This window comes from Balaenoptera borealis (assembly GCF_965194805.1).
Source record: "Balaenoptera borealis genome assembly, chromosome: 10".
NCBI lineage: Eukaryota > Metazoa > Chordata > Mammalia > Artiodactyla > Balaenopteridae > Balaenoptera > Balaenoptera borealis.
In genome coordinates this window covers 70,142,573-70,284,115 of record NC_138874.1, presented here as the reverse complement: position 1 = coordinate 70,284,115, position 141,543 = coordinate 70,142,573, and the positions used below count along the sequence as shown (strand labels likewise).

At 48.8% G+C, this 141,543-nt stretch overlaps 6 protein-coding genes across 32 annotated transcripts in view; 5 read left to right on the top strand and 1 right to left on the bottom strand.

Moving 5' to 3' along the window:
• The window catches only part of GDF10 (growth differentiation factor 10), an 18,363-nt gene extending 7,838 nt beyond the window's left edge, over window positions 1-10,525 (top strand). The window contains exons 2-3 of the mRNA XM_082339724.1: window positions 2,114-3,039; window positions 4,973-10,525. Coding sequence (XP_082195850.1) covers window positions 2,114-3,039; window positions 4,973-5,164 — 1,118 coding nt within the window. The 3' untranslated portion in view covers window positions 5,165-10,525. The remainder of the gene's footprint in view (window positions 1-2,113; window positions 3,040-4,972) is intronic.
• A 179-nt stretch (window positions 10,526-10,704) lies between these two features.
• GDF2 (growth differentiation factor 2) lies at window positions 10,705-19,784 on the top strand. The gene is made up of 2 exons (XM_082339725.1): window positions 10,705-14,275; window positions 16,935-19,784. The coding sequence occupies exons 1-2, from the start codon at window positions 13,930-13,932 to the stop codon at window positions 17,885-17,887; spliced, it is 1,299 nt and encodes a 432-aa protein (XP_082195851.1). The 5' UTR covers window positions 10,705-13,929; the 3' UTR covers window positions 17,888-19,784.
• Window positions 19,785-31,464: 11,680 nt separating this feature from the next.
• On the top strand, window positions 31,465-42,848 carry RBP3 (retinol binding protein 3). Its single transcript, XM_082339723.1, has 4 exons — window positions 31,465-34,558; window positions 36,787-36,977; window positions 38,855-38,997; window positions 40,494-42,848. Exons 1-4 carry the CDS (start codon window positions 31,511-31,513, stop codon window positions 40,970-40,972), a joined length of 3,861 nt encoding a protein of 1,286 aa, XP_082195849.1. The 5' UTR covers window positions 31,465-31,510; the 3' UTR covers window positions 40,973-42,848.
• A 6,282-nt stretch (window positions 42,849-49,130) lies between these two features.
• ZNF488 (zinc finger protein 488) lies at window positions 49,131-58,778 on the bottom strand. Of its 7 annotated transcripts, none has more exons than XM_082408694.1 (3): window positions 56,049-58,778; window positions 51,570-52,382; window positions 49,131-51,468 (listed from the first exon to the last, which is right to left on the bottom strand). In XM_082408694.1, exon 3 carries the CDS (start codon window positions 51,325-51,327, stop codon window positions 50,353-50,355), a length of 975 nt encoding a protein of 324 aa, XP_082264820.1. In that variant the 5' UTR covers window positions 51,328-51,468; window positions 51,570-52,382; window positions 56,049-58,778; the 3' UTR covers window positions 49,131-50,352. The 7 variants fall into 7 exon arrangements, with proteins under 7 accessions (XP_082264820.1, XP_082264818.1, XP_082264821.1 ...); XM_082408692.1 differs by having other exon boundaries at window positions 51,570-56,164; window positions 58,605-58,778; XM_082408695.1 differs by having other exon boundaries at window positions 58,605-58,778.
• Window positions 58,779-58,802: 24 nt separating this feature from the next.
• Window positions 58,803-102,315, top strand: LOC309636299 (anthrax toxin receptor-like). 15 transcript variants are annotated; one of them, XM_082408683.1, is made up of 17 exons: window positions 63,589-64,346; window positions 70,418-70,489; window positions 71,769-71,840; window positions 74,590-74,671; window positions 74,777-74,810; window positions 75,718-75,797; window positions 75,875-75,943; window positions 76,282-76,359; window positions 76,458-76,518; window positions 85,362-85,457; window positions 88,561-88,630; window positions 89,193-89,271; window positions 91,251-91,955; window positions 93,231-93,269; window positions 94,418-94,492; window positions 95,931-96,008; window positions 98,667-102,315. In XM_082408683.1, exons 1-17 carry the CDS (start codon window positions 64,081-64,083, stop codon window positions 98,892-98,894), a joined length of 2,184 nt encoding a protein of 727 aa, XP_082264809.1. In that variant the 5' UTR covers window positions 63,589-64,080; the 3' UTR covers window positions 98,895-102,315. The 15 variants fall into 15 exon arrangements, with proteins under 15 accessions (XP_082264803.1, XP_082264816.1, XP_082264804.1 ...); XM_082408677.1 differs by lacking the exon at window positions 63,589-64,346 and adding an exon at window positions 58,803-59,381 and having other exon boundaries at window positions 95,931-98,748; XM_082408690.1 differs by lacking the exon at window positions 63,589-64,346 and adding an exon at window positions 58,803-59,381 and having other exon boundaries at window positions 66,683-70,489; window positions 95,931-98,748.
• Window positions 102,316-104,897: 2,582 nt separating this feature from the next.
• Window positions 104,898-120,996, top strand: LOC309636302 (anthrax toxin receptor 1-like). Of its 7 annotated transcripts, XM_082408702.1 has the most exons (11): window positions 104,898-106,822; window positions 107,168-107,239; window positions 109,568-109,649; window positions 109,754-109,787; window positions 110,695-110,774; window positions 110,853-110,921; window positions 111,277-111,354; window positions 111,453-111,513; window positions 114,019-114,062; window positions 117,137-117,214; window positions 120,862-120,996. In XM_082408702.1, exons 1-11 carry the CDS (start codon window positions 106,794-106,796, stop codon window positions 120,934-120,936), a joined length of 702 nt encoding a protein of 233 aa, XP_082264828.1. In that variant the 5' UTR covers window positions 104,898-106,793; the 3' UTR covers window positions 120,937-120,996. The 7 variants fall into 7 exon arrangements, 6 of the variants coding, with proteins under 6 accessions (XP_082264828.1, XP_082264825.1, XP_082264826.1 ...); XR_014249388.1 differs by lacking the exon at window positions 114,019-114,062 and having other exon boundaries at window positions 120,862-120,948; XM_082408699.1 differs by lacking the exon at window positions 120,862-120,996 and having other exon boundaries at window positions 117,137-119,607.
• The last annotated feature ends 20,547 nt before the right edge of the window (window positions 120,997-141,543 follow it).

Here is a 141,543-nt window from a genome sequence, read left to right as displayed (position 1 = left end):
CATTCAGGTGAGATAGAGATTCTGTTGTCTCTCTGAGGCAGATGAGCAAGGCATGGTCCCGTTGAGGCCTGGGAGCCCGGTTCCTAGAGCCTTTCCCAGTTTGGGGGGTAGGAGCTGCCTTGTTGGTGAACTTGCACCCCATCCACAAGTCAACCCCGGATGTTGCAGATACACAGCCACTGCCCATCGTTGCTTCCCAAACTTACAATCCCTTAGAATGCTGGTTAGAATAAGAATTCCTGGGCCCCTTTGTCCCAGACCCTCTGAATCAGCATCTCCAGGGGAGGAAGGCAGTGATCTGTGAGCTTTGGGAAATTCAGGACTCAAGGACCATGACACTCAAGGCCGCAGTGTTTGGGGAAGCCAGGTTTAAATGTGCATCAAGACTCGTGCTTCTCCTTATGTGTGGACATATTGAGGGGCTGCTGTGGACATGCTGAGGGATTTTTTCTGAGAATTAGGTAAGGTAGTGTCTTTAGAATGTCACCCAAGCTTTGACTGGCATTTATTGGGCCCTCTGACTTTTCCTTCCTTCCTCTTTCTTGTAGTCCCTTAAAAGTACATGAAAGTTCCCAATTGAATTATGCCTTCTTCCCAGTAGAATTATGCCTTCATCCCAATAGAAACAAATAACCTTAAACTGAAGATTTTTTTTTTTTAATTTCTATTTATTTATTTATTTTATTTTTGGCTGTGTTGGGTCTTCGTTTCTGTGCGAGGGCTTCCTCTAGTTGCGGTGAGTGGGGGCCATTCTTCATCGTGGTGCGCGGGCCTCTCACTATCGCGGCCTCTCTTGTTGCGGAGCACAGGCTCCAGACGCGCAGGCTCAGTAGTTGTGGCGCACGGGCTTAGTTGCTCCACGGCATGTGGGATCTTCCCAGGCCAGGGCTCGAACCCGTGTCCCCTGCATTAGCAGGCAGATTCTCAACCACTGCACCACCAGGGAAGCCCCTTAAACTGAAGATTTTGGTTTAAAAAAATGCCAGCTGAATCTGTGGATGCAGGTGTCAGAGAAACTGTGACCCATTTTCTACACACACACACACACATTCCCGCTCTTGGAAGCCCTGTACCTCTCCCAGCTTCACCCAGCAGACAGACCCCTGGCAACAGGAAATAGGGCAGCGGGAGGGAGACAGCCCACCTGACAGCTCTGGTCTCTGGCTCTTCTGCAGCATCACAGGGAGATGATGCCTCCCTCCCATCCAAACCCTAGAGAGGGCTTGCTATTCACAGACCTCATGCTGCCAGGGCTTGGGGCAGCTTTCTGCCCTGGGGTCCTGGTGTACACCTGGTAGAACCAAGAGAGAAAGGAAAGAGTGGTTGACAGCCCCAGGGATGCAGGGGCCAAGAGTATTCTCGAGCTGCAGATGTGATGTTTGAGGGATCCCGGTCCGTATCACAGTTCCGGCCTCTGGAGAGCAACCTGGATGTTGGAGATTTTATTGAGTGACCTGGTACAACCCTGATAGTGCTTTTTCTTTGTAAAACAAGTTTAAAAGGGCTTGGGCAGAATAAATAGCAGACACCCAAATGGCTGTGTTCTTAAGTCCAGTTTCCCTCAGAAGCCACTCAGAATGCTGGGAGAGCGTGAGGCACTCTAACTTACCTCATTTGGAAGAAGGACTGTATTTAATGTCTATAAAATAGAAAGCTGTGCAGATACAGGGGGGCTACTGTCAGCAGGGCTCAGACCCAACCCAAGCTATCCCAAATACCTGATTCCACCTTATCTCATGAATGAAGGTGGGGGAGATCATTTGTTCATTGAGAGGCACTGGAGTGCAGAGGCAGGAACTGGAGCTTCACGGTCCAGCAGCCCTGAGCATCTACCCTGTCTGCCACCTTTTTCTCTTCCTTTCTTTGCAATGGGTTATGACAATCCCCAACCTCTCTGACCTCAATCCCTCATCCTCATCTGGTCCGTGAAAATAGCAAAGGGTGCCCTCATCAGTTCAATGTGAGGATTACAGGAGATGAGGAAAGTCTGGCTGGCCTGGAAATGCTCCCTCAATGGGCGTTCCTCCTCCACGTCCTGGACGGGACACCCTATGAGCACGGGGGCCTGTCCAGGACACAACCTAACAGGCTGTGATCTGTCCTTCCCTCGCAGAAGTGGTCAACCAGAAGACCGTGTATTTCTTCAACCTGACTTCCATGCAGGACTCGGAAATGATCCTCATGGCCACATTCCACTTCTACTCGGAGCCGTGGTGGCCCCGGGCACGCGAGGCACCATGCAAGCAGTGGGCCAAGAATGCATCCTGCCACTTTCTGCCCCCGGGCCCGCCAGCACGCCAGCATCTGCTCTTCCGAAGCCTCTCGCAGAACATGGCCACGCAGGGGCTGCTCCGCGGGGCCATGGCCCTGCTGCCCCCGCCACGGAGCCTGTGGCGGGCCAAGGACATCTCCCCCATCGTCAAGGCGGCCCGCCGGGATGGCGAGCTGCTCCTGTCTGCCCAGCTGGATTCTGGGGAGGAAGACCCGGGGGTACCCAGGCCCGGCCCCCACGCACCCTACATCCTCATCTACGCCGACGACCTGGCCATCTCAGAGCCTAACAGCGTGGCAGTGACACTGCAGAGATATGACCCCTTCCAGGCTGGGGACCCAGAGCCTGGAGCAGCCCCCAACAGCTCAGCGGACCCCCGAGTGCGCCGGGCCACGCAGGCCACTGGGCCGCTCCAGAACAACGAGCTGCCGGGGCTGGACGAGAGGCCGGCACATGCCCCCCACGCCCAGCACTACCACAAGCACGAGCTGTGGCCCAGCCCCTTCCGTGCACTGAAGCCTCGGCCGGGCCGCAGGGACCGCAGGAAGAAGGGCCAGGATGTGTTCATGGCCTCCTCGCAGGTGCTGGACTTTGACGAGAAGACAATGCAGAAAGCCCGGAGGAAGCAGTGGGACGAGCCGCGGGTTTGCTCCCGGAGGTATCTGAAGGTGGACTTTGCAGACATCGGGTGGAATGAATGGGTCATCTCACCCAAGTCGTTCGACGCTTACTACTGCTCAGGAGCCTGCGAGTTCCCCATGCCCAAGGTAGAGTGCATGGGGTCGCCCCGCTGTGTTCTGCCCCTTGGCTAATTGTGACTCTCAGCTCTGCCCCTGCAGGCAAGTCCCTCTGCCTCCTCACTCTGTTTCCTGTCTGTAAATAGGGATCATAACACCTCCCATCTACTCAAGGCAGAGAATAGGTAGACAGAGGTGCCAAAATGGCAGCCTGTTGGGTGGATACAGCCCACAGATGGATGGGGTCTGGCTGTGCCTTCATTGAATTTGAGTTTTAAATCAGAACCTTTCTTCTTTTGCAAAACAGGAGATCCATCTCCTTAGGTGTGTGTTCCCACACAGCAATATCCACAGAGGTTGAGGAGACCCTGGCCCCCTGCACATAGGTCAGGTCTCTTAAGCCCCCTCCTCACCAAGGCTCTTCTAGAAACCTGGCCTGGACCTCAGGGCGTTGGTGTCTGTGACCAGCACAGAGTTGGCCTCAGTGGCTTCCCAGTGTGACTGTCCATCCCCCATCCCCGACTCAGGGCAGGAACTCACAGGGCAGCTAGCTCTCATTGCACACAAGTCGGCAGGACACACAGCATGGGGCTGTTTTCCCCATTGCGCTGGCCCAGGTTTTCAGATGCTCACCTTCCCTCCAGGCTGGGCCGTGGTTCTGTCCATCCATCTTCCCACATCCTGAACCACGGTGGGCTGGCTGCCTGCTGATGTCGACCTCGGCACAGAGCACACACTTTCCTCCTACTTAGCTCCTCTGCTGAGTTCCAGGTCATGCCTTCCTCTCCAAGAAAGGAAGTCAGCGCGTAAATCCACTGTGAACGTAAATAAATCAGCCAGCTGGGAAATCCCAGACACAGACGTGGGGCCGCATTAACCTGTTTGGGAATTAAGAGGCTTCTCCTCAAAGCCGTGCATGTGCAGGAGAGAGGAAGGGAGGTGCCTGACAGAGAGACAGGCGTCTGCTGGAAGGGCCCAGCCCGGCGGGTGCAGGGTGAGTGCAGCAGGCTCCTGCTGGCTGACCCTGCACTTACCTTATCAGGCTGCCTGGCTGTCTTTCCACCTTCCCTGACACCAGCCTGAACTCCCCAAATGCCGGTGTCCCTCTCCTCCCACCTCCCCACCAGAGGCACTGTGCATATAAAACTCTGGCCCACAATGAGCTGAAGCACCTGTGACGTGGTCCTCTTCATCTTGTGGGAGGTGCCGTGTTTGCTGCTGGGACCCAGACTCTTCTGGATGTGAGAGGCTGCCTGGGGAGGGAGGGGAAGAGAGCTGGTGTGGGCCCAGCGAGCATAGTTTCCAAGCCAGACTACTTTCTAACTGAGGGCTCCTGGTCCAGTTATTTAGTCATTTTAAGCCTCAGTTTCACCAGGAAAATTAAAGTCATACCCACCCCATAAGGTTGATTCAATGACAAAACGGGGTGATGCAGATGAAGCAGCGCCTGACACCCCAAAGTCAGACCCACCTGGGAGCTGTGAGTTTCCAGCCCCATCACACTGATGCACTTGTGCCTGCAGGGCTTCCCCTCCTGTGCTGAGAACGCGATCACATGGCAAGCGTGGCGGTGCTCCCTGGACTGTAAAGTCTGGGCAGCTATGGCCCCAGGCAGAACCTCCAATCTTCTCCCCTGCCTTCCCTCTGGGGCTCCTGCCCAGTTCCTGGTGCTCCTCGGGGATGTGTGACGCGCAGGTGCCCCCAAGTGGCCAGTGCCATGTAGGGGATGTGCCTTCCCTCTGGGAGCCCTCAGGGCAGGAAGGCCTTTTGCAAAAGACCCTAGGACTCAGTCTGCCACTGATTTCAGAAGAAATGTGTACCCAACCCTGTGATCTCACCTTTTCTTCTAGGTCAATGCCTTTTCTGTGGCCTCAGTCAAGGACATGCAGGCAGCGTGGTGGGTGGGTGAGGACTGCAGGGTGGTCAGAGTTCGGAGGTGACCATGCTCCTTTCCGCCTTGCAGATCGTCCGCCCCTCCAACCACGCCACCATCCAGAGCATCGTCAGGGCCGTGGGCATTGTCCCGGGCATCCCAGAGCCTTGCTGCGTTCCCGACAAGATGAACTCTCTTGGGGTCCTCTTCTTGGATGAGAACCGGAATGTGGTTCTGAAGGTGTACCCCAACATGTCTGTGGAGACCTGTGCCTGCCGGTAAGACCAGCCTCTCTGGAGTGGAAAGAACCTGCCCCGCCTGCACACAGCAGGGCAGCATTCTCTGAACCTTCTGGAGTGAGCACTTGACTCAGGGTGCAGCTGCAAAGGCAGGGCACAGCTTGCAGGCCACCATCTGTCACCCCAGGGCATCATTCTGGGGTCTTTCACTGCTGGTGACTCAGCCCCCTCAATGCCAGTTCGAATCCTTTGAAGGGATCTGGGAATTAGCCCTGGCCTGATGGTTGCCCACGGCCTGTCCGCTGTGCTCTGAAGGCCTGAAAACCGGACATGTCCACAGGCTGGGTTTTGTGACTATCACCTCATAACCTGGAAAGAAGACTACAAACCTGAAGGCACTCACTCCCTTCACATGGAAAGAACCTCTGTTTAAATAATCAGTTTAAAACACTTCGGGCCACAGTGTGACGCTGGAAAACAGGGCCTAAATAATGGTATAAATGGATGTTTTCTCTCAAAATCCACTGCAAACGCTTTTATACATACAGTATGCACATATAACCAATTTTGGTTTCTTTTTCTTAATATATGTTTTATTTTAAAACAAAAAGGAGGGCGTTGACACCATTCCCCACAGAGGTAGTCAAGCTGGTTGAGCGTGCATTGTTTAAACGTGCTTATTGAAATAACCCATACAGTGATACATTGGAATACTAAAACATAACCAAGATTTTATATTTTTGTAAATTATACTTTCTATACTGTAGATTGTGTACGGTATGTGTTTTTATGGAAAGCTAATAAATTAAAGGGACAGTGGTATCTTGAAAAACTGAATGTCACCCATTCCAAAATATGGATGGATCTCCATGTGTAAGTATGACATCTGGGTGGCTGCTGGGGTCACAGCCTTCTTTAGGAACCAAGGCCTCTGTAGGCCATCTCCATACTCTCTCGTCTTTATCCTAAGCTCCAGACACCGGCCACTCCTATGCCTTCCAGGGTCCTGCCCACTCATATCGCACCACAGGTCCCCACCCTGGGCTCGTCCAGGCAGGACACGGTCCAGGCAGGCACAGTGGCCTTGACTCCTTAGCCTCAGAGGGGATATCAAGTGATGGGGAGGTGCCTGAGATATTTAAAGGAACATCTATGGTAGCCTGGTCAGAGGGCTTCTACTTGGGGTAGTTCAAACAAGAGATTCAGTAGAAGAAGTCAGGGGTCTCTCCAGAGATTCGGGGGCTCCTGAGGAACTGGAACGTCTGCTTCTCCCTGCTTCTTAGTCAGCATCCCTGTCCCCAGATAGTCTCCCCCAAGTGGCTCCCTTATCCCTGAGTTGACATCGCCTTACAGTTGTAGTACCTGAAGCTGATTGACCAGCATTTCTGAAAGAGAAACTAGGTCCAACCGGGGGCAGGTGTATAACAGTCCCTCGGCTGGGAATTAAAAGGATGGCATGGCCCCCAGTCTTCTCTTACTCTGAGAAGGTTGAAAAGCCATGAGCAGTTCTCCAGGATGGGACTTAGAAGGAGAAAAGGAGCCCAAGGCATCTGTCTTAGGTCAGGCTCCTGAAACCAGGGTTCCTGTGCAAGGGATGGATGAGGAAGTGCTCCCAGGAGAAACAGGCAAGGAGTGGGTAGAGCAGGACAGAAGGGCAAGAAGCCAAGCATCCCAACTTAGCTCCTATGGGGAGCTCTGGCACTTAAGCTATACCTCTGGGTTAGTCCAGCTTCAAGGCAAGGATGCTGGATGTTCAGACCCCCTCCCCAGGCTGCCCCCAGTGGAGAGATGGAAACTCTCAGTTCTCTGGCCCTCTACACAACCAGCTGCTGTGGCTTAGGAAGCCCAGGCAGCCTCTGAAGAAGGATGCAACTGCAGCCACTGGAGGCAAAGCGGCTGACACTGAAGAGAGTACCCAGAACAGGTAGGTAAGGGGGGCTGAGGGTACCTGGGTTGGAGTCTAGGTATTTTCCCCATAAACATCTCTACTGTAAGCAGTTTCTTCACAAGCATTCTTGCTGCACAACTAATTGGCCATAAGGCCATTTTGCCATAAAAGATAAAATAACTGGTTGACAGTTCCATTACACTAGAAAATATAACATCAGTTTTTACACATTCTTCCGTGAGCACAGTCATACCTCCCACCCATCAAAACCAAAAGTTTACCGATTTATCAAAGATATAAAAGAGGCAGCTACTAACAACAGTCTTCGAGAGCATTAATGATGGGTTCTTTAGCTCATTTAGATATGACACCTTGTTCTCTTAAGCTGTCTTTACCAAATTTATTATGCCGTATTAGAAGTTGGAGACAAAAGAAGAATCAAGCTCCTCCTATCCCTGGCAAAACAAATGTTTATGTGATTCCTGATGCGTAGAAGTCTCTTGAAAATGGTGAGCATTTTAACAAAACCTGGCTTAGATTAGCTCAACCAAGGGTTTGCAAAAATTGATGTGTTATCATTTTCTAGTGTAGTAGAACTGTCAAGCAGTTATTTTTTTACACAAAATGGCCTTAAGGCCAATTAGTTGTGCTGCAAAACCACTCGCGGTGAAGATGTTTACAGCAAAAATACTGGACACACCTGGCTGGGGCCCAGCAGCATATGCTCAGCATCCCCTCTGAGGTGCTCCAAATGGTTGTGGGACGGGACGTGTGTGTGAACAGCTGCCCTGGGCACATGGCCCTGCCTCTTGGCAGAGATCAGGTGAGGCGATGGGGGTGGTGCTTAAGGCACACATTGCCTTATTCCTGCAGGACTTGTACTGGGACTAAATGATTCATTCATTGGATTTCTGGGATGTCTCAAATTGGTCTGCAAATTGGTCATGGCTTGGTTTGCCATGTCTAATCCTTTTTGAAATATGACAGGATATAAATTACTAGCAAAATAAGTAAAAACATTAGGGCTTGATAAGGTTCCAAATGCCTTTCTTCTCAATATTAGATTCTTCATTTTCCCTTCTCCCCCTTAAATTTTTTCTCATCCAACTGCTCCCTTTCCATTTTTTGGTGAAGATGGGGTGTCCTATAATACTTCTATCTTATTCTTTCTGGCATTTGCAATTTCTGGGAGATCTCCTAGGTCACTATGAAAGGCTACAACTTCTCCGAGCCCTCATTTCTGGATTACAAGGGTAGAGGGAGCGGGCTGGGCGGATCACCCCTGTGTCCAGCCATGGGCAGGAGCTTCGTGCTTGTGCCAGGATGGGTGGTACCCAGTGGTGATGACTTTGCCATATGATGAAAGGAACTAGTGTCAGCAGGGACCCCTCACGTTTACAGAGCATCGTGCATTTAGATATGACACTTCATTTAGCCTCACAGCAAACTTGCAGCTTACTCCCCCGCTGGTGCTTCAGAAAAACAAGCTCAAGACAAATAAGTAATATGGCCACCAATGTCTTACCAAGACCACAGGTAACATCAGCTTTGACATGCAAGGCTGCCTGGTTCAAGGCCTGTGTAGCTGGTGCTGCCTCCCAGCTTCCTGACCAGTGACCCCCACCACCAGCCAGTTAGGGCTGTCCCAATGGCCTTAAGTGGCCTTACAATAAAGCAAGGCTTAAAAAGATATGTAGGTATGAAATAACGTTTTTTTCCTCTTAAAACCAAAATATCAACATCACATGATCACAAGAGCAAGAGGTCCCAGGACCCAGCCCAGATGTGCGCGGGTTCCTGAGCTCACTAACTGCATCTGGATCAGTTTGGAGGGGGCAGTGTGGTGGCCTGCCACTGAGCCCTAATCCTGAAGTTATACATCCTCTGGATGGGCAGAACCTTAGTTCATGTGACAAATATAAACAGTACAGCTGCGAGCTGGAAACGTTAAGGCTGGGAGAAATCTTTGAAAAACTCTGGATGCAACCCTTTTACTCAACAAGCAGGGACATTGGATCTGGATAATACCAGGTGTCTTGCCTGAGGCGTCCCGATAGGTGCCTCTGTATGTCTAAGTCACTCGAAAAATGTCATCAGAGCTGTAGCCTGTAACTCAGGCTCCTTCTGTGGCCAGGATGGAGTCAGGGCCATGATGGAGAAGCCTACAGAAGTCTGGGGCTGGGGTGAGAGAGTTTGAGGAGAGGGCTCCAAGGGAAGAGGAGTGAAGATGACTCCACCAGGATGGAAGAGCTGGACTTAGCTGGTGGCATAAAGCCATTGCAGGCACCAGCTTGTGCAAGATGTGTTTGATGGTAGCACGGGCCAAGGTAGGCTGGAGTGGGCTTCGGCGGGAAAACCAGGAGGGCAGAACCAGCCTGGCAACACTGGCTCCTAGTTGTGCACCAAAACATTGAAGTTACAGCCAAAGGCTATTTCTTTTTACCCAAAGCTGCAAACATAAAATCTCCTTCACTGATAAACTGATGCTTCTGAGATTTCCAAGTCTCCTCCTCTCTTCTACTCCCTAAGATGATGGTGCTCTTTCAAGCTTTGGTCCACTTTTCCTTCTCACTCAAGCCTAATCCAATCCTAGATTCCTCCAATCTCTCATAGCAGTCCTGTCTGTATGTATAGGGGGTGGGTGAGCAGAGGAACGAATGAACTGTTTATTCATTCAGTGATTTAGCATCTACTATGTGCCAAATACCATAACAGGCGGTATACACACACTTGATCTCTTGGAAGGCTCATACGAATTTCCTCTTTTATTAAAACCAATGTGCAAACTTGAATGTGCATCAGAATCACCTGGAAGTCTTGACCAGATTGCTGGGCTGAATCAGACTTTCTGATTCAGGGCAAGACTTAGCACTTTTAGCCAGTTTCCAGGTGCTGCTACTGCTGTGGTTCAGGGACCACGCTTTAAGAACAACTGTTCTAATAAATGTGCTGACCACCTGGACACAGTCCAGAGACAGAGTGCACATTGGCTGAGTACTTACCATGTGCCAAGAGGAAGCAGGATCTCAGGGAGGCGAGGCCCAGAGCTGGGAAATGACATGCCTGCTGCTTTGCCTGTTTCATGCTCTCCCCTTACAGCCTCAAGGTCAGTCCAGTTTTCATTCCTCTGAGCAATGTGTGGGTGAGAGTGGAGCTTGAGAGGTTAACGGAAGGACAGGTGTCTTGTAGTCAAGTCTCTTGTGATGGAAGGGGCTCCTGACCCCTCAGAGGCAGCTGTATCACAGTTAATCAGTAACTCACCATTCCCCCCTCCCCCCAGCCCCTGACCACCACCATTCTACTCTCTATCTCTATGCATTTAACTACTATAAGTACCTCATATAAGTGGAGTCATACAATATTTGTCATTTTGTGACTGGCTTATTTTATTTAGCATACCTTCAAGGTTCATGCATATTGCGGCATGTGTCAGAATTCCCTTCCTTTTTAAGGTTGAGTAATGTTCCACTGCATGGATGTACTACATTTTGTTTATCCATTCATCGATCAATAGACACTAGGGTAGCTTCCACCCTTTGTCTATTGTGAGTAATGCTGTTATGAACATGGGTATACAAATATCTTTTTGAGACCCTGCTTTCAATTCTTTTGGATATATACAGAGAAGTGGAATTGCTACATCACATGCTACACTACTTGGGGAAAGAGAAGAGGGGGAGAGGAGTGGTAAATAAGATCGTTTGTGGCTCAATTAAGGCAGCCCTTCTCTGAGGCCCCAGGAAGGGAAAGCTGGTGGAAGGAGAGGGAGGGGGTCCTTTTGTATGAGGACCCCACATCATCTGGGAAAGACAAAACAAGACCCAAACCTTGTTCCCTAAGACCTAGAGTTAAGGGGATCTGTTCAGAGGACCAAGGCCCGTATGCTCAGAAAGGTAGCAAGGTCTCTAGATCACCTTGAGGAAAGTGGGAGTTTAGGCTGGTAACTCAGGGTCCCCATAAGGACCTAGAAATTTGTGGGAGAGGGCAGGATGGGATCAGAGTGTGATCACAGCTGGCCTCTTCTCTCAACCCAGCCACCTGCCACAGGGGAGTGCCTTCTAGAGAAAGGGTAAGCCTGGGAGGATGTCTAAGAAAGCTGTTACCTTGGTGCCCAACGGGAGACACCATGGGGGACCCGGGCAGAAACCTGGACCAGCCAGGGCATCCCAGCAGCTGTGCACCAGCAGCTATAAGATGTGTGACACCCACCCCAGCAGCAAAGTTGAGTGTCACTGAGAAGCAACCTGCCAGGACCTCTATCCCACTTCCCACGTCCAGCATTAAGATGTTGGACTGATACCATCCCACCTCCATCTCCTTTGGACTAAATAAACCTACAGGGCTCTTGGACAATTCAGGAAAGGGATGACCTGAGAGAGAAAACCAGACTTTCCAATAATATGGATCAGGAGGTCTCATACAATTACTTAAAAACAATAAAGGAGATGTGGACATATTGATACTCTGAGTTTGTGGGGCAGATCATTCCAGAAATACAGAGGCATGTTGTACTGCACAGTTCTCGGGGCGCCATCCTCATCACAGTCTATGTGACCAGGACCTCCAGGCAGTGTTCACATGCAGCCTCCACGGCCAGATGTGGTGACGCCATATGTAAACAGGTCTGCAGTCTTATATATGAGATCCCCAAATCCAAAATAGAAAACCTGAAGTCTCTTTCAATTCCTTTCATGATAAAACCTGACCTGAATGGATATTTGTGTTTTTATTTGTTTCACTGCAGAAATGTCAATGTGTTTGATTATAGGGGATCACCCCCAAGCCCACCAGGGATATTACAGTATACACTCCATACCAAATTATCCAAATCTGAAGCTTTCTGAACTTCAAAACACTCCTGGCCACAAGGATTTTCAATAGGGGATTGTGGAGCTGCATATAATCACAAAATGGTAACAGTGGCCATCACTGGATGGTGAGATTGCAAGTTATTTTTATCTCCTTTCTAATGCTTTGCACTTCCCAAATTATCTGCACTACATATTACTGTTATAATCAGAAAAAAATATTTGTCATGTTTTTAAGAAAACGTCAGATAGCAACTCCTCCGGCTTCAAGAGCACATTCAGGCCACCCCCAGTTACATCCCTTGGCTCCACCTCTTGAATGTGACAGGCTTCTGGGCTGCCTCCAGGGACTAGAGCCCTGTGGGGGATGCCTGCCTAGCTCCCCAGCTCCTCCCAGCCCTCTCCCTGCTGCGAAGCTGCAGTCCTGCTTCCCGGGCTGTGCACCCGTTCATCTTTTCCCTGCCTCAGGGAGTTCTTGCACTAAGCTGGCTCAAAGCCCAGCATGCTTCCTGCCCCCTCTGCAAGCAGCACTTCTGAAGCTGCACCCTTCCTATCCATCCTCCCTGGCAGTGTCCCCAAAGTACGGGGACAGCAAGTTCTGTCCAGGCCCGGCCACTGGGGATTCCTGTTTTCACTCCACCCCCCACTAGGGGTGGGGAAAAGCTGGGTGCACACCCGGGATCTCTGACTCTGACCGCCCTGGCCCCTTGTCCATCTTCCTGAACCTGCACCCTCTCCCCAGGAGCCCTGCCAGCTTGAAAAACTTTCACATTCAAATCCTCCTCAGAGTAGACTCTCAGAATATGTTTATGCTCATCCTTTGCTGTGGTCAAACCCACACGTGATGGAAATGGACAGATCTAAGTGTGGGCCCACTGCCCTTAAAACAACACAGACTCTGGGGCCTTGCAGGGCCCGACTGGGCCACGGCTTGTCAGCTTCCTCAGGGGGGAACATCTCCTGGGCATGTTACTGGCCTCAGAGCTTCCCTCCTCCTTTGTCTCCCAGATTACTTGGTTCTCCTGACTGACAAGTGTGGCCCAAGCAGCCACCCAGCTGACGTGAGCCAAGAACGCACCCTCCAGACCAGTGACAGGGCTCTTCTGGGGTCCCAGGGCCAGCAGGATTCTGTGCGTAAGTGGTGTTTTCATAGGGCAGCCCGGCACAGGGCTTCCTCCCCAGCTCCCAGGTCAGTCAGACCCTGGGGTGGAGAAGTTGCGGCCAGAATGCAGCCACTCAACAGACTGGGGTTTAGGGCAACCGCCATGATGGTCAGCACATAATCACCTTGAATCCTTGCAAGTCTCTTCTGAACCCGAGACTCAGAGAGGTGAAGTGACTTGCTCCAGGTCATGCTTGTGAGGAATAAGTGAGGGAGATGGGATTTGAACCCACATCTGGTCTGACTCCAAAGTCCCCACCATCTCACTAAATTATATGTGCCACCTTTACCCATGATCTCTAAGGCTCGGGAGCTCGCTTGACAGATGAGAAATAAAGGCACAGAGCGCTTGAGCCACAAATGCACATCCCAGTTCCACAGGAACCAGGCTTCTTACTAACTCTGATACAGCCTCCACTCCACCACCCAGCCCGGCTCCAGTGGTTAGCCAGGGGGCTTCTGGGAGTTTTGTGCTGTTGTTTCTATATTTGGAGGACTTTTTGGTCTTGTTTGTTTCCTGGATTCTTTGTTTCCGTGGCCCAGGAGATGGAGCATATGTCACCCTGTCTCGAGATTCTTCTGAACAGAGCTGGCAAGGAAATGAGAAAGGATCCTAATTAGGGGGCGATAACCCCACGGAGAAATTCAGATTTTTGCAGCAGGCCGTGTCCTTCCCACAAGCCCTGTGTGTTTGTCAGATGTTTATAGAGCCTTCATTAACAGAGAGCTCCCTCAGATAAGAGGCCTGAGCACAGCATCAAGGGCCAGATAAGAACAAGCAGAGGGCACTTCGGGGACGGCAGGCGGGTGAGAGCCTGTGAACTGGCCCGGGTGCGCGGTGCAGAGCGGTGGGCAGGACAATGCGGGCCGGCTCCTTCCCGGCTCCTCCCCGCACCCGCTAACACACCGCGGCTGCCGCAGTCTCCGGAGCAGGGCTAGAGCATCCCAAGATGTGCCGCGGGGCGCTCTGGGTGGCCCTGCCTGTGCTCTCCCTGCTGGCCTGCTCCGCGCAGGGGAAGCCACTGGAGATCCGGGGGCGGGGGTCGGCTGGGGCAGATGCCCACCGCCTGCTAGGCGGGCCCGGAGGTGAGCGGGAGGGGGGCACCTTCGACCTGAGGATGTTCCTGGAGAACATGAAGGTGGATTTCCTGCGCAGCCTCAACCTGAGCGGGGTCCCTTCCCAGGACAAAACCCGAGCCGAGCCGCCGCAGTACATGATCGACCTGTACAACAGATACACCACCGACAAGACATCCACCCCTGCATCCAATATCGTGCGCAGCTTCAGCGTGGAAGGTAGAGTCGGCTCCACCGGGGCGCCCCGGGTTGGGGTGGGGGACTCAGTGGTCCAAGGCTGCGCTGCCCAGTATGGCGGCCACTGGACACATGGGACTTTACGTTTCAATTTAAGTTAATTTAAATGAAATAAAATTAATAATTTAGTTATTTAGCTTCACTAGCTTGGATACAAGTGCTCAGCAATCATGCATGACTATGGCTACCCTATAGGACAGTGGAGATTGCAGAACAGTTCCAACATTGCAGAAAGTTCTACTGGGCAGCTCTGCTCTAGAAGATTCTCCCTCCCTGAGCCCAGAGCCACATTTAACACAGTAGGGGCTGAAGGAACGCCAGTTCCCTTCCTTCCAGCCCTTCCCTACCTCCCCCTTCCTGTACTGTCCCTTTCCTACTTAGACACAGACAACTTACTTAGCCTCCAACTAACTGGTATATTTTTAAACACCGAAGGAATGTCTATTTCTCTCTCATCAAAAGGTGTTTAAAATTCAGATAAATTCCTCCGAGAGAGAAGCATTGGAGGACAACTTAATTATTTTCTAAATATAAAATAATTTCCCTGATTTAGGAGGACTAGAAGATAACGAATGTCAACTTAGGGCTTATGTCCACTAATTCACACAATGTAGGTGACATGATCTTGTGAGCAGGGAAGCCAAGGCTTGCAGACTCTGAGGGAACTTGCCCAGTTCACATATTAGTTAAGCAGCTGGATTCTGACCCAGGCCCACCTGTCTGCACAGCTCACTTTCCCTACGGCTGCAGCCTCTCTCTAACCAGCCAGGCACTCAGGGCTTCTTCCCTCCTGGGCTTGAGACCTGCAGACTCTTAACAGGCATACGCCCTAGCTAAAGGATGCCGTGGTCATGCTGCATGCCCGGCAAGGCTGTATTTTCTGATGGCCCAAAAGAAGAAGAAAATCCTGGATTTTATGTGAACTTGCCTGGTTTCTAAAGCACTGGCTTAATTTTTGAAAAATTAAGTCTGCAGGGCCTAATTTTTTGTTTTTTAATGTGGTCTGCAGGTCATACAGATACCGCCAGCGTCTCACTATGCCCATGGGGCGTGTCTGTAACCTCTGCTTCAGGGAAAGGCCAGGCTTCTTTTGCTGGACCTAATCACCAAATCCTGTAGTCTGGGAGTCCAGCATTCAGAGCCATCTCAGTGACCCCTCCCCACTCCCCCCATCATTGTCCATGTCCTGGAAACAAGTGCTCTGATCTGATCCCAGCTCTGCCTGTGGCCAGTACTGCTGTGAAGACCAATTATGCTTCCCTTCACAGATGGCCTGAGTACGGCTCAGAAGGGGAGGGTACTTGTTCTCTAAGTGTCTGATGCAGTCCCAGGGCCATCTTCTAGGTGTGCCACAGTAAGAGCACAGCGGGTGGTTAATGCACTGCTCATGGACCCCACTCACTACTCACATATGTCACGGTGGCTCACCACATGCTGCAGGAGCTAGACTGACACATCCATGCTGGGTGAGGGGACACAGAGAGCTGTGTGAAAGGCCACGTGCTTGGGGGTGGGGGACCTGTGCACAAGTAGGGAAGACGGTCTTGGGATGACACAGAAATACTGATTGAGCATATGCTGTGAACCAGGGACAGTGTTGGGTAAGTTCCATGTGCCTTCTTGTTGAAGGCTCACACCAACACTGGGAGGTTGGTAGGATGAGTCCCATTCTACAGTCTCTCTCCCAGAGAGACTCAGGACTTCTCCAAGGTCACAAGCCTAGAAGGGAGAGAGTCAGGATTGGCACTTCAGTCTGTCAGACACTGCCGGGTTTCACGACAGCACACAGTATCCCCTCATGTTGGCACATAGTAGGTGCTCAAAAAACACAACTTCTCTTCCCTCTTTGCGACCAGGCCATGGTATAATAGAGATGTGCTAATGGCCGGGTGTCAGCCAGCGGAGTGGGAAAGTGAAACAGTTGTGTGGCTAAAAGGCAAGCCCTATGTATGCCTAACATGACCAAGCCGTTGAGGTTAATATATTTTTCCCTCAAACATTAAAAAAAATCATCCACTTTCATTTTGCTCAGAAGTTACAATTCTGAATGATTGTTTACACCATTTAGATACTGAGATTTTTAACATTGCCATAATGTTGGAATTTTACCATCCCCTCCCATGATCTCTCCTTTAAAATCATACACTCAGGATCTGCACTCTGAGGCTGACAGTGTGCTTTTCTGTTTTGTTTATTTGATTCTTTTTTTTTTTTTTTTAAAGTGAGGATCGTTACAGGATGTATGCACTTTGGCAGTTAAACACCCTAAGTCCCAGTCTCCACATCTGTAAAAGTGGAATAATAATTAGATCTTCTGGGGGTCAGTGTGAAGAGAAAAGTGAAATATAATATGCAAAGCTCCTGGTGCAAAGCTGGGCACGTAGTAAATGCTCAATAAACAGCTGGAGCTGTCAATTTCAATGCGATGCATCTCCTGCCTCTATTTTTCTTTGGAAGATGCCAAATGTACATTTTAAAATACCCTTCTACATTAAGGGCTTAAGTGAAACCAAACAGAGACTTGATAGAGATAGACAATGTCATGCCAGATGCCCTTTCATCTAAACCATGAGTCTCAGCTTTGGTGTTATGAAAACAGACTCTCCCAGCAGATGACTGTCACCGTGTATTTGCATTTCAGATGCCATCTCTATAGCTGCCACAGAAGACTTCCCTTTCCAGAAACACATCTTGCTCTTCAACATCTCCATTCCCAGGCATGAGCAGATCACCAGGGCCGAGCTCCGACTCTACCTCTCCTGTCAAAGTCACGTGGACTCCTCTCACGAGCTGAAAGGAAACATGGTCATTTATGATGTTCTGGATGGAGCCAGTGCCTGGGATGCTTCTGGGGGAACCAAGACCTTCCTGGTGTCCCAGGATATCCGGGACGAGGGCTGGGAGAACTTTGAGGTGTCCGGTGCTGTGAAGAGGTGGGTCCGAGCAGACCCCACTAAGAGCAAAAACAAACTGGAAGTGACAGTGGAGAGTCACAGGAAGGGCTGTGACAAGCTGGATATCAGTGTCCCCCCCAGCTCCAAAAACCTGCCCTTCTTTGTCGTCTTCTCCAATGACCGCAGCAATGGCACCAAGGAGACCAGGCTGGAGCTCAGGGAGATGATCGGCCACGAGCAGGAGAGTGTGCTCAAGAAGCTGTTCAAGAGCGGCCTGATGGAGGCAGGTGAGAAGAAGGACGAGGAAGAGGAGGAGGATGTGCAAAGCCACGTGGCCATGAGCTCGTCTTCGGCCAGACGGAAGAGGAGTGCCGGGGCCAACAACCACTGTCAGAAGACCTCCCTGCGGGTGAACTTTGAGGACATCGGCTGGGACAGCTGGATCATCGCGCCCAAGGAGTACGATGCCTTTGAATGTAAAGGCGGCTGCTTCTTCCCCCTCGCTGACGACGTGACCCCGACGAAACACGCCATCGTGCAGACCCTGGTGCATCTCAAGTTCCCCATGAAGGTGGGCAAGGCCTGCTGTGTGCCCACCAAACTGAGCCCCATCTCCATCCTCTACAAGGATGACATGGGGGTCCCCACCCTCAAGTACCACTACGAAGGGATGAGCGTGGCCGAGTGTGGGTGCAGGTAGTCCTGGCCCGTGGGTGGGGGAGGCAGGGTGGAGGGGGCTCCTAGTGAGAGGTCCTGTGTCCTGCTGGGCATGACAGAGACTAAGTCCACCTGGGTGGCAGCCTGGAGAAGGAAGGGGAGCCACCAGGTCCTTGCGGTAAAGACCTGCTCTCCCTCTCACGGCCCACCCCAAGCACACACCACTGGGTTGAACTGCAGGCGAGGGGATGCCAACAGGCAATGGGGGTTTGGGGAGAAGAGGAAAGCCTGGAAGTGTTGCTGGGGTGGAAGGGGAGATGAAGAAAAGGGGACAAGAGAAAAATTATCCAGAGTCAGCAGAAAACTGAGGGAAAACGAGGCCGAGGAGTATAGATGGGAGATGCGCAGAGATTAATGGAAATTAAAGGACGTGAGAGGCATGGGGTTTATTCCAATAACCTCAGGGAGTGAAGGGGAAAGGAATGGGCTGTGTGCGCCACACCCACTCCATGTTATTCCCACAACCTGTGAGATGAGCGTCATGACTCCCAATTCACACACGCGGAAGCCAAAACTCGGGCAGTTCAAGTAGCAACAGTCAATGGCATGATTCCAACCCATGGGTCTCCATAGGTCTGTCGATCACCGAAGCCCAGGACCTCCCCAAGTACCCCACTGAGGTTTAGCAGGTCACCTGGTAGCTGAAGACAATTCGACTTTGGGGGCTGGGGAGTGCGGGGCAAACGGGACTGAGGCCGGCCAGTACCCAGCAGGATGACGGCTGCCTGTCACGTCCAGGGCACGTTCTGACCGCTCCGCGCCTCTGCTGATTCAGTGTCCAGGTGCTCTATAGGATGACCCCTGAGTCACTGAAAACTATCCCCTAAAGCAACTGCGGGATGGAGAGAGGGCAGGACGGAAGCCCTCAGGCTGCAGTGAACACTGGCTGGAGGTACTTTGACCTGCTGGTTCATACAGGGTCACTCGCCGCTGTGGACTCAAACTGCAAGATGGTTTGGAAGGGGGTGCACAGCTAACCCTGAGGGGTGGGGCAGCCCGTGGCCTGTGTCTCTGCAGCTACTTAGCACCACCAGCCCACCAGCCTCACACACCATGGGCTCCCCTCCCACAAGGACTCCATGGATGACAAGACCTGGATTTGAATTTGTTGGAATAAATGCACTCTTGCTTCGGTATTTGCAACGTCCCTATTCTTGCTCCATGTACTCAGGTGATGACATCCAGTCCTCCTGGGGGAGGGCTCCTGGCCACTGGCGAACTCAGGTCCTTACTGGCCGCATTTGGCTCTGGCTGCACTCGCTGGCTTTCTTGAGCAATGTGTGTCCAGCCCTGGGCTTGGGCTTGGGCCTTGGGACCAGGCTCCTTCCCCACTGACCGCAAAAGAGGACCTCTGACTCTTGAGGTCACACATGGAATGGGGTGGAGTAGGAAGTTCTGACCGCTGACCAGAGCAGAGCCTATAGGAGGCCTGGAGAGACCTGGGCCATTCCCACTGGTTGAAGTTCCCAGAATATTTTTTTTTTAATGGTTTGTGTTAAATGTTTACATGGAACCAATGAACAGCTTTAACACAAAAATGCAATAAAAACATTATTGTTTAATTACTGGAGTTACAGAAAATACTAATTCCTGGTACGACAATGTTGCTCAATTGTAAGGATGGATGACAGCCATCTTTTAGTCCCGGTGGTGTATTTCTGTGCCTGCATCAAAGTCTCACTTGGAAATAAACTCAGAAGTCTAATCTGTGGCCTTTCTTGGGTGTGAGACCTGGGCCTGATGGTCCCCTAGCCCCACACCCTGCCCACCCCTCCCTTCAGGCCCTTCTTTCCCTGGGTGGAAGTGGAAGGGAGAGTCACGGAGAGGGGTGGACACATGTGGGCGGTGTCTCTGCAGGTCAGGGAGAATGGACGCGTCTGTGTAAGAGCCCGTGTGTGGGTATGCGGGCCTGGGTGTGAGCAGGTGTGAAGTGGATACTTGCAAGTCGAAAACGACAGTCAGCCCCATGCCTTCCTTGACCTCCCCACATGTCAGGGGCAGGAGGCTGAGCTCTGGTAGAGAGACACATCCGGCCGTAAATCCTGTCTGCCCGGTGTCCTGGGGCCTGCACAACTCTTCCAGCCTCCGCTCCCTCTACATCCCTGCTCAGACGCCCAGCTCCAGCCAGATACACTCAAGGCCACCCCCTGTTCTCAGCCCTCAGGTGACTGCCCCGGCCCCAGCTCTGCAGCCCAAGTCCACCTTCCATGAAGGCCCAGCTCTAGTGTCCCCTACACACACCCCCTGGCCCCTCTCTTGATGCTCCAATTCTGATCTTCTTGGCTCTAAAGGACATTACAGTGCTTTTGTCTCCTGGTTGCCATTGGCCTGGTGTGGGGTCCTACTGACCTCTTATCTTGAGCCTCCTGGGGCACCGAGTCCTCTGGGGACAAGGCCCAAGGGCCTCTGACCTCAGTCACTCCCTGGAGGGCTGATGAGGGTTGTGGCTCAGGACAAAGTGATTTGGACGGATGTGCTGGGACAGAACTTGCAAGGAGATCCTGAGAAACACCCTCTGCCTTCCATTTCACTGTGTTCTTTGCACCAGACCCTCCAAAGCTTGTTCAGCCCCAGGCAGAGAATGAAATCCAACAGTGCCATCCTCTGGACACTCTGTTACGCAGCCAATCAGCCCTCTGCCTAATGACTGCCACAGTCAATGCTGCATTTGTAGTGTGTCCTGAAGCGTTTTCATTTTTATCCTCTCAGGGTGATGATCACGGATATGAAGTGGCAGTCCCACAGGGCCGCTTGGTGTCACATTCTGGTCTTGCCATCTCGAAATTCATAATAAATTTTAAACAAGAGTTCCACATTTTCGTTCTGTGCCTGGCCCCGCAAACAATGCAGCTGGTTCTAGATGCTTGTGTGAGGTTGGCATCTTGGTTTCCCGAGTCCCAGGGACACTCTGGAGGCTGCTTCGGGCCCAGACACGGACATGATCCTGTAGAACAGCGTGTCGGAGCTTGGCTGCTGAGAGCTTCCCCGGGGTCTGAGTGAAAGGACCAGCTCTGCCTCTCCTCCCTGGCCCACGCCGAGGGGGCCCAGGGGCTTCTCTGGTCTGTGACCAAAGGCAGCAACGCTGTTTGGCTCTCAAAGGCTGGTCCATTCCATCTATATGGCAGCTCCCATGGGAGCAGCCTGACACAAAGGGGGTCCCACTTTTCCCAGATGCGCCTTAAAGGGGAGGCCAGAGACTGTACACTAGACAGGCCGCACTGGTGGCACACAGATGGCTTCCGTGAGACCAGACTGAATAAACCTTTTGGAACTTCTTTCCTGTTCAAATCAGATCATCTAACTCAGGTAGAAATCTCACACCGTTGTCTCAGCTTCCCTGAACACCTCTCACTAAGACGAGCACCCCTCCCCGAGGGAACCCTTTTCATCAGCAGCCGACTCCGCTCCGCAGAAAGATGTCCCTGGGCCCGCAGCAAACGGCTGCTCCTCTGCGGCTCTCTCCCGTGAGCTTCTGTTCTGGATGAGGGTTCCCTTCCGCCCAGAGAGCCTGACACCAGAGCTGTCTTGATGGGGGCTGAGGAGCCGGAGAGCATTGCTGGGTCTGAGGAGCTAGACAGCGAATATGTGAGCTTCGTGGCCCTCTCAGGACCCCAGTATCACACTTGCATTCTGGAGGCCATTTGGGGCCGCACCTCCAGTGCCTTCCAGGTCATCCACATCAGTGCCCGACTGTCCTTTCTTCGCCTGGACCATGTTCCTGCTGGGCAGTGCTTGGCCGACGTCTTCCTCTGGCTCAGTGACCATCACCCTGATTTGTCTGGGATGGGCCTGGTTAATGCGTGTTGTCCATGTATAAATGAAATTAGGGCCTCTGTTTGGATGACAGGTTATATGGTGTCCATAGTCAGGGACAGCTCAGGGGCCAATAGCAGAGGGCAGTTGGGAGCAGCAGGGTGGCTGAAGAGCACCGGGTGTGGGGTTGCCTGGCCTGGGCTCAGGTCCTGACCAGGTCACTCACTGGTTCATGGTCACATCAACGGTCACTGAGTCTTGAGGTCCTTGCTTGTCACCCCCAAAATGACATGCAAATGCTTCCCGGGTACTTTGGAAAAGTTCATGTAGGTTCTTGCTTCTCTTTCTGAGTAATATTTGGAAAAATGTTAGAGCTTCACTATTACCTTTTATTACACTCTTTCACTCCGAATCTTCATTTCTTTCCTCATTATCTTTTTTTATTTCCCTCCTCTTCATTTTTCCCCATGCTCTCCCAGTATCTTCGGCCTTCCTACCTGTACCTGGGTTGGAAGCAAGAGTCACCTCTGCCTACATGTGCCCTCCCCATGCACATGCACCAGAGGTCCTCCATGTGCTGGGCACCCAAACCTGAAATGTAGCCAGACATCTGGGAACTGCAAAGACAGCTCTCTACTTCCTTGATTTGCCTGGACCCAGGGGCCTCATGGAGAAAATCCTGATGCCTCTTAATTATTGGGGTTCATACATATACAGACATGTCTGATAAACCTGGGAGAAAGAAATGCAAGAAGAACGGCTAAGTCATGGGGGAAAAGTGAGGTCAGCATCTGGAGGGCAGGCCCTGCTCACCAGCAATGTACCGATGACCCCAGACACAGGGTGAGGCCACCCCAGGCAACACATGTGGACAGAGAGGGCTACAGGTAAACCAGTCCAAAGAGCACCACTGAGAGGGAAAGCTGGAAGAATTATAGCATGAGGCGTGCTAGCTCCCTGATCTTCCAGAAAAGAGCTGGCACAAGAAAAGGGAGACTTTTCTTAGTGCCTGGAGAGAGAGAAAAAGAAAGAGGGGGGAGAGAAAGAGAGAGAGAGAGAGGAATGAACAGGAGAGAGCAGGAGACAGACCTCCTGGAGAGTAGATGCTCAAAGGACATCAGAGGTTGAGGACAGCTGAGCCCAGTGGCCTGAGCAGAGCTCCAGGCCCTCCAGGGTCTGCCCCCCGACCTGTTCCAAGGCCTCCAGGTGGACCTGCTCTTAGATTTCCAAGGTTGTGTTCCATTCACCATTCCCACCACTCCCATCTCATCCGTCTTATCCTGTGGATTCCCATGGGATGGGGGGGAGATGTTCTGGGTTCAGGCTTCACATCAGCATCCAGCAGACTATCTGCCCTGGAGTTACAGAGACATGGCATTGCTGGGGTTACTAAAGCCATAGGGGATCTAGGCCCTACTCATGTCCCCAACCCCCCCTCTCCCCACAAGTCCATGCCTGGGGTTTCGACACAAAGAGAGGAACCAAAACCCAGGTAAGGGAGGATGGCAATGTCCTCCCTTCCTTCGGCCAATCCACTGCTCCTCAGCTCTGTGATCTTGGGCATGTTCTGTAACCTCCCCAAGCCCCAGCTTCCTCACCCATAAAATAGGAGGAAGGATGGTTTAGGAGAAATCACCTTAGAAGCAGGATGTGAACAAGACCTATGAATGAAGGCATCACCCGTGAACAAATACTTACTGCACAAGACCTTGCAGACTTGGGGCAGCAGGAAACCTACTTGACCCTTGTTTACTATTCTTATGGTTTTACCTCTCTGGTAAAAATGACTGCTTATGCATAAATTCTCTCCAGATTTAATTTAAAATAAATCTCATTTATTTGTAAAAAGCATGCGTTCCCAGAACCTCTTTAAGCCCTGCACTCCTGTGCTTTGTCTTTAGGCTGGTTCTGGCCACAACTTTCATTGTCTGTAAACTTGAATTTCTGTCCTTACTGCACAGAAAATGTTTGATACAGGGAAGAGTCAAGGCAGCCACACGCTTCATAGAGGTTTACCCCCTGCAGAGAAAGCATGTGGGTGATGTTCCCACTGCCGTCAGGACCGTGGTCACTACTCAGAGCGCCAGATACACCTCAGAACTGATCCCAGTTCAGAGCACCACCCCCGCCCCGCCCCGCCCCCCCAGCTCATTGTCTGACACACAGCGCCCCCTGGAGGTGCCAGTGGGCGCTGCACCCACAGTTACCCTAGGTCTCTTCTGCGTCAGGCAAATAATGTTATTTGGGGGCTCTGAACACTTCTTATGTGAACACTTCTTATGTGAGTGATTAACAGCTGGAATGATCTTTATTCTGGGACTTATTGTTTTCCTTGCATGGCACAAAACTGTAAACATGCTTTGTTGGGAAGTGGGAATAAGGAATAAAGAGAACCAGCCCTTCCTTGCCTAGAGCAGTACTACTTAGCTCTTCAAATAATTAAAATAATATCGATTCTACATGAACTGTCCCATAAAATAGAAAAAATTAAGGAATATGAAGAGAAAAAATCCTTTCCAACTCATTTTATGAGGTCAGAACTACCTTGAAGCCAAAGCCAAAAGAAAAGACTACATATGGATAACCCTCATGAGCATGCAAAAATCCTCAAAAAAAACCCCAGTAAATTGAATCCAACAACATATAATAGGATAATACATAATGACCAAGAGAAATTTATCCCACAAATGAAAGACTGGTTAAATATTAGAAAACCAATCAATGTAATCAACCATGTTAACAAACTAAAGAGGAAAAAACATGATCATCTCAATAGATGCATTCCACAATACTTAACAGTTGTTCATGATTTTCTTTTTAATTCTTAAATACTAAGAATATAAGAGAATTTTCTTAAACTGATAAAGAGCATCTATCAAAAAACAAAACAAAACAAAAACAGATATACAGTTAACATTACACTGATGATGAAAGACTGAATTGTTTCTCCCTAAGATCAGGATCAAGGCCCCAGAGGTCCTAAGGAGTGCAATAGGGCAAGGATAAGAAATGAAATCTGTAGATGGGAAAGAAAGAAATACAATATGAATATCCCTCTAGAAAACTCTAAGGAATCTATTAAAAACACAGTGGATGAATAAATGAGTTTAACAAGGTTGCAGGATATAAGATTAATACACAATGAATAACTAGAAATTAAAATTTTAAGAAAAACATATCATTTACAATAACACCTGAAAATAATGAGAAATACTTAAGTATAAAACTAACAAAATATTGAATGGGAGAAAATATTTGCAAATGAAGCAACTGACAAAGGATTAATCTCCAAAATTTACAAGCAGCTCATGCAGCTCAATATCAAAGAAACAACAACCCAATCCAAAAATGGGCAGAAGACCTAAGTAGACATTTCTCCAAAGAAGATATACAGATTGCCAACAAACACATGAAAGAATGCTCGACATCATTAATCATCAGAGAAATGCAAATCAAAACTACAATGAGATATCATCTCACACCAGTCAGAATGGCCATCATCAAAAAATCTAGAAACAATAAATGCTGGAGAGGGTGTGGAGAAAAGGGAACACTCTTGCACTGTTGGTGGGAATGTAAATTGATACAGCCACTATGGAGAACAGTATGGAGGTTCCTTAAAAAACTAAAAATAGAACTACCATACAACCCAGCAATCCCACTACTGGACATATACCCCGAGAAAACCATAATTCAAAAAGAGTCATGTACCACAATGTTCATTGCAGCTCTATTTACAATAGCCAGGACATGGAAGCAACCTAAGTGTCCATCGACAGATGAATGGATAAAGAAGATGTGGCACATATATACAGTGGAATATTACTCAGCCATAAAAAGGAACGAAACTGAGTTATTTTTAGTGAGGTGGATGGACCTAGAGTCTGTCATACAGAGTGAAGTAAGTCAGAAAGAGAAAAACAAATACCATATGCTAACACATATATATGGAATCTAAAAAAACACAAAAAACAAAATGGTCATGAAGAACCTAGGGGCAGGATGGGAATAAAGACGCAGACCTACTAGAGAATGGACTTGAGGACACGGGGAGGGCAAAGGGTAAGCTGGGACGAAGTGAGAGAGTGGCATGGACATATATACACTACCAAATGTAAAATAGATAGCTAGTGGGAAGCAGGCGCATAGCACAGGGAGATCAGCTCGGTGCTTTGTGACCACCTAGAGGGGTGGGATAGGGAGGGTGGGAGGGAGGGAGACACAAGAGGGAAGAGATATGGGGACATATGTATATGTATAACTGATTCACTTTGTTATAAAGCAGAAACTAACACACCATTGTAAAGCAATTATACTCCAATAAAGATGTTTTAAAAAATTAAAAACAAATAAATAAATAAAAGTTAGGTTATTTATCTTTTTATTGTTGAGTTGTAAGTGTTCTTTATATGTTCTAGATACTAGACCCTTATCAGATAAATGATTTTCAAATATTTTCTCCCATTCTGTAGGTAAATACCAGTGTCTTTTAATAAATAAAAATACTTTTGAGAACAAAAACAATAAAAATAAAACTAACAAAATATTTACATAATTTATATACTGAAACCATACAACACTGATAAATCAATGAAGACATAAATAAATGGAGTTATACCATTTTCAAAGATTGGAAGTCTCAGTATTGTTAAGATGTCAATTGTCCTCTAACTGATCTATAGCTTCAGTTCAATCCAAATCAATTGTCTGATTGTAAAATCAATTATTGGTATCTAAAATGTACATGGCTTTGGATAAATCCATATAAATCCAAAGGAACTAGAATAACCAAAATAATTTTGATGAAGAATAACAAAGTTTGAGGGATTACATTACATGATTTCAAGACATACTATAAACTATAGTAACCAAAACAGTGTGGTATTGGTGAAAAAACAGACAGAATACAGCAGAACAGAGAGTACAGAAATAGACCCACTCATATGTGGTTAATCACTTTTTGACCTAATGCCAAGGCAATTCAATAGGACAGGAAAGTTTTTTCAACAACTAGTGTTGGCAACTGGACATTGACATGGAAAAAGAAAATCTTGACCCCTTCCTCATACAATAAAATAAATATACACATACACAAAAATTAACTCAAAATGGATTATAAATGTAAAACCTAAAACTATGGAACTTCTAGAACAAAATATTAAAGAAAAGCTTGGTGACCTTGGAATAGGCAAAGATTTCTTAGGTATGGCACCAAGAATATGAATCATAAAAGAAAAAATTGATAAATTGGAATTCATCAAAAACAAGAACTTTTAATCTTCAAAAGACACTGTTAAGGACATGAAAAGACAAGCCACAGATTGAGAAAAAATATTTGCAATACATACATCAGGCAAACGACTCATATCTAAAATGTACAAATAATTCTTACTTGATCAATAGTAAGACAAAAAACAGCCTCCTCCCCCTACCCCCTACAAATAGGAAAAGGGTTTACACAGACATTTTACTACAGAGTATATACAAATGGTCAATAAATATACAAACAGATGCTCAACACAATTAGTCATCAAGGAAGTCCCAATTAAAATCACAATGAGAATGTACTATATACCCATTATAATAGTCAAAATTTAAAAGTCTAACCATGCATACAAATTGTTGACATTAATGTGGGGGAATTGAAAGTCTCATATGTTGCTGATAGAAATTTCAAGTTTGGAAAACATTTAGATTGTTTCTTAAAATGTTAAACATGCATTCTTGTCCTAGTAAAAATAAAAACATACATCCACGCAGAAACTTATACTCAAATATTCACAGCAGCTGTATTTGTAATAGTTACACTCTGGAAGCAAACTGTAGTTCTATCAACATGTGAGTGGATAATAAATTGTAGTATATCTATACAATGGAATACTACTCAGCAATAAAATAAGTGACCTAATGGTACACTCAACAGCATAGCTGTTTGTCAGTGTTTGTCTGGAGATGGAGACGCAAGGGGATGGATAACAAAGGGGCATGAGGAAAATCTGAGGATGAGGGCAAGATACATTACCTTGCTTGTGGTGATAGTTTCATGGGTGTATACACATGTCAAAACTCACCAAATTGTACATTTCAAAGATGGGCAGTTTATTGTATGTCAATCGTACATAAATAAAGTTGTAAAAAAAAAAACAGAAAAAATACACATTTATTATATAATTTTAAAGTTACTGAAAATATAATAAAGAAAAAGAATAAATAAACAAGTGTCCAACCATTTGATTCAGCAAGCCCAGGTTTGGAAATTTTTCTACAGAAGCAAGAAGCACTAGTCCTAAGAACATGTGTTTGAGAACACTTATCACAGTATTGTTTATAGAAGCAAAAACAGAAACAACTTAAAATATCTTTTGCTAGGGAAACAGATCAGTAAATTGTCAAGGACAATTATGCAGCCATTAAAAGAACAAACTTTATGCTTCAACTTGGAAGGTTGTTTCTGCTGTATGCTTAAGTGAGTAAAACAAAATGCAAATTATCCTGTGTGCTATTATGAGGTGACACTAGGTAGATGGACGGATGGATGAGCATCATAGATGGGCAGATCCATGGATGGACAGATAGATCTCCTACATATGTGCTTCCACATATGAGCACAGAGAAAAGTGAGGACAGCTACACGTTAAACTGTTATTATTGGCTGAATTAGAAAGGCTTTGGGAGAAGATTGTTCATACATTTATGAATTATTTAACTTGCAAATATGAGTATGTTTTTCTTTTATTTTTAGAAAAGTAAAAAGAAAAAGGATTAAAACAAAGTAAAGGCAAGATTCAACTTGCTTTGAAATACATCCCAAAAATATGTTGGCTTAAGGGTTAGAGAGGGGACCAGAGAGACAGAGGTGAGAGAAAGGAAGGGTAATAAAATGTCAATGGTAGAATCTAGGTGAATAGGTCATGGATATTTGCTGTGCCAATTGAAAATGACCATAATGAACACTGAGGGGAAAACTAACATAAAACAATAGATAGGTAGGTATGTAGATAGATAGATAGGAAGTTGAATGGATAAATAACCAGACAGACAAGGCCTCTGACCACTGCAAAAAGGGAATCCGTAATGTAGCAGGAGATTAACTTTTTCTGGGATTGCCCAGGCTCCAGGTGTGCTCCATTTGACTCCCAGTAGCACACCATCTGTGCCATTGTCCCCCTTTTAATCTCCCTGGAGTGTGCTCTGGAGTGAACACTGTGTCAGGGCCTTTCTCAGGTGTACAGACTCTCCAGATACACAGAAGCCCATGGAAGGTTTGGGTCTTCAGAAGCACTTGGTACCCCCAGGGTCCCTAAGACAACCCCTGCCTCTTGGGTTATCTCTCCCCAACCCCACTGGGGAGTTCTGATCACAGGCTCTCTGCCACTCATCAGCTGCTACTGTGACCTCAGCTTCTTCATTATACCTGCTGACACTGTCACAACAATACTGTGAAGCTCTTCTCCTTACCCTGTTTCCCTTTTGAGGAAGCAGTCATGTCACTTGATCTGGGTCTGTACTTTAGAAAGCGGTAGGGTTTGGGGGTGGCTCCTGAGCCCGTGCTCTTAACACCTCTGCCCACATGGCTGCTTGTACAAGTGAGGGGGAGGCAGGGGCTTTGACTGCATCCCAACTCCAAACTCAGCCCCCAAGATCACAATGGGACTCTCTGTAGCCCCTGGGCCGACAGCTGGCAGAGGCTGCTTGGAAGCTCCTCCTGGCTCCCACAATGGGACTTGCCCAGAACGTGCTCACCTTAGACAGCTGCCACCTGCTTATGCTCCCCTCATCTGGGGGCCAGGACATCCCTTCCTCCTGGAGAATTTGGGGAACTCTGGGGACAGAATTTCCTCCCACTGGCCTCAGGCCACACCCACAGGAGGACACATCATCTCCCCTTGCAGGCACTAACTTGGGCACCTCAGGGACTTGCAACAGACCCCAGGCCGCTTCTACATCCTCCCTGAGGCTCTGGGCCATCCACACAAATCAAAGCCCCACACCAGCTCCAGGCATCCCATCCTGAGACTGCATTTTAATGAGTCCAGGGGAAACACTTTCCCCAAAGAGATACTTATTCCTGCTTATCTTCATCCACACCTTTCCTGGTCCAAAGGCTTTGCCTGGGTTCAAGCGATGATGGGAAAGTGCCCTCAGAGGATGAGACTGGCATGTTCCGAGTTGTGATTCCCCAGGCGGCGGTGGAGCAGAGGGCTCAGCCTTCCCAGTGGGGACTAAGGAGGCCTTATTATTATAATAAATCAGTCTCACTTGATTGGCTGCAAACGGTGGAGTGATGTGACCATATGTCACTTGGGCATTAAACAAATCCTAATGAGCTAAGAATATGTTTGTTTTAGCTAATTGACCTCTTTGGCCTTCATCAACCACTTGGTAAACATCCTCAGATAATGATTTCCAGAGAGCGGATTGTGGCTCTCGAGTGTGCTGAGAAGGTCCCCCGGCCCCAAGACCACCTCCTCCGGCTGCCGGCTGAGGCACACGTGCGCGCCTGCCTATGGCCACCCGGTCCCAGGAGGGTGCACTGGCGGTAACGGGGCGAAGGGAAAAGAGTGCAGTCAGACGGCTCTCCCAGCACTCCTCCCTGCCTGTGTGAAGACACTCTGAGCCATAGCTGTCTCGTCTGTTAAGTGAGGGCAATGCCCACTCCCAGAGGGATGGGGAGACAAAGCAGGGGTTCTAGGGTCTAGGCTCCGTGGTAGGTATTCTTGGAAATCTGTGCCAAATCAGTCATAAGCTGGACCAACATCACTTCTATGTGAAGGAACAGGAGTCCAGCAGTTCTCTGGGGACTGATGATCTGGATACCTGTGGGGTCTGGACCACAGAGACCTAAGTCCTCCAACTCAGTTCTCCTTACAAGCAGCGGGCCAGGGGCCAAGCCCTCAACCAGCGAGGGTCTTCTTTAGCCAGCATAATGGATGCTTGCTAGATCTCAGAGCTAACTTCATCTGCCCTGGAATCACCAATCCCGTTCATCATGTCCCACAGTGAAGTTTAGACATTTCACTCCAATCATCTGAAAGCTGTCGGGGGAACCACTTTGGTTCCCTGGATGCATTAGCAAGACAAGGGAATAAACTTGAAGCCGTGAAGTAGATGGAGCCTCAGACTCAACCTCGGCACGGTCTAAGTGACTGTGACCCCACAGGCTTCTTCTGGCTGCCCTCACATCCCCCCACCTAGGATGGTGGGCTTCCGTTAGCTACTGAACTCTGTTTCTTCAGCTATAAAACAGAGCAACTATCTGACACAGAGAACTTATCAGTAATTGAGTGCTTCCTTCTTCCCTGATGCTGTCAAGTGCCTTACCCATATTTTGTCACTTAATCTACACAATAAGTAAGACACTTCCCTAAGGCCACAGAGTAGAGGGTGGCAGCATCAGGCCCCCGAGTTCTCCTTAATTCCAGAGGGGTGTGTCACCCAGTGCAGTGGGGGAATGCTATTTACTTGCAGGTTAATAACTCTGCTTTGCAAGGTGGAGACTGTCAGCCTGTAAAGCATGGGGCACAGTGCCTGGCATGTGGCAGGAACTCAAACGGTAGTTATTCACGTTAGTCTACCAGAGGTGGCGCAGCAAGATGAGACCCCACATACCTTCTGAGTCAAACCACTTCCGCCGCTTCTCCCCAGTCCCCAGGGCTGATGCGCTTGAATTAGACAGGATTAAAGGCTTACCGGAGCTGGAAGCTGCAACCCAACTCCCGTGTTTAGCCCCAGACCTTCTGTCCGCTGGCTGAGAAGGACGCGGGAGAAAGGCAGCCACGCAGGGCAGTGCTGTTGCCTGGCGCACAGTGTCAAGAGAGCTTTTGCGCAGGAGCCAGCCCTCCTCTGGATCCCCATGTCAAGAAAATGGGCCCTGCTCTTGCCCATGCTGCTCTGCAGCCTGACTGGCCCTACACACCTATTCCAGCCGAGCCTGGTGCTGGACATGGCCAAGGTCCTCCTGGATAACTACTGCTTCCCAGAGAACCTGATGGGGATGCAGGAAGCCATCGAGCAGGCCATCAAGAGTCGTGAGATCCTGGCCATCTCAGACCCTCCGACTCTGGCCCATGTGCTGACAGCTGGCGTGCAGAGCTCCTTGAACGACCCTCGCCTGGTCATCTCCTATGAGCCCAGCACCCTCGAGGCTCCCCGGCAAGCCCCAGCACTCATGAACCTCACGTTAGAGGAACTCATTGCGGGGCTGCAGAACGGCCTCCGCCATGAGGTTCTGGAAGGCAATGTGGGCTACCTGCGGGTGGACGACATCCCGGGCCAGGAGGTGATGAGCAAGCTGAGGAGCTTCCTGGTGGCCAACGTCTGGAGGAAGCTCATGGGCACCTCTGCCTTGGTGCTGGACCTCCGTCACTGCACTGGGGGCCACATTTCCGGCATCCCCTATGTCATCTCCTACCTGCACCCAGGGAACACAGTCCTGCACGTGGATACCATCTATGATCGCCCCTCTAATACGACCACTGAGATCTGGACCCTGCCCGAAGTCCTAGGAGAGAACTATGGTGCCGATAAGGATGTGGTGGTCCTCACCAGTGGTCGCACCGGGGGTGTGGCTGAGGACATCGCTTATATCCTCAAACAAATGCGCAGGGCCATTGTGGTGGGCGAGCGGACTGTGGGGGGGGCCTTGGACCTCCAGAAGCTGCGGATAGGCCAGTCTGACTTCTTTCTCACCGTGCCCGTGTCCAGGTCCCTGGGGCCCCTGGGCAAGGGCAGCCAGACTTGGGAGGGCAGCGGGGTGCTGCCTTGTGTGGGGACACCGGCCGAGCAGGCCCTGGAGAAGGCCCTGGCCATCCTCACGCTGCGCCGCGCCCTGCCGGCAGTCATCCAGCGCCTGCAGGAGGCCCTGCGGGAATACTACACACTGGTGGACCGCGTGCCTGCCCTGCTGCGCCACCTGGCCAACATGGACCTGTCCTCGGTGGTCTCCGAGGAGGATCTGGTCACTAAGCTCAACACCGGCCTGCAGGCCGTGTCCGAGGACCCCAGGCTCCTGGTGCAGGTGGTCAGGTCCAAAGAAACCTCTTCTGGGCCCGAGGATGAAGCTGAAGAACCCCCGGAGATGGTCTCAGAAGTGCCCGAGGACGAGGCTGCCCGGCGGGCCCTGGTGGACTCCGTGTTCCAGGTGTCCGTGCTGCCGGGCAACGTGGGTTACCTGCGCTTTGACAGGTTTGCCGACGCCTCAGTGCTGGGGGTGCTGGCCCCGTACATCCTGCGCCAGGTGTGGGAGCCCCTGCAGGACACGGAGCACCTCATCATGGACCTGCGGCAGAACCCTGGGGGGCCGTCCTCCTCCGTGCCCCTGCTGCTCTCCTATTTCCAGGGACCCGACTCCGGCCCCGTGCGTCTCTTCACCACCTACGACCGGCGCACCAACGTCACGCAGGAGCACTTCAGCCAGACCGAGCTGCTGGGCCAGCCATACGGCACCCAGCGCGGGGTGTACCTGCTCACCAGCCACCGCACCGCCACCGCAGCCGAGGAGCTGGCCTTCCTCATGCAGTCGCTCGGCTGGGCCACGCTGGTGGGCGAGATCACGGCGGGCAGCCTGCTGCACACGCACACGGTGCCCCTGCTGGAGACGCCCGAGGGCGGCCTGGCGCTCACGGTGCCCGTGCTCACCTTCATCGACAACCATGGCGAGTGCTGGCTGGGGGGCGGCGTGGTCCCCGATGCCATCGTGCTGGCCGAGGAAGCCCTGGACAGAGCCCAGGAGGTGCTGGAGTTCCACCGAAGCCTGGGGGAGTTGGTGGAGGGCACGGGGCACCTGCTGGAGGCCCACTATGCCCGGCCAGAGGTCGTGGGGCAGACAGGCGCCGTGTTGCAAGCCAAGCTGGCCCAGGGTGCCTACCGCACAGCAGTGGACCTGGAGTCGCTGGCCTCCCAGCTCACGGCAGACCTGCAGGAGATGTCTGGAGACCACCGTCTGCTGGTGTTCCACAGCCCCGGCGAGATGGTGGCTGAAGAAGTGCCCCTACCACCTCCCATCGTCCCCTCCCCAGAGGAGCTCTCCTACCTCATCGAGGCCCTGTTCAAGACAGAGGTGCTGCCGGGCCGGCTGGGCTACCTGCGTTTCGATGCCATGGCTGACCTGGAGACGGTGAAAGCCATCGGGCCGCAACTGGTACAGCTGGTATGGCAGAAGCTGGTAGACACGCCCGCTCTGGTCGTCGACCTGCGCTACAACCCCGGCAGCTACTCCACGGCTGTGCCGCTGCTCTGTTCCTACTTCTTCGAGGCAGAGCCCCGCCAGCACCTCTACTCCGTCTTTGACAGGGCCATGTCGAGGGTCACAGAGGTGTGGACCCTGCCCCAGGTGGCAGGCCAGCGCTACGGCTCCCACAAGGACCTCTACATCCTGGTGAGCCACACCAGCGGGTCGGCGGCTGAGGCTTTCGCTCACACCATGCAGGACCTGCAGCGCGCCACCATCATCGGGGAGCCCACGGCTGGAGGGGCGCTCTCCGTGGGCATCTACCAGGTGGGCAGCAGCCCCTTATATGCCTCCATGCCCACGCAGATGGCCCTGAGTGCCAGCACCGGTGAGGCCTGGGACCTGGCTGGGGTGGAGCCAGACATCACCGTGCCCATGAGCGTGGCCCTCTCCACAGCCCAGGATATAGTGGCCCTGCGTGCCAAGGTGCCCACTGTGCTGCAGACAGCTGGGAAGCTCGTAGCAGATAACTACGCCTCCCCCGAGCTGGGAGCCAAGATGGCATCCAAACTGAGCCGTCTGCAGAGCCGCTATGCCAGGGTGACCTCAGAAGCTGCCCTGGCCGAGATGCTGGAGGCTGACCTGCAGGTGCTGTCCGGGGACCCACACCTGAAGACAGCCCATATCCCTGAGGATGCCAAGGACCGCATTCCTGGGATTGTACCCATGCAGGTGAGTTACAAGGGAGACTTGGTCCAGCACAGTCCCAGGAGAGAGTCAACCAACTGTCCGCACATCCAGGGCTCCGTGCAGGGTGCAAGGCAACGGCTTCCAGACGTGTTTTCATGTTAAATTTTTCACCAATCACGTCTTTTCCTCTCTCTCACCCTGCCCTCCAGTCCCTCATGTGCCCGTGAGGTCCCTGAGCACCTCAGTAGATCATTGGTACCCACAGGAGCTCAGTTTGAAAAGTGCTAGTATAGAAGGAGCTTCACTCTTGGCTAGGCAGAATGCAAGGGTTTGTAGGGCTTCTCACTGTCAGTGTTGGAGAAAGAGGTTGATAAGTCACATGAGGTCCCCGTGATTTCCTATTCTGGAAATGTGGGGTTTGTGTATGTCCACATCACCTGCCTGCCTCAGGGGTTTGCAGTTTGTGTGAATGAGTCAGGGGGATGGAGACAGGGAATCAGCACAGGTCCTGGCATCACAGTTGCCTTGGAGCTAGAGCATGGAGCCTGGGGACAGGTCCAGGAGTGTCCACACACAGCCAGGACAACCCCTGCAGTGAGGCTGCCTTGGGTAGGCACCGACTGCCTTCTCCTCCCCTCCCCCAATGCCAAGTACTGTCTCCCAAAAGAGTTGTGCTGGGTGGGCGTGCACCCTGACACAAGGGCCAACTGAATGGGAAATTCTGGGCCAGGCTGTGTGGTCAAGATATTTGAAGCCAGCACTGCAGGTCTGGGGAACACTGAAAAGGTAAATCAAGGCTGCAGGGTAGATGAGGGAAAAATTCTCCTGATCAAGGGCCAAAGCACACCCCAGGACTCACCAAGCACTCCCATCAGCAAAGAGCTGGATCTAAAGCACCTTTACAACACCTCTCCATGGTGTTTATCATCTATGATATAACTGCATAGTCACAACAAGTAGGCAGGGCAGCATTTGTCCTGGTTCCCTTGAAGCCAGGACCTGAGATAGGGGCTTAGGCACGCGGTCAGTTGATGTGGGAGGTGGTCACTGCAGCAGGAGTGAGGGAGCGGGGAAAGTGGGACAGGAAGTGTGGGCGTGTTATTGAGCCTGTTGCTTCTGAAGATTGCAACACACCCTGACAAGTGTGAGGAATGCCTCTGCAGACGTGACCCCGCGGCTCCCGCTCTCTGTTAGCTGAAGGTCTCCCTGGGGACGTGAACTCTCTCAGATTCTGGGGCAGCTTGGAGAAGGTCCTGAAGTAGAGAGTAAAAAACAAGGGTATGCTAGAGGCAAAGCCCTGTCAGCCTGGGTCAAGCTGTGGCTGAAATCAGAGGAGGGCTGAGGGCACCAAAAGCATCTACTGTCGAATTGTTATCCCATTTTACAAAAAGAGGAACTGAGGCCTGGAGGGGTACAGAGGAGAGTGGCCCATGGCCCAAGGGCTTGTGACTGAGGTCAGCACAAGGCCTGGAGGCCGGGTGTCCTAGTCAGCAGGGGTGTTCCTGGTTTGGAGTCACCTGGTGTGGATTCATATTCTGGCTCTTCCACTTACTGGCTGTGTGACCTTGGGCAAGTTACTTAATCACTCTGTGCTTCAGTTTTTTTCAGTAAAAAGATGGCGATAATAGTGTCTTCTCTACAGTAACTACTACAACATGCTCAGCACAGGGCCAGATCCCTGGTAAAGACTCAAGCGCCCAGTAGTTCATGTCTTCAGATGATGATGTCCTTAGATGATGAGCTCAGAGACAAAAAGTGTCCGGGGAGCTCAGGGGAGTCAGAGTGGAGACCATGCCTGGGCCTTCCAGCTCTGACGCCAGGGTGAGAGGTTGGCACCCATGAGCATTCCCTGTAAGGAGGCTGCTGACCACTCATTGGGGTTCATATCCCAGGCCCACTACCCATGTAACCTCCTGGATACCATCAGGAAAGGCCCTGGCACCTACTACCTCCTTAGGAAATGTTAACTCCCTTCCCGTGGGCTCAATATATCTCATGATATAAAGGACCTCCGTGACACCCACTTTCAAATTTGACCTTTCACTGTATCTGGCAGAAGTGACAGGGGGTGGATACTGGGCACGGTTTGGCAGAAGAACAGGGAACCATGGCTATGGGAGAGTTTGACCTGGACTTTAGCGGAGCTAATTGTCCATTTAAGTACTATGATCAATAATGAAATAAAGATACTCAGAACCTTAAAAAAAAAAAAAATTTGAGCTTTCAAATCTCTCCTCTCCTGACATGGAGCCGACCTCCCTCTCTTTCAGATCCCTTCCCCTGAAGTCTTTGAAGACCTGATCAAGTTTTCCTTCCACACTAATGTGCTTGAGGGCAACGTTGGCTACTTGAGGTTTGATATGTTTGGGGACTGTGAGCTGCTCACCCAGGTCTCCGAGCTGCTGGTGGAGCATGTCTGGAAGAAGATTGTACACACGGACGCCCTGATTGTCGACATGAGGTCAGTGGGCGGGGCTCAGCAGTTCCCAGCGAGGCTGGGGCAGCTGCTGGAAGACAGTCAAAGCCATGAGTCTAGTAGGGAAGAAAGGACCCTGGGACGCCGGGCAGACCCCAAGTGGAATAGCCCGCCTGGCTCTCAGGGCTCTGGCCAGCTATTCTGGGGTTCTGATTTAATTAGCCAGGTGGGGTCCCAACACTGTTGGTTTTTTTAAGCTCAGATGACCAAGGCTGAGAACCACTGAGCTAATCCAGTGGTCCCCAAACTTACCTAGTCACAGGATTCAGTGAGGAGAGAGGGAAAGGGTGACCTTAAACACACTGATTCCAGGACCCCTCCCAGCCCTGCTGAATCCAAAGCCCCAGGAGTGAGGTCCAGTGATCTGTATATTTAACAGACATCATCCAGGTGACTCTGATGATCAGCCATGTTTGGGACAGCTAGGCTTCCACCTGTGCTTGTGCCTCACATCTTATGAAATCAGCCCAGGACAACCCTGGTCATGAGAATCATAAAGCCAGTGGCCCAGAGAGAATTTGCGATTTAGCCACTATTGTTGCAAAAAGAACTCTTTACGCTACAAAATGATTGTTGGGGGGATGCTTTCAGCTAGACCTCTCATCTGCTTCTGTGAAGGTATGCCTCATACAGGTTGAGTTTCCTTCTGAGAGCTGGGGGAGGGGACTTGGAAGGGTAATGGGTAGAAGAATGCCCTTCAGTGACCAGGTCTCTTGTCACTCCCGGGGCCATCAGCAGACGTGCCCTGGGCACCTTCCATGGGCACTGGGAAGGGGGAAGCCAGCTCCCCTGGCAATTGGACACTTCCGCCCCCCCCCACCCCCATCCGCAGTGCTGGATATACTGAGAGGGAGCTCTGGCTGCTGGCTTGCAAAACTCTTGAGATTCTTAGTCGTCACTAGGTGGCACTGGATCCCAGAGGCGGACTTTCCTCCCTGGAAGATGAACCATCTCCCAGGGCTTGGGTTTGTGTATACACAGAACTTGAGCTTGGGGACTCCTGTGGCACCTCTGATGACTTTATTCTTCAAACGCTCTATTGAACATCCAAATGACCCTCATGCTAAGTCCCTTTCTGCTTAACGGTGTCATCCAAATTTTTCTAAAGAGGAGACCCAGCCCACAGGTGTGCTTTGCTTAAAGATCCTTCCAAGCCAAGGTTTGGAGGTTCAGATGCTGAAGTCATGGGCCCTGAACACATCCGGGCCATCCTAGACCATCAACTGGAAGAGACTCCTAATACACTGCCAGCCCAGGATTCCTCGTTACACAAATAAGGAGACAGGGGCCCAGCGAGGTCACACAGTAGGACAAATCCAAATAGCCTGGAATGATCACAGGATCCCTCACCCCCAATGCAGTTCCACAGCTCTGAACACTCCACCACACTAAGAGTCATGTTAGGACACCTCAGCTAAGATACCTAGTGGGTTTTGTGAAATTATCAAGCATGAAGCTAGGGAAGACAGTGCTCTCAAAATGCAGGCAGCATGGGTGCATGGGAGCAGGCCACGGTCAGTAAGCTGGGGAAATTTATCAACAAGTTCCCGAGTGCAGGACCTAGGGCCTTTAATATAACATATACAATATGTATCACATAATGTATTAATGTGTGAACAGAAGGGGTGGGTAAGTTATGCAGTATTTTCTAAATGAATTTGACCACAAAGTCTCTGGTTCTCACGAATCTTGTACTCTGGGAAATGCCAACCAAAGAATTCTGTAGGAGGAAGAAAGGACACCAGACTGAGGCTGCCTGGAATTAGAACCCTCCACAGGGCAAGGATTAGGGCACCCAGAGGGACACCGAGGGCTTCCCTGTGGGCTCCGCCCCTCAGTGGGCAACATTTCCCTTCCCTCAGGTTCAACATCGGTGGTCCCACCTCCTCCATCTCCGCCATATGCTCCTACTTTTTCGACGAAGGCCCACCTATTCTGCTGGACAAAATCTACAACCGGCCCAATGACTCTGTCAGCGAGCTCTGGACCCACGCACAGCTCGAAGGTGGGTACAGAAGCCTTTCCTTCCTATTGTCATTCTAGAAGCTTCTGGGAAATCAAGGAAAGACAGTTTGGGTTCAGGTAAAAGTAACTGTAGCTAGAATATAAAGCCCCCGTCCTATGCCATGTACTCTGTACATAAGACCTTTAATCCCTGCAAAACATGTACCATTATACCTATTTTCTAGATGAGAAAAATGAGTCCCAACTAGGTCAAATAGCTTGTCTAAGGTCACTCAGCTAATAAGTGACAGCTCCCAAACTCGAACACTGGTTTGTCTAAAACCAAAATGCCTGCCATTCCTGCCATAGCAACCATCAGCCTGCAAGACAAATGTAAAGCTACAAGGGTCCTCGGGCCATCACCAAATCCCACGGCGTTTCCAGTGGTTTTCCATCTCACCTGAACCCTCAGCAGCTTCCCAGCACACCTACCTAAAGGAAGTTCATGACTCTGATGGGGCTTGTGTTACCTGCCCTGGACCCAGAGCAGTGGCTGGAGGAAGCAGTACAGGCCCCGCGCTTTACAGAGCCACGGCTGTCCAGCCACATCCCAGGTGGATAGCCTTGCTCCATCTCCCTTGCCTAGCTTGCAAAACCAAGGAATCTGCGCGTCCACCTGAAAAGAGGGGGCTGGGAAACCAATGTGGGGTGTGCCTCCTCCGATCAGAATAGCACCCTGCAATTTTCATTTGCATACTTCCTTATCACACAAGCATTTGGAGGGAATCTTCCAAGATATACATTCAATAATATTGCAAAATGTAAATAAAAATCAGGACCAGATGAATTCTCAATTCAAATAGACATTCAAGACCAGTAGTTAAAAACAGATCTGCAGATCATGGGGTCTTGGAATTGCGATGTCCAGTACGGAAGCCACATGCCACACATGGATTGAGATGCATAAAGTGTTCAGTGCACACCAGATTTTGAAGACTTTCATGAAAAAAAGGATGTAAAATATCTCAATAATTTTATTGATGACATTTTGAGAGGAACAAATTTTAGATTTATTGAGTTAGATAAAACAGTATTAAAATTCATTCTATCAATTTTGTTTTACTTGTTTAATGTGGCTTCTAGAAAACTTGAAATGACATATGTGGCTTGCATTCGGGCTCATGTTGCTTTTCTATTGGACATCACTGTCCTAGAGGGCTGTCGTCATTAAGTCACAAACTTGGCTCTTCTGAGGGTCCAAAGTGAAGAGAGTCTGGTCAGGTTAGCCCTTTTCTCGGATAAGTCAGTCCAGCCTCTTCCCATCACTGGTGGTAAAATCTCTCAAGCGCTGGCATGCTCAGGATCCAGCACACATCCTTATCCCCATTTTACAGATGCAGAAACTGGGGCTCAGAAAGGTGGGGTGACTTGCCTGTGGACACAAGGACACAGAACTAAATCCCTGGCCCTCCTCTCTGGAGTCTAAGCAGTATGGAGAAGGCAGGTGCCCAGGGTGGGGACTTGACTCCCTATTTTGAAGGGCCTTATATCCTGCAGGTGAACGCTACGGCTCCAAGAAGAGTATGGTCATTCTGACCAGCAGTTTGACAGCTGGCGCCGCAGAGGAATTTACCTACATCTTGAAGAGGCTGGGCCGGGCACTGGTCATCGGGGAGGTGACCAGTGGGGGCTGCCAGCTGCCGCAAACCTACCACGTGGATGACACCGACCTGTACATCACCATCCCCACTGCCCGCTCAGTGGGGGCTGCAGACGGCAGCTCCTGGGAAGGGGTGGGCGTGGTGCCTGACGTGGCCGCCCCTGCAGAAGCAGCCCTCGCCAGAGCCAAGGAGGTGCTCCAGCACACTCTGCTAAGGGCGAGGCGGAGCCCACGCCTGCACGGCCGCCGCAAGGGCCACCGTAGTCGGAGCCATAAAAGGGCGGGACCTCTGGGACACATCCAAGGGACACCCAGGCATGAGGTCCTGACTGAGGCCCCCAAAGGGCAGAAAACGGGCCTGCTGCCCTCTGGTTAGGCTTGAGAATCAGAGGTACCCTTGGAGCTCATTTATCCGGTCTCTTCCCAATTGCCAGCATCCTCTCTGTTGGAACACCTCGGGACAGGAAGCTCACCCCCTTCAAAGTCCACCCCCTTCAGGGAAGTGAAGTCCAGATCTATCCCCACCCACGCTTCTTAACCACCAACCCCTGGTCCTCATGCTGTCAACTAGAGCATCTCTGTCCAATAACGTCATAACGTGAGCCACGGATGCCAGGCACATGTGTCACTTTACATTTTTAAGGAAAGTATAAAGAAGCAGGTGAAATTAATTTTAATAGTATACTTTATTTAACCCACTATATTCACAGTAGTATCATTTCAATGAGTATTCAATATAAAAATTGTTATGAATGAGATGCTTTTGCACCAAGTCTTTGAGATCCGGTGTGTGTCCCGCGCTTATAGTACATCTCCATTGGCACATGTCACGTGTCTAGCACACAGCAACCACCTGCAGCTGGTGGCTCCCATGTGGGACAGTGTGCAGGTCCAGAGGTCAGGAGACCCACTCCCCCAGTACACTGTCCCATTCTGTCCTCCCTGCACCTGCATCTTCCCCAGTAGTGTACCTCTCCCACTCTGCCCTGGGATCATTTCTGTCCCCGCCATGCTGTGTAGTCCTCAGGGGTGGAGACCGTCCTACGCATCCTCGTCTCCTACTGCCCAGCACTGGGCATGGCACCTGACACAGGCAGTGGATACACAGTAAACACACATGCCTATCGAGCTGCAAAACTATGTTTTCCTCCAAGTGGCAGCCCTCAGACACATGAAGACAAGTTCAGTTTCACTTAGAACCCTCTCCTCCCTGCCCTAAACCCTCCCAATCCAATTCTACACAGCAAGTCTATCTTTCCTTCACGATCCTTCCATGACCTTGTTCTCCTGATTCTGCCAGGGACCCAAAAGTGAGCTCTGGTGCCACGCAGAATCCCACCATGCAGCGTTGCTACCAGAAGGGAGAGTGGCCCTGGGTGGTGGTCTGGGGACCTTCCCTGCTCGTCCAAGTGCAGCCGGTCACTGTGCCAGCTCTGGTGACCAAGCTGACTCCTAACAGGGTGAGAAGTTTGAGGCAGGCAGAGCCCAAGACCTCCCCCAGAGTTGGGCCAGCCCTGGGAGGAGACCTGGAGCCCAGGGGTAACCTGGGGGAATGAGAGGCCCCCGGCTTGTGCCCTGGGTACATGCAACTCTGCTCTGCTAGAGTCACAGGGACCCAAAAATGAGAGACCTCTGAGGCTCTGCCCAAAGTCATGGTGGGGCGAGGCCAGGAGGGCGGGGAGATCCCAGTGCACAGTCCTTGCTCCCAGAGCTCCAGGCTCCAGGACTGCCGGGGTGAGGATGAAGTTCTGGTCCTATCTGGCCTGGCCCTCTGGTGAGTCCAGGCTGCAGCTGCCAAAGGTGACTCCTCAGGGCACCAGGCACGGCCTGGACTTCATCAGCCCCTTCCCTAGACCTCAGAGATCTGGGGAATCTGGGCCACCACCATCCCTAGGGGTTTCTCCACCAGAACACCTCAAAACAACCCTGTCTAACCTGGAAAGCCCTGATGGAAGGCAAGATTTCTCTCCAGCTCCTTTTCCTCCTGCTAAATTCAAGTAAGATTCATGGCATGATCGAATTTTAGTAGTTATCATATATACTGTGATCTCACATTTTTCTTCATTAAACCTACTGCTATCCAGGCAAATGTGTGACCACATTATATGCTTACACTCTAGGACTCTCTCTCCTCCCTCTTTCTCTCTCTCTCACATACACCCACAAAGAGATATATACATGCATATATATGTATGTGTGTGTATATATATATAATATGCATATATATAATATATATATAATATACATATATATATATATACACACAGCTATGTGATGATTACCTAAATCAAACAATGGTTTCTTCTAGATGGTAGCATTTGGGGTGATGTTTTAAGTTTCTTATTTATAATTTCTCTTTTTCTTAAATCCTTATAATTAGCATATATCATTATTTTCAAATGCAGCCGTCATTATTCCAAAAATATAGTAAATAAGATAAAATAAATTATATAACTGACTCACTACCTATACCTTAGTGATCATTAGTGGTTGTTCATTTTTTTACGGGTTTTCCTTTCACATCTTTTGGATTTCCTTGATTTGCACCACTGGTGTTTCCTGCAGCTTAATTTGTTTAAGGTGTCCCATAGGCACTGTGGGGTCACAGATGGCAAATACCCTGGTGGGTCTTAAACAGGGGAAGGGGCGGAGCAGTTTAGGGTGGGTGACATACACAGATCTCTCTTCTGAGCTTCACACCACATGGACATCCATTATTACCATCTCCACCAGAGTCAGCTCCGCCCAGAGCCTTAGACAGGATCAGTTATTCACTGGCAGTCACACATCTAGCACAGTGGATGTTTGCCCTCCTTTAGGCCACCAGCATTTGCACCCCCTTTGGGTGTTCAGAGAATTGCTCCCCATATGAACCTGTGGGAAACAGACTTACTCAGAAGCAGAGAGGTGGTTAGGAGCTCAGGTTCCAGCTTGAGCCTGCCCAGATAGGAAGGTCAGCCCTGCCACTTCCAGACTGTGTGACTCTGGGCAACTTACTTACTTCACATCTCTGTGCCTCAGTTTCCTCATCCATGTGATGGACGAGATAATAGCACCTTTGGGGCTGTGTAGATTGAATGATTAATCTAGTGCTTGGCCAATGTCAGCTCTAACCATTCCCCATGAAATCAGATGTCCTGGACGCTCACTTTTCCAGCTCCCTGGCTGTGGGGTATGGACATGTGGTCCTGCCTGGGCCAACCCAGATGCCCCTGTGCAGGACATTTTTTTTTTCTTTTTTGGAGCAAGTGACCCAGGGAAGCTTGGTAGCAGCAATGGCCAGATGTCCAGTGTGCAGGGTAGCATGGTCATGCCCCCACTTATCAGGGGCAGAAGCAGCACCTTCCAGAGGTGGTTCCCCTGCCTGACCACAGCTGAGGTCCTGCTGAGTAGCTCCTTGCTTCTGCCTACTATTCAGCCTGGGCCCCCTGCTTGCCCACCCAACACTGGGTGCAGCCCTGGCTCCTCTCAAGATATCCTTTTCCGCTTCAACCAGCCACAGACTTTGCTTTCTTACAATGAACTGCACCGTCCATCCCCTCTGCCTTGTCTTGAGGTCCTGACTCGGTACCTAAATCCCCGCCACAGCCTCCTGCCCCATTTCTGTGTTCCGGCCTGTAGCCAGGGCCACTGCTCTGCCATGCAACTTTCTCCCATGTCCCCCTGCTTGAGGACCCCACTGATGTGCTGTGAGAGGGGCTGGACCAGGCCACCACCCCCTTTCCCAAGGTATCCCCAGCCACAGACAGACTGGACTTTCACCATCAGGATCCTTGCTGGAGACTTGACCCAGCTCTCAGGCCATGCTGGAGCACCAGAGGGTAGGACCCCAGCTCTTCTCCCATCTCACTCACCCTCCTGCTTCCTGTGTGCTTGCATCTGCCAAACAGCCCAACACGAAGCAGACGGCCCCGTTTGTGTGTCAGTGAGGGTCATCGCCACCCACACAGCTTTAATGCAATGAAAGGATACAACTTGGAAAGAAAAAGGATACAGCCCGAATCACAGCTGTGGGCAAAGAAACCTGCCTCCAAGGTCCCCAGTGGAGAGCACTCAACTCACACTTCCTGGTTTCTATAGGATTAGCTGCCTAAGGACCTCCTTGCTACCTTGCAGATCAGGGTGGCTGGCAGTGAAAATAGCCTCCTAATCCAAGCAGCTTAGAATAGCAAGGGTATCAGAGGCTACTGGCTTCCTGTCTCCTGCTCCAGGAAAACATAAGATGACTGGGGAAGAAAAAGTTACATTTAAAGAACAAGAACGGCTACCCTCCTTCCAGAAGGCACTGTCTCCCCAGCGCCCATTCAAAATCGCTTTCCCAAAATTCTTCTTTTCTAGGACGCGGCACAAATCAAAACACATTGGAGAATAATTTGTTTTTAAAATAAAAGTTTTATTATATGGATTTCATATCTTACTATATGATGTTTGGACCTCACACATGACTACTACAAAAAACATAAACAAAATTATACATATAGGCAGGGCATGTAAAACCCCTTCTCTGAAAAGAAGTGGCCTGCAGGGGAGGCATGCTGCCACCAGGGGGCGGCAGCACCTCCCAAGGAAAGAAAGGCTGGGAGGTTTACCTTAGGACAACGCCTGCTGACTTTCACCCCTCTATAGGGTCTCTCCCTGTGTCTAGAGGAACAGGGCAGTACTGTGAGGTTAGCAGGGCCAGGCCCACCACCCAGCTGGTTCAAAGGCTGGGAGCATAACAGAGTTAGGGGTCTCCAGCTGGTGGTTCCTGCCCCTCCCCACGCCACCACCACTAACGTGCTTCCTTAAGTCCATGCCATTTTGGCCATCAGTTTTTTAGAGACAATTCCACATACGGTCCTGATTTCTGGCCTCTCTTGAGAGCTGCACTTGGCCTGGCACTAAGGATCCTTCACCTAGGACACATGAGCTCCAGGTGTCAGGACGACCCTCACCTCCTCTTCCCTCCACACCCCCCAAGCCCAGTGGGCTACACATACTTTCATCAACATAATTATATAGTTTTTTGAGTAGAATCTGTGGTCTAAGATTCAGGAATTGGCCAGAAGTAGATATGGACCTAGGACTCTGGCCTTGTTAAGGTTTTACTTCTCTTCCAGATAAAAGCAGAAAGAAAAGCAAATCTTGGTTAAAATTGAGAACTAAAATGGATCTGAATTCAGAATGTCTCATTTTAGCCTCATTAGCACATTTGGGGGACTTTTAGAAATCTTAATGGAATGGCTGCTGTTTGGGAGGTCACATATTGAGATATAATTTGCTATTTTTCCAGCCACTATAGGTATTTTCTCTTCCATTGTCCAAAAAGCAAGCCAAGACTTTCTGTTTATTGGCTCAGTGGCTCCTGTGTTACCTGCCTAATGATGGTATTGCCAGAAAACCACCAGGGCTGAGATCCTGGGAGAAGATCCAGAGCACGTTGGAGGATAGAGGCAAAGACACCAACACAGCATGGGGATGCTGCTTGATGCCAAGAGAGGGTATTCTTAGGTGGGAGGTGCTGGGGAATGTTCTGCAAACTGGAGAGACTGAGGTGGGGGTGGGGATTTTAAAAAGACAGACTGCCTGTCCTACCAGAATAGGATTATGGTAGAGAACAGATTAAATTAGATATAGAGAATTTAAGGAATGTGGTGATCCTTACGCCAGAATTGTCAAGTAAAATTCATACCTGCTGATGTGATGTTCTGTGGCAACATCATCTGCCAACTCTTAACTGGGATGGAAGGTGGCAGAGAGAGAGTGGGCAAAGTCATGATTAAAAGTGACTGATCTCCAGTCGTTACAGGAGGGTAGGAGAGAAAAGGGACGAGACAGGCTTCAACTGCCATGGGGACTTTGGGAAGGCAGCCTGGTGACAAGTAGGAACTGCCACATTAATAAACTGTAAGTCATCACCTCCATGAGTCATCTTGGCGTCTGTCGATTTGAATGGCTACAAAGCAACTTGCATCTACATCAATTTTTACCAAAATGAACTCCACCTTAAAAAGTTGACTTGGGAGATGTTTTCTTGTGCTTCTTCATAAAATTAATTAACTTTAATTTTTTTTTCAAAATGTCTCTCCTGCTTATGAATGACACGGTCACTATTAGTAATCATTCTGTTTGCAGCCATAGCCGAGGTTCCCAGAGGAGTGTGGGTGGGCCAGGGAAGACACACCAGTGTAGACATCTCAGGGGTCCTAGCCTTGACCTCACCACCTCTTGCTCTGCATCGCTTTGCCCGTCAGCTCACCGTGGACCTCAATGCTCACTGCTATAAAGTCAGGGTATGGACTAGAAAGGTAGAATCCCTTTCAATTCTAAATTTCTATTGTTTTAGTATAGTGCACTTATGCCTGTCAAACTGATTTCAAAGAAATTATAGAGCAATCCAACAAGTCAGAGGAGAACAGCTGTGCATCCATTTTAACAGATGTCAAAACCCTTGTGTGAAGCTGGTTTGTCAGGAATGAGGCCAGAACCAGGCATCTCGTTCATTCTTCCCACAAAGGTCTGTCGAATGCCTGCTATTTGCCTACATTGCTCTAGCTGCTGGGGATACAGCAGTGAACAAAACAGCAAAAATCCCTTATGGAACTTACATTCTAGGGATGGGAAATACAAGAAACAAGAGAAATCAGTAAAAAGAGTAAGCAAAACAGTGAAAAGTGCTCAAGAGAAGGACAATAGAAAATGTTGGGGAGGGGAGGAAGGGTGCAAGTTGAAACTGTAGACAGGGAGTCAATGCCTGTCTTAAGTCCCAGTTTTTTCATCATCCACAATGCCACACAACCTGGCTGGGCTGAGCAGACGCATGGCAGGCTGGGAAGGATGTGAGCACAAGTGGGCAGTCCTGGGGTCTTATTCTTGTACTGCTTCTCCAGAACCCATGGTCTTAGGAAAGTCAGCTGACCTCTTGGAGTTCAGTTTCTTCCGTAGTAAAATGGGAATTAAGTATCTACCTCCTGTGGGACTTCTCTGGTGGCGCAGTGGTTGGGAGTCTGCCTGCCAATGCAAGGGATGGGGGTTCAAGCCCTGGTCTGGGAAGATCCCACATGCCGCGGAGCAACTAAGCCCGTGTGCCACAACTACTGAGCCTGCGCTCTAGAGCCCGCGTGCCGCAACTACTGAGCCCACGTGCCACAACTACTGAAGCCCATGTGCACCTAGAGCCCGTCCTCCGCAACAAGAGAAGCCACCACAATGAGAAGCCCGCGCACCGCAACAAAGGGTAGCCCCCACTCACCGCAACTAGAGAAAGCCCACGCACAGCAATGAAGACCCAACACAGCCAAAAATTTAAAATTAATTAATTAATTAATTTAAAAAAGTGTATCTACCTCCTGGGCATGTCATGTGGATTAAATGGCATAACGTACATCAGTGCACGGTGTGGAGTCTCAGATCCCAACCCCATGAGGTGCCCTCTCCTGGGGACGGCAGGAGAGGGAGGCTCCCCAAAGCTTCAGCCCCCTTCTGGGCACAGCCTCCCGGTGGGCAAATTGTAGCCCCACGCAGCTCCCAAAGGGACCCGGCCGGCAGGGCTCCTCACCTCCTTCAGGGAGGGTGGGGCCTCCAAGCCTCCCTGTAGAAATGGGGGTCCTTCCTTGGTGCCTCTGGGGAGCACTGCTGCTTCCTTCCAGATGCAGAGGAAAAGGCTCAGGGGGTCCATCTCCTCTCCTCCAGCCCACTTTTCCTGCTGCAGCCAGAGGCCCCCTGGAAGGGTTTCTTGGAGCCAGCCCTCCAGGGCCCTGGTCCGAACTCCTTTCCTTCGATGCCTTCCTATGTCTCCATCTCAGAGGCCCACCTCCCCACTAAGTCTGCCCCACCTGGGCCTTGGAGCAGCCTCAGACACTACAGCTCAGGACCACCTTCCCCCCAGCACTGCCCTCCCTGTCTGAATCACCAGCTCCTGCTGGACTCTGAGGCTCAGCTCACATCCCCACCCCTCAGGAGGCCTCCAGGGGTACCCTCCTCCCCTACCCACAGGTCTGACTTGGGCATGCCCCCCGATGTGCCCAGCACCCTGGCACAGGCCTCTGTTCTGCATCTGTCGCACTGCACCCTAATCGTCTCACACCCTGAACAAGGACTATGTTCGACTCACACAGTGGGTCGAACTCACGGTGCCCCCAGCAGGACCTGGCACACAATCTGGCACAGCACGGGTGCCCAGGGAGGCCAAGAAATGAACGAATATACCGCTGGCTGTGGAGAATGGGTGGGAGGTGGGGGGAGTGGGAGAGAGAGGGGCAGGTGTGGGCTGGGCCAGGGGGGACATGCAGCTGCCTTGGGCAAGGTGGGAGCCTGCCGTGGAGATGGAAAGGGGAAGCGGAGTCTGCGGGTGTTTGGATGGCTGGCTCGCTGCTGGCTGAGACCCCTACCAGCTCCTTCCCACCCGCAAGCCTGAGCTCTGTGACCGAGGCCCCAGTGGAGGGGTTGGAAACTGCAGGTCAAATGAACAAATCTTGAAAGTGAGGTGGAAACCACTCAAAAGAACTGCAGTGACTTGAAAGAAATTCCAACAAAGGGCTTTCACACAGACTGGCTTGTGTTACAGCAGAGTTTATGATCTGAGGTTTGCATTGTTAGGAATAAGGACAAATGTAGATAAACAGCGTAGGTACTGAAACTCAACATGCATCAGATAATAAACGGAACCCAGAACTCTCCCAGTCTTCACAATGTCTCAAGGCTTAAGGTTTTGTGCATGCTCACCTCCTGAGAGTTAAGGGGTGTGTGTGCGTGTATGTGTGCATGTATGCATTGTTTCATTTTCCCATTTTCACGTATTTAGAATGTGAAGAACCAGGGACCAGGTGTTGGTTGAATTATTGGTCCCAATTCCGCCGGCCCCTGTAGGATTATACACTCACTCATGACTTCCCCGTTGGCCATATGCACACCTCACCCCTTAACTTTGGGCTTGGCCATCTACTTGTATTGGCCAAGGGGACATTAGTGGAAGCGAGCCAAGCAGAGGCTTGAGTTGTGCTTGGGTATTTGGACTTGTCCTACTGTGCTCTTGGCGTAACCATGAGAGAAGCACGACTGGGTAGCCCAACAGTCCTGAGAGAAAAAGCAACCTTGGAGCCAAGCTCAGCCAAGCCCAGCTCAACCCCAGCCAACCCACAGGCCCATGACTGAGAAACAGGGGCTCTGCATTGTTTGCCACTGAAATTTTGTCACTTAACGATAGTTGACTAATCTGGATCATGCTAATAGTACTGTTTACTCTGTGATGACACTGCCGGGCACATGCTGGCCATTTCCCACACGTCTTTCCATACAATCCTGACAACATCCCTCAGACACAGGTGTCACCATCTCCATTTTGCAGAGAAGAACGCCGGGACTCAGATAGTTAGAGCAATTTGCCCAGGCTCAGGGCCAGTATGTGAAAGGGCCAAGATCCCAATCCAGGTCTGTCTGCCTCCAAAGCCCACGCTGGGTGCCAGACTTGCTTCCACATGGAGCAAGAGTTACAGTGACGGGAGCAGAGCCCTCACTCTTGAAAATGTCAGAAACACTTGATGCCTATTCGTCACCACACCCTGCCATTAGCAAAGCGCATCATTTCACGACTTTACTTCCTTTAAAGCACATCCTGGGGGCGGGTTGACTTTTTCCAATTATGACTGAGCTGTTCATCCTCAAATGCCCAAGGAGACAGCCCTGCGGACAACTGTGACCAGTCTTTTCGGAGGAAGGCCCCGTGAGCCATCTCAGTCTCACGACTGAGTGCTGGACGCCCTTGTTCCAAACCACCTGTTAACTGTGAGAAGTCATGTGCCGGGAGAGATGGTGGCGCTCGCGGAAGTACTCGTGGCAAACGGGGCACGTGAGGGCCTCTTCTCTCAGCCTCTTAGAATGCAGGTCGGGCCCCACGTGCTCCTTTTTGTGGTGGGACCGCATGTGGAAGACCAGGTCGGAGGTCAGGCGGAAGGAGAGGTTGCATTTGGCGCACCAGTTCTGGGTGGACAGGCCCAGGGAGGTGAGCGTGGGGGGCAGCAGGGCCCAAGAGGCAGTGGAGGAGCACGACGGAGGTGTGGGTATCTGGGCCGTGGCATGCTTGAGGCACAGCATGGGGTCACCCAGGAAAGTGCCGCAGAGAGGAGCATTTGGTGGCACCATTTGCAGGTTCCAGAAATCACCCACCAAAATCTTGGACTTGGAAAGTCGACCCCAGCAAGTGACATCTACTGTGTTGATGAGTCCCAGCAACTCCCCCAGGGCGTCTACAGGTCCGCCTGCCTGGAAGACGGAGGCTGGCCCCGGTCTCCCTGCTGGACTCCTGGTGGGCTTGCTGAAGGCACTTCTCTGCTCCCCGCGGGCTCCACCAGGCCACACTGAGAAGCAGGTGATGCTAGCCAGGTCCCTGGAGATGTCCAGGGCCAGCTGCTGGGGGCCAGGCTGGCCTGCAGAGCCACTGTGCACCCTCTCCTGGGCCTGCCTGCCCCCAAGCCTCTTCTTGAGCCGAGGCACCTCCATGAAGGCGCTCTGCCTCTGTTCCCAGCAAGCCTTCCAGGGCATCAGCTTTCCCAGCCTGAGCTTGCCCGGGGCTGCTGACAGCGCCATCTCGGCACAGGCCTCATCCCGGCCACCGCTGCCCGGGGCAGCCTCAGAGCCCAGGCAGTTTGTTTTCTCCAGCAGCACTGGCTTGCGGCCCCAGCCCTGCTCGGGTTCACTAAGCCGCCATCTGTTTTCAGCTGAAGGGCTCCGCAGAGCTCCCTTCCCGGCAGCCATGGGGACCGCAGGGCCTGGGCCAGCTGAGCAAGGTGGATGCTCCAACAGCTGTCAGTCTCCGAGGCTTCTGGGCCCGGGGAGGGGCCGTGAGACGGAAGGGCTCCCCTGGTGCTTGGGTCGGCACACTCGGACCACAGGGCTCTGCAGAGAGAGGAAGCAGAAGGCAGTGAGAAGTGCGCTCTCCACTCGGGGACGTACAGGAGCACGCAGGTTGTAGGAACTTACAGAAAGCCTTCTCTCACCTGGGACCTCGGCGTCTCAGGGCAAGTGCTGAGAGGAGCATGAACTTGGGGCAGACAAGTGTCCATGTGAGCCCAGGCTCTGCCAATCCTCAGCTGTGTGATGTTAGACAAGCAGCCCTTCTAATTAATCTTGGCTAACTTGGCAAGAGACAGTTTTTGTCCTTTGCATCCAAAGAACCCTGACTACTACAAATGCAGCGACTCATCCTGACTCAGAGCACAATGCTTTCACCTCCAGGACTCCATGGGGGGAAGGACCACAGCGCACAATGCTCCCACCCAGAGGCCAGGCTCAGTACTGCTCCCATCTGTCAACCTCCAGACAGCAGCTGCTATCTTCTGACAGCGACACAAGGCTTCTACCAGTCAGTCTGACTTGGTTGACAGCTCTAATATGTTTGCACCCTGATTTAAAGCACTTTTTGTTCCTTGCTGCTCAGTATGCTAATTTTTCTCCCAAATCATCAGAAATGCCAAGACACTACAAGCACTTGGAGACGGGAGTTGCTGCAGCACAGGTGACCAGAGGGTAAAAGCTGGACAGTAACATCCAGACGTGGCGGGTTGGGTCTGGAGCTGTTCCTGGTCCCTGCTCCCACACCTGGGGGCAGCCATCTCTCCACCAGGCCCTGCCCCTGCACCAAGTGTGGGTCTCCCTCTCCACTCTCCTGAAGTGATCACAATTGTTCTTCACACATTCATCCACTTGCTTTTCCTCGGCTCACCCATCAACTGTCAAATGTGCCAGCTGTGCCAACCTGCTGGGCATCACCTGGGGAACCAGCCTCGGCTTTGCCCTCGAGGTGCTCATGGCTGCAGGGGAGACACACAACGGCCATAAATGAGGTTGGCACCCAGGAGGAAAGGGAGACATCAGCACTTATGGGAAGACATTCATCCCTGCCCTTCCCTGACCTGCTCCACCAGCAAGTTCTTGAGGCTTGCAAACCCATCTTCAAGCACCCCCTCAGCTTGTGAGAGGTTTGCTGGACCACCCTCAGCTGAGTGTTCTGAGTTTTCATCATTAACAAATATGTCTCCTGAGCCCAGGAGGACCGTGAGGAGGGGACAGCTCCGCTCCTTCCTCACAGGAACACCACTTGAGTTCAACTTAGCTCCTTCCTCTTGCCCTGCCTCCTGCCCCACCTGTAAAAGGAAGCACAGGTGCCTGCCCTCCTTCTCACTACCTTGGCAACAGGAGTCTGTGACACATGTTTTGCATATGTCACCTCCTTCCATCTTCAACACACCTGGAGGGTCATCACCCTCTTTCACAGATGAGAAGGACCCAGGTCCTGCAATACTAAGCATCCTGCCCCACGTCTCCTGCAAGGATGAGGCACAGCTGGGACTGAAACCCAAGTGTGTGTCCCCAAGCCTGCTTTGGTTTCACTGGCCATGTCACCCTCCCAGAGCCCCCAGAGGTAAACACCAAGTCAACCACGTGACCCAAACACCAAATGAGGGCATGTTGAGGGTTTAGGTCTCCTTTTCCTGCCTTCTCTCCGACTTCTCCCAAGCTTTTACCCCATCAAAAAGTCAAATTCTTTGTCTAACCTCTGAGCTTTAAACAGCTCCTGAGGAAACACATGCCAGCCCTACCTTTCAGCCCATTCCTGTGTGAGCCTGGTCTCGAGCTTTGTCAACCTGAAAGGACTTACAAGACCGGCCACCAGGGAGAGCTGAGCCTCTCCTAACATCCTTTCCAAACTGAGTCCTCAAAGGGGATGCCACTGACATCAGAGATTAGTGCCCGCCAATGTTCCTTGAAGAGGAAGAGGCAGTCACATCACTCCACCAGCTGACCCTGAGATGTCCTTCCCACCTCTCTCAGCCTCGAATTCCCATCACCTAGGATTGGGCTTAATTATCTCCACAGTCCTTTCCAGATCTAACAGTGTATGACTCCAACTGGGATGAAACCACTTCTCCCCCTTTGTCAAAGAATAACTGGTCTGCTTGAAGCCCTGATGCTGAGCTTCCGTGAGCTCACAAAGACACACGCACACCCAGGGACACTCATACCCTCACATACACACACACTTTCACAACACATACACACTCACAATCTCATATACACACACTCATATACACATACACTCACATACAGTCACATACATTCACGTACACTCAAACACATACACATACTATCACACACTCAAATGCACATACACCGTCACACAAACTCCCCCTTTCTCTCGCTCTCTCACTCTCTGTCTCTCACTGTTCTCCAGATGACAGTTTAGAACCACCTGATGTATCCCACGCCTGGGCAGGAGGCTGCCCTGCTGACCCTGGTCCAGCTGCACCCCTGCATCCCTCTGCACACAGCCCTGCTGCACTACCCTCACAGCTTAGGCAACCTTGTCCAACCACAGCCATGTAGACCCCATTGACAGAACTGTCCAGAGTGCCCTGAGCCACAGATGGGACAACCTTCTCAGCGGTAAAATTTGGAACATGTGGTCTTACTTCAGGATGGAATGTTTGCTAACAGGATGCTTCATGATATAAGTATGCAAGTCACCATTTATTGACTATGTAGGTGTCTACATGCCAGAGATGCCAAGAGCTTAACACACCTTATTTCATGGAGTTTTCAAAATAACCACGTGAGGTAATTTGCAGGTCTCAACCCAAATGTGTTCATCTCCAACCTGCAAGTGCCATATTGCTAAACTCTGTGCTGCTCCAGCTTATTGCAGATCTGGCCAACTGCTGAATCCACCCAAAATCGCTTCTGTCAATGCTATCATCCAAATCTTAATAATGATAACGAGAACAAGGAGGAGGGGGAAGAAAAGGAGGAGACCAAGGTACTGAACTGACAGGGGACATTAGCATGCTGCCCACCCTCCCTGAGGGTCACCACTCTCACATGCACCAGCACTGCTGGGTAAGATCACTCAGGCAATGCAAAGAATGTCCTACCAAACTCCATCTGGGGCCCCATCTAACCTCAGTCCACTCCATCTGCGACCATCACCAGATGGAAGTCTTTCAAATGGAAAATGATGTGAGTCTGCCGTGGCTTGTTCCTGGGGAGCCCTGCCAGCTCCTAATGCTCGCCTCCTCTTGTCAAGAGATTGCAAGCTCTTTCCCAGGGTCAACATCAGACTTTGAGCCTCATCCAGCTCCAGGCTACATGCACCTCTGCCATGGTCCTCAACTCCTCTCAAGTGACCTCTGCAGATGTGTGAGGTCATCTCTGGGTCACTCCTGGCCCTGGACAGTGAGTTCTGGGTCAGGAGACCACATGCACAGCTGCTCAGGGCTGCCTCTGTACCCCTTTCCTACATGGACCTACCAATGCCCTTTGCAACTGGAGGCTGGTTCTCTGTCCAGACAATCGCTGGGCAAAGCAGAGCTGCTCCCTCCTCTTTCTCCCTCCACAGACACCAGCGGTTCTGGTAGCAAGTGGATCTATGCAGCCCTTGTTCTTTTGCTCCCATCCAGTATTAAAAGACCTTTGCTGTCCTCCACTCCCTTCAATAGCCTCAGTTCATTCTGGGCTCTCACCCCCTGACACTATTTACTCATCCTTGTCGCTCTATTGTGTGTGTCCTGAGAAGGGACTCTTCTTGTCTTCCTTGGTTCTTTCAGTCTGAGCTCAGCAAGACAACCCTCTGAGTCACACAGACATCCTTCAGTACCACCCATGGTCTTCCTATTGAAAGAACCTGATTTCAATTCCAGGCTCTGAACCTTTTCCCAGCCTTTAGATGATCTTGGCAACCTTCTAAAACTGAGCTCCCCAAGCCAACAGGGTGTCTGACCATGTCCAATATTCCCTATCAATGGGGATACTTCTTCCTCGGGGTTCAGTCCTCCTGGGCCACCAACCATGACTCTGCTGACCAAAACATGAAGTTCTCTGAGAAATGACACCTCACCCACCCCATAGCATAAAAGCACTTGTTTCTCTGTTTATTATCTATTCCTAGATAATAGGAATCATTCCTTCATCTGTGAAGCACTGGCCACATTCTACCTTTTTGTTCATGTTCTAACCAGGCCGTCCCAGGAACCTTTCAGCTTCACATCCACATAGAGGTTAAGTGTGTGGGTTCTAGGGTCAGAATGCCTGGATCAAATATAGCTCTGCTCTTACCAATCACATGACCTTGGGCAAGGTGCTGATCTTCTCCCTGCCTCTGTTTTCTCATCATGGATCACCTTGGTGCCCACTTCATCAGGTGGTTGTGAAGATTAAATGGATTAACGTGTCTAGAGTGCTAAAGAGCCTGGCTCAATAAATGTTAGGTAGCATCAATTTATTATCGCACTAGTTCTGAAGGTTAGAGACAGCCTCAGGGTTGCCTACCCTCCATTCATGCCCCTCCAGGGACCAGCACACAAGAGTGTTTAACAAGTGGCCAAATGGCCTGGGCAGTTTCCTCCTTCCCCCTCCATTTACAGAAGAACTCTTTGCAAACAACTGAATGACAGCATGTTACTGAGATGTCTGCAGATACTTACCACCCCAAGTCAGCTGGTCAGCCTCCAGCTGTCCCAAGCTGCAGCTCAGAAACTAGGTCTTATTTAGTGACACCATCTACACCAACAGTGCCTTCCTGCGCTGCCTTCCTCTTCAGCTAAAACAAATGAGAACAGAAAAAAATCTCCTGTGCCCCAATTCTTTGGTTTCCCCAGACTCTGGAGATGCTTCTCACACCTTTTTGGAAGATTTCTAAGGATAATCATCCATCTACCTCTTCTACATGTGGATTGTGAGGTGCTGCGTCTTCCCGAAAAGGAAAACACACATGTTTTCTAGACATCCTCCTAGCCCTAGAACCCTGAGAAAATGAAAAATTGCGGAGTTGTCCAGGTCTTCCTGGAGGCTGGCTGGTGGTGCCATGAGGTGGGAAAGAGGACTTCCCAGCCAGCCCTCGAAGGCTCCATGTTCATCTATGCCCACATCCCTCTAGCAGCAATGCCTGCTATGTCCAAGGAAAACCAAATGCAGGATTCTCAGGATGTAGCCAGCTCCCAGGCCCACTGTGAGGTCAGCTGTGGCCCTAACACAACTTGGCCACATGGGCCAATTCCTGTGGCAGCCTTCAGAGGAAAAGGCCATGGTTTGTACAACAGACTACTCAGCCAGACTCTACAATAGTATCATTAGCTAGAAAGAAGAGATGCAGCCTATTGAAGAAGGAAAAAAAAATCTAAAAGCACTGCAGCTCAAGACATAGCCTTGAATCAAAAAAAAAAAAAAGATGTGATCATCTGTTTTAAAAAAAAGTTGTCATCTCCTATTTTTTGAAAAAGATATCTGCTAAGCAAAGCAGGCATGATGGTTCTAAATCATTGGAAAAGCGTGCCCTCCCCCTCCCCTCCCCAAATTCTAATACATGGGAAGTCAGTGGTTAAATGATGTGAAAGACAATTTAACTCTTCAATCCAGAGAACAGTCTCCCAAATCAAAGTGCCATGCTTATACCTATGAATGTGTCCAACGTTCTTTGATACAAAGTGGAAAAAAATTTCTTTCAATAAACACACTGAAATCCTCTTCCATCATTTTTAATTTTTGTTCAATTCTGTGTGATTTATCTATTGACAAATTTCCTTTTGCATATCAACCAAAAAGTTAAATAAGCTGAATTATCACTAAAAATCATAACAAACTCAAAGGACAGGTTAAATTAATTATAAGAACAAAAAGCTTCAAGTTTTGGGCAGTAATTTGCAGCTTTAAAACCAAACAAGTTTTCTTTTTCCAACTTAATATATATATTATGTATGTGTATGTGCGTGTTTGAACATACAGCTATACATGACATAAGAATATCATCAAATAATGAAATCATGTCTCTCTGATAAGATTATATTTTTAAGAAGCAGAAAATTGCTTTGCTATTTAATACTTTCTACTTTATTTCTCACAAATGAACCAGATTTGTTTTTCTATATTTCTTCACTTAGTGTGTATCTAAGACAATCTTTGATATGATGATGAAACATTTTCACTGTGTACACAAAAACATTAATTTCCAATACCACAATAATTGTTATAAAAAGTCTGAATCAGTTAACAGTAATTATGGAACCTAATTTTTGCACACCACCAGCATTGACAAGTATATACTTTAGAAATTTATAGTTAATTTCTTATTTCAACTCTCACCCAAATGTTTCACATGCAAAGCCCTGCCCTATTGTCTTCCCACAATTGCTCTCTGAGTCCCACCCTCACTCTCCCCACCAACCTAGCCTTGCACTGCCTCCACAGAAGGATGGTGTGGGCCCCCATGTTCCCTAAATGATCCTGCAAGATTTAGCTTCCTGGTGCTGTCTGTGTCTGTAACTAAAGGCAAAAGGCCAAGAAAAGGATTCATTCAATGCCTTGTCTCTAAAGCCAAGTACTTCTTTCAGCTCACACTGAAAACTCAGAGATTTACAACTTGATCCTTCATGTATTTTTCCCACAACAGGCACTGAACAGGTTACATGCCCAGATCTTTGGATATAATCTGTTGGAGAAAGGACCTGGGGCAAATGCATCGTTATTACCCTCGTGCCCAGTACAAGCCCTGGCTGAGAATAATGGAGCGGCACAGGGTGGGTGAATGGGTGGATGGATGAATTAAAAGAACTGCAGCCCAAAAAAGTTGACCTAGCAGAAAAAACAAAAATCCAAGGTGGAATTCTTGATGTGGGGAAGGAAAAAGGGAAGAAGCGGGGAGGAGAGAGAGAGGGAGAGAAGAAGAAAAAAGAGAGAAAGGGAAGGACAGGGGACGCAAGTAATAAAAAGATGGATAGGAAAAAGTGAGACAGATGAGAGAAAAATACAGAAGAGGCAAGGAGACAAAAGACAGAGGCAGAGGGCAGGGACAGGAGTAGCACGGGAGAAAAAAAAAAAAGAAAAGGAGCGATGGAGAAAGCTGGTGACAGAGGGAAGAGAAGAACCGGGCAGTCAAGGGCAGGACTGAGAACCTGCCCTGGGGAAAAGCCAGTAGAAATGAGATGACTCCCGACCCCCACGCCCACTCGCGGGTCCGTCCCGGGGGGCAGGACAGCGTGTCTCACCTCGGCTCTCGCGCGGCGCTGGGCGCTGGGGACGCGCTGGCAGCCCCGGCCGCCTCCAGGTCGGGGCAGTGACACGCGGGTCGGTACTTGGCGAGCGAGCCCTGGGGGGGCCGGCCAGACCCCGCCTTCCCGGGCTGCCCCCGCCTCTGGGGCGGGGCCTCGGGCACCGCCCCGTTCCTAGGGGCCCGCGGGCCTTGGGGGAGGGGCCTGTGAGTGGGCTGAACCCGCAGAAAGGGGCGCCTAGGAGACCCGCTTCCCGGACACCGCCCGCAGCAGATCTGGACGCCGGGGTGCACGCCGGCTCCGCGCCCACTCGGCTGGGCCCGGCCCTCCCGCGAGTCCAGCTCCGCAAACCCCGGCCCGCCGTCCCCGCTGGTTCAGGCCTAGCCCCGCGCCTCCCAGGCGCGGGACCGAGGAGGGTGCCCTGGCGCGGACCTGCCTTTGGAGGTGGCCCTCGGGCCACGGCGGAGGCTGCACTTGCCGCTGCTCACTCGCCCTGTGCGCCGCGACTTCTACCCTCTTGGGTCTCGGGGACCCGGGCAACAGCCTGGTTGTCAGTGCAGGTGTTCCGTGTCCTGCGACTGCAGATCCTCCGTGCTGCCCAGAGACCCCATCAGCGCGTTGGACTCTCCTTCCGCCTCCAGGCTGAGCGGCCACGCAAGCTCCATCTTTGTGGCGCACTGAGAAACTTCCAGACTTCACTGGAGCTGATCGTCGGCCTCTCGGCCTTTCCTGAGCCTCCTCAGTTCTGAAATGGCAGCATTGTGCCAAATAATGGTGAGTTCTGTGACTTCACAGAATGCAGAGGTGTCAGAGAACTTAACTACCCATGGAGGGTGGGACAGGTCAGGGCCTAAAGGGTGGGGACAGGAGGGAATGCCTTCTAAGTGACTACATTCATGCCAGGTCTTGGACTACCTAGGACATTTCCCTGTAGTGAGGGTGAGAGGAGATAGGAGTGGGGTCTCAGGTAACCAGAATTGTTGCAGTGGCAGCCAGGTGTAAGAGTCACATTGTTTGAGCCCAGAAGAGGGGCAGAGCAGGCTAGATAGGGGAGGAGAGAATCCTTGAGGGACTGAGAGGGAGCCCTGAGTCCCCGTTCCTTCCTTCCTTCCTTCAGTCACTCAGTAACTGTTCTGGATGCCCCTGAGAGGAGAGGGTGTGGAGACATAAGGAGACAAAGCTCTGTGCTCTTCCCAAAGGGTTGGGAGCATATATTACACAGATAAGATTGTAAAGGAACAAAATTATGATGAGTCTGAGGTGGGCAAAGTGAGATTCAGAACAGACATTAAAGCTCTGAGTAACGGTCCCCAAAACAAAAATTTTCTTCTGTGAAGAGAACCCATTAATGAATATGGACATGAGAGATCAAATCCCAAATGTGCAGCTCACTCAGCCTTAGTGAAATTATAGAATGTCTAGGACAAACCTTGAAAATAATCTGTCCACTTGGAATCCTGTATCTAACTGAACTGTTATTCAAGAGTGAACACAAAACAGAGATATTTTCGGAGGTACAAAGCCTAAGTTGAACACCCTCACAACCTTGGTAAAGGAACCACTAAAGAATGTATTTCAGAAGGAAGGAAACTGAACCCAGATGAAAGGAGAGAGTTTCAAGAAACCATGACTGGAAGTCCAAGATCAAGGTGTCAGCAGGGTTGGTTTCTGATGAGACCTCTCTTCCTGGATTTCAGGTGGCCACCTTCCTTCTGTGTCCCCCACTGCCTTTTCACTGTGACTGTGTGAAGGACAGCACTGGCGTCTCTTCCTTTTCTTATGAGGACACTAGACCTATAGGATTAGGGCCCAACGCTTATGACCTCACTTAACCTTAATCATCTCCTGAAAGGCCTGACCTCCAAGTGCAGTTACATTAAGGATTAGGGCTCAATATATGAATCTGGGAGGAAGGGCACAATTCAGTCCATAGCATTCAGTAAATATTAAATAAATTGTATCAGTAGTTTAAAGACTTTACACAAAGAAAACACCAGATATAGGAGATATCATTCCAAATATTCAAGAAGCAGACTATTGTGATCACATTCAAAGTCATCCCAAAGACAACATAAAACACTCCCAAGTGCATTTCTGGAGGCTAGTCTTACATAATATCAAATCCAGATAAGAGCAGCACAAAAATAGGAAATTACAGGCCAACCTCTCTCCTGAGCATAGGCAAAAAATACCCTAAACTAATACTAAATTCAATCCAGCAGTGTTTAAAAAATATCATGGCCAATTTAGGTCTATTTACAATATGTTAATATTGTTGCAGATGCATTAATTTAATTAGCCATATTAATAGATTACTGGAGAAAAATATATACTTCTCACAAAATATACAGAAAATTTTAGATAAAATTCAGGACTTGTTCATGATATCTAGCACACCAAGAATATTAGTGAAATACCCTTATCTGATAAAGGATTTTTACCAAAAGCTTTCAATAAATATCATTCTTAATGGTGATGTGTTAGAGGCGTTCTCTTTAAAATCAAGAATGCCTGCATCATAGCTCTACTCGTTGAAGAAGTAATCAAGACAGTGTTTTTTGGTTTTTTTTTATACTGACCCAATGGATTTTACAGTTAAATTTTTAGAATAAGAGAGCTTAGCAAGTTGAGTGAATATATCAACCAATAAATACATTTCTTCACAATACCAATAAACAGTTTAAAACTCTATTTTAAAATGCCATTTACACTAGCAGCAAAAATATAAGGTATTTAGAGAAGGCACTTACAAAAGAAGTGAAGATCTTCATAGGGAGATATAAATGAAAAGCATTGAAAAAGACCTAAATAAATGAAGATAATGCCATGTTCACTGATACGAGGAGTCCTGATTGCAGATTCAAATCCCTCCAAATGTATCTGTATATATGTTGATATCATAAACAAATATCAAGAGGGTTTTGGTGGAGACTTGAAGAGTTGATTCTAAAATTTGCATGAATGAGCAAATGGCCAACAATTACCCTAAGAAAAATTAGGTGGGTGATTTACCCTGTACTATCAAGGCTTGCTGTAGCACTCTGCAAATGTTAGGTTAGGTAACTGAACACCATGTGTATCAGGTTCTACTGGGTTATCTTCTGTAACAAAACCCACCAAATCTAATCAGCTGAAAAGCACAAACTTTATTTCTCACTCATGTATCTCACTGTCCCACATATACATGTCCATCCCAGGTTCCCAAGAGGGAGCAGCACGTCACAGTTACTCAGCTACCAGGCTGTTGGATTCACCTGAGTCACACCTGGGTTCTTAAAGATTCTGTCCAGAAGTGGCACATGTTACTTCTATTAACGTTTCCTTGGTGGAGTCAAGTCCAAGCCTGCCATGAATGTGGCAGGGAAGCCGTCCTCCTCTGCAAGAGGAAGGGACAGTGAGGAACAGTAATACAATCGTTCACACAATAATTTAGACAGTGCGGTTTTGACACTTTCAATATAAACCAATAGACGGATAAAGACAATGGAATGGAGAGCACAGAACCAGGCCCACAACTATATGGAATTTGAAATACATCAGAGGTGACATAAAAATAATGAAGGAAAAAATGGAATAGACAGCAAATGATGCTGGGACAATTTGCTCTAAATATGGGAAACATAAAATCAGATCCCTGGCAAGAATCAGACTTATAAATTAATTCCAGATGGATTCAAGACGTCAGTGTGAAATCTTTAAAACTTTTAAGGTAAAAACTTTAAATCTTTTAAAACTTTAAAACTTTTAAGTTTTAAATCTTTAAAACTTTTAAGATAAAATCTGTTTCAGCTTAACAGGGAAGGATTTCTTAAATAAGATACAAACAGTGCAAATCTTAACAGTTTCACTTAAAAGTGACAAATTCAACATTTGTCATTAAAATTAAGAACTTGTAAAAGAATACATATATATACATAGAATACAAGAACATATATATATATATATATATATATATACGTATTCAGGAATACATATATGTAAATATGTATATGTAAATATATGTATTCCTGAATCACTTTGCTGTACACCTGAAACTGACACAACACTGTAAATCAACTATACTTCAATAAAAAAATTAAGAACTTCTGTTTTATTAAAAGACATTAAATAGAGTGAAAAAAGAGCCACACACTGAAGAAGATCTTTGCAACAATTGATTAAAGATTAATATCCTAAATATACAAGGAATGCTAAGGAATCAATATGAAAGAAAAACAACTGAATTGGAGAATGGATACAGGCAGAAACAGGCATTTCACAAAGGAGAGAAAATGAATGACCTGAAATGTGTTGAATAGAAGACCAATCCCATCAGTAATGAGGGGAATGCAAATTAAGACCAAAACAGACGTTGAATCAATAGAAAAATATATAAAAATATGACAATAGCAAGTGTCATGAAGGATGTGAAGCAAGGAAAACCTAATAGGCTCTAGGGAGAAGTATACCAGATTTCATCAATTCCAAATATCATTTATTTAAGATATTCCATTATTTAAAATATCACTCAAACAACAAGAACTACAAAAATCACCAACACAATGCATTTTACCATTTGTAATTTTTGTATTTTCATTATACATATTGAAAGATCTATTTTAGACTTATTACAAATGACTTTTAGCATATATCACTCTTCTTTTGTGCATACAAAAGAAAACAAAATAAATTGGTTAAAGTATTTCTAAAAATTTTTACATTCACTGCCTGAGTTTTTGAAACACTTTTGACTCAAAGTTGTTAATGCCCAATGTTGATCCATGGAGAAGAGAGAGGCCATCCCCTCTCAGCCCTTTCTGATTTCTAGTCACAGAATTTGTGGGCATAATATAAAAGTTCTTGTTCTATGTCACTCAGTTTGTGGTGGTTTGTTAAACAGCAGAAGATAACTGGCATGCCCTTCATTCACAAGGGACTTTGACATCCTTGCAGGACCTTCTTTCCCTTCTAGATCCTTCCATCCACTGGGTCACACGAATGACCACTGCAACACTCTACACTCCCAGTTCCTGGACCTCCTCCCCCACGGCGATGTCCTCATCTAAGCCACCTCAGCTGCGTTCTTTCACTTGACAAAAAGGCAGGATTTCTCCAGGATTTTAATGGCCACCTGAGAGGGTTTGGAATGAGGAACAAACGGAGGCCTCATCTTACTTCCCCTCCAAAGAGCCCCTGACTCCCCCCTGGGATTGTCAACAGGCAGGACACTGAGCAGAGCTGCAGGTCACAAAGTCACCATGCCAACCTTCCTGTCCATCATAAGGGACATCACAGGGAATTCTGCCTTCTTGGGGGTGGGGGCAGGCCGAGCAGGTAGTGGGCCATCCCCCAAGGCCAGCCATCTTTGCCTCTTCCGCCCTCAGGGCAGGTACAAGGGGAGGCTCACAGTGCCCCATCGTTGGAGGGCTGGAGGGGTGGAGGCTGTGGCCTGGAGTGGCCAGGGTCCAATGGGACTGTAGGTACAGCCAGGTAAATGGAGAGTGGCGGGCCCTGGATGCCCAGCCCTGGGCTCTTCCTGTTGCTGTTGCTGCCCCCTCCACTGCTGAGTGCAGGGAGCTTCCAGCATAGCATCCCGAACTGGAGAAATTTCCACCACCTTGACCTTGGCTGGAGAACCATTCACCGCTACCTCAGCCCAGACTGGAGAAGCTTCCACAGGGGCGCCAGTCATCACAGGAGCAAAGCAAACAAGTTGTATGACTGCGATGGTGTCTTCGACCTCTACGTCGTCTTGGATGCGTGAGTGGCCTTCCCATCTGGCCCCCGTGCTTCTCAAGGCACCACTGTCACCAAGGTTACTGATGGCAAGAAGTGGGCCGGGGGGATCCCAGGCTCTGAGAGAGGGGAGGCAAGGACAATCTTGGTCAGACCCAAGGAACAGACCTCTGTAGCCTCCTTGTTCCTGGACAGAAAGAAAGCCCCAGGCATTTATTTCCTGGGGCTCTTACTTCTGGAAAGGAAAAAGGTCACCATAAGGTTTCTAAATGGCTCTCAGTCTCTATATCAACTTGGCCTGGATCTGTGACCTGCATGCCCCTTAAACAGCTGGAGGTCACAGGAGGGGCAGGCAATTGCTAGGAGCTGCCTTCTCAGCAGTTGTGAGAAGGTCATAGTGCGTTTGGGTTTCTTTTCTTTTCTTTCTTTCTTTTTTTTTTTTTTTTTTACCCAAATAACCTCTGTTTTTACTGGGCCCCAGAGAGATTGGTGTATCATCTGTTAGGCATTCTCATAGTGTCACTGCTTAGAAAGTCCTTTGCTTTGCTGGTTCTAACTGCTTTGCTGCTTTCTTTGACAACTTGGAGACCCACGTTACAATTTGTGTGCACTTTCAGAACAGTTTGGTCTGTCTGAGTGTGGCCCTGGGAAACCTGTGCTGTGCATTAACTACCTTCTGGCCCTCAAAGAAGGAAAGGGAGGGGTGAATCCTCAGGCTGGAGAGATTGCCTTGGTTCCATTTTCAACTCCTCTGTGGGGCTGAGGATAAAGTTTACTTATTTAGTAGTAACAGTGGCATGACTCTTAATATCATTGAAATATTTTATGGTTTCCAAAGTCCATCACTGCACATCTGTCATCCTCAAAACAATCCTGGGAAGTAAAGTGGGAAGGTATATGCATATGCAATCTCCTGGAAAGGGGAACAGGCTCCTAGAGGTTGGATGAGGTATGACAGAAGCTGGTGGGGGTGACAGGACTGAATCCTGCTGGATTCTGCAAGTGGGAGGAGGAGCTGAGGGTGTCCAGGAAAGGGACCTACACACCCATTTCCCAGCCCCAGGCCATCAGAGAAGAGTAGGCCTACAGCACAGCCATAGTGGGCCAGGCTAGGCTTGTCTGAAAGCACAGCAAATTCCTCAGTTCCAGAGAAATAACAGTTCTCTCTGGGAACTGTGCTCACTCAGTCTGGTTATAGAAAGCCTTGCTGTCTTCGAAACCATCTTGATGAGAATATTTGGAGGTTGAGGACAAATTCCCTCCTGATGTCCCCTGCTACTCTTGGAGAGAGGGGAATAATGACCACTGAGGAGGCAGCCCCAGCTTTGCAGTCAGGCAGACTCCACTCATCAGTCATGCGGCCTAGGGCAAGTCGCCTCACCTCTCTCTGCCTCAGTGTCCCCATCTGTACAATGGGGACTTCATACCCACCTCACCAGGTTGTGATGGGGATGAAGGGGAGTTTATATGGTTTGCCCAGCATGTGTCAGATGCAGTCGTGGAGGATGAGCATAAAATAAAATGCCAGGGAAGGCAGAGTCACACACCCTGGGAACTCCCCGGCACTGCAGGGGCCCCTGATCCAGCCCTGACTCCCTGGCTCACTCTCTCCACATGTGCCCTTTGTGGGGAGGTGGGGTGTGGGTCAGACACCTCTGCTGGTGGCACTCCCAAGGTTCTCTGGATCTTTCATCCATTAGCAAACAGTCTTATTCATTCTCTCATTCCCTTGTTCATCCACTCACTGAAATAATTACTGGAAAACTGCTATATTCCAGTCACTGTTTTGGGCAGTGGGGATAAGGCAGCAAACAAAACTTGAAAAAGTCCTCATCTCTTAGAGCTTTCATATTAGGAGACAAGAAATAAATAAATCAAAGAGGAAATATTGTGTTAGATGGGGATAAACACCAGGGGGAAAATCAGGACAGGAGGATGGGAAGTGCTGAGGTAGGGGCTGTCCTAGAGATGTGCTCAGGAAAGGCTATGCTGACAGACTGGGGCAGTGTGGGGGAGGCTTTGGTGATTTTTGAGCAGAGGAGGTGTGTGACTGGATCATGTTTAAAAGGGTCACAGTTGAAGGGCGCAAGAATAGAGCCTTCCAGGAGACCAGTGAGGGGCCTGGTGCAGGGATCCAGGGAGGAGATGATGGTGGTGTGGACCAGTAGGTATGGGTGGCAATGATGAGTGGACAGATTCTGGAGCTATTTTGAAATTAGAGGCCACAGGATTCCAGAGAGTGTGGATGGGGGGAAAGCCAGGTGTGTCCCTAGATTGGGGATAGGGGTAGGGGATGAAAGCAGTTTCATCACCATGTCTTCATCATTAGGTGAATAAGTATTATTATCCCTATTTTACAGATGAGGCAAGGAGGTAGCTCAAGGCCTGGGGATGACCCACCGAAGCCTCCGTATAGAATACACGGATCCAGAATTTGAACTCTGGAATCTTAGTCTTTGTTTTCAACAGTTTGATTATAGTGTACCTTGATGTGGATCTTTTTATTTTATTGCATTTGGAGTTAGTTGAGATTCTTGGAATTGTACGATCATGTCTTTCATCTAATTTTGGACATTTTTGGATGTTATTTCTTCAAATAATGTTTCTGCTTCTTTTTCTTATTTGCTTCAAGAATTCACACCATATGTTTGTTGGTCTGCTTAAGCGTGTCCTACAGGTCCCTTAGACTCTGACCACTTTTATTCATTCTTTTTTCTTTATGCTCCCAACACTAAACAGTGGCAATTGTCCTATCCTCCACTTTGCTGATTCCTTGCTCTGCCTAGTAAAATTTGTTATTGAACCACCCTAATGAATTTTTCAATTTATTATTACACTTTCTGCTCCAAAATTTCTGCTTGGTTTTTTAATAATTTATGTTCTTGGTGATATTTATTTTCCTCATATATCATTATCCTGATTTCCTCTATTTCTTTGTCTTCATTTTCCTACCTCTGAGCATATTTAAGATGCTTTTAAGTGTTTGTCTAGTAAGTCTGATGCCTTGGCTTCTTCAGGAATGGTTTCTGTAATTTTATTTAGTTCCTTTGAATGAACAATGATCCTGTTTCTTTGTATGTTTCACTTTTTTTGTTGAAAATTAGGATTTTTATTACTATAATGTGGTATCTCTAGAAAGCAGAATTCACCACAGCTTACTGGGTTGTATTTGCTTTTATCTGTTAATGTAGACTTGTGTAGTAGTCCGTTTATTCTGCAACTTTTCCAAACTACTTTTGCAAAGAATATTCCTTGTTGTGTGAGATCACTGGAGTTTCTGTTCCCCTAACTCTTATTCACTGAATGTATTGACAGAGATTTCCCAAATGCCAGGATCTGAAACAAACATAAAACCATTACAAAATTGTAAAAAGACATGGGGTGGCAGGGAGAGGCCACCTCTTCCATTCTTTGCAGAATGTTTCTTTGCTGGGACATTCCTTTAGCACTTAGCTAGACTACCACTGAGCCTAGGGATCAGCCTAAGGTGAAACTTAAGGTCTTCTCAAGACTTTCCTGAACTTTCTCCTGGCCTGAGCGTATGTGTCTGTTTTTAAATTCACCTATGCCCACAGCTGATTTTAAACATCCTAATTGACTCCAGCCAGGTAAGGAGAGTTTTACACAATAATTTGTAAGTGAGGTCGACACTGCTCCCTCTAGATCAAGGACAACCTGGGACTGGACCAGTGATCACGACCAAAACTGCCACCATGCCAGAGAAGGTGTGGGAGAAATGTGATGAAATATGCAACAAAACTCCTACCATTTTGAAAATAGCTATTTCTTGATTGCACATTTGCTTTATTGTTGTAATCTTTTTTTGTTTTCTAGGGCTCCTACAAAGTTGGTGCTGACAGCTTATGGTTGTTTGTTCAATGTCTCCATGGGGGAACGAGGGCTTAGATTTTCAGATCTGCCGTTTTGGTGACATCATTCATGCTACAAGTTTTTGTTTGCAATTTTATTTTCACATTTGGGAGAAACTGAATGAACATAAATTTTAAACCAAACACTATTATTGTTCACAACAAAAATCTTGAGGCCCCTGACCCTTTCCTCCCCACTTTTGATCTCACTTCCCAGAGGCAAGCCACTTACAAATCTTCCAGATTTTTCTTCTGATAATATGACCGTGTTTCCAATGCTGTGCTTGTATCGACTGCTATTTCCTGCTTTTTGAGGTTTATACATTCTCTATTGAGCTCTTATTAGGGGAAGAGGAAAATTTAGCTTTCTGATAGCTCAGCTCCCCTGCGTGATACTGCCGTAGCCACTTCCAATGTCCCAGCATAGTTATCTCACTAAGATGTTTTGGCCTCAAGCTTTAATATCAGAGATATCCTGAAATATTTGGTGACCCTCATCTCTCCGTTCTTATTTAAGAGTGGGCACTAAATCATGATTGAAGCTCTGTGTGCCAGAAGCCCATGTAGTTGCTCTGTTCCAAACTGTCTCCTTCCTGGGGACCTGAGGGTCCCTGTAGTATTTTCCACTGCCATGAGCACTCGTGTTCTTCTGCGTTCTAGAATTGAGACCTTCATTCACAATAATCACACACTGAAACCTTTTCCAGAGGAGGTGGGTGGGTTGAAGACTTTTGTTTCCTATATATCTCCTTTAGAAGATCCTCTTCAGTGGGGGAGAACACAGAGGAGAGGAGTAATGAGAAGGAAAGTGGAATGTGGTATGAATAGTTAGGAAAGGAGTTGCCACGCACTTAAGTATAGGAGCTCCTAAGGAAAAGTGTGTATTGTGGTTGGGTTGACGGAGTCTTATGCTTTGCCACCCACAGTTGTCACAGCAGTGTCTCCCACATCTGCCAAGTTCAGGGGGTAAATCATGGGGTTTGCAGCTAGTTCTGGGTTCAGGTCCATGGAAATTTTGGCAAATTCCTTGACCTGTGAGAGCCTTAGTTTTCTCATCTGTAAAATGGGAATAATGATATCATAGAACTGTTTTGGAATTGGAAATCATGCATGTAATGTGTCTGGTATATACGTACTCCATGAATGATAACCATAGTATTAGAATTATATATCCTTAGTGTACTAGCCATCTCTTGACAGTTCTAGATACAGCCAAGAGGAGGCAGAAGGAATGGTAGAGAGGAGAAGGATGCTTTTGGGTATATGGGAATTACACATATAAATATGACATTCAGGATGTTTATGGGCATGGTGATCACTGGAGGTGAAAGGAAGGAGCTCCTGGTGGTTCCTCAGACTTACAATCCGTATCAAAGACATGAGCCAACATTCACTGGGGAAGAGCCCAGAACAGGGCACCAGCCTCAGTTTCATCCCTACCATCTGCAGAACCTTGAAAAAACACTTAGCCAGTGAGACCCACATTTGCCCTCCGTAACCTGCACTAGTGCACACCTGCAGAGGCATGGGATTGAGCCCTGGCCAGTAGGGCACGTGGAAGTTCTTCCCACCTAGACAGAGGCAGCATGAGGCTCCAACCCCCTTCAGCCTCCTCATTCTCCATTCAGGTTCTAAAGTCAGAGCCAATGGCAGTGAGAAACTGAAAGTAGGGATAGGAAGGTCCCACACCTTTCCCTGCTGGTGGGGTATGATGACACCAAGACAGCAGTGTCCCAGGCCTGGTTCTGTTCCTCCCCATGAATGTTCCCAGAAAAGGCCTTCAGTGTCCAGAGTGGCTCAGCTCTGCAAGCTGATAAGAAAGTAGTGAAGTAAAATAGTCTGAGTAGCACATCCCTCTCCTGCCGGAGGCCAGGGCTCTTGTTGTGGTGTCAAAACTGGGGTACCAGGAGACCAAACATATCAGAATTGCTTAGGCTTCTCCAACCACTGTATCCTCCCTTATTCCTTGTGTATCAGCCGTCCTGGTTTGCCACCCAAAGTCCCTCATCCCCAAGCACACGTCAGGTTGGTCACCCTCCCCACCACTCACACTGGTGAAAGTTACCACCAAGGTGACCCACTGAGCTTGCTGCGGGAGTGTGGCAGCCTTCAGCTACACGAGGTGGGGAAGAGTTGCCAAAGGGTCTGCTGGAAACGGGAGGCAGCAACTCTGCCCACCAGAAGGAGGTGCCTCATCCCTCTTAATTAAGTCTTCTTTGTTTTCAGGTCGGACAGCGTAAGCAGATCCTGGAATGACATTTGTGATTTAGTAGAAAAACTGTTGAAGAGGTTTACAAAGTAAGGCTGGTGTTTTCCTCTGACAGGCAGAGTACACAGCTCTTTACAATCGGTGGGCATGGGAGTCCTTTGGATCAGGAGCAGAGAGCCCAGGGCAGTGTTCTGAAGCAGAAAGAATTACCAATCACTGGTTTTATCAGGTGTCGAAATCCTTCTTGGCTCCTGCCTGGGAATCAGGTTACAATGTGGAGGGCACAGTCTGTCTTTGAGGACCTCATAGATGAGGAAACAGGCAAATCAGTAACACATAGCTAAACACTGGGCTAAAGGGTGCCAGGGACCAAAAGAAAAGAACAAAGGAGTTACTTGCAACTTTAAGGAAAAAGCAAGTATTCTTAGGGAAAAAAAAAAAAAAAAAACACAAGCATGACTTCCTAGAGACTGTGGAATTTTGAACTAAATCTTGAAGGATGAGGAAGGACAGGGTAACAGGAACCATCAAGGAGACTTCTTGTGCAGTTAGTGGTCTGTTTGGCTGGAAAGTGGGGTTACTTCAAGGGAGGGTTAGGAGATGAGGCTGAACAGGACAGCATGGGGCCAAGTCCATGGGGCTCATAATGCCAGGCCCTGGGGCTTATGATTTCCTGCTCTGAGCTATAGGGAGCTATAGATGATTCTAGGGCAGGGGTCTGACATGATCAAGGTTGTGCTCCAGGAGAAAAGTCTGATAATTATGGATTAAATGAGGTGGAACATGAACCAGGGGAAGTGGGGAACCCAGCAAGAACCTACTGCAGCAATTTCACAAAAGATGAGAGTCAAGAGACCAGAAGACAGTGGGGGAAAGAGGGAAGGATGTATATGAATGGCTGCTGAGAGGTAGAACAATTTCCCTGAGATAAGAGGTGGGCAGGGAAGACAGGAGAGGAGGGAAGTGTGGGAAGGTCTAGAGAATTTTCCATTAGAAGAGAGGCCAGTGGAGAGGCCCTTATGCAGGAGTTTATAAGTGTCTGCCTTCTTGTGCGTGCAGGGAGCGTGTGCATATGCCTCTGTGTGTGTGCTGGTGTGTGTGTGTGAGACAGGGACTTTGGGGGTGTTGGGAGTGTAGGGACAGAACATGATACTATCTCAGCACTCACTTCCAGCAAGATCACACATCTTATAGGCCTCCGAATCCTTCACAAAAGGAATGAAACTTCCAGGATTCGAGAAATGCACAACAAAGCAAAAGAGTTGGGGTGGAAGGAGGGAAATTGACATGCACACCTCCCTGGCTGCTCATTGATGTTCATTTTGACCACTGTGCATGGCTTCTTATGAGCCCATGCTTCCTTCCCAGCCCTAACCTGCGGATGTCCCTCATCACCTACTCCTCATACGGCAACGTTGTCCTAAAGCTCACCTCAGACAGGTAAGTGCCATTTTAAACCCCCAAGGCAGGCCTGGTGGGCAGGGTAACAGACAGACACAGGGAGCTGACAGTTGCCACTGGGAGCAGGCTGGGCCGTCCCGGGCTCCCCTCAATGTCCACTCTGACCCCCAGCCCTGGCTCCATGGCTCCCACTGACCCCTGACTGCGCTGGCCCTGGCAGACCCCGTGCTGCTAGACCATCTCCGCCCCCTCTAAGCCCTGCCCTCCACCTGTTCTGTGTCCTCTCAGCGCTCTTCCCTTTTCTGAGAACTGGCTCACTGCAAGGACTCCTGGGATCTGGTGGAGCAGATGTGTGGGCCCTTTGTGAACACTGGCGTGTGTTGGGCACCTGCTCTGTGTGTCACTCTCTGCTCTGGGCCAGTGGGGGAAGAGGGGAGGCACAGTCAGAACCAGGAGGCAGGGATGGGCAGTGCTGAAGTGCTGGAGCTTCAGTGGAGGGGAGCTTGGTCCCTCGGTGGGTCTGAGACAAGGGAGCCCATGAGTGTGGGCTGGGGTGCAGGAGGGAAGCATGACACACCAGCATCCTAGGTGGGCCATTCGGTGGGCCCAGCGATGTGCCCAAAGCCCTGGAGGTGGGAAGATATGGAGCTCCTGAGTAGCCGGGAGGTTAAGATACCCGTGACGCAAATGATCGGAACCCAGGGAGTGTGTTGGTGCCAGTGCGTGGACACAGCACTCCCCATGCCTGGCTCCCAGGAGAAGCAGGGGCTGTGCTTCCTGTTCAGTGAGCTAGGGGAAGGCGTGGTTTGTGCATGTTTGAGTTTAGAAGAGAGAGACCAGAGTGGGTTTGAAGTGGGAGAAAGAAAGTCCATGGGAAGGGATACTGGCAGGTGGCAGAGAGAGGCGGGGGCGAGCGGGGGCCTCTGGGGAAGGAGGTGCCCGTCGGGGAGAGGAGGACCACTGCCTCCTCCAAGGCAGGGGGCTCAAGACCCAGACCGAGGGAGGTTTGGCGAGGCTCATGGAGGGCATCCCTGGTCCTCTCTGGAGAGTGTAGGAGAGGAAGTCTTCCATGACAGAGGGTTCAGGAGAGGGAGTGGGGCTCAAGGGAGAGGAGAAGATATGAAATCCTCTATGTGTGTATGTTGGGATGGGGGGATACATACCTAGGAGGACAGCTCAAAATCAACCATGGCCCTGATGCTTCCAGCTCGGGAGGAGCCCACAGAATCTTGCTGAGAGCAAGGCTCAGCCCGGGATTGGGCATTCCCAGAACTCCCTAGGAGTTTAGGAGGGTGTGGCAGAGGGCTGGGGTGGGTCCTGGTGTACGGGGTGCGTCCAGCAGTGGCCGATGGAATCTGATACGAGGGGTGACTCTGGTGGGTCTGCAGAGCGTGTCGGCCAGGAATGGGACCAGGGATGGTGCTTTCTGAGCCCTGCCACTAGGGGGAGCAGGCTGAGGATGGCGCGGTCCACGCAGGGCTTGCTCTGGGTGCTGGAGAAGCCAGACGGCACAGGGCTGGGAAGCCCCAGGGGTGATGGCAGGGGTGGGTGAGAACTGGGAAGAGGTGGAAGGGGCTCTTATGGTATGAGAGGGGTATTTTAAGAGCAGGAGGGATTGGTGAGGGTGCTGGGAGCCTGGTGTCCCTGTATGAGAAGAGCTGGGAGGGCAGCACTAGGGAGAGCCACTCAGGTGAGAACTTTGCCTGGTGACTTGAGTCCTGGACAGGAGGCTGGGGAGGGCTGAGCGTTTCAGGATATTGAGAGGTGCGAACGACAAAACAAATCTTCCCCAAAGCGCCAAGACCTGTATTTATGCTAGACTAGGCAAGGCCTGCTTTGGCCTGCCCTGGCCATTGGTCCCAGGTCTCCTCTCCTCCTGAACTGGGTTGAGTAGGTCTGGGGCTCTCATATCTCACCACACATGAGCATCGCTTCTGTCCACAATGAGAAATCAGCCTTCAGGGACCACATTCTCCTTAGAGTTGCTGTGACTGCTCAGCCCATCACCCTGGATTAGCCTGAACCTAAGCCCCACCCCTGGTGTGTCCCAGTCCCATCCCCTGCTATCTGCTTTAACAGAGGCTGACAGCCCATCCCCATGGCAGCCTGGGGTCACTGCTCTTCCTCCCACATGGACAGGCCTCAGGCCTCTTTTCCAGCTTATGGTCTATTTTGTCAGGAGCACATGAAGCCCAGGAGCCCTAGACTCTAACGGAGCAGCTTGACGGCTTCCTTTAGCACCGATCCAGAAGGGGAAGTGGCTTGGAGGGACCAAGTCCACCTCAGGAGTCTGTGGCAGGGGAGGAGGGGACAGGGCAGGGGTATCAGCAGAGTGACTTTTCCAAACTCAGCCTTGCCTGTTGGAGGATGATGTGCCCTCACCAGGGACCACTTAGGTGCCAGCAGTACCGCCAGTCACATTGGGGGTGCTGGATTCACAGGTGCGCATCCATGGGTGCTCCCCCTTCACCAGGGAAGGTCAAGGCAGGGCCCTTGCTGAGTCCCCTGAGGTCTGCATGCTGAGACAGGGATGAGCACATTGAAAGCCAGGCCCCACCCATGGGACCAGCAAAGCAGCATCCTCCACGCCCACTGAATGGGGGACAGAGAAGGGTTAGGGTTAGTTCTGTCACTGTCAAAGACACAGGCAGAAGGGTCACAGGGTGGCTAGTGTCTTCTCTTGTCCAGGGAGGTCTGCACAGGGCAGAATGGCACCAGGACAGCTGGAGCTGTTTTATAGCAATCAACCCTCATTGCTCCTCAACCCTCTTTTCTGATTTGTTTTCAGAAATGAGCTAAAACGTGGTCTTAAAAGACTTCGGGATGTAGTGCCCTCAGGACCCAGAAACATGCAGGCAGGATTGAGAAAGGTACAGACTCTACGGCTAAGGGAATTTACTCTGCTTTGTCGAGTTCTTAAAGAATTATTGGGTCATCTCACTGCCCTCCCCCAACATTCCTTCATTTTGTTGCAGGCAAATGAGCAGATTTCGAGAGTTTTCTACAATAGTAAGTTGCCTGCTGACCTCACTGTGCTCAGGTGGGACAGAGCCAGGCGCGGGCCTCAGCGAGGGCTGGTGCAGACCCCCTCGGCCAATTCCTAGCACTGACCCTCGGAGCGAGTCCCTTGCCCTCTCTGTGCTGCAGGTTCCTCCTCTGCGCAGTGAGGATGAAAACCACCCCCAGGGATGCTTCCGAGAACCACATGGCATCATGCATTACGTTCCTGGTTCTTACTAGATATCAAGTGCTTGACCTATGGTTGGGCTGCATGAAAAAGAAAAGAGAACTTCCAGGGACGGCGAGCAGACGGGATTCAGTTTAGGGAACAGAGACCTTGGTGTCCCCCTGGCTGCCCACACTTTGTCCACCACAGTTCTGGCTCTGCTTCCTTTCCCTTGAGCCTCTTCCCTCTGGTTGACTCTCATCCTGTGACTGTGCCTCCGACTGTGGAAATGGCTGTACTTGGCCCAGACCACCTGCATCTAGACTGTAGGGTTGCAGCCCTTGTCAGGAAGGATGCATGGGCTGCTGGGGAAAGGCGGGGAGCTGGGCGGGGGCTGCTGCCCAAGCACCTTGACAGTCATTCTGGCTGCTCCTCCCTGTGCTCACCTGAGAGGCTTGTCCTCGTCCAGTGAAGTAGCTGCAGTTGCCTTTCAGGGCAAAGGCTGTGCCACCTGCCCATAGTGAGGGTCCACTAGGAAGGGCTCTGATCTGGTCTCAGGCTCTTCCTCTGTCAAGTGGGTCCTGGGCTGAGGCCCCTTCTCCCTCCAGGAGCTCTGGGTGGTGGGTGCTCCGGTCAAGGTGGCCTCTCCCCAGGAGGGGGAGGTGTGGGAGCAGTGCTGTGGGCCTGGCAGCCTGAGGCAGGTCACTCCAGGTGCCTTGCTGACCAGGCCACTCCCTCCTTCTTCTGCAGACAGGAAAGCTGCCAGCCTAGTTTATGCTCTGACCGCTGGACCACTGCTGCCATCGACATTACGGGATGCTAAGAATGAAGTGAGTCTAGTCCATCATTAACAGCTCTGTGCCTCATGTATTTGTGTATTTTATACTCAAAATTTTTCTCCTGTTAGGCCAGCAGGCTTCGGAATATGAAGACCAAGGTTTACTGCCTGGGTGTAAAAGACTATCAGAGAGACCAGGTAATTCAGAACAGGTAACCAGGTGCCACTCTTGAGCCCAGTTGGAGAATGCTTTCAAAGGCAGTTGTCCCAGGGTCCCCCAGAGGATGGCCCTCTACCCGTCCCAAGTGTTTGGACAACAGGTAGCCACAGCAGATGAATAGCCAGTGTTGTGTAAAGCTACACACCATCGATGTGGGTGGAGGAACTTTCCACTTGCCAAGGGTGGGCTGCTGGCAGATGCCAGGGTGTGGCCATTGGAGTCCAACATGGCAAGAGGCAAGAGCCTGTCTTCTTGGATAGGATCTGCTGTGTCCTCAACCCCTGGCTGTGTGCCAACCATCTCCTCTTCCTTGTAGCTGATTCAAATTGTAGAAGGAAAGACCCACATGTATGATGTGCCCAAATCCAGTGATAAGGAAGGCTTTATTATATCGGTGAGTGTGGGCTAAATGTGAGAAGGGGGATGGGTGGCTTCTCACCATGGTCACGCCTGCCTCTCTCTCTGACCCTGCCACCCATCTGTCTGTTCCAGCTCGTGGGAAATTCCTGTAAGGAAGTTATGGGTGGGGACACATTCTATGCCTGTGTAAGAGGTACGTGCTGGAATCACTGTTCTAGACTGAATGGCATTTGTGCATGTGTGGAGTGAATGTGCCTGAGTGTGTCTGTTTGAGGGTGGTGTGTGTGTGTGTTTGGTGTGTGAAGTGTGCATGCATGGGGTGTTTTTACAGAAATATGTCGGGTATGTTATCGTGCGTTAAGTATATAAGTAAGTGTGTGTTTGTATGAGGCATGTCTGCCACAGATTGTGGTGTGGATATTGTGTGTAATTACATTTTCTTCCAGTTTTATTGAGATATACTTGACATACAGCTCTGTGTAAATTGAAGGTATACCACAAAATGACTTGACATACATATGTTAGGAAATAACTACCCCAGTAAGTTTAGTGTAATTGCCTTTTTAAAACTCAAAACCAAAAGCTTTATTTAGACATAAGAAAAATAAAGGACAGAGTGCCTCATCCTGTTAAGAAAAAAAAGAAATAAGAAAAGATATTTTTAAACCCTGAACGGAACACTAGCAAATGAAGTCCAACAATATATGAAAAGGACAATACCTCAACACTAATTAAGGATCACCTCAGATATGCAAGTCTGATCACTATTTAAAATATCAGTGTAGGGACTTCCCTGGTGGGCCAGTGGGTAAGACTCTGCACTCCCAACACAGGGGGCCCGGGTTCAATCCCTGGTCGGGGAACTAGATCCCACATGCATGCCACAATGAAGATCCCACGTGCCGCAACTAAGACCTGGTGCAGCCAAAATAAATAAATAAATAAATAAATCTTTAAAATAAATAAATAAATAAATAAATAAATAAATAAATAAATAAATAAATAAAATATCAGTGTAATTTACCACATTAGCAAAATGGAGAAGGAAAACATGATTATTTCAATGGATGAAAAAAAGAATGGGACAAAGTTCAAGTCCAGCATCATAAGAGGAACACAGCCTGACAAAGGCATCCACACAAATATAGCCAACGCTACACCCAGTGGTTCAATGGAGTCAGCCTCTCCCTGAGGTCTGGAACTTGACAAGGATGCCCTCTCTTCCCCGGAAGGGTCCCTGCATCAGTGTGGGGAGGATCCTGTGCAGTTGCTTTTCTGGTAAAAGCCCTCTCTCTCAGTGAGCTCTGTGCGTGCCGGCTCGTACGTCCACATCACTGGGATTTGTGGAGCTGAGGTGGGTGGATAAGCACACGCTCCCACTGGTAACAGCACACAGCTGGATGCAGCTGGACGCAGACCCAGGAAGCTGGGCCTGGCCGCGGTGCTCTGAACTGCAAGGTTACAGTGCAATAGGCCATGGGGTCACACAGAGTAGTGTTTATATCCAAGCTCTGCTGCCCACGGGCACGAAACCAGCGCAAAATGCTGAGTATCTGCGAGCTCCACTTTTGTCGCCAAGAAGTAGAAACAGCAACACCCACTATCAGGTCTGCAGTGAGACGTAGATGCAGTGGAGCTCACAGTGACTGGCACAGGATCTAGGAGCCGGCGGCCCTCACCAACAGGAGCTGGCACTAACACTTCCATCACTGACCCCTGGTGCTGCCCCCACCCCCGGGCTGAGCCCAAGGTGGGGAGGGAAGTGGTTAAGGAACATCCAGGATGAAAGTGTCTCCAGCTGAGCCCGCTGTGGGTGGCAGCTGTGTGACTCCTCCTGAATCCCACACTGTGACCTGCAGTGCGAAGTGGGGACATGGGTCACTGCTTCTCTGGTGTCACGTCTGAGCCATGCAGCACCCTGACAGCTTCAATTCTCTGATTATGTCCCTGGGACATACACAGGCCTGTCAAACCATAGAGGAAGATGCCTATTGTCATTCATGCCCTGTGGTGGCCCAGCTGAGGTGACAGGTGCCCACTGCACACCCTCCGCAGGCGTGGCCCAGCACTGCTGCTCTGACCTTTACAGCTGCTGTCATCTTGTCAAAAGCTGCCAGACAGCATGACTGTCACTTGGAGGGGAAGCTCAAGGCAGGAACCTGGACCCCAAATAAAGTAGAAGAAGCTGTTCATCAGGCTGTCCTTCTGAATAAGTCAGTGGGCTGGGTGTGAGGAAGCCGGGAGTGGGGAGGCCCTCTTCAGTCTCTCGGCCTCCCTCCAGGACTAGGCAGAGGCCTCTGCTGGCCTCCCTGCCTCCAGGCCTGTGCTCCAGCCCATCCTCTTCACAGGGCCTGAGGGGCAGAGAAGGCCACTTCCCTACCCCAGCCTGACCATGGAGGCTGAGGCCCCCGAGCCAGACAACCAGACCCTCCAAGGTCCAGCCTCTGCTCTAAGCCCACCTGCTGCAGAGGCTGGGGCCTGGGGGGACTGGGCTCCCTGCAAAACCTTCCTCAGCTTCACAGGGTCCAGCCCACCCAGCCTTTGAGACTTCACTCTCAGAGCGCCTCAACCCCGAAGTCTTTCCTGGTCAGCTTGCCCCATGGCTTCCCACAGCCTTGGCTCTGTTCCTGTCATTAGTCACTTGTCACCCAGTAGGAACCATGACTTCTGCCTCACTGTGTCCATGGCTTTATTTTTAAATTATTATCATTCACCTCATATTTTTCTTCCTACCTTTTATTATGGAAATTTTCAAAACTACAGCAAAGTGGAAACAATTGTACAATGGACACCCCTCTCTCCATTACCTGGATTTACAATTTATATCTGACAACATTTCTCTTATCATTTATCACAGGGCTACCTCACCTCGAAACCCTTCACTATGCATATCTTTACCTGGTAACAATTTTTGTTGAGTTCTCTTTTTGAAATGCAGCAAACAAGTGCATCATTTGCCGAGTTCTGACAAATGCACACACCTGTGTAATCCCCAACCCTGTGAAGGCTCAGACACTACATTTGCCCCCAGAAAGTCCCCTCAGCTCCCTTCCCAGGCAATCCCTGCCCCACCCCCTGGAGGCAGCTACTCCCTGATTTCTTCCTCCACAGGCTAGTTTGCTGCTTTAGAACCTCTCCTCAGGGACTCACAGGGGGTGAGCGCGGGGCCTGGCCTGGGGCACTCGGCACCGTGGTTTGGGGATTCATCCCTCCTGTGTGTTGCTGGGTTGGCCCAGGGCTTGGACCCCAGAGGCAGGCTGGAGGCGGCATCTGGTCACTCCTTTTCCTGTATGTGACTGGGCCAGAGTGAGTGTCTGCAAGAAGCCCAGCAGGTGGGTCCCAGCAGTGGTGGCCATAGGAGGACACAGTGCAGAGCAGGGCTTCCCTCTGAGGCCCGGCATCCAGCTCTGCGTCTCGGCCAGAGACCCTCTGGGGGGGTGGGGGGGGCAGGTTGTGTGGGGCAGGAGGACCTGCGGGATGAAGGCAGGACACACTGCACAGATGGGGACACTCCTACAACCAGCCTGGGTCCAGGCTGTCCCCCCACCGTGATAAGGTCCCCCTTGTCCCATCCTACTCTCTCCAGAGATAACAACCACGAAGAGTTCAGCTTTTATATGTAAAGACCTACCTAAGTGTACTTTACAAGGATATTTTTACATTAATGGATCGTACAGTACGTAGTACTTTCCAGCCATCTACACAGTATTCCATTGCATGGATGGAACAATTTATTTCATGGGTCTCCCTTGATCAATATACAGATTGTTCCTAGTAAGTTGATACTACAACTCACATTGTAGGGACTGTCCGGATGCTTACTCCTCTTGGGTCAGAATATCCCTGGGATCAAGACCAGAAGTAGAATTGCTGCCTTAAAGGGACACCCTGGTCACAGTTGGTCAGTGTCCAGTTTCTCTCAAAGTGACTGTCCCAAGCAGCATGTCGTGCTCCCAGACCCGCCCGCCCCAGGGCAGGTCACGTCCACCTGTGCGCCCGTGTCAGTCTCATGCAGGTCAGATGCCCTCTTCATGCTCATCTCCATTCGGGTTTCTCAGGGAGATGCCTGCCTTCCCAGTAACTCTCTCTAGAGGCCCCGGATGACCTGGTGTATAATTTTCTTCCAGAGAGAAAGCTCTGTGTTCCAGAAAGGATCAGTATCCCACGGGCTGTTGGTCCTTCTGCCTCTGATGGGCAGCGGCACTGTACATGGGAAATACAGCCCTGCAAGCTGATTTTAGTCCTTCGTGCAACCTCATTTTCATCCTCTGGTTGTAACTGTTGGAGGAATTGGTTATGGGGTGTTGGGAAACAGAAGAGGCTGCTACCTGGACAAAGAAAATTCCTTTATTTTGAAGTCTCTTCTGCTCAAAAATCTGAAACCATCACCCTGCCTTCCACTTTGGAGACTTGCCGGAGTTCAGAAGCCCCCCTTTGGGAGTGGCAGTGCCTGGGGCACAGGGGGCTCTGCTGCAAAGGTGAAGCAGCACGCAAGCGGGGCTGAGGGCAGCAGGAGACACAAGGAGGAAGGAGGGTGTCCAGGCGGAGGGCAGCGTGCGCTGCTCCTGAGGACGCGGCACAGGCTGTGCGCTGGGCTGTCAGATGGCCCTGCCCTTGGCTCCCGCCCTCCTTCCTGTCAGCTACGTGGAAGAGGAGGGTGCGTCCAATCTTCACCATAAGGCTGGGACTGGCCATGTCCCTAATCGGGGCTTTCTGGTTCCAACTCACAGCCCAGTGAGCTGAAAAACCACATATCAGGGTATCAGGACGTGTCCCCGGAGAGCAGGGTGATAGATGTTTGGAATTAAGACAGGAGTGGAGGAGGTGTAAGTGGGTGCTGGATTGGGTTCTCGAGATCAGATCCTGGCCCTGAACCTGCCAGGGGTTGGGGGGTACCTCCTGCCCTATCTTAGCTCCAATTTCCCTCTCTGTAAAACTGGAATAGTAGATCATGCCTAGCTCATGTGTTTGGGAGATTTAATGGAGGAAGTGTAAAGATTGATTGGCGCACAGTAGATGCTTGCTTGTTAGGAATGTCATTTTGGATGAACACGGGGTACATGCCTTGGCCTGGCACAGATTTGCCATTTCTGGTTCCTCTTGGCTTTTTGCTTGTGGCAGGAAGGCTATACTGGCTCTTTTTGCCTCATCTAGAGCCTGACCTCTCCATATTCAGGCAGCTGAGGTTTCCCTTCTCTGCCTGTATCTACTTACAATATGGTTTATTAGTTTAGAGTTATGCTTCTTTGCAAAAAATAATCCTAAAGTGTAAATTGTAAATCCTAAAATGTAAATTGCAAAAATAATCCTAAAGTGAGACTAAGGGGCAGCAGCCCTGCTCAGGGTGGACCAAGTTGTGCTGGCAAAGGTGCGTACGCAGGATACAGTCCCAACTGCTTTTTCCAGGACAAATACAGATTCCCGTTTCACAGTGGGCAGGGCCTTTATGAAGTGTGAGCAGTGAGGGTGCAGCCTGGCAGATTTGGGTTCAGAAGCAGCATTGTGCTGTTGGCCACTGGGCATGGCATGGGGTGTGTCACTTAGGGAAATCAAGGCTGCCCTGAGTGGGCCACACGTCTGATTTCTTAGCACAAGGTAATCAGCTCACCTTCCTTGCTCTTTTTCCAAACCTCAGTGCTCTCCCCACTCTCCCAGGTACTTAGGCTCTTCCAAGGGTAGGGTCACTGCCATCAGGTGCCCTTGGAGGCCAGGCAAATACCACAAGTAAGAGGAGTGGGCCAAGCCAAGCCAAGGACGATTGGCTGCAGTGAGAGGGGTCCTGGAGGGAAGTTGGTTGCTGGGCCATTATGGAGCTTTCCAATCCGAGAAGGGCAGTGGCCTCTAGCCCAGTCAATGGTCGCCCTGCAGAAATACAAATCCACTGATGCCAGATGTTCCCACTTTTCCAAATAAGCTAGTAATCTGGATTATTATCCAGATTACTAGCAGACTATTACTTTTTTTGAAAATTTTAAAAATTATTTTTTATATTGAGGTGTAGTGATTTACAGTATTAGTTTCAGGTGTATAACATATAGATTCAAAAATGTTATGGCTCATACTCCATTTAAATTTATTATAAAATATTGGCTATATTCCCTGTGAAGTACAATATATCTTGTAGATCATTCATTTTACACATAGTAGTTTGTACTTCTTAATCCCCTACCCCTATCTGGTCACTCTCCCCTTCCCTTTCCCCATTGGTAACCACTAGTTTGTTCTCTTTATCTGTGAGTCTGTTTCTGTTTTGTTATATTCATTTTTGTTTTATTTTTTTTAGATTCCACATATAAGTGATAACATACAATATTTATCTTTCCCTGTCTGACTTATTTCACTAAGCATAGTACCTTCCAACTCCATCCATGTTGTTACAAATGGCAAAATTTCATTCTTTTATGGTTGAGTAATATTCCATACTGTGTAATATTCCACACATATATACATATATATCACATCTTCTTTATCCATTCATCTGTCAATGGACATTTAGGTTGCTTCCATGTCTTAGCTATTGTAAATAGTGCTGCTATGAACATTGGGTTGCATGTATCTTTTTTTTTTTAATATCTATTTATTTATTTGGCTGCATCAGGTCTTAGTTGCAGCACACGGGCTTCTCTCTAGTTGTGGCACGTGGGCTCTAGAGTGCACAGGCTCAGTAGTTGTGGCACACAGGCTCTCGAGTTGTGGCGTGCAGGCTCTAGAGTGCGTGGGCTTAGTTGCCCCATGGCATGTGGGATCTTAGTTCCCCAACCAAGGATCAAACCTGCGTCCCCTGCATTGGAAGGCGGATTCTTAACCACTGGACCACCAGGGAAGTCCTGCATGTATCTTTTTGAATTAGAGTTTTCTCTGGATATATGCCCAGGAGTGGGATTGCTGGATCATATGATAACTCTATTTTTAGTTTTTTAAGGAACCTCCATAGTGGTTATACCAACTTACATTCCCACCAACAGTGTGCAAGGGTTCCCTTTTCTCCACATCCTGGCCAACATTTGTTATTTGTGGTCTTTTTGATTATAGCCATTCTGACAGGTGAGAAGTGATATCTCATTGGGGTTTTGATTTGTATTTTTCTGATGATCAGTAATGTTGACCACCTTTTCATGTACCTGTTGTCCATCAGTATGTCTTCTTGGGATAAAAAATGTTTATATAGGTCTTCTGCCCATTCTGTAATCAGGTTCTACATTTTTTTGATATTGAGGTGTATTCCCTGTTTATATATTTTGGATAATAACCCCTTATCTGTCATATCACTTACAAATATTTTCTCCCATTCATTAAGTTGTCTTTTCATTTTGTTGATGACTTCTTTTGCTGTGCAAAAGCTTTTAAGTTTAATAAGGTCCCATTTGTTTATTTTTGGTTTTGTTTCCCTTTCTTTAGGAGACAAATCAAAAACATAGGGTTACAATTTATGACAAAGAGTGTTCTGCCTCCTTTCCTTTCTAGGAGTATTATGGCTTCCAGACATATATTTAGTTCTTTAATCCAAAATGAGTGTATTTTTGTACATGGTGTGAGAAAATGTTCTAATTCCATCTTTTACATGTACCTGTCCAGTTTTGCCTGCACCACTTATTGAAGAGATTGTCTTTTCCCCATTGTATATTCTTGCCTTTTGTGTCATAGTTCAATTGACCATATGTACATGGGTTTACTTTGGGGCTCTCTATATCTATGTGTCTGTTTCTGTGTAGTACCATATTGTTTTGGTTACTGTAGCTTTGGAGTATAGTCTGAAAATAAGAAGCATAATACCTCCAGCTCTGTACTCTCCCAAGAAATTTTTGGCTATTTTGTGTCGAGAAAGTATGCAGACTTTTAAGCATGGGGTCTAATTGTTTGAAGACACTTGAAAAGTTAACAAAATATGTCATCCAGCCAGCTTCAGCCCACAGGCTGAGAATCTACTTTCTGCAAGCAGAGAAATTGCAAACTTTGCCTTGACCTGATGGGACCTGCAGGAAGACCTGAAGCAGGAGGAATCAGACTGCCAGGTCCAAGGCTGTGCTGGCATTTCTGAGGAATATTCCTCGAGTTAATTGACTTTGGGCAAATCAAGCATCTGGGATTGGAATTAGCCAGCCTGGGCCAGGAGGCAGAGGTGGAGGCTAATGACCATGGACTTGCAACAGGATGACTTGCATGTTATCCTGGACAGCTCCCCAGGGGGAAGGCCCAATAACTGCCCTCTCTGGATCCCCTAGTATTTGCTTCAGGGCCCAGAAATCCCCAGCAGCCTGGAGAGAGGCTATGGCCCAAAACTGTATCTTAGCAAATCAATGTCTCCCACCCTGATGGAAGGAAGTGCTTGGTGAATCCCTGGGGGGTTATGTGAGGTACATGAAGGGGCAGGAAGAGGGAGGAGAAGAGCACTCATTGCAGACTTCAGAACTACAGCTAAGACAGGATTTCACCTTCCATAGAGGATTCTCCTGTGCAGGGTCCTCACCTCCTTCTTGCCTCACCCAGGTCCTGGCCTTGCTCCTGGGGTCTCCAGCCTGCCATAGGCAGAGAGAAACACAGGGAGGAGGAGCAGACTACCAAGTGTCAGAAAGCCCCACAGCTACCCAGGCTTGTGTGCTCAGCTCAGACAAGAGTCAGGACTGTCTTCAGCTTGTGTTATCCTGGTTCCTCTGTCATTTATGTAAGGGAGGGCCTGGTGGAGAGCACTGCCTGTGCCTCTTAGGGAAGACCTTGGACCATCTAGGTCGGAAACCCATGGCTGGGTTCGCCTCTGTGGAGGGGACGACATTAGGTGCCTTTAATGAGCTTGATGGGTCAGAGGCAGTGGTGAGAAGCCCCCTGATTGCTCAAAGCCCAGCCCTGCTGCCTCAGAGTGGACCATCAGTGACAACAGGTGAGCCCAGGGGGAAAACAGATGTTGGTTCTGACACAACTGCTTCCTCAGAGGAGTCCCGTGGGAATTCAGTTATGGGGTAGCCTGCAATAATTGTGAGATCAGAGGGAAGTCAGCACTCAGCCACTCCTAACACAGACCTTTGGATGTTGCCTTTACAGAATCCTACCAACTTGGGTTTTATGCATATGGCCTAAGTCCAGACAGAATGAAAGACTATACTTGCAGATATAAGTTGGACAAAACCGAAGTCTTCAGTAAGTACCCACCTTGGTGCCTCCAAGTAACACACTTCCCACATTGCTCTGCATTCCTTACAGCCAACCAAGACTTCAAAGCCCTTGCTGACCATTCACTATGGACACTGTGAGGATAGAGGCAGCATGGACAATGGAAGGAGGGACCTGGCTGGGAAGCCTGGCCACCGCTCCCTTCATCTCAGGCCAGGAAGTGATCAATCCCCAGCACATCAAAAGCGTCTTGGGTCAGGGCGTACACCTTTCAAGGCTGGGTTGGGGGTGCTGGGTCTGTCCTCACTGCTACACTCCCCCCACACTCTCCTCAGCCCTCACTTCCCTTGAGAGATAAGGACTTGAATCTCACGAGTCTGCTTGTGGGAAGTGGAGGCGGCCCCAGGGCCCTGAGTCTGGGCCAGGTGCACTGAGCTCTCCCAGGACCGTGTGGTCACCTGGGATTGAGAGAGGATGCCAACTGCCAGGCCTGGGCCCTGGAATCCTGGCTCTGGCCCACATTACATGTGTGATCTTGACCTAATGAGTGTTCTGTTCTCAGCCTCTATTATCTGTACTGTGAAATGGGGCCAGTATGGTAGGTGCAGTAAGCCCTATCACATATGTAAAGCTACTGTTTGGAAATACTCAGGCACCAGGTGTCCCTCCAGGAAGGGTGAGAGGCCTGAGGAAGCACACAGTTGGGGCAGCAGATGTGCCCTCAGCACTGAGGTGGGCCTGATCTCCCACACAGAGCGCCTGGGGACAGTGGGACTTTCTCTTCTTCCTCAACTCTCCCAGTTAGCCTCCTGATACATTGATTTAATATGATTATATTATTTTCAATGACTTCTCATTCCAGGGCCATCTGGTAAACCCAGAGCGAGCCCTCACCCCGTCACACTTCTGGGCCATCTCTCCTTCTTCCACAGGTGCATAGAATGCGCAGGGCTCTGCCACTGCCACACTCTCACACCACATAGTGTGTAGATGGCCTCAGGGAGTTAGATATCTCTTGGTTTATACTTCAGAAGTGATTAGGACTGAGTAACACATTTATATGGAGAGCTAATGTTTATTACATCTGCTGGTGTGCTAAGTGTCTTACATGCACTACCCCAGTTAATTCTCAAAAGACCTAGTGTTATTGCTTTGTATGCAGCTGATGCAGCAAGAGCTAGAAAGTAGACACAGGTGACCTGATTGCATAATCTAGGACTTTGACCTTGCTGATGACAGTCCTTGAAAAAGATTGGGGACAGCCTATCCTCCAAGAAGTGTATTCAGATACCTCCTCTGGGTTCAGTGGCTATACTGTTTTCTCACCCTTGGTGTCACCTGTGTTTCTCTCTGAGGTGGACCAGCACTAGGGTTTCACATGTCCTGCACTCCTCTGCTGACCGCCATGCTGTACGTGGTCGGAGGCTGACCAGAAGTGGAGGATCAGGACTGTTTATTGCCATGAGCCCCGATGCACTGATGAGGATTGATGTGGTTGTCTCTAACTGTATTTTCCTCTGATTAAAACATCTGGGAAAACATTTTTGTATATATAGAAAAGCATAACAAGGAATAATGTTTAAACCAATATTTCTGTATGCTTTATATTATCTATTTTAGTGTATAATGATTTCATGTATTAAGAAATCTTTAAAATACAGCAATGGAAATATTTGGTTTAATCAGTTAATATTGGTTTCAAAGCTCCTCTGTAGTCAACCATGCTTTTCTTGGCCCTCAGTATGCGAGGTGCCTGCCTTCACCTCACTCTCCCTGCTCTGTGAATACTATGGAGATTACACCACATTTCCTTGTGATTTTTTCACACTAATCCCAATCACCCTACCCCTCAGACACAAATCATTCCCCCGAAATAAAGCCGGTGATTACTTTCAGTATCAGCACCAATGAGGGGAACACAGTTCAGAAGTTCTTAGCTAATCTGACAACTCAGTTATGGCCGAAAGCTGGTCACATGGAAGGGGACCATCTGTGGGGAACAGGCCTAGCCTGTGGCCACTGTCGTGGTGTGAGAAGATTTAGGGCTCAGGAGAGAGAAGGTTCCACAGCTACTAGTTACAGACTGTCTGAGCCTCAGGAGTGCCACCTCCCAGCTCCCACAAAATTACAGAACAAGCATGAACACAGAAGCCCTGTTCTCCTCAGGCTTCCCTGTGTCCATAAATGGCACCACCACCCACCCAGGTGCTCTGCTCACTCACCTGCACGTTGTCCTTGACTCCTCTTTGCTCTCATCCCACATCCAGTCCACCTGCAGGCCCTGCTACCTCTGTGTCCAAACTTACCCGAACCTGGCCAGCCACGCCACAGGCTCACTGAACTTAGAATAAAGCCCAAACCCCTTCCCAGGGCCCACGAGGCCCCGCCCCCTCTCCTCACTCACCTCTTTCCCACAACAAGCTCAGCTAGTTATGCCTCAGGCCTCGGAACAGGTGTCCACAGCCCGGACCCTCTTCCGCAGACCTTTCCCTCCCTTTCCCCTCATCTGGTTTCAGCTCCAGGAACACCACCTCAGAAAGACCTTATCTTTAATGAGAATTTTCAATAACATACAAAAGTAGCAAAAATCATATAATGCCCTTGAAGCAGCCTTCCCCTGCTTTCAGTAATTACCAATCCTGGCCAATCTGGTTTTGCTGATACTCTCACCATTGATTATTGTGAATCAAATCCCAGACATCCCATCATGTCCTGTATAAATATTTCACTTTCTCTTAAAGAGAAATTGAGTCTCTAAAGGACAGGACAGGTCACCTGCTTCTAAGCAGCTGTCCCTTCCCCTCCTTTCTCTATCCTGTCCCTTGCTTATTGATGTCACTGCACTTTTCACTCTGGCGCTTATTTTGTTCATTGTTTGTTACTTTATTGTCTGTCTCCCTCTCCAGTCCTGCAAATGTCAGGTCCTTGAGAGCAGGGCCTCTGCCTGCCTTGTTCCCACTAAACGCCAGAGCCCTGACAGTGCCTGGTGCGCAGTAGGTGTCAGAAGAAGGCAGAGAAGAGAAGCTGCTTCTGCCAAAGTGGTAGCTTTCCTTGCCAAGGGCAGGCAGAAGGGGAGGGGCGGATGGGTGGACAAGTCTACTGACATTCTTCTCATGTGCTTGTCTTTCAGCTAAACCACCTAACTCAGTGACTGAAGAAAAAATAATTTGCCCAGGACATATTTTTCTTAAGGCTGGACAGTAAGTGTTTAGGTTCGGGGGCCATTTGGGCAGGTGTCGCTACCATGAGGAGTCCAGAATGTGGACTGCCCCCTTTCCTGGGGCAGCACATGTCTGTCTCTGGGAGGGCTCAGGGCATCCTCCGCACCTGCCCTGGTTGACAATCCACTGAGGTGCTCAGGGATCCGCAGTGGCCCAGGCTCTGCTGAGGAGGGCAGGATGTGGGAGATGGTGTGCCCCAGGGCTGGTACCTTTGCTCCAAGCAGCTTTTCCGAGTGAAGCCAACATACCGTGTACATACAGAGGAGTCGGGATGGTGCCATCCCTGGTCACTTTGCTCCTGGTCTTGAGGGCATCTGACCCCATGCAGGGCTCCTCACTGCCTGGTCAGCCCTCATTGCAGAGGTCAATCTCATGGTGCCTGGGGATGGGCTCCCCTTACCCTTGCTGCCTGCATTTGAGGAGCCCCAAATGCCTAAAGTGCAAAGCCATTACCGTGAGGAGAGCTAGGGCTACAGATTGAGCCAAGTGCAGGAACTGTGTCTATCCTGTCTCTTGGGTCACCATCTGCCCTTTGCTTTAGGGTGGTCGTTGTTGATTACTCTCTGGACCTGGGCAATACCTGGAGTGAGAGAAGCTTGAAAATCACCAGCAAGGACTGTGTGAGTGAATGTTGGGCTGCAGCATCCCTCCAGGCTAGCCAGAGACCCTGCTTGTGAGGGAGAGACAATCAGGGATGTAAGAGAGGGGAATAACATCACAGGGGAAAGGCCAGCAAGTACAAGTAGCCTTTGCAGATACGCAACTCGGGTAGCATTTCACAGCCAGCTCAGTGCCCTTAGTCCTTTACTGCGGAGCTGTCCCCCTACTCTGGTTTGTGAAATTCACTGGAATGCTTCTGCAAGACTTGGGGTAAAGCCAGCTGCCCAGGTCCTGCAGAAACTCTGCCCTCTCTGTGAACCAAGTATCATTGAAGGTATGTGGAAGGGACCAATTCGAGCTCTAAGCAGAGTTCAGAAACAGTGCTGAGGCTCTGCCCACCCTGGACACACCTTGCCACCTCCCCTGGCCCCGGCCTTGTGGTGGGGAGCTCAAGGCTCCACCCTGGATTCCAGCCGGGGTGAGCGGGAGAGGCTGGGGCACTGTGTACTAGGGGGACAGGGTCCAGGGCCTCTGGGACACCTGGGCCCGCCAAATCGGCGTCCCCGGCACAGGGGTCTGGAGAGTGGGAGCAGCCGTGGTCATGCATAGTCAGGGTGTGTTTGCACTGTGCTAGTGTAGCACTGGGCAGAGCTCTGAACCCTCTCATGACCATCACAGCCCTGGCCTCCCACGCCTGTTTGGGGAACACCGGCTGTCACTCTGCAGATGTCATCAACCTCCCTGCGGCCGCACCTCCTTTCTCGTGCTCCTCAGTTGCCCCTCTCCGCTAACTGGCTCTGACCTCTGCAGGGGGACTCTCCCCTCTGTTGCTGGAAAGCTGGCAGGGCAGGTGGGAAGGGCGGGGCTCAGCTCAGGGAGAGGAAGCTGGGAACAAAGTGCTGTTCCCAGGAGCCCTCTTTTCCCAGCTCCACAGCATCCGGGCCCCTTAGCCTGGGGCAGCCCGCCATGGGGGACAGAGCGTGTTAGCCTGGAGTGAGGTTTCCCTGGGAGCAGGGACGCGTGTGCCTAATGCCACCGCCCTTGTGTCCAGTCCCAGCTGGTGAGGGTTCCCGCAGCGTGACGGTCCCCTGTGTGTCTGTCTCCGCTGGTCCCTGCACATCCACCTCCAGACCCGAGATTAACCTCCACGTTTCCCAGCAGGAGTCCCGCCACCGGACGGCCCCCGTCCACAGGCACATTGAGAAGAGAACTCGGGAGCCGCCCGTGGCTCCGGGCCCAGCACAGGGTCACTCTCAGCCCCACTCGGCCTCTCCTTTCGGCCTCCCTGTTTCCGGGGCACAGGCTCTCTCTTCCCCCTTCCCCCCCTGCTTCTCTCAAGCAGAGGCTTGATGTAGGGAAGGGCTGGGCAGCGCGGGTCCACAGATGCAGCACACGTGCCCTCGGTTATGCACAACAACAAGAGAACAGAGCCCGTTCCTTAATCCCCCACGTGGACCTGGCCTGTGCGTGGGCTTTCTATAGCCTCTCTCTAATGCTCTCAAGTGCTCGCTCACTTCCTCACTCCAGATGTGCAGACACAGGCTCCAAGGTTGCAGAGCGGGGAAGTAGGGGAGGGAGGCAACGGGGAGGTGAGCAGGGTGTCCTGCCTCTGCTCTTGCACCCACACCTCTCTGGGGCCCCAGAGCCCCACTCTCACCCATCCGTGTGTCGTAGCTTTTTGTGCTCCTCACAAAACCCCTGTACTCTCAGCCAAGACAGGCAGTGAGGGCTGGGTTGTCACTGCATGGAGGACTGGGCTTCCTTGACAGGGCTCTAGGGAGAGTCTCGGAACAGGGCCAGCGGTGGGGTCTGTGGCCCAGGGCTCCACAGTGGCTCTCTGGGTACCAGCCATGATCTCCTCACCCCACTGTGGTCCCTCTGGATGAGGCAACCTGAGGAGAAGGGGAATTGTGAGGTCTGGTGTGGGAAGTGGATATTGGGTTCATGGGAAGAGATCACCCAGGCCAACCCCAGGACTTTGGCATGTGTGCCTGTGCAGCATGAGACTGTGGAGCCCCCAGCTGTCCCAACTACAACCACAGTGACCACAGTGCCTACCACTGTCAGGACCAGTAGGATGACAACAAGGACGACGACGACCCCAACGCCTATAACTGTCAGGACCAGTAGGACGACGACAAGGACGACGACGACCCCAACGCCTACAACTGTCAGGACCAGTAGGACGACGACAAGGACGACGACGACCCCAACGCCTACAACTGTCAGGACCAGTAGGACGACGACAAGGACGACGACGACCCCAACGCCTACAACTGTCAGGACCAGTAGGACGACGACAAGGACGACGACGACCCCAACGCCTACAACTGTCAGGACCAGTAGGACGACGACAAGGACGACGACGACCCCAACGCCTACAACTGTCAGGACCAGTAGGACGACGACAAGGACGACGACGACCCCAACGCCTACAACTGTCAGGACCAGTAGGACGACGACAAGGACGACGACAACAACAATGACAACGAAGAGCACAGTGCCTACCACTGTCACCATGACAACTACCGTGACAACTGTTGTCACAACCACAGTGACTACAGTTGTCACAGAGGAGGAGACCACAGTGCCCATGGTTGTCACCCAGAGCCCAGTTCCCAGCAATCCTCTCTTGTACCCTACACTCATCCCGTCCCTGGTTGTGATACCATTGCTGCTTGTCTGCATCTGCTGCTGCAAGAGGGTGAGTGAACCCTGCCCGCACAGCCTGCATCCAGCCCTCACCAACCCCGGAGGGACCAGGCCAATGCCTGCCCCATGATTCTGCCTGTGGTCAGGTTCCATCAGCTCTGGGGTCCTCACACCAGCAAACAAGGCACAGACTCTGTCCTCCCGTCCCGGGCACAGACACAGCCTGGGCTTCTAGGGGGCCACCTGCTTCGTGCTTTCACCTTCACAGGGAGGTGGCCTATGGGCTGTCCTGGCCCCTGGGGCAAAAGGACCCCAGACCTCCTGAGACCAGGGCTGCCCCACAGCAGTCAGGCTTCTGAAGGACTCAGGCAGACCAAGGCCCCAGGAATCTCCACTGTTGGGGGACAAAGAGGAGTCTGCAAGGGCACTGATGGCCCAAAGGGAGAAGGATGCTGGCCGGGAGGATGCTAACCCCGGGGGCAGCTGTGCCTTTGAAAGCAGCATGGATCCCTGTCCATCTCTGGTGCCTTCCGTCATTCCATCGTCAGTCACCACTAAGTCACCAGGATGTGCAGGGCCCCGTGCTGGGCACAGAGGGGCAGAAATGAAGCAGCCACTATCCTTGCCCACAGGAGCTCACCATCTGGTGTGTGGTCTGGTATTGGTAGCTGGAGGGCATTGAGGGTAAATGTCACCTTCAGAGGGTGTGGCAGGTGTCCTGATAATGATAAAGGACAGAGACTGGCCCCGGGTGGGTGGGAAGGCAGAGGCGCTGGCCGGCTGGGTTTGCAAGGACACAGGCCAGAGCTGGGTGAAGAAGAGGAAGAAGCAGAGTGAGAAAGGACAAGCAAAGCAGCATAGAAGCCAGCAGGTCAGATTTCTGCAAAGGGCGAGAAGTGAGGAGAGAAAGCTGGGTGGGGGAGAGGGAGGTGGCCTGTCATCCCTGAGGGCTGGGAGGCAGGGAGGGCTGCAGCGGGAGGGAGGGAAGGGGAGAGGAGGAGGGGTGTGGGGAGTGTTCTCTTGTCTTCATATGATGTCAGGGCTGCTGCTGAAAACTCTACCAGGGACCAGGGGCCTTAGTCTGCCTCTCTCCCCCTTGACCCTCCACGGAGGTACCGATTCCCCTTTGATGACCAAGGAGCCTGAGGCTCAGGGAGGTGGAGCCTGTTGGCCACACACACTCAGGCTGTGGGCACCTAGGCTGACACCCCAAAGCCCACGTTTGATCCCTTACTGCTGCTGAGCAAGGTCCCCTCCTGTCTGCATAGCTGAGCCAGAGCCCTCCATGCCCCTTCCAGCCTGCGTTTATGTCTCTTTAACATCCTAGATCGTCAAGGAGCCACCACCAGCCCAGCAACCAGAAAAAGTAAGTGGTGTATTTCGTTGTGATGTTGTCAGCATACTTGATGCACACACTGACCTGCACAGAGAGGCCCTCTGACATGTATGGGGAGATGCCCTCCCCTGCCCCTCCAGCTCCCACCTACCTGGGCAGAGAGAGGTGGCAGATAGAAGAGGGTGACAGAGGGCAGGGAGGGACCCCAGAGAGGACCTGAGACTCACAGAATGTCACCCAGACAACACGGTTCCCCACCTCCGAAGACAGCCTGAACCAGGGCCTTTATCACTGAATCAGCAACATGGGGTAGCCTATTTCAGGAACAGCTATGATCCCTCCTGGTATAAATGGGCTTTTTCTCAATTCCAAAAACACTCTTTGTAGACTGATCCTTCCCAGGACTCGCACGAGCATTTGGAAAAGGATCCTCAGGTTTCAGGGACCAGGTCCCCCTCCCCGGGCTCTGATGTATGCTGGGATCCATTTCCTTGGTCTTCATCCCTGTTTCATGTCAGGATGTGGGTCTTGGCAGGGTTGGCCTTTAGGGACTGGGGGCTGAGGAGGGTGGAGGACTCCTAACCTGACTTTGAGCTGTTGGGGCACAGCGCAGGTAAGCACAGGGACCAAGGGTCAGGTGAGGAGGCTGGGGCTGACCCGGGGTAGGGGCCCAACCCAGGGCCCATAAGAAGTAGTTAGAGCAGGGGTGCTGCATCCCGAGAGAGGCGGACCTGGGCCTGAGATCTGGTGGGAAACAGGGTCACTGCCCGGGCTGACGTCTACACTGGCTGCAGTGTGGCCGGGGAAGGCTGGATCTGCCAGAGTCAGGTGAATACAGCCCTGTCTACTGCTAATGCCCGCACCCCTGCCAGCCTCCGTCACATGGCACAGCCTCATGCCCAGCTTCTCCTGCAAGGGTGGCCACCAGGAACCAAGGGGACAGGGTAGAGTTTGTTGATGTTTGGAGAAGAGCCATCTTTATAAACCAAAAGGAGTTGGTGTGTTTTTCACATGGAGGCCACTCTCTTACAGTGCCGGGTCCTGCTCATTTGTCCTTCATTCTCCAACAAACATTTGCTGACTGGCCAGTACTTGACAGGAGCCCAGGCAACAGATGTCATGTGTCTGCACCCAGGAGCTGCCAGACAAGAAAGCCTGCAAATTTTTTCTCTTTCTAGAAGCCATGCCCTGTACAGACCAGGGTGATTGTCTCCTGCTGTGGGTGCCAAGAAGACAGGATAAAACAGATGGAGGTGACAAGGACCCTTAGGAAGGGAGGGATGAGCACCTCAAGGCTGGGGGTTTGGAGGAGGGGAAGCCAGTTCAATGCACACAGACTTGGGCCTAAAACACCTGGCTTGGATGGAGATGAGCTTTATGGGCTCTGGTCTCCCACCCCTCGGTGACAGAGAAAAACCAGAGGCCCTCCCGACCCTAGTGGCCCAGGGGTGGACAAAGAGCTGGAGGCTCAGGTGCCCGCTGCCTCCAGGCAGTCCCAGCACCAGGGACCTCCCCGTGGGATGGGCCCAGATTTCTGGATGTTGGGGGCTGTCTCACAACCGGCCGATTCCTGATTCTCACAGAGGTTGTCATCAGCTCTGGCAATGTCCTGGTTTCACTGGCCAGTAACTGGATGAGTGAAAACATACAATGACAAACAGCCACACACCGGTCAGGGGGAAAAAAAAAAATGAAAAAGAAAAGAAACTTCTGAGCCAAGATCTTAACAGCATTAAACTACCCGGGAGTGCCTATGGCTCCTGTGTGCTCAGTGAGGGACGGAGAGAGCTCACTGCATTGTCCTTGAGGCCCCTGAGATGGGAAGACAAGGGCCACATGGAGGAGGGGGCCTGAGGACACTTCCCTCCCCCAGGTGACTGAGATCCCAGCTGGCAGGGGGCTGAGAGATGACAGGGACGAAGAGGGCCGCAGGTGGCAGGTGTGAGGAAGAAAGACCCCACCATCTCTGGGTTCAGCTTTGCCCTCCTCCCCTTAGTCCTGCCTCTGTCGCTGTGGGATCCATTAGTACTCCTGTGAGCTTCAAGTGGCAGCCGGAGGGCCGGCCCCACATCTGCCCTGACAGTCAGTGTGAGGGCACGGAGAAGCCAGAGCTCACCTTCCAGAGAGGGAGGAAGCACCTGCCAGGGGCTTGTTCCTGCCGCAGGCCCGGCCCCACCTTCCGTCCACACCATGTCCACCTTTTCACCTGTTCTTTGGTTTCCTCATCTCTCTCTCCCCGCCCCGTTTCAGGACCCTTCCCCCTGAGCAAGGACTGGGTCTCTTCCCTGCCTTCTCCCTCTGAGCCCCGCAAAGTCAGGCCCTCTTCCCTCTTCTTCAAGCTCCTGCCCAGTCCCCTTGCCCCCCTCACCTTTATCCTTGAGGACCTCTCCTTGGCTACTGCATACCTCCTCCAAACTTTCACACTTTTTTCAAAAGTAGCCCCGACTTCTCCTCCTACACCAAAAGTACTGATTTGTTCCAGAATCCAAAACAATCTGTGACCCACAGTGACGAGCTCCCAACAAACACAGAAGGCTCTTAAGCCCCCTGCCCCAGGTGATGGCTGCAGTGCTGTCTCAGCCAGTGTGTGGGGACACAGCCCTGGGGAGCCATGGGAGACAGAGGGGACACCACCCATCTGGAGGCAGCGTCTGTGCCTGTAGCTTCCTCACAACCACATCTGCTTTTCAGGGAAAACTGGATACTTTTTATGACTTTGTCCAGCACTGCAGCCAGGTGCCATTGATGTGGTGTCCGCCCAGGGACACGGTAAGCAGGGCACAGGGATGCTCCCCGTGGGCTGGGGTCTTGCTTTTGCCCTTGACAGTTGCCCCCGGGACTGTGGGTCAGAGAGCCCTCTCCGGGCATCTGCCGAGAGGAACGCCCAAGGCGTGGAGACCTGGAGCTCATGAGCCTCCAGACGATTCTCAACATGGCGCCCGTGCATTTCCCCTGCGTCCTCGTCTCAAGGATGTCAGGACCTTTCTTCTCCAGAGCAATGCCCAGCAATTCCAATCTTAAGCGAAAAGGGCTGGAGAGGCCTATTGGATTCCCGTCCATCGTCCCTCCCCACTGCCCACCCGACCCTGTGCGACTGCTGGCTGCACCCCATCCATGAGATCCTCCCAGGCTGGTCACTCAGCTGCAGGAGTGGTGGAGGAAATGGTGACACCCCCTCCCCTATGTTGTCCGGTCAACACTGACTGGTTTTTACCAGGTAGTAAAGATGCCCTCCTTGTGTCAGTGCCTGTGACAATGTGGAGAAGCCCAATTTCTCCACTTGTCATCCTTGTTATTTAATAATAATAATGAGAGATAATTTTATTGCGTCCTTTCTGTGGGTCAGTTGCTCAAGAACTTTACATGTTTTCACTGCTTTAATCCTCCCAGTAAATGTACAGGTAGATACTATTGTACTGGTAGATCCCAGCTTTATGGAGGCGGGTCTGACCCACAGAGAGGCTGAGTGACTTGTCCCAGCTCACAAAGGATGGGAGCAGCAGAGCGGAACTTTAATTCTGAGCCTGGCTCCACCCTTCTCACTGCTCTGCTCCCCTTTCAGTTCAGCACTCATGGTCTCATGATGGTTACCCCCAAACCATCAGAGAGCTGCCCTTCTCAGGCCTCCGGATCCGAGGAGGGCCTTGCTCCTGGTTCTCTTGGGAAGCACCTGCCTGGGCATCATATTCCTGGGTGTCCTCATTATGAGACCTTTTGTACAGACCAGGCCAGGGGCCTGGAGGATGTTGCAGTCCCAAGATCTGTAGTGAGGTCTGTACTGACCACATTCACTGAATCAGGAAAACACTGGCTCTTGGTGGCTGGACAGGTGGGCATTTAGAAGCTCTGGATAGGCCTGAAAGTCTCTGGACACTGCAGATGACACACCTGAGGCATGCTCACACCCAGCAGAGACATTGTCTGGTGACAGTGGTGTCGGGGCTCCTTCCGCAGCTGGGCTCGCGGCTCTGGGTATGAATCGAGCTCTGAGTCCAAGCCTTGCTTGCACAGAAGTCCCATTCTCCACCTGTCTCTATAGACAGCTCTCTAGAGACTGGAAAGTCATGAATATCTCAGTGAGTGCCTCTTTGGCCAGATCAGAATCTGTGAGAGAGTGACAGTTAAGCTGAGAAATAATTGATAAAAATAAATCCAGAGAAGTCCTTCCAAACGGAGGAAACAGCCAGTGCGTATGCCCTGGGGCTGTAGGGCTTGGTGAATTGAAAGGCTGGAAATCAAGTGCTGCCCTCATCAATCCAATGGTCAAGATATTCACAGGATACCCAGTGTCACCCCATAGGGTGTGGGGGACAGAGGCACACCAGCCCTGCAGGTCAGAGTGTTGCAAGGGCACCAAATCCAGTTGTTCCCCTGCATGTGGTCCACACACATCGAGCCCTCTGATGATGAATGAATGAATGAATGAATGGGCACTTCTAGTTACACGTGCTCCTGTGTAGAGGCTTTAGGTCATTTCTGTGACACAAGGAGGCATTTTGGATCTGACAATATAAGGCACAGAAATCTGCTTTGCGGGGCACTGCGCAGGGATGGGGAAAGGTCCCTTTGGCATTTTCTGGAGTGATTGTAGGAAAGTACTGACTTCAACCTGTTACCAAATCTGCGAAGTTAGTCTAGTTTCTGAAACGCTCCAAGCCTTACCTTTTTTTTTTTAACAAAAACAGGGATAAAATAATAAAATGCCACTGAATAATGCAGTTATGAAGAATGCTAGGTCAATTTTCGGTGAGGCTAAGAAAGTGTCCAGGTGAGTCCGAATAACCCAAAGTCCAGAGGTCCTGGAGTCCCATTGACAAATCCAGTCCAAGGCTGCCCAGAGATGCTGTCAGCTGGTCAGTGTGGTCACCACCCTCCCTGTGGTGCTGCAGACAGATTATCGTGTCCCAAAGGGTCTGCATCAATCTCTACCCAAACCAAGGGGTCTGTATGTGCTGCTGCCTCCAGAGCCCATCACCCATCTGAGGGCACCATCACCTGCCCTTGCACTGTGGACTCAACCCCAGCCTGAGGGTTGTAGTGAGAACTCATCCCTTCGGCACATACTCACCAAGAGAGCCTGGGCAATGCTGGGGCTACAGTGGCAATAAGCCCTTGTCCTTGCTAACCAGGCTCCCAGTGCAGAGGGGAGCAGGCAAGTTCAACACCAGAGCAAAGGGAGTCCAGAGTCAAAACAACGGGGCTCCATAGGGAAGGGAGGGCAGATGTCCAATATCTGAACAGAGTCTAGAATTAGGAGCGCAGGCTGGAGGCCAGCACCCAGGGAGAGGAAGGGCATCAACAAAGGCTCACCCTGGGGATCCTGACAGGTCCTGAGCCTGCTCCCCTTGAGCCAAGGAAACCACAGCCTTCTGCTCCCAATTCCAATGGCTTCTCAGTGACCTTCTCTCTCTACTCTTCTTCACACAGGGGAGGTGCACCAACTTCACCTTAATGAATCCCCACTGCACACAAATGTTCTGCGGCCCAAAGATCTGCCTTCAACCCAGCCAGGAGTGCTTCCCCCTCAGTAGCTGCTGTTCACATGGTCAACATCTCCCACCCATACGCTCTCAGTCACTCTCCAGGATGCTGCCACTGATCCCTCCTACTGCCCGGAAGCTCTGCAGAAGTACTTTGTCACTCCCACCCCCATAGACCAACATCTAAAGCACCAAAAACACAAAATTGTTAAGAGCCCCTTTTGTACTGAATTGGACACATATATTGTGTTTTGGTTTACAGTCAAAAGGAGTTGGGATTTGTTGTTGATTAGCAAGAGAGTTTGTTACCTGGTGAGCACTGGTCCACTGTATGAGATGCAGCTATACTGCTCCGCCAGGACAAAGCACCCTGGTGTCCTGTGGATGTAGACACGATGAGTCTCATTCCCCACAAACAGGTCTTCATCTGTCACCATGGGTTGAAATACGTGGGGTTTTAGCCAAAATATGCTCTTTCCAAAAAGCCCACAATATCTTTGATGTATGAATACAGTCTGGTGTCCATTACTCACTTGCTGTTACTTAATCTCCTGGGCAAGTTACTTAATCTCCCTGTGCTTCAATTTCTCACTGAAAAGATGGATAATGGTGTCTCCTCTACAGGGTGCCATGAGGGTGATAGTAACTGCTACAGTATGCTCAGAACAGGGCCAGGTCACTTGTAAAGACTCAGGGGCCCAGTAGTTAATGTCTTCTCCCTCTGCCCCAGGGAGGGAGAGGATGATGAGCTCAGAGACATCAAGAACTGTGCGGTGAGGACCAAGGTGTTAGAAGAAATCATGACTGGGCCTTTCAGCTCTGGATACCAGGACGTGGGCTTGCCACACTTGAGAATTCTCTGTAAACTGCTGACCACATGTAGGTTAACATCCAAGGCCACCACCCATGTAATCTCCAAGACACTGTGAAAAAAAGGTCCTTGAACCTACTACCTCCTTCAGAAATGTAAGTTCCCTTCCTGTACCTTAATATTTCTCATAATATAAAAGTAATTGCAGGGTCCCAATTTCCCATCAGCTCCTCTGATGACAGAGACAGACCTCCCAATTTTTCAGATGCCTCCTAAAGAATACTTTGAAGACATGATCAGGTTTCCTTCCACACTTACATGCTAGAGGACTATCAACAGGCAAGAATTCACTGTGAAAATCACAGAATATATATGTGAAGGTGAAGCAACACCATGGACCACAGAGTCCAAGAAGGGAAGAAGAGACTGCTTACTCAAATACCAGTGCACATACCAATGCAACAAATAAGGGACCATGAAGAATCAAGGAAACATGAGATGATGATAAGAAATGAATAAACTCTCTAAAGAAATAGAGATCTATGGACTCTTGTAGAGAGAATTCAAAATAATCCTCTTAAAATAGTTTAGTGAAATACAAGAAATACACATAGACACACAACTTCATTAAATTCAGGAAAAAAATGTATCAACAAAATGAGATGTTCAACAAAGTAATAGAAACCATCAAAAGAACAACTGGCAACTAGAGCTGAAGAATACAATGACTATACTGAAGAATATAATAAAGAGATTCAACAACAAACTCAAGCAAGCAGAAGAAAGAATCAGCGAACTAAGAGATAGGTCATTTGAAGTTATCCTGCCACAGGAGTGAAAAGAAAAATTAATTTAAGAGTGAAGAAACACTCTGGGACATTACAAACAGAAGGAATAGAGAATTATGGGAGTCCCATATGAGAAGAGGAAGAGAAAAAGACAGTATGTTTGAAACAAAAGAGTTGAACACTTACCAAACATGGAATGAGAGATGTACATCCAAATTCATGAAGCACAAAGAATCCCAAATAAGCTGAGTCTGCAATGGCTACGGGAAATCACATTGTTAGTAAATTGTCTATGGTCAAAGACACAGGGAATTTTGAAAGCAACAAGAGAAAAATGAGTCACCACATGTAACTCACCACCATAAGAATTTAGAGGGACTTCCCAATACAAACTTTGTAGTCCAGGAGAGAGAGGGGTGATGTATTCAAGTATAGAAAGAAAAAAAAATCCTGTCAAAGAAGAATATTGTACCCAGCAAATCTGTTCTTCAGAAATGAAGAAAGAGATTGAAAATATATCAAAACAAACAAAACTGAAAGAGTTCATCACCAGAAGACCTGCTGTACAAGAATTGCTGCAGGAATTTCATCAAGCAGAAATAAATGCATAAAAATTAGCATTGTGAAAACATAAGAAGTTTGTAAAACTCACTGCTAAGGACACATATTGTCAAAATCAGACCCTGGAATATTGTAATTTTGGTGTGTAATTCACTTAAAACACTAGTTAAGAGGTTAAAATGTATTAAACAACCATAACTACAATAATATCTTATTGCATACAAAACATAAAAGTATATAAATTGTCATATTGATAACCTAACATGTGAAGGATGGAGAAATAAAGGGAAAATTTATGTATGCTATCAATGTTGTTATCAGCTTAGAATAGGATGTTATAAATATATTTTAGGTATGCTTCATGATAACCACAAAGAAAAAACCTCTGGTAGATATAAAAAAGATGATAAAAGGAATCTAAGCATACCCGCTACAAAAAGTCATCAATTAACCAAAGACAGCAAGATTAGAAGCTAGGAAAAATGGACCTATAAAACAGTTGAAAAAATTAACAAAATGGCAATTGTAAGTATTTACATATCAATAATTACTTTAAACATAAAAAAATTAAATTCAATAGAAACACATAAAATAGCTGAATGGACCAAAAAAAAAAAGGTCCAGAAATATGCTGCCCACAAGAGAATTACTTTAGCCTTAAAGACACCCAAAGACTAACAGTCATGGAATGCAAAAAGATACTCAAGCAAATGGTAACCAGAAGACAGCATTGATATCTATACTTACATCAGACGACATAAGACTTTGAGTTAAAATTCGTCAAGGGACAAAGAAGGTCATTATATAATGATAAAAGAAAAGGACAATCCATCAAGAAAACATTGCAATTGCACATATATATATGCACTCAATATCAGAGCACCTAAGTATATAAAGCAATTATTAACAGAACAAAAGGCAAAAAAATAACACAATAATAGGTGAGGACTTTAATAACCACTCTAAACAATGGAAAGATCATCCAGATAGAGAATTGATAAGGAAGCAGCAGATTTGAACAAAAGTATAGACCAAAAGAGACCTAAAAGTTATACACATTTCATTTCATACAACAGCAGCAGAATATACAATTTTCTCAAGCACCTATGGACCATTTTCTAGGATACATCATATTTTAGGCCACAGGCAAGTCTCGATAAATTTAAGAAGACTGACATCATGCCATGCATTTTCTCCAACTACAACTGTATGAAACTAGGAATGAATATTGTGAGGAAAGCTGGAAGATGCTAAATTACATGAAAATTAAACAACGCATGCCTGAGCAACCAGTGGACCAGAGAAGACTTCTTTAAAAACAAACAAATATCTTGAAAATTGAAAAGGCAAACACAGTATGTAAACCAGATCACACAGTATGCAACAAAAACATTTCTAAGGAGGAAATTTATAGAAGTAAATGCATATTTTAAGGATATTTTAAATATTATTAAATATTTTAATTAATATTATAATAAATATTATAAATATATATATATATAAATATAAATAAATATAAATAAATATAATAAATATAATAAAAAATATTATTAAATATTTTAAAAATATTTCAACTTAAGGAAATATTAGAAAAAGCACAAAGTTAGTAGAAGGAAGAAAATAATAAAGATTGGAGCAGAAATTAATGAAATAGAAAACAAGAAAACAATATAAAAGTTTAACAAAATGAAGAGTTACTTTTCTGGAGAACATAAACAGAATTGACAATAGTTTAGTTAGACTAAGCGAGTAAAAGAAAGAGAAACCAAATTGATAAAATTATAAATGAAGGAGAAGACATGAAAACTCATATTACCAGGACATGGGGTTCCTATACACGAACATTCTCTGTAAAAGCCTACTGACCACATGTAGGTTCACATTCCAAGCTCACCAAGAACATAAACCTCAAGGATTAATTGGAACAGGCCCTGACACCTGTTTCCTCCTTCAGAAAGGACCCTAAGTCTCTAGAACAGAAGACCAATCCCATCAGTAATGAGAAGAATGCAAATTAAGACCACAAAGAGATGCTGAATCGATAGGAAAATATATAAAAAGAGGACAATACCAAGTGTCATGAAGAATATGAAGCAAGGAAAACCTAATAGACTATTGGGAGAAGTACACCAATTGTCTCAATTCCAAAACACCATTGATTTTAAATATTCCATTATTTTAAATATCACTCCAAAAAAGCTTTTGATCACTTCCAATTTATATTTTACATGTTGAAATATCTAAGCTTATTAGAGAAGGATTTTAGCATATATCACTCTTCTTTTATGCATATAAAAATGAAGGTAATGAAATAAATTGGTTAAGGTATTCTAAAAAGTTTTGCATTCACAGTCTTGGCTTTTTAATCACTTTTGACTTAGAGTTGTGTGTGCCCACATAGAACAGAGACAAGCCATCGCCACTCAGCCTTCTCTGATTTCTGGTCACAGAACCCAGGAGAATAATAAAATAGTTCTTGTTTTATGCGACTGAGCTTGGGGTGATTTGCTACACAGAAGAAGATAACTGCAATGTCCCTCATTCACAAAGGACTTTGACATCCTTACAGGCCTTCTTCCACTTCTAGACCCTTCCATCCACTGGGTCACACGAGTGACCACTGCAGCACTCTAGGCTCCCAATTCCTTGACCCAACAGTGATGTCCTTATCTAAGCCACCTCAGCTGCCTTCTTTCAGTTGACAGAAAGGCAGGGTTTCCCAAGGAATTTAATGGCCACCTGGGAGAGATTGGGATAAAGAACAAATGGACGCTTCATCTTACTCCCACCCGTGCCTCCCCACTGGGATTGTCAATAGCAGGACACTGAGCAGACCTGCGGGTCACAAAGTCACCATGCCAACCTCCCTGTCCATCATAAGGGACATCACAGGGGAGGATTATGCAGGTAGTGAGGACATCCCCCAAGACCAGCCTCTTGCCTCTTCTGCCCTCAGGGCAGATACCAGGGGAGGCTTACAGCACCAGTGCACCTTAGTGAAAGGGCTGGAGGAGTGGTGGTCCCTGGGAACCAGCGGAGGTAGCACATGCCCCAGCCTGAGGTGGCCTGAAGTGGCCAGGGTCCAGTGGGACCACGGGGCTGGCCAAGAAAATGGGGAATGTTGGGCCCGGGATGCTGGGCTCCATGCTCTTCCTGATGCTGGTGCTACAGCCTCTAGAGCTGAGCCCAGGGAGATTCCTGCACCACCTCCCAAACCACAGAAGCTTCCACCTGGGCACCAGCCATCACAGAAACAACTGGGAGAAGCTGAAATCCTGCGAGGGTGCCTTTGACCTGTACTTCATAGTGGACGCGTGAGTGGCTCTCCCGCCTGGCCCGGGTGCTCCTCAGGGCACCTCTGTCCACAGGACCACTGATGACAGGAAGCAGTGCAAGGGAACCCAGCCTCTGAGAGAGGGGAGACAAGAACAGTCTTGATTAGACCCAAGGAACACACCTCTGTGGCCTCCTTGTTCCTAAGTTAGAATCAGTGCCCCAGGCCTTTGTTCCCGGAAACATTTATATTTGGAAAGTAAAAAAAACACCATAGACTTTCTGGATGGTTGTCAGTCTCTCCATCAGCTTAACCTGGATCTGTGACCTGCACGTCTCTTACACAGCTGGAGGGGCAGGTGATTGCTAGGAGCTGTCTGGTCAGCACTTGGAAGAAGCTCACTGTGATTTCTGGGTTTGTTTGGTGTTTGTTTTGTTTTGTTATTTACCCGAATGACCTCTATTTTTCCTGGGACCCAGGGAGATTGTTATGTCATCTGTTAGACATTTTCATAGTCTCACTGCTTAGAAAGTCCTTTGCTCTGCTGGTTCTAAATGTTTTGCTTCTTTCTTTGACAACTTGGAGACCCATGTTACACTTTGTGTGCACATGATGAACAGTTTGGTCTGTCTGCTTGTGGCCTTGGGAAACCAGGGTTGTGCATTTTGTACCTTCTGGCCCTCAAGGAAGGAAAGGGAGGGGCGTGTCCTCAGACTGGACAGATTGCCTTGGTTCCATTTTCAACTCCTCCGTGGGGCTGAGGAAAAATTTTACTCATTCAGTAGTAATAGTGCTATGGCTCCCAGTATCACTGAAGCACTTTACGGTCCCCAAAGCCCTTTACTGCACATCTGTCATCCTCAAAACATTCTGGGAGGTAGAGTAGGGAAGGTATTTGCTTATGCAATCAACTGGAAAGGGGAAACGCTCCTAGACATTGAATGAAGTAGCCCAGAGGCTAGTGGGTGTGACAGGACTGAGTCTTGCTGGATTCTGCAAAGGGGAAGAGGAGCTGAAGGTTTCCTGGAATGGGCCCTATGCACCCATCTCCCATCCCCAGGCCATCAGTGAGGAGTAAGCCTAGAGCATGGCTACAGTGGGACAGGCCAGGCTTGTCTGAAAGCACGGCACACTCCTCACCCTCACCCCCATCTGGCTCCTCAGTCTCCATCCTGGCACTAAAGTTAAAGACAATGGGAGCAAAAAACTTGAAGGAGACCAGGAAGGGCCTGCAGTTTTCCCTGCTGGTGGGTATCATGATGTCAGGACAGCAGTGTCCCAGGCCTAGTTTGCAGGCTGATGAGAAAAAAAATGGTAATAAAACAGCCTGAGTAACACATGCTCCCTGGCCTGAGGCCAGGGTACCTGCTGGGTGTCCATACGTGAGGGACGAGAGGCAATGTGTCAGAATCGTTGGAGGCGTTTCTAACCAACGAATTCTCCCTCTTTCCTTGTCTTAAAGCCCCAAGTAAAATGATCAACCATCCTGGTTTGCCACCCAAAGACCCTCATCCCCCTGCACATGGGTCTGGTTGTTTACCCTCCCCAGCACTCACAATGATGAAAGTCACCACCAGGGTGACCCACTGAGGTCACTGAGGGAGTGTGGCAGCCTTTCGCTACCTGGGATGGGGAGGATTTGCTAAAGTGTCTGCTGGAAGCTCGAGAGGCAGAAACACTGCCCACTGGATGGATGTGCCTCATCCCTCTGACTCAGGTCTTCTTTGTTTTCAGGTCACAGAAGGCGAATGATACTTGTAAGGACATTTACGAATTAGTGGATGAAATAGTGGAGAAGTACACAAAGTACGGCTAGTGTTTTCTTCTGCCGGGCAGGGTACATAGCTCTTTAGACTCGGTGGTCACAGAAGTCCCTTTGGTCAGGAGCACAGAGTCCAGGGGGGGTGTTCTGAAGCAGAAAGGACAGATCACGCTGGTTCCATCAGGTCTCAGCAGCTTTCTTGGCTCCTGCCTGAGGTCAGGCCACATTGTAGGGGACACAGTCTGCCCTTGAGGACTGCACAGATTAATAAACAGGCAAACCAGTAACCAAACACCGAGTTAAACTGTGCCAAGGGCTAAAAGAAAAGTGAAAAGGAATTTCTTGTAACTTTAAGGGAAAAGCAAGTATTCTTATCTTTTTAAAGTCAAGTATGACTTTCTAGGGGATGTGGAATTTTGAACTAGATCCTAAAGAATGGGGAAAACAGGGTAGAAGAACGATCAAGGAGATTTCTTGTGGAGTCAGTGGTCTATTTGACTGGAGCATAGCGTTAACTCAGGGAAGCCTGAGAGACGAGTCTAGACAGGGCAGTGTGGAGCCAAAACCACTGAGGCTCATAATGCCAGGCCAAGGGGCTTAGAATTCCGCTGTGAGTAATTGGGTGCTATAGATGATTCTTGAGCAAGTGTCTAATATGATACATGAGGTCCTCCAGGTAGAAAAGTCTGATAATAGTGGTTAAAATGATTTGTAACAAGAGCCAAGAGCAGTAGAGAGCACAGCTAGGGACCTATGGTAGCAATTAAGAGAAAAAATAATGAGGGTCAATGGAGCAGAAGACAGTGGAGGGAGAGAACAGGGAGGGATGTGTGAAAGGCTGAAAAGAGGTACAATAATTTCTTTGAGATGGGCAGGACATGGGGAGGTGGGCAAGGAGAGAAAAGGGGTGAGTCTCAAAGAATTTTACAGTAGAAAAGAGGCCAGTTGGGAGGCTCATGCAGAAGTGCATGAGTATCTACCTTCTTGTGCATGCCTGTGTGTGTGTGTGTGTGTGTGTGTGTGTGTGTGTGTGAGAGAGAGAGAGAGAGAGAGATTTTGGGGGGTTGGGAGTATAGGGAGGGAGCAGGAAGGCCCCACACCTCCACAGGCCTCAGAATCCTTTACTAAGTTATAGGAACTTCCAGGGTTCAGGAAACGGGTCCCCAAAGCAAAACACTTGGAATGGGAGCAGGGAAATTGACATGCACCCCTTTCCTGGTTGCTTGTTGACTTCGTCTTCATACTTCTCCAGCCCTAACCTGCGGATGTCCTCCATCACCTACTCCACACTGGGTCACACCCTCATGAAGCTCACCTCAGACAGGTAGGTACTACTTTAATCCCCCAAGGCAGGCCTGGTGGGAGTGGTCACAGGGAAAAACAGGGAACTGAGGGGTTCCCTGAGACCTCATGCGGACCCACTGGGAGCAGGCTGGGCCGTCCCGGGCTCCCCTCAGTGTCCACTCTGACCCCCAGCCCCGGCTCCATGGCTCCCACTGACCCCTGACTGCGCTGGCCCTGGCAGACCCCGTGCTGCTAGACCATCTCTGCCCCCTCTAAGCCCTGCCCTCCGCCTGGCCTGTGTCCTCTCAGCACTCTTCCCTTTTCTGAGAACTGGCTCACTGCAAGGACTCCTGGGATCTGGTAGAGCAGATGTGTGGGCCCTTTGTGAACACTAGCCTGTGTTGGGCACCTGCTCTGTGTGTCACTCTCTTCTCTGGGCCAGTGGGGGAAGAGGGGAGGCACAGTCAGAACCAGGAGGCAGGGATGGGCAGTGCTGAAGTGCTGGAGCTTCAGTGGAGGGGAGCTTGGTCCCTCGGTGGGTCTGAGACAAGGGAGCCCATGAGTGTGGGCTGGGGTGCAGGAGGGAAGCATGACACACCAGATCCTAGATGGACCATTAGGTGGGCCCAGCGATGTGCCCAAAGCCCTGGAGGTGGGAAGATATGGAGCTCCTGAGTAGCCGGGAGGTTAAGATGCCCATGACGCAAATGATCGGAACCCAGGGAGTGTGTTGGTGCCAGTGCGTGGACACAGCACTCCCCATGCCTGGCTCCCAGGAGAAGCAGGGGCTGTGCTTCTTGTTAGGTGAGCTAGGGGAAGGCGTGGTTTTGGGTGTCCCTGTCTTCTGCATTTCAGAGAGAGAGAGACCTGAGTGGGGTTGAGGTGGAAGACAGCAGGTCAGTGGGGGGCTGTCAGGCAGGTGGCAGAAAGAGAGGCGGGGGCTGGGTGGGGGCCTCGGGGGGAGGAGCTGCCCGTGGGGGAGAGGAGGACCACTGCCTCCTCCAAGGTAGGGGTTCAGAGCCTGAATCAAGGGAGCTGTGGGGAGGCTCTTGAGGGTCTCTGGGGCCCTCTCTGGAAATTGGAGGTGACGATGTCTTCCTCAAGGGAAGGTGTCAGAAGTGGGAGTGGGCTCAGGGGAGTGAAAAATGGGGTGGAATCTTAAGAAGTGAAGGGCCTGATGAGGGCATAAGCAGCCTAGTGCACAGAGCTGGGAGTAGGGATGGGGGAGGCAGCCCAAGAAAAAGGCCCGCTCAGGCAGGAGTGAAGCCTGGCCAAGCTCAGTCCCGGGCCGAAGGCTGGGGAGAGATGAGAGCTCCAGCATATTGAGGGTGCTGTCAACAAAACAGAAATCTTCCCAAAAGTGTCAGGAAGAGGGGAGGGTGTTTGTGCTGGGGTGGGCAGGGCCTGGTTTGGCCTCCACTGGCCCGGGGTCACAGCCTCCTCAGCTCCTGGGCTGGATCAGGCAGGGCAGGACCTGGGGCTCTCAGATCGCACCTCAGGGCAGAATCCCTTCTGCGCAAAGCGAGAGCCAGCCTTCAGGGACCACGTTCTCCTTAGAGTTGCTGTGACTGCTCAGCCCATCACCCTGGATTAGCCTGAACCTATGCCCCAGCCCTGGTGTGTCCCAGTCCCATCCCCTGCTATCTGCTTTAACAGAGGCCGACTGCCCATCCCCATGGCATCCTGGGGTCACTGCTCTTCCTCCCACATGGATGGGCCTCAGGCCTCTTTTCCAGCTTGTGGTCTCTTTCTTCAGGAGCACATGAAGCCCAGGAGCCCTAGACTCTTAATGGAGCATCCTGACGGCTTCCTTTAGCACCGATCCAGAAGGGGAAGTGGCTTGGAGGGACCAAGTCCACCTCAGGAGTCTGTGGCAGGGGAGGAGGGGACAGGGCAGGGGTATCAGCAGAGTGACCTTTCCAAACTCAGCCTTGCCTGTTGGAAGGTGACGTGCCCTCACCAGGGACCCCTTAGGTGCCAACAGTACCGCCAGTCACATTGGGGGTGCTGGATTCACAGGTGCACATCCATGGGTGCTCCCCCCTCACCACGGACGGTCAAGGCAGGGCCCTTGCTGAGTCCCCTGAGGTCTGCATGCCTGAGACAGGGATGAGCACATTGAAAGCCAGGCCCCACCCATGGGACCAGCAAAGCAGCATCCTCCACACCCACTGAATGAGAGACAGAGAAGCGTTGACCAAGGCCTGTCACTGTCAAAGACACAGGCAGAGAGGTCACCACAGGGCCACTTGTGTCCTCTCTGGTCCAGGCAGGTCTCCACAGGGCAGAATGGCACCAGGACAAGTGGTCTGTTTTGTAACAGTCAACCCTCATTCCTCCTCAACCCCCTTTACTGATTTTTTTTCAGGAATGAAATTCGTGATGGTCTTAGCAGACTTCAGAATATAGTACCTAGTGGAGCCACACACATGCAGGAAGGATTTAAAAAGGTACATATCCTACAGCTCTGAGACTTTATTCTGCTTTATCAAGTTCTTAGAGTATTATTGGGTCATCTCACTGCCCTCCCCCAATTTCCTTCATTTTGTTGCAGGCAAATGAGCAGATTGAAGGAGTTTACTCCAAAAGTAAGCTGCCTGCTAACGTCACTGTGCTCAGGTGGGACAGAGCCAGGAGCGGGACTCAGCGAGGGCTGGTGCAGAACCCCTCGGCCAATTCCTAGCACTGACCCTCGGAGCGAGTCCCTTGTCCTCTCTGTGATGCAGGTTCCTCCTCTCCTCAGTGAGGATGAAAATCACCCCCAGGGGTGCTTCTGAGAACCACATGGCATCATGCATTACATTCCTGGTTCTTACTAGATATCAAGTGCTTGATCTATGGTTGGGCTGCATGAAAAAGAAAAGAGAACTTCCAGAGACGGCGAGCAGACGGGGTTCAGTTTAAGGAACAGAGACCTTGGCGTCCCCCTGGCTGCCCACACTTTGTCCACCACAGTTCTGGCTCTGCCTCCTTTCCCTTGAGCCTCTTCCCTCTGGTTGACTCTCATCCTGTGACTGTGCCTCCGACTGTGGAAATGGCTGTACTTGGCCCAGACCACCTGCATCTAGACTGTAGGGTTGCAGCCCTTGTCAGGAAGGATGCATGGGCTGCTGGGGAAAGGCGGGGAGCTGGGCGGGGGCTGCTGCCCAAGCACCTTGACAGTCATTCTGGCTGCTCCTCCCTGTGCTCACCTGAGAGGCTTGTCCTCGTCCAGTGAAGTAGCTGCAGTTGCCTTTCAGGGCAAAGGCTGTGCCACCTGCCCATAGTGAGGGTCCACTAGGAAGGGCTCTGATCTGGTCTGAGGCTCTTCCTCTGTCAAGTGGGCCCTGGGCTGAGGCCCCTTCTCCCTCCAGGCATTCTGGGTAGTGGGTGCTCGGGTCAGGGTGACCTCTCCCCAGGAGGAGGAGGTGTGGGAGCAGTGCTGTGGGCCCGGCAGCCTGAGGCAGGTCATTCCAGGTGCCTTGCTGACCAGGCCACTCCCTGCTTCTTCTGCAGACAGCACTGCTTCCAGCCTGATTATCACTCTGACCACTGGACCACTGCTACCAACGACATTACGGGAAACTAAGAGTGAAGTGAGTCCTGTCCATCATTACCAGCTTTGTGCTCCATGTATTGGGGTATTTTTACTCAAACCTTTTTTTCCCTCTTAGGCTGACAAAGCTCGGGATATGGGGGCCAAAGTTTACTGCCTGGGTGTAAAAGATTATAAGAAAGACCAGGTAATTCAGAACAGCTAACCAGGTGTTCAGCTAACCAGGTGCCACTCTTGAGCCCAACTGGGGAAAGCTTTCAAAGGCAGCTGTCCCAGGGACCCCCAGAGGATGGCCCTCTACCCACCCCAACTGTTTGGAGAACAGATTGCCACGGCCAATGAATAGCAAGTGTTGTGTAAACCTACACACCAGAGGTGTGGAAGGCGGAGCTTTCCAGTCCCTAAGGGTGGGCTGCTGGCAGACACCAGGATGTGGCCCTTGGAGTCCAACACAGCAGAAGGCAAGAGCCTATCTCCTGGGACGGGATCTGCTGTGTCCTCAAGCCCTGGCTGGGTGCCTACCATCTCCTCTTCCCTTGTAGCTGCATGATATTGTAGAAAGAAAAGACCAAATGTATGGGATAGACGAATTCAAGTCCCTGGAAAAGCTTGTTACCTCGGTGAGTGTGGGCTAAGCATGAGACGGGAGATGGGGTGTCTTCTCCCTATGCCTCTGCCATCAGTCGCCCTGACCCTGCCACCCCACTGTCTGTTCCAGCTGGTGGAAAATTCCTGTATGGAAGTGATGGCTGGGGACACTTACTTTGTCTGTTTAGGAGGTAAGAGCCAGAGTCACATATCTATACAGAAGTGTGTGTCTGTGTGTGTGTGTGTGTGTGTGTGTGTGTGTGTGAGACACATTTGGGTGGTGTGTGGGTGTTGTGACTGTAGGGTGTGTGAACATGGTGTGTTTCTGTATGTGGTGTGATAGTGTGTGTGGTGTATGCATGGTTTGAGTGGAGTGAGTGTGTATGGTATGTGTGTGTGGTGTCTATGAGTGTGATGTCTGTGTGTGATGTGTGTGTATATGAGGTGATTGTATGGAAATCTGTCCAACATATGAGTGTGCAGATATGTAAGTCAGTGTGTGATTGTATGACGTGTGTATGTTGGGAGTTGTGTGTGGATATGCATGTGTAATTACTTTTATCATCCAGCTTCATTGACATGTAATTGAAATATAGCTCTGGATGAGTTTAAGGTATACCACATAATGGTATAGACTTGAATACATATATTGCAAAAAGGTGACCAAAATGAATTTAGTTTATAAAACTAAAACCAAAAGTTCTTTTAAAAATTAAATATATACTTTAAAACCCTCAACAATACTTTTAGCAAATGAAATCCAACAACACATAAAAAATATAATACATCAAATTAATTAGGGATCAAGCCAGAAATGCAAGTCTGATTCTGTATATGAAATATCAATGTAATTTACCACATCAGGAAGATGAAGAAGGAAAACATGATTATCTCAATGGATGAAAAAAAAAGTTGGACACAGTTCAAGTCTGACAAAGACATCCAACAAATACTCCCAGCCAACACTACACCCACTGGTTCAACGGGGTCAGCCTCTCCCTGAGGTCTGGAACTTGACAAGGATGCCCTCTCTCCCCCGGAAGGGTCCCTGCATCAGTGTGGGGAGGATCCTGTGCAGTTGCTTTTCTGGGAGAAGCCCTCTCTCTCTGAGCTCTGTGCGTACCGGCTCCTGAGTCCACATCACTGGGATTTGTGGAGCTGAGGTGGGTGGATAAACACACGCTCCCACTGGTTAACAGCACACAGCTGGATGCAGCTGGACGCAGACCCAGGAAGCTGGGCCTGGCCGCGGTGCTCTGAACTGCAAGGTTACAGTGCAATAGGCCATGGGGTCACACAGAGCAGTGTTTATGTTCGAGCTCTGCTGCCCATGGGCATGAAACCAGCGCAAAATGCTGAGTATCTGCGAGCTCCACTTTTGTCGCCAAGAAGTAGAAACAGCAACACCCACTATCAGGTCTGCAGTGAGACGTAGATGCAGTGGAGCTCACAGTGACTGGCACAGGATCTAGGAGCCGGCGGCCCTCACCAACAGGAGCTGGCACTAACACTTCCATCACTGACCCCTGGTGCTGCCCCCACCCCCGGGCTGAGCCCAAGGTGGGGAGGGAAGTGGTTAAAGAACATCCAGGATGAAAGTGTCTCCAGCTGAGCCCGCTGTGGGTGGCAGCTGTGTGACTCCTCCTGAATCCCACACTGTGACCTGCAGTGCGAGGTGTGGACATCAGCCACAGACCCCATACACGTGCAGGGTCTTTTCCTGCTTCTCTGGTATCATGTCTGAGCCGTGCAGCACCCTGACAGCTTCAATTCTCTTATTACGTCCCCGGGACACACACAGGCCTGTCATATCACAGGGGAGGATGCCCGTTATCATTCATGCCCTGTGGTGGCCCAGCTGAGGTGACAGGTGCCCACTGCACACCCTCCGCAGGCGTGGCCCAGCACTGCTGCTCTGACCTTTACAGCTGCTGTCATCTTGTCAAATGCTGCCACACAGCATGACTGTCACTTGGAGAGAAAGCTCAAGGCAGGAACCTGGACCCCAAATAAAGTAGAAGAAGCTGTTCATCAGGCTGTCCTTCTGAATAAGTCAGTGGGCTGGGTGTGAGGAAGCCGGGAGTGGGGAGGCCCTCTTCAGTCTCTCGGCCTCCCTCCAGGACTAGGCAGAGGCCTCTGCTGGCCTCCCTGCCTCCAGGCCTGTGCTCCAGCCCATCTTCTGCACAGGGCCTGAGGGGCAGAGAAGGCCACTTCCCTACCCCAGCCTGACCATGGAGGCTGAGGCCCCCGAGCCAGACAACCAGACCCTCCAAGGTCCAGCCTCTGCTCTAAGCCCACCTGCTGCAGAGGCTGGGGCCTGGCGGGACTGGGCTCCCTGCAAAACCTTCCTCAGCTTCACAGGGTCCAGCCCACCCAGCCTTTGAGACTTCACTCTCAGAGCGCCTCAACCCCGAAGTCTTTCCTGGTCAGCTTGCCCCATGGCTTCCCACAGCCTTGGCTCTGTTCCTGTCATTAGTCACTTGTCACCCAGTAGGAACCATGACTTCTGCCTCACTGTGTCCATGGCTTTATTTTTAAATTTTTATCATTCACCTCATATTTTTCTTCCTACCTTTTATTATGGAAATTTTCAAAACTACAGCAAAGTGGAAACAATTGTACAGTGGACACCCCTCTCTCCATTACCTGGATTTACAATTTATATCTGACAACATTTCTCTTATCATTTATTACAGGGCTACCTCACCTCCAAACCCTTCATTGTGCATATCTTTACCTGGTAACAATTTTTGTTGAGTTCTCTTTTTGAAATGCAGCAAACAAGTGTATCATTTGCCGAGTTCTGACAAATGCACACACCTGTGTAATCCCCAACCCTATGAAGACTCAGATACTACATCTGCCCCCAGAAAGTCCCCTCAGCTCCCAGGCAATCCCTGCCCCACCCCCTGGAGGCTTCTAGGGGGCCACCTGCTTCATGCTTTCACTTTCACAGAGAGGTGGCCTATGGGCTGTCCTGGCCCCTGGGGCAAAAGGACCCCAGACCTCCTGAGACCAGGGCTGCCCCACAGCAGTCAGGCTTCTGAAGGACTCAGGTAGACCAAGGCCCCAGGAATCTCCACTGTTGGGGGACAAAGAGGGGTCTGCAAGGGCACTGATGGCCCAAAGGGAGAAGGATGCTGGCCGGGAGGATGCTAACCCCGGGGGCAGCTGCGCCTTTGAAAGCAGCATGGATCCCTGTCCATCTCTGGTGCCTTCCGTCATCCCGTCGTCAGTCACCACTAAGTCACCAGGATGTGCAGGGCCCCGTGCTGGGCACAGAGGGGCAGAAATGAAGCAGCCACTACCCTTGCCCACAGGAGCTCACCATCTGGTGTCTGGTCTGGTATTGGTTCCTGGGGAGCATTGAGGGTAAATGTCACCTTCAGAGGGTGTGGCAGGTGTCCTTATAATGAAAAGGACAGAGACTGGCCCTGGGTGGGAGGGAAGGGGAGGGGAGGAGAGGGGTGGGGAGTGTTCTCTTGTCTTCATATGATGTCAGGGCTGCTGCTGAAAAGTCCCAGGTGGGACCTCTACCAGGGACCAGGGGCCTTAGTCTGCCTGTCTCCCTGTTGACCCTACATTGAGGTATCGATTACCCTTTGAAAACTGAGGAAACTGAGGCCCAGAGAGGTGGAACCTGTTGCCCACAGACCCCCAGGTTTCAGGGACCTGGTCCCCCTTCCCGGGCTCTGATGTATGTTGGGCTCCACTTCCTTGGTCTTCATCCCTGTCTCATGTCAAGGAGAGGGTCTTGGCAGGGTTGGCCTTTAGGGACTGGGGAGCTGAGGAGGGTGGAGGGACTCTTACTGGTCATTGAACTTTGAGGGAGGCACAGCCCAGGTGAGCACAGGTACCAAGGGTCAGGTGAGGAGGCTGGGGCTGACCCGGGGTGGGGCCCAACCCAGGGCCCATAAGAAGTAGTTAGAGCAGGGGTGCCGTGTCCTGAGGCAGGGGGACCTGGGCCTGAGATCTGGTGGGAAACAGGGTCACTGCCCAGGCTGACGTCTACACTGGCTGCAGTGTGGCCTGGGGAAGCTGGATCTGCCAGAGTTGGGTGAATACAGCGCTGTCACCTGCTAATGCCCACACCCTTGCCAGCCTCCATCACATGGCACAGCCTCACGCCCAGCTTCTCCTACAAGGGTGGCTTCCAGGAACCAAGGGGACAGGATAGAGTTTGTTGATATTTGGAGAAGAGCCATCTTTGTAAACCAAAAGGAGTTGGTGTGTTTTTCACATGGAGGCCACTCTCTTACTGCGCCGGGTGCTGCTCATTTGTCCTTGATTCTCCAACAAACATTTGCTAAGTGGTCAGTACTTGACAGGTGCCGGGGCAACAGTTATCATATGTCTGCACCCAGGAGCTGCCAGACAAGGACTCAGACAATAATTTTCTCTCTAGCAGCCATGCCCCATGCAGGGATATACCGCAGTGATTATCCCTTGCTGTGGGTGCCAAGAAGACAGGATAAGACTGCGGGAGGTGAGAAGTGCCCTTAGGAAGGGAGACAGAATGCCCTCCAAGCTGGGGGGTGGGAGGAAGCCTGCAGGCCTCCTGCAGCAGAGGCCCAGACTTCAAAGTCCTGGCTGGGTGGAGATGAGTTTATGGGTGCTAGACTTCGACCATGTGGGTCCCAGCACCAGGGTCTCCCCCTTGGAATGGGCCCAGGATTCTTGATGTTGGTGGCTGGCTCACAGCCGGCCAATCACTAGTTCTCACAGAGGCTGTCATCACCTTCAGCAGTGGCCTGGATTTCACTGGCCAGTGACTGGATGAGTGAAAACAAACCAAATTACAAATAACCTCATGCAGGTCAGTAACAAATATTTCTGAGCCAAGATCTTACCAGCATTAAACTGCCCGGAAGTGCCTATGGCTCCTGTGTGCTCAGTGAGGGACGGAGAGAGCTCACTGCATTGTCCTTGAGGCCCCTGAGATGGGAAGACAAGGGCCACATGGAGGAGGGGGCCTGAGGACACTTCCCTCCCCCAGGTGACTAAGACCACAGCTGGCAGGGGGCTGAGAGATGACAGGGACAAAGAGGGCCACAGGTGGCAGGTGTGAGGAAGAATGACCCCACCATCTCTGGGTTCAGCTTTGCCCTCCACCCCCTGATCCTGCCTCTGTCGCTGTGGGATCCACTGGTCCTCCTGGGAGCTTCAAATGGCAGCCGGAGGGCCGGCCCCACATCTGCCCTGACAGTCAGTGTGAGGGCACGGAGAAGCCAGAGCTCACCTTCCAGAGAGGGAGGAAGCACCTGCCAGGGGCTCATTCCTGCTGCAGGCCCGGCCCCACCTTCCGCCTACACCACGTCCACGTTTTCACCTGTTCTTTGGTTTCCTCATCTCTCTCTTTCCCCCCCGTTTCAGGACCCTTCCCCCTGAGCAAGGACTGGGTCTCTTCCCTGCCTTCTCCCTCTGAGCCCCGCAAAGTCAGGCCCTCTTCCCTCTTCTTCAAGCCCCTGCCCAGTCCCCGTGCCCCCCTCACCTTTATCCTTGAGGACCTCTCCTTGGCTACTGCATATCTCCTCCAAACTTTCACACTTTTTTCAAATGTAGCCCCGACTTCTCCTCCTACACCAAAAGTACTGATTTGTTCCAGAATCCAAAACAATCTGTGACCCACAGTGACGAGCTCCCAACAAACACAGAAGGCTCTTAAGCCCCCTGCCCCAGGTGATGGCTGCAGTGCTGTCTCAGCCAGTGTGTGGGGACACAGCCCTGGGGAGCCATGGGAGACAGAGGGGACACCACCCATCTGGAGGCAGCGTCTGTGCCTGTAGCTTCCTCACAACCACATCTGCTTTTCAGGGAAAACTGGATACTTTTTATGACTTTGTCCAGCACTGCAGCCAGGTGCCATTGATGTGGTGTCCGCCCAGGGACACGGTAAGCAGGGCACAGGGATGCTCCCCGTGGGCTGGGGTCTTGCTTTTGCCCTTGACAGTTGCCCCCGGGACTGTGGGTCAGAGAGCCCTCTCCGGGCATCTGCCGAGAGGAACGCCCAAGGCGTGGAGACCTGGAGCTCATGAGCCTCCAGACGATTCTCAACATGGCGCCCGTGCATTTCCCCTGCGTCCTCGTCTCAAGGATGTCAGGACCTTTCTTCTCCAGAGCAATGCCCAGCAATTCCAATCTTAAGCGAAAAGGGCTGGAGAGGCCTATTGGATTCCCGTCCATCGTCCCTCCCCACTGCCCACCCGACCCTGTGCGACTGCTGGCTGCACCCCATCCATGAGATCCTCCCGGGCTGGTCACTCAGCTGCAGGAGTGGTGGAGGACATGGTGACACCCCCTCCCCAATGTTGTCTGGTCAACACTGACTGGTTTTACCAGGTAGTAAAGATGCCCTCCTTGTGTCAGTGCCTGTGACAATGTGGAGAAGCCCAATTTCTCCACTTGTCATCCTTGTTATTTAATAATAACAATGAGAGATAATTTTATTGCGTCCTTTCTGTGGGTCAGTTGCTAGACTAAGAACTTTACATGTTTTCACTGTTTTAATCCTCCCAGTAACTGTATTTTTAGGTGCTCTTATTATCCCATCTTTACCAAGGGGGGTCTGACCCACAGAAATGCTGAGTGACTTGTCCCAGGTCACAAAGGCCAGGAGGGACAGAGGTGGACTTGAATTCTGAGCCTGGCTCCACCCTTCTCACTGCTCTGTCCCCCTTTCGGTTCAGCACTCATGGTCTCATGATGGTTACCCCGAAACCACCAGAGTTGGCCCTACTCAGGCCCCAAGCCCATAGAGAATGGTGCTCCTGATTTCCCTTATAATCATCTGCCTGGGCATCATATTCCTGGGTGTCCCCATGCTCAGACATTTTGTACAGACTGGGCCAGGGACCTAGAGGACGTTGTGGTCTCAGGGTCTGTAGTGAGGGCTGCACTGACCACATTCACTGAATCAGGAAAACACTGGCTCTTGGTAGCTGGGCAGGTGGGCGTTTGGAAACTCTAGACAGGCCTGAAAGCCTCTGGACACTGCTGGTGACATACCTGAGGCATGCTCACACCCGGCAGAGACATTGTCTGGTGACAGTGGTGTCAGGGCTCCTTTGGCAGCTGGGCTCCCAGTTCTGGGTCTGAATCGAGCTCTGAGTCCCAGCCTTGATTGCACAGAAGCCCTATTTTCCACCTGATTCTCCTGGAGCCTCTCCCAGAACCAGCCCCTTTATAGTCATAAGAGCCCCACCCCAGCCTTATGCCCTGAACAGTGGACACACCCACCCAGAGATGCTCACTCAGCATCAGGAGGGACAGAGCAAGACAGAGGGCTGAAGCAGAGGGAGGCAAGAGACAAGAGGGTGGACAAAGGGAAGATGCCAGGTATGGCCTTCCTGCCCAGCGAGGTAAGGGCAGGGGCGCTGAGCACCTCTCTGAAATGGTCCCATTCCCAGGGCCACTCTTCGAAGCTCAGGTTGGGGAAGTGGCAGAGTGATGGATTAGGGGGCCTTATAGCTGCCCAGGGCTCTGCCAGGCCCCTGCAATGCCAGCTCTCGAGTCCGTCCAGCAGTCTGTGGCTCACAGTGACCTGTGTGCTCGCTGGAGGCAAAACTGAGGCCTGACACGTCAAGGGAGTTGACAGGACCACCCAGAGAGTAAGTGGCAGCAGCCAGAGCTACCTGAAATCAACCCTGCTTATCCTGAGAGGGGCTGGGAGCCCGTAACTGTGCCTGGTGGATGTGACCCCTCCCACTCCTCTGCCCCCATCCCATTTGACTTTGTCCCTCCCAACCTTAGTCCTGGAGACCCTAGTGTTGTAGGATTTCTGTGGATACCCCAGTATTCCAGTAGGTGCAGGAGTGAGTCCTGATTCCTTTCTTGAAGCCCTCAGTGCTCTGGTCCCAGGCTTAAAGTTAATCTTGGTCTAAGTGACGAGGTGTCAGCTGGGACCTACAGTCTCTGCAGAACAGAGTCGGCCCCCAACCCCAGCCCTGAATGTGCAGCAGGAGACACCCAGACAGGCTATGGGGACACAGCACCCAGGAGTGTCCTTATGACAGTCCACGCACTATGGCAGTCGGTCTTGTTTACTGTTACCTTCTGTGAAATGACAGTGTCTCTCTGCTCCACCACCTTCTAATCCCCAGAGGAATTTTTCTAATATTGGCCCTTCCAGAACACACTCCTTCCTGAGGTTCCAGGAGAGAACGCTTTTCCTGTCTTTTCAGCTTCTAGAGCTATATTCCCTGTGTTCCTTGGCTCCTGGCCCTTCTCCATCTACAAGGCAGCAGGGCAGCACCTAAATCTGCTCTGCTTGCACAGTCACATTGCCTTGTTTTTTGGGCAAATCTCCCTCTGCTTCCCTGTCACAGGACCCTTTGATCAAGTGTAGGAGCCCCCCCAGGTAACCTAGAATAGTCTCCCCATCTCAAGATCCTTAATCACACCTGCAAAGGCCCTTTTGCAATATGACCTACAACATCCACAGGTGCCAAGGATTAGGACTGGGATATATTTGGGGCCATTATTCAAGCGACCACAGCAAATCACTGAACTAGAAGCTTCCTTGAGAGCAGGGACTGTTCTATTGGGCACCTTGCATACTATGCTTCATGTAAAGAACAGAGGGACACAAAGGCACGAAGGTGTGAGTGTACATGGTGTGGGGATGCACAGATCAGGCTAAGAAGCGTCCACACTCAGGGGCCATGGCTCAAACTGTGCTCCTAAGTTCTGACTGCCTTGGTTGCCAATGAGATTTTGGGGGGTAAAGGTAGACCCTGTGGTCCTTGAGGACCTGCCCACTGGAAGTGAACTGGGAGTCTGGGAAAGACCAAGGTGTTCTCCCTCTTCTCCCTTATGCTGCCTCAGAGCATGGAGACCCTTTCTTATTCACTGTCTGCATCTCTTGGAGCTGAGTGCTCAGAGTTGTTGCCAGCTTCCCGAGTGCTTAGAGCACCCTGTCTGGCAATCTGGGCTCTTCAGCTGGGAGTCCTCAGCTGAGCAGGAGCTGGGGACAAGGAGGAAATGACAGAAAAGCCAGGGGCAGTTTTTGCTACAGATGGATTACACTGTCCCAAAGGATCTGCATCAATCTTTACTCAAACCTAGGGGCCCATGTGCCTCCATAGCCCATCACCCATCTGAGGGTGCCCCCACCTGCCCTTGCCCTGTGGGCCCAGAGCCCAGCCTGAGGGTTGTGGTGGGGACTCATCCCTTCGGCACACACTCAGCAAGAGAGCCTGGGCAATGCTGTGGCTACAGTGGCAATCAGCCCTTGTCCTTGCTCCACAGGCTCCCAGTCCAGAAGGAAGCAGACAAGTTCAACACCAGAGCAAAGGCAGGCCAGAGTCAGAACAACAGGGTTCCCTGGGGAAGGGAGGGCAGATGTCCAATGCCTGAACTGAGTCTAGAAATAGGAGCACAGGCTGGAGGCCAGCACCCAGGGAGAGGAAGGGCATCAACAAGGGCTCACCCTGGGGATCCAAACAGGTCCTGAGCCTGCTCCCCTTGAGCCAAGGAAACCACAGCCTTCTGCTCCCAATTCTGGTGGCTTCTCAGTGACCTCTCTCTTCTCTTCCTTACAGGGGAGGTGTGTCAACTTCGCCTTAATGTATCCCCACTATGCACAAATGCTCTGCAGACCAAAGATGTGCCTTTGACCCAGCCAGGAGTGCCTCCCCCTCGATAGCTGTTGCTCGCATTGTCAGCATCCCCCACCCATATGCTCTCAGCCACCCTCCAGGCTGCTGCCACTGATCCTCCCCCTGCCTGGAGTGCTGCAGAAGTGCTTTGTCACTCCCACCCCCATAGCCCAACATCTAAAGCACCAAAAACCCAACATTGTTAAGAGTACTTTGTGTACTGAATTGGACATATATATTGTGTTTTGGTTTACAGTCAAAAGGAGTTAGAATTTATTGCTGATCAGCAAGATAGTTTACTTGGTGAGTACTGCTCCACTGTATGAGAAGTATCTATACTGGTCTTGCCAAGACAAAGCACCCTGGTGTCCTCTGGATATAGACATGATGAGTCCCATTCCCCATAGTTGGCTCTTCATCTGTTACCAAGGGCTGGGATGCATGCGGTTTTAGTCAAATTCTGCTCTTTGAAAATAGCCCAAAATATCTTTGAAATATGAATACAATCCTGCCTCCACCACTCACTGGCTGCAAATTAATCTCTTTGCCAAGTTACTTAATCTCCTTGTGCTTCAAATTCTTCATTGAAAAGGTGGGGATAATCATGTCTCCTCTACAGGGTGCCATGAGGGAGACAGTAACTGCTGCAATGTATTCAGCAAAGGGCCAGGTCCCTGGTAAAGACTCAGGTGCTCAACAGTTAATGTCTTCCCTTTGTGCCCTGAGAGAGGAGAGGATGATGACTCAGAGATATAAGAAGTGTCTTGTGAAGTCAGGGGAGTCAGAGAGGAGAAGATGATGACTCAGAGATATAAGAAGTGTCTTGTGAAGTCAGGGGAGTCAGAGAGGAGTACATGACTGGTTTTTTCAGCTCCAGACACCAAGATGTGGGGTTGACACACATAATCATTCTCTGAGGAGGCTGCTGACCACACATGGGTTCACATTCCAGGCCCATCACCCATACAGCCTCCCAGATATGCCATTGGAAAAGGTCTTGGCACCGACTAACTCCTGCAGAAATGTCAGTTCCCTTCCCATACCCTTAATATTTCTCATAATATAAAGGAAACCCATGGTTCCCACATTCCCAATTGTTCAAATCTACTCCTCTGCTGATAGAGCCAGACCTCACAATCTTTCAGGTCCGTTTCCCTCTAGACTTTGAATACCCAATCAAGTTTTCCTTTGACACTAATATGCTTGAGGACTATCCATAGGCAAGACTCCATTGTGAAAATCCCAGAACATAAGGTGAGGCTGAAGCATCAATCTGAATCACAGAGTTTGAGCAGGTAAGAGGAGATTGCTAACTCAAATATGCACATACCAACAGAACAAATCAGGGATCATGGAGATCAGGTAAACACGACATGACACAAGGAAATGAATAACGCTCTCATAACTGACCCTAAAGAAATAGGGATCTATGAACTGTCTGATAATCCCACAGCTACCATCATACTCAATAGTGAAAAGCTGAAAGAATTTCCTCTAAGATCAGGAACAAGACAAGAATGTCCACTCTAACCACTTTTATTCAACATATTATTGGAAATCCTAGCCACAGCAATCAGACAAGAAAAAGAAATAAAAGGAATCCAAATTGGAAAGGAAGAAGTAAAACTGTCACTGTTTGCAGATGACATGATGCTATATATAGAAATCCTAAAGGTGCCACCAAACACTACTAGAGTGCATCACTAATGAATTCAGTAAAACTTGTACACAAAATTAATATACAGTAATCTGTTGCATTTCTACACACTAACAACAGGCTACAAGAGAAATTAAGGAAATAATCCCATTTACAATTGCATCAAAAAGAAAAAAATACCTAGAAATAAACCTGCCTAAGGAGGTAAAAGACCTGTACTCAGAAAACTGTAAGACACTGATGAAAGAAACTGAAGACAACACAAATAGATGGAAAGATACACCATGTTCATGGATTAGAAAAATTAATACTGTGAAAATTACCATATTGCCCAAAGAAATCTACAGATTCAGTGCAATCCTTACCAAATACCAATGGCTTTTTTCAAAGAACTAAAACAAGTAATTTTAAAAATTTATATGGAAACATAAAAGACCCCAACTAGCCAAAACAACCTTGAGAAAGAAGAATAGAGCTGAAGCAATCATGGTCTCTGACTTCAGACTATACTACAAAGCTATAATAATCAAAACAGTATGGTATTTGCACAAAAACAGACAAATAGCTCAATGGAACAGAATAAAGACTTCAGAAATAAACCCATCCACTTACAGTCAATAAATCTACAACAAAGGATGCAAGGATATACAATGGAGAAAAGACAGTCTATTCAATAAGTGGTGCTGGGAAAACTGGACAGCTACATGTAAAAGAATGAAATGAGAACATTTTCTCACACCAAATACAAACATAAACTCAAAATGGATTAAAGACCTAAGTGTAAGACCAGAAACCATAAAACTCATAGAAGAGAGCATAGGCAGAACACTCTTTGACGTAAATCACAGCAATTTTGGGTGGTTTGTCTCCTAAGGCAAAGGAAACAAAAGCAAAAATAAATAAATGAGACCTCGTTAAACATCAAAGCTTTTCCACAGCAAAGGAAACCATCGACAAAATGAAAACACAATTTATTGAATGGGAGAAGATATTTGTGAATGATATGACTGTTAAACGGTTAATATCCAACATACATAAACAGCTCAAACAGCTCAACAATAAAAAAAGAACCCAATTAAAAACTGGGCAGAAGACCTGAACAGACATTTCTCCAAAGAAGATATACAGACACGTGTAAAGATGCTCAACATTGCTAATCATCAGAGAAGTGCAAATCAAACCACAGTGAGATATCATCTCACACTATCAGAATGGTTATCATCAAAAAGACCACAAATAACAAATGTTGACCAGGATGTGGAGAAAAGGGAACCTTTGTACACTGTTAGTGGGAATGTAAATTGGTGCAGCCGCTGTGGAAAACAGTGTGGAGGCTCCTCCAAAACTAAAAATAGAACTACCATATGATCCAGCAATTCCACTCCTGGGTATGTATCTGAAGAAGATGAAAACACTAACTAGAAAAGACACATGCACCCCAATATTCATAGCAGCATTATTTACAATAGCCAAGATATGGAAGCAACCTAAGTGTCCATCAACAGACGAAATGATGAAGAAGATGTGAGACACACACACACACACACACACACACACACACACACACACACACACAATGGAATACTACTCAGCCCTAAAAAAGAATGAAATTTTGCAATTTGCCACAACATGGATCGACCTGGAGAGTACCACGCTCAGTAAAATAAGTCGGAGAAAAACAAATACTGTATGTTATCACTTATATGTGGAATCTAGAAAATGAAACAAACTAGTGAATATAACAAAAAAGAAACAGATTCACAGATATAGAGAACAAACTAGTGGTTACCAGCAAGGAGGTGGAAGTGGGGAGGGGCAAGATGAGGGTAGGGAATTAAGAGGTACAAACTACTATGTATGAAATAAATAAGCTACAAGGAAATATTCTGCAGCACAGGCAATGTAACAAATATTTTATAATAATATAAATGGAGTATAATCTCTAAAAATTTTGTACACCTAAAACTAATATAATATTGTAAATAAAGTATATCTCACTAAAATTTTTTTGAATAAAAAAGTTGTGGTATATTTATATATATATATATATATATATATATATATATACACAATGGAATTTTATTTGGCCATAAAAAGGAAGGAAATCCTGCTATTGTGACAACATGGATAGAACTTGATAGCATTTTACTAAGTGAAATAAGTCAGAGAAAGATAAATACCGTGTGATCTCACTTATATGTGGAAACTTAAAAAAAAATAAAACCTCATAGAAAAAGAGATCATATTTGTGGTTACCAGAGGTGGGGAGTTGGGGGAGGAGGAATTGAATGAAGCTGTTCAAAAGGTGCAAACTTTCAGTTATAAGATAAAATAGTACTTGGGATGTAATTTATAACATGATAACTACAGTTAACACTGCTATATGGTATATTTGAAATTTGTTAAGACAATAGATCTTAAGAATTCTCTTCATAGGAAAAAACATTTTTTCTTTTTCTTTTCCTTTTTTTGTATCTAGATGAGATGATATAAGTTAACTAACCTTACTGTGGTAACCATTTCACAGTATATGTAAGTCAAATTATTATGCTGCATACATTAAACTTATACAATGCTATGTTAATTATATCTCAATCAAATGGGGAAAAAAAGAACCTCAGCTAGTAAATACAGAAGAAATAATAGAATTAGAAGTCACCATTTTACCTGCTGTATAGCACAGGGAACTCTACTCAATACTCTGTAATGGCCTATATGGGAAAAGAATCCAAAAAAAAAAAAGAGTGGATATATGTATATGTATAGCTCATTCACTTTGCTGTACACCTGAAACTAACACAACATTGTGAATCAACTACACTCCAATAAAAAAATTTTTTTAAAAGTCACCATTTTGCAACACTTAATGAAATAATATAGACATTTATCATTAATAGATGCTTAAGCCATTAGTTGGAATGTTGCTGGGGGATTCAACCATGAGTCAAAACATTGCTGGAGAAATTTAATGGTGAGAACAGACTGACAAACTTGATCCCATTTACCAATCTTATCATCAGTAAAAATACAACTATCAAGTATCATGTGTCTCCTGATGTAATAAAAGAAGAATAAAATCAACAACAACAACAAAAACAATTAACCTTGAATCTCACCAAGTTTCTAGCTCTAACCACTAGCTTATAGGAAATTTATGATACAATAAAAAGTTATATGAGACTATAAGGAAACAACCAAATTTAAAATATGGGAAATTATACAAAAATGACTGTTTTTTAACATAAATGGGATGAAATAAAAGGTCAAACTAAAAAAAATTGTTTAATGTAATATCACAGAGAAACTATATATCTCTTTATGACTGTGCTTCCTACTTAAAAAGATTCTTAACTAATTTTCAACCTCTTGGAGGCAATATCCTCCTTGTTGTGAATCCATAAAATAAGAAAAGACACAAGTAGGGCTTCCCTGGTGGCACAGTGGTTGGGAATCTGCCTGCTAATGCAGGGGACATGGGTTCGAGCCCTGGTCTGGGAAAATCCCACATGCTTCGGAGCAACTAGGCCCGTGAGCCACAACTACTGAGCCTGCGCGTCTGGAGCCTGTGCTCCGCAACAAGAGAGGCTGCGATAGTGAGAGGCCTGTGCACCGCAATGAAGAGTGGCCCCCGCTTGCCACAACTAGAGAAAGCCCTCGCACAGAAACGAAGACCCAACACAGCCAAAAATAAATAATTAAAAAAAAAAAAGAAAGAAAGAAAAGACACAAGTAATAATAGGAATTAAAAAGAAGATAGAGCAGAAATATAAAAATCAAACATATTCTGAACAACTTTATACCAATATAGGGGAAAAGTTCAAATTCCTAGAAAAATATATCTGAAATGACTGATAAAAAGAAATGGAAGCACTAAACAGTCCAATGTGGTAGCCTGCTCAGGCTGCCTTAACAAAGTACCACAGGCTGGGTGGCTTAAAAACAGAAATTTATTTTCTCACCGTCTGGAGGCAGGAAGTCCAAGACCAAAGTGCCAACAGGGTTGGTTTCTGATGTGGTTTCTCTTCCTGGATTTCAAATGACCACCTTCTCGCTGTGTCCTCACATGGCCTTTCCTCTGTGCCTGTGTAGGAAGAGAGTTCTGGTGTCTCTTTCTCTTCTTATGAGGATATCTGTCTTCTGGGATTAGGACTCCACTTTATAACCTCATTTAACCTCAGTCACCTCCCTAAAGGCCCTAATCTCCAAATACAGTCACATTAGAGGTTAGGGTTCAAAATCCAAATTGGTGGGTGAACAATTCAGTCCATAACATTCAGTAAATATTGAGTAAATTTTATCAGTAGTTTAAAAAGTTCCCACAAGGAAAACACCAGGCATAGATTATATCATATCAAATATTCAAGGAGGAGATTATTGTGATCATGTTCAAAGTCTCTCCAAAAGAAGGTGAAAACATTCCCAAGCACATTTTATGAGGCTAGTATACCTAATATCAAAACCAGATAAGAATAGCACAAAAACAGGAATTAAAGGGCAGCCTCTCTCATGATCATAGGTTAAAAAATTCTAAACTAATAGTAAACGCAATCCAGCAGTGTTTTAAAAAATTATCATGATCAATTTGGGTTTAGTTATAAAATATTAAAATTAGTTTTACATGCACCAATGTAATTAGTCACACTAACAGATTATTGGTGAAATGCACATATTCATCAAAAGAATATACAGAAAGAGAATTTAGATAAAATTCAACACTCCTTCACGATTTGTATCAAACCGAGAATAACAAGGAAACTCCCTAATGTGATAAAAGATATCCAACAGAAGCCTTCAATAAATACCATTCTTAAACGTGATGTGTTAGAATTATTCTCTTTAAAATCAAGAATGCCTCCATCACAACTTCGAGTCAACATTTCATTGGAGAACTAGTCAGCATAATGTTTTGGGCTTTTGTTCATTTTTTATAGAAACGCAAACAATTCTACAGATAAATTTGTATAATAACAGAGTTTAGCAAGTTGGGTGAGTATATCAATAACTACGTAAATTTCTTCAGGATAGCAATCGTTTAAAAACTCTGTATTCAAAATGCCATTCCAATAGCATCAAAAATACAGAGTATATAGGGAAGGCACTTGACAAAAGAAGTCAAGATATTCATAGGGAAATTTATAGGAAAGGCATTGAAAACAACTCAGATAAATAAAGACATTGCCGTGTTCACTGACAGGAGGAGTCCAGATCACAGATTCAAATCCCTCCAAATATTTACAGTTATTGTAGTCGAATATTAGAAGGTTTGGCGGGGGGTAGGAGTGAAAACAGTGTGCTACTTCTAAAATTTACATGAAAGAGCGAATGGATTTGTTACCCAAACGCAAGTCCGTGTGCCCCACGCACTGTGAGGCCAAATACCGGAACGTCAGAGTTTGGAGTAGAGAAAGGTTTATTTCAGGGCCACGCAAGGAGACAATGGCTCATGCCTTAAAAACACCAAACTCCCCGAAAGCTTTCAGCAAAACCCTTTTATAGGAAAGGTGAGGGAGGGGCGTGGTTAGTTGTTGCAGACATCTTGGTGTCAGATCCTTCGTTCTTCAGGTCAGGTCACAGTCAGGTCAAGATATTATTAACATTCGTTAATAACAAATGTTATTCTCTGTTCTGACAAGAAAGGGAAGGGGAGGCATTTAATTGTCTCCACGCCTCCTTTCGACTTTCAACACTTAACCAATCCCATAAGCAAAGCGGCATCATTACCCCTCACTTTACTTGTTCAAGGTCCCAAGGCTGGACTTTCGTCCTCCGAGGTCCAGGCGCCGAGCTAAGCGACGGGGTCCCTGAGCAGGCCGGTCACCCTGGCCCGGGAGCGTTCGTCCCGCACCCAGTCTGGGTCCTCCCTCCAGTGCCCAGGTCCAGCTGAAGAGGCAGAGCTCAGCTGGCGGCGCCCTCAGGGCCAGGTCTCCACACCCTGGAGCCAGGCGCCCAGGACCAGCCCTCAGGCTCCTCAAGCCGCCTAAATGGGGGCCGGGTCCCACGGACTGTGACCCATGGAGACCGCCGCCGCCATTAGGTCCCGGAGGTGGGTTTTGGGGAGAGGTTCGGCTACTGCTTCAAGGCCTGGGCCCGGTCCGTGGACGGCCATGGCCAGGGCTCCACAGCCCTCAGCCTGTTCCCGGACCCCCAGCTCACCTGGCAGCCTGAGGCCGGACGGCCTGGAGGGCCCCGGAGAGAACACCGCAATCCACCCCTCACCGCACTCTCTGCCGCTGGGGCCGCTGGGAGGATGACTAAGGGTCACGCCCTAACGGTCTCGAGCTAATGGTCGCAAGTTAACAGCTGTGGGCCCACCACGCCCCCTCCCCCCACACCCATTAAGTTTCTGCATATTTTTCCATGGAGCAGAGACAAGCCATCATCACTCAGCCCTGAATTTCTGGTCCACAGACCCTGTGAGCATAACAAAATAGTTTTTGTTTTGTCACTCAGCTTGTGATGGCTTTTACAAAAAGGAGATAACTGGCATGCCCTTCATTCACAAGGGACTTTGACATCCTTGCAGGACCTTCTTTCCCTTCTAGATCCTTCCATCCACTGGGTCACACGATGACCACTACAACACTCTACACTTCCAGTTCCTGGACCTCCTCCCCCACAGCGATGTCCTCGTCTAAGCCACCTCAGCTGCCCTCTTTCAGCTGACAAAAAGGCAGGATTTCTCCAGGATTTTAATGGCCACCTGAGGGGGTTTGGGATGAGGAACAAACGGAGGCCTCATCTTACTTCCCCTCCAAAGAGCCCCTGACTCCCCCCTGGGATTGTCAACAGGCAGGACACTGAGCAGAGCTGCAGGTCACAAAGTCACCATGCCAACCTTCCTGTCCATCATAAGTGACATCACAGGGGATTCTGCCCCTTGGGGCGGGGGGAGGGCCATCCCCCAAGGCCAGCCATCTTTGCGTCTTCCGCCCTCAGGGCAGGTACCGGGGGAGGCTCACAGCTTTGGGGAAAGGGCTAGAGGGGCCGAGGACCCTGGAACGCGCAGACACGGCGGAGGCCGGCGCCTGAGGTGGCCTGAGTGGCCGGCGTCCAGTGGCGCCGCAGGGGCAGCCAAAAAAAAATGGGAAGCCGCGGGTCTGGCGTGCCGGGGCCCACGCTCTTCCTGCTGCTGGTGCTGCCGCCGCCGCTGCTGAGCGCGGAGAGCTTCCAGCACGACGGTCCAGGCTGGAAGGACCTCCACCACCTCAGTCTGGACTGGGGGAACCTCTACCGCCACCTCAGCCAGGACGCGGGAAACTTCCACCACCTCCGCGGCCCCAGCACCTGGACCCGGAAGAGCCGGGCAGAAGACAAGAATTCCTGCCAGAGCTCTTTTGACCTCTACTTCATCTTGGATATGTGAGTGGCCCTCCTGCCCTTGATGGCGCCATTGGTAGTAGTAGTGCTGTCTCTGATGTCAGTGTGGGCAAGACTTGGCTTAAACAGATGCCAGCTTCTGTGAGGGGAGAGGGTGGAGTAGTCTTGGTCAGACCTCTGTGGCCTCCCTCCTTGTCCTGAGGCAGAGGGAGTGACCCGGGCATTTGTTTCCTGGGACTTTTTCTTTTGGAAAGGAAAAAAGGCCACCATAGGTTTCTGGATGGCTCTCAGCTTGACTAGGACCTGTGGCCTGCATGCCCCTTAAACAGCTGGAGGGGCAGGTGATTGCTAGGAGCTATCTTCTCAGTACTTGGGAGAAGCTCACTTTGGGTTTGGGGTTGTGTTTTTCATTTTGTTTTTAACCAAATGACCTCTATTTTTACTGGGCCCCAGAGAGATTGCCGTGTCATCTGTTAGGCATTCTCCTAGTGTCACTGCTTAGAAAGTCCTTTGTGTTGCTGGTTCTAAATGTTTCGCTTCTTTCTTTGACAATTTAGAGATCCACATTACAGTTTGTGTGCACTTTCTGAACACTTTGGTCTTTCTGCATGTGGCCTTGGGAAGCCTGGGCTGTGCATTAGGTACCTTCTGGCCCTCAAGGAAGGAAAGGGATGGACAGGTCTTCAGACTGGAGAGATTGCCTTGGTTCCATTTTCAACTCCTCTGTGGGACTGAGGATAAATTTTACTTATTCAGTAATAACAGTGATATGACTCCCAATATCACTGAAGCTCCTTATGGTCCCCAAAGCCCTTTACTGCACATCTGCCATCCTCAAAACAATACTGGGATATAAAGCAGGGAAAGTATTTGCATATGCAATCTCCTGGAAAGGGGAGCAGGCTCCCAGAGTTTGGGTGAAGTAGCCCAGAGGCTGGTGGGGGTGACAGAACCCAGGCTTCCTGTGTTTCCCTAATTCCCGCATCCCAGGTTGTACTTCCTCTGATTCCTCTTATTCTCCGTGGAGACTGATGATTGGGGGGGATGTGTGCCCCAGCCCACTAGCTTCTAAGCAGAGGCAGCAGAGGTGGGAGCACCGTGCTTGCTAGAAGAGAAATTCCCTCCTAACGGTCCAGTGGCAGGAATTCTGAGATGCCCTGGGCCCATCTTGTCTGGTTGCCCAGGGTGGTAGTGATTCCCCTCTTGGGCATTGGGGTTGGGGATGGATGGACATTGTAGGGGGTTGACAGCCTCTTTGGGTCAGTCTTTCCAGAGAGTGGCAGTGAGTCCAAAGGGTCCTCTCAGCTGCCATCCTGTTACAGTGCCACTGCCCACACCCCTGCTGTCTGCAGTCAAGCCCAGTATGGGTACAGCACAGCCCCAGGATGGATGGGGAAGGGCTCTGGGCACAGGTGGGCCACTTATTATGTTCCAGGGATGTGCTGAACACTAAGAACAACCAAGAGCTTGAGGAAGTACGTTCTATATCCCTACTTTAAGGTGATGAAACTGAGGCTGGGAGTACTGAATGATTTGCTCAATGTCAGTCAAAGTTAGTTTGCTGCAAAACATTAAATAGTGGAAGGATGCTCCCCTTTCCTCTCCTCCAAGAAGGGTGTGAGGTAGGGGGACTAGAAAGGCACCAGAGAAATGGCTTCCTGAGCCAGGTCGTCCCCACTTCCCACCCCTCTCACCCACCCCTCTCCCCCACCTCTTGCCTCCTTTGGCTTCTTAAGTGCTGGGAGGCAGCACTGATCCCTCTGACCATAGCTGGTGTAGCTGTAGTTCAACATGAAGGGCGTGGGTCTTCCCATGAAGGCTGGGAGGGCAGGAGAGAAAGGGGAGCAACTCAAGCTCAGTCCTAGTCAGGCTCCAGGACTGAAGCTGCTCCACAGACCCCGCCCCTTACTGTCAGTAACGACACTTGCCTTTCAGGCTGGCCAGGTCTGAATCCTGCTGGATTCTGCAAATGAGAAGGGGAGCTGGGGATGTCCAAAAGAAGGCCCTGCACACCCATTTCTCAGCACCAGGCCATCAGGGAGGAGCAGGCCTACAGCCCGGCCACAGTGGGCCAGGCCAGGCTTGTCTGAAAGCACAGCTCGCTCCTCAGCCCCAGGGAAGGAACACCACTCCCTGGGAACTATGCTCTTTGAGTCTAGTTGAAGAAAACCAGCTTGACAAGATTTTCCCAGAATGTGAGGACAGCCTTCCTCCTGATGTCCCCTGCTACTCTTGCAGAGAGGGGACTAATGACCACTGAGGAGGCAGCCCCAGCTTTGCAGTCAGGCAGACTCCCCTCATCAGTCATGCGGCCTAGGGCAAGTTGCCTCACCTCTCTCTGCCTCAGCATCCCCATCTGTACAATGGGGCCTTCATACCCACCTCACCAGGTTGTAATGGGGATGAAGGGGAGTTTATATGGTTTGCCCAGCATGTGTCAGATGCAGTCGTGGAGGATGAGCATAAAATAAACTGCCAGGGAAGGCAGAGTCACACACCCCGGGAACTCCCCGGCACTGTAGGGGCCCCTGATCCAGCCCTGACTCCGTGGCTCACTCTCTCCACATGTGCCCTTTGTGGGGAGGTGGGGTGTGGGTCAGACACCTCTGCTGGTGGCACTCCCAAGGTTCTCTGGATCTTTCATCCATTAATGAACAGTCTTATTCATTCTCTCATTCCCTTGTTCATCCACTCACTGAAATAATTACTGGAAAACTGCTATACTCCAGTCACTGTTTTGGGCAGTGGGGATAAGGCAGCAAACAAAACTTGAAAAAGTCCTCATCCTCTTAGAGCTTTCATATTAGGATACAAGAAATAAATAAGTCAAAGAGGAAATATTGTGTTAGATGGGGATAAACACCAGGGGGAAAATCAGGACAGGAGGATGGGAAGTGCTGAGGGAGGGGCTGTCCTAGAGATGTGCTCAGGAAAGGCTATGCTGACAGACTGGAAGGTGAGGAGGTGGGAGAGGGTAGGTGTCCTTTGAGCAGAGGAGGTGTGTGATTGCACTGTTTCTAAAAGGGTCACAGTTAAAGGGCACAAGGGCAGAGCCTGGCAGGAGACTACTGAGGGGCCTCATGCAGGGATCCAGGGAGGAGATGATGGTGGTGTGGACCAGTAGGTCCAGGTGGTGATGATGGAGCTCTTTTGAAGGTAGAGGCCACAGGATTCCAGACAGAATGGATGGAGGGAGACCAGGTGTGTCCCTAGACTCAGGGTAAGGGTAGAGTAGGAAATCAGCCTCATCACTGCGTCTTCTTAACAACTATGTGTAAATGCTATTACCACTATTTTACAGATGAGGAAAGGAAGCTGCTCAGGGCCTGGGAATAACCACCAAAATCCTCAGATAGGAAAACATGGAGCTGGAATTAAAACTCTAGAGTATCTGATTCCAAAGCCATTCCAAAGACTCCAAGACTGGATGGGTCCCTGAGAATCCCTCCGGTGGTTAGAAGCAAAACCAATGTCTCACCTGCAGGAAGGTCTTGAGTGGTTCACTCCCAGCTCCTTCATTAGATTCCTTATTCATTGTTTCCTTCGTTAGGCTGAACTGGATGAAAATGACAGACCGTCCCATGTGCCCACAGTACTGGCCAGTGGCCTATGAAGGCCAGGGAGCTGCAGGCTAAGGGAGTGGCCTGTGCAAAGGCCTGAGGAATGAGGCCCTCAGGTGATCCCAGAGGATCCAGGTGTGTAGAAGTTGGGCGTGGGGGAGAAGGAGAAAGGAGGGGCACAGGCCAATGATGTGGCCCTGGGCCCATGTAGGAGGTGTGTTCTTCACATTTTATCAGAGGAGAAATGGATCAGATCTGCATTTTCAGAAGAACCCTTTGGCTGCCTTGGGGAGGATGGGTAGGAAAAGGAAAGACTGGAGGCAGCAGCTGGAGTAAAAAGGAGAAGGGTCCAAGGAGGTCCCAGGCAGCTGGAGAAAGGCAGGTAGGAGCCCAGGGTGGGTGTGCCCAATGAGAGGAGAATGAGGAGACAGAACCCAGAGGAGCACCCACATGTGGGGCAGAGTGGAAGAAGAGGGGCTGGCCAAAGAGGAGAGAAGCAGAGCGCCAGGGACAGAACGATGCAGGATGTTCATTAGGAAGTGCCTTGGCATCAACACCTGTGCAAGGGGACTGACAGAAGGAGGATTAAGTGGAGCTTCAGTGCAGGCCTGACAGGCTCGGCTGACCTGCAAGGAGCTTTGGAGCTGAAAGGCACCCTCAAGGTTGTCCCAAGTTGGGCCAAATGATTAGTCCATCAGTCACTGCAGGTGGCTACCTGAGGAAGGGAGTGACCTTGGGCAAGGAAACTCTGCACATGAGGGGTTCCTAGAGCTGATGACAGCTGAAGGGACATCCTCAGAGCAATATCCAGACTCAGCATATCTGTGTCCTTCACAGCTCCTCCCACAGCTTGGATGAATGGAAGAATAGGGCTATGCAGGCCAGACCATTGACCTGTGTTCTCCTCTTTGTGGGTCATCTCATGTCGTGTTTTCTCCTTCTTAGGACCCCTCACAGTCCCTCGTGGAGCTAGACATGGCTTATGTGCTTTGGTCAGCAGAGGACATTGAAACCTGTACCTATTAAACAATAACTCCCATTTATCTCTCCCCAACCTGTGGTAACCTCTATCCTATTTTATGTATCTGTGAATTTGCCTATTCTAGGTACCTCATACAAGTAGAATCATACACTAGTTGGCCTTTTGTGTCTGACTTATTTCACTTAACAAAATGTTTTCAAGGTCCATCCATGTTGTAGCATGTATCAAATTTTCATTCTTTTTATGGCTGAATAATATTCCATTTAATGTATATACCATTTCCTTTATCCTTTTATCTGTTGATAAACAGATTGTTGGATTGTTTCCTCATTGGAGCTATTGTGAATGGTGCTGCTGCAAACACTGGTGTACATGTAACTATTCGAGTCCCTGCTTTCACTCCTTTTGGGCATATGCCTAGGAGTGGAACTGCTGGCTCATTCTGTGCTTTTAATTCTGTGTTTAACTATGTTAACTATGCCATACTATTTTCCACAGTGGCTGCACTATTTTACAGTCACACAAGCAGTGTACAAGAGTTTCAGTTTCTCCACATTCTGACACTTATTATTTTCCAAGTTTTCTTTTGTTTTATTTTATTTTGTTTTGTTTTTGATAATAACCATCATGAAGTGGTATCTCATTGTGGTTTTGGTTTACATTTCCCTAATGACTAGTGATGTTGAGCATCTTTTTATGTGCTTAATGGCCATTTGTATATCTTCTTTGTAGAAATGTCTATTTAAGTCCTTTGCCCATTTTTGAATTAGGTTGTTTGGTTTTGGTTGTTCAGTTGTAGGAGTTCTTATGTATTCTGGATATCAATTTCTTATCAGATATATGATCTGCAATTGTTCTTTCATTCTGTAGGTTATCTTTTCATTTTTTAAAATATTTATTTATTTATTTATCTGCTTCGGGTCTTAGTTGCAGCACGCGGGCTCTTCGTTGCGGTGCACAGGCTTCTCTAGTTGTGGCACACAGGCTTCTCTCTAGTTGTGGCTCATGGGCTCCAGAGTGCACAGGCTCAGTAGTTGCGGCATTTGGGCTCTCTAGTTGTGGCACGCGGACTCTAGAGTGCACGGGCTCAGTAGTTGCGGCTCACGGTCTTAGTTGCCCCATGGCATGTGGGATCTTAGTTCCCCAACCAGGGATCAAACCTGTGTCCCCTGCTTTGGAAGGGGGATTCTTAACCATTGGACCACCAGGGAAGTCTCTATCTTTTCATTTTTTTTCATGGTATCCTTTGTACAAAAGTTTCTACTTTTGATGAAGTTTGGTTTATCTCTTTTTTCTTTATTGTCTGTGCTTTTGGTGTCATATCTAAAAACCATTACAAAATCCAATGTCATAAAGCTTTTCCCCTATGTTTTCTTATAAGTTTATTAGTTTTAGCTTTTACATTTAGGTCTTTGATCCATTTTGAGTTAATTTTTCTATATACTATGTAGGTGTAAGATAAGAATCTAACTGCATTCTTTTGCATGTAGACATCCAATTTTCCTAGAATCATTTGTTGAAAATACTGTCATGTCCCACATTGGATGGTCTTGGTGGTACCCTTGTCAAAAACCAATTGAATACATATATGAGGGTTTATTTCTGGGCTCTCTATTTTATTCCATTGTTCTATATGGCTGTCCTTATGCCAGTACCACACTGTTTTGGTCATTGTAGCTTTGTATTAAATTTTGAAACCAGAAAATATGAATCTACCAACTTTGTTCTAATTCAAGATTTGCTTATAGCTATTTGAATCCCCTGAGATTCCATATGAATTTTAGGGTGGATCGTTCAATTTCTACAAAAAAAATTGCTGTTGAGATTTTGATAGAGATTGCATTGAATCTGTAGATAGCCTTAGCTAGTATTGCCAATTTAACAATATTAAGTCTGCTAATCCATAAATATGTAATGTTTGCTGATGAAAATTCAATTAACAATCAGGCAAAGAAGAAAAATTAGAGAATTTTATTTGAGCCAAACTGAGGATTATAACCTTGGAGACAGATTCTCAGAAGCTCTGAGAACTGTTCCACTTGCCAGGAGCTAGAGATGCAGTTTTATATATTTTTGAGACAAAGAATTATGTGTCACACTGACAGGTTAACATGATACATAAAGTTCATCAGAGATGTTTTGGCCAGATATGCATATACAGAGTGAGCCTTTAGGTCAATTTGATCCAATGTCAAGATGACAAAAAATATTGATCTTAAAAATTACAGTGCTGGCATCAGAAGAAAGGGACCATTATCCTCAAAGGTTGATTATATCCTCCTGCCTTGAGGAGGTCTGGTTAATGCATAATGCAGAAGCACAATGAATATTTGGGAGAGGTCCATCACAAATGGGGGCATGTCATGCATGTTTCAATTCTGACTTAGTCTGATTGTCTTGCCATAGAAAACTTTATGATCTTCCTTATCATGTTTTTCCAATGATTTACATATTTTAAAATTTCTTACAGCAATGTATTCTAGTTTTCAATGTACTGGTCTTTTGCCTCATTGGTTAAATTAATTCTTAAGTATTTTATTCTGTTTGATGATATTGTAAATGGAATTGTTTTCTTAATTTCCTTCTTGGAATGTTCATTATTAGTATATAGAAATATAACTGATTTTTATACATTGATTTTGTATCCTATAACTTTGCTGAATTTCCTTATTAACTCAAACATTTTTTGTGAAATCTTTGGAGTTTTTTACATGTAAGATTATATTATCCAAGAACAGAGATGTTACATCTTTTTTTCTTTTTTTTCAATTTGGATGCCTTTCTTTCTCTTTCTTGACTAGTTGCTCTGGCTATAACTTCCAATGCTATGTTGAACAGAAGTGATGAAAGCCGGCATCCTTGTACTACTCTTGATCTTTGGGGAAAAGCTTTTAGTCTTTCACCATTGATATGTCAGCTGTAGATTTTTCATGTATTAGCCTTTATCATGTTTTTCATAGAATTTTTCTCTATTCCCAATTTGAGTGTTTTTATGAAGAAGGGATTTTAGATTTTATCAAGTGATTCTACATCAGTTGAAATGATCACATAGTTTGGTTTCTCTGATATATTAATTTTATTAATTACATTGTTTGATTTTTATATGTTGAACCATCTTTGTATTGTGGAAATAAATCCTACCTTTTCAGATGCTGCTAGATTTTTTTGTTGAGGATTTTTGAATTTATATCCATATGAAATATTAGTCTGTACTCGTCTTGAAGTGTTTGTCTGGCTTTGGTATCAGGGTAATGCAGGCCTCATAAAATAAGTTTGACAGTGTTCCCTCCACTTCAATGTTTTGGAAGATTTGGAGAAGGATTAGTGTTAATTCCTCTTTAAATGATTAGTAGAATTAATCTGTGAAACCATCTGGTCCTGGACTTTTCTCTGTTGGGAGATTATTGATTACTGATTCAATCTCTTTACTAGTTATAGGTCTATTCAGCTTTTGTTTCTTCATGATTCAGTTTGGGCAGGTAAGTGTATTTCTTGGAATTTGCTAATTTCATCTAGGTTATCTATTTTGCTGGCTTACAAATTCCAGTGTTCTCTTATAATCCTTTTTATTTGTATAAAATCAGTAGTAGTGTCCCACTTCATTTTCTGATTTCATTAATTTGAGTCATCCCTCTTTTATTTAAATCAATGGATATAAAGATTTGTCAATTTTGTTTATCTTTTCAACATACCAATTTTTTATTTCACTGGTATTTCTCTATTTTTCTATTCTATACTTTATTTATCTCTGTTATAATCTTTATTATTTCTTCCCTTCTGCTAGTTTGGGTTAGTTTTCATTTCTTTTTCCAGTTCCATAAGCTGTAAAGTTAGTGTACAGATTTGAGATTTTTCTTCCTTTTTAATGTATTTGTTTACAGCTACAAATTTCCCTCTCAATTCTACTTTCACTGTATGTTTTGGTATGTTGTGTTTTCATTTTCATTTGTCTCCTGGTATTTTCTAATTTCTTTTGTGATTTCCTCTTTGACCAATTTGCTGATTAAAAGGGTATTGTTTAATTTCCACATATTTGTGAATTTCCAGATTATTTTCTGCTCTTGACTTATAGCTTTATTTCATTGGGATTGGAAATGATTTTAAGCTTTGGGGTGATTTCCATCATTTAAAAATTTTAAAGAAATGCTTTGTGGTCTAACATGTACTCTATCCTGGAGAACATTTCACATGCACTTGAGAAAAATGTGTATTTTACTGTTTGGGAGAAGAGTGTTCTGTACATATCTGTTAGGTACAGTTGGCTTATGATGATGTTCACATCCTCTATTCCCTTATTTCTCTATTTTCTTATATTCTGTCTGATTGTTCTATTACTGAAAGTGGGATTTTGAAGTTTCTAACTATTATTGTAGAACTGTCTATTTCTCCCTTAAGTCTGTCAATGTTTGCTTCCTAAATTTTGCTTCTCTGATATTTGGTTCTTATCTGTTTATAATTGTTTTGTCTTCTCAGTGAAATGACCCTCCTGTAATTATATAATGTCTTTCTTTGTCTTTTGTAACAGTTTTATATGTAAAGTCTAGTTTGTTAATTATAGTCATCCCAGCTCTCTTTAGGTTTCTCTTTACTTGGAATATCTCTTTTCATCCTTTCATTTTCAACCTCCTGGTGTCTTAACATTGAAAGTGAGTCTCTTGTAGACATCATGTGGTTGCATCTTTTTTGATCCATTCTAGCAATCTGTACCTTTTGATTGGAGAGTTTAATCCATGTACATTTAAAGTAATTACTGATAGGGAAGGACTTACATCGGACACTTTGCTATTTGTTTTCTGCTTCTAGCTTTTTTCTCCCTAATTTTCTCCATTTCTACCTTCCTTTGTGTTTAGTTGATTTTTTTTTTTTTTTTGTAGTGACAGGTTTTGGTTCCCTTTTCACTTCCTTTGTGTGAAGATATTTTCAATATCTATTATAGATATTTTCTTTACAGTTACCTGGGCATTAATGGTTACAAGTTAATATTCTCATATATAATATATATATTATATATATATGTAATTTTCCTGATTTTCTTTTTCTTTCTTTTTAAAAATCATTATTTGTATTCAAATATATTTGACATTTATCAAATAAATTTAGATAGCACCTCTATCACATCACATAATTATTATTTCTTTTTTTGTGGTTGGAATAATTAAGATCTAGTCTCTTAGAAAATTTGATGATTAAAATAAAATATTGCTGTCTATGTTCACTAAACTGTGCATTAGATATCCAAGATTTATTTGTCAACTAGTTGCAAGTTTGTACCCTTAAACAACACCTCTTATTCCCCCAAGCCCCTGGTAACCACTGTTTTACTCTGTTTTGACGAGTTGGGTTTTTTAGATTCACGTATAAGTGATATCATAGAGTATTTGTCTTTCTCTGTCTGACTTATCTTACTTAGTGAAAGGTCCATCAGTGTTGCCACAAATGGCAGGATGGCCTTCTTTCTTATGGCTGAATTATATTCCATTGTATATACATACAACATCTTCTTTATCTACTCATCTGTTGATGAGCGCTTAGGTTGTGTCTATATCTTGGCTATTGTGAATAATGCTGCAATAAACATGGAAGTGCATATATCTCTTCAATATCCTGTTTTCATTCCCTTTAGATATATACCCAGAAGTGGGATTGCTGGGTCATGTGGAAGTTCTATATTTAATTTTCTCAGGAACCACCATACTGTTTTCCATAGTGGCTAAAGCAATTTACATTCCCATCAACAGTGTAAAAGTTTCCTTTTTCTGTATGTCCGCACCAATGCTTGTTATCTCTTGTCTTCTTAATTATAGCCATTCTAACAGGTGTGAGATGTATCTCATTGTGTTTTTTTTTTCACATCTTTATTGGAGTGCAAATGCTTTACAATGTTGTGTTAGTTTCTACTGTACAACAAAGTGAATCAGCTATATGTATACATATATCCCCATATCCCCTCCCTCTTGAGCTTCCCTCCCACCCTCCCTACCCCATCCCTCTAGGTCGTCACAAAGCACCAAGCTGATCTCCCTGTGCTATGCAGAAGCTTCCCATTAGCCATCCATTTTACATTTAGTAGTGTATATACGTCAGTGCTACTCTCACACTTCATCCCCGCTTCCCCTTCCCACCCCCATGCCCTCAAGTCCGTTCTCTACGTCTGCGTCTTTATTCCTGTCCTGCCACTAGGTTCATCAGTACCACTTTTTAAAATCTCGTATATATGCGTTAGCATACGGTATTTGTTTTTCTCTTTCTCACTTACTTCACTCTGTATGACAGATTCTAGGTCCATCTGCCTCACTACAAATAACTCAATTTCGTTCCTTTTTATGGCTGAGTAATATTCCATTGTATATATGTGCCATATCTTTTTATCCATTCATCTGTTGATGGACATTTAGGGTGCTTCCGTGTCCTGGCTATTGTAAATAGTGCTGCAATGAACATTGTGGTACATGTATCTTTTTGAATTATGGTTTTCTCAGGGTATGTGCCCAGTAGTGGGATTGCTGGGTCATATGGTAGTTCTATTTTTAGTTTTTTAAGGAACCTCCATACTGTATCAATTTACATTCCCACCAACAGTGCAGGAGGGTTCCCTTTTCTCCACACCTTCTCCAGCACTTATTGTAGATTTTTTGATGATGGCCATTCTGACCAGTGTGAGGTGATACTTCATTGTGGTTTTGATTTGCATTTCCCTATTGATTAGTGATGTTGAGCATCTTTTCATATATCTGTTGGCCATCTGTATGTCTTCTTTGGAGAAATGTTTATTTAGGTCTTCCGCCCATTTTTGGATTGGGTTGTTTGTTTTTGTGATATTGAGCTGCAATGGCAAATGAGATTGTTTCCTTAATTTCTCTTTCTGATCTTTTGTTGTTAGTGTACAGGAATGCAAGAGATTTCTGTGCATTAATTTTGTATCCTGCAACCTTACCAAATTCATTGATTAGTTCTAGTAGTTTTGTGGTGGCATCTTTAGGATTTTCTATGTATAGTATCATGTCGTCTGCAGTGACAGTTTTACTTCTTCTCTTCCAGTTTGTATTCCTTTTATTTCTTTTTCTTCTCTGATTGCCGTGGCTAGGACTTCCAGTACTATGTTGAATAAT

Coding starts and splice junctions, on each gene's coding strand:
- LOC309636302 (XM_082408699.1), top strand. CDS start 106,794: ATGGGGAGGTGGGCAAGGAGAGAAAAGGG. Junction 110,922..111,276: donor AAGATTATAAGAAAGACCAG/GTAATTCAGAAC, acceptor CTTCCCTTGTAG/CTGCATGATATTGTAGAAAG. Junction 111,355..111,452: donor TGGAAAAGCTTGTTACCTCG/GTGAGTGTGGGC, acceptor TGTCTGTTCCAG/CTGGTGGAAAATTCCTGTAT.
- GDF2 (XM_082339725.1), top strand. CDS start 13,930: ATGTGCCGCGGGGCGCTCTGGGTGGCCCTGCCTGTGCTCTCCCTGCTG. Junction 14,276..16,934: donor GCGCAGCTTCAGCGTGGAAG/GTAGAGTCGGCT, acceptor TTTGCATTTCAG/ATGCCATCTCTATAGCTGCC.
- LOC309636299 (XM_082408676.1), top strand. CDS start 64,081: ATGGAGAGTGGCGGGCCCTGGATGCCCAGCCCTGGGCTCTTCCTGTTG. Junction 88,631..89,192: donor ATTTTTCTTAAGGCTGGACA/GTAAGTGTTTAG, acceptor CCTTTGCTTTAG/GGTGGTCGTTGTTGATTACT. Junction 94,493..95,930: donor ACAGGATAAAACAGATGGAG/GTGACAAGGACC, acceptor TCTGCTTTTCAG/GGAAAACTGGATACTTTTTA.
- RBP3 (XM_082339723.1), top strand. CDS start 31,511: ATGTCAAGAAAATGGGCCCTGCTCTTGCCCATGCTGCTCTGCAGCCTG. Junction 36,978..38,854: donor GCCCTGATTGTCGACATGAG/GTCAGTGGGCGG, acceptor CCCTTCCCTCAG/GTTCAACATCGGTGGTCCCA. Junction 38,998..40,493: donor GACCCACGCACAGCTCGAAG/GTGGGTACAGAA, acceptor TATATCCTGCAG/GTGAACGCTACGGCTCCAAG.
- ZNF488 (XM_082408691.1), bottom strand. CDS start 51,327: ATGGCTGCCGGGAAGGGAGCTCTGCGGAGCCCTTCAGCTGAAAACAGA.